The sequence below is a fragment of the Pristiophorus japonicus genome, chromosome 7, assembly GCF_044704955.1.
Source record: "Pristiophorus japonicus isolate sPriJap1 chromosome 7, sPriJap1.hap1, whole genome shotgun sequence".
Classification (NCBI taxonomy): Eukaryota; Metazoa; Chordata; class Chondrichthyes; family Pristiophoridae; genus Pristiophorus; species Pristiophorus japonicus.
In genome coordinates, this window is record NC_091983.1 from 140,903,370 (window position 1) to 141,047,548 (window position 144,179).

At 45.6% G+C, this 144,179-nt stretch overlaps 2 protein-coding genes across 2 annotated transcripts; both read left to right on the forward strand.

Moving 5' to 3' along the window:
• The first annotated feature begins 17,986 nt into the window (after positions 1-17,986).
• LOC139266638 (calcium and integrin-binding family member 4-like) lies at positions 17,987-86,323 on the forward strand. The gene is made up of 6 exons (XM_070884226.1): positions 17,987-18,225; positions 28,268-28,349; positions 43,914-44,061; positions 70,763-70,869; positions 80,266-80,354; positions 86,254-86,323. Exons 1-6 carry the CDS (start codon positions 17,987-17,989, stop codon positions 86,321-86,323), a joined length of 735 nt encoding a protein of 244 aa, XP_070740327.1.
• Positions 86,324-118,313: 31,990 nt separating this feature from the next.
• LOC139266867 (gap junction alpha-10 protein-like) lies at positions 118,314-128,993 on the forward strand (the record flags this gene model as incomplete). Its single annotated transcript, XM_070884478.1, has 3 exons — positions 118,314-119,232; positions 127,491-128,045; positions 128,983-128,993. Coding segments are annotated over exons 1-3 (1,485 nt in total), but the record flags the coding sequence as incomplete, so codon positions are not given.
• Positions 128,994-144,179: the final 15,186 nt, after the last annotated feature.

Below are 144,179 nucleotides of genomic sequence, written 5' to 3' on the forward strand. Positions count from 1 at the left end.
GCAACATCTCATGATCTTCCTCAGGTCCTCAGTGTCCATGCTGAACCTTTTTTTTACTTGGTCTAGATGCTTGCGGCATATCTGTCCATTATTAAGTCTGACCACTATGACCCTATTCCCCTTTTTGCCAATTACAGTACCCTCAAGCCACTTGGGTCCAAAGCGTGATTAAGAACAAATACAGGGTCATCGATTTCTATATATCTCCCCTTTGAGTTACGGTCATGGCAGTCATTTTGGGACTGGCGCTTCCCTCAAAAATGTCTGACAGGACAGGATGATTGAGGGACAGCCGAGTTTTAAGTGTACGTTTCATGAGTAGTTTTGTGGGTGGAACTCCCATGAGCTAATGCGGTCGGGACCTATAGGCCAGCAGGAGGCGCAATAGGTGGCATTGAAGGGAGGGTCCTTGAATCCGGAGCATGCCCTGTTTTATGATTTGGACCGCGCGTTCCGCCTGGCCATTGGAAGCCGGCTTGAACGGTGCCGTACTGACATGTTTGATGTCATTACCCGACATGAACTCCCGGAATTCATAGCTAGTGAAACACAGGCCGTTGTCGCTAACCAGGATGTCCGGCAAGCCGTGGGTCGCAAAGACCGCACGCAGACTCTCCACAGTGGTGGATGTCGTGCACGAATTCAAAATGATGCACTTGATCCATTTCGAGTACGCATCAACAACAATGAGGAACATTTTTCCCATGAACGGGCCCACGTAGTCTACGTGAATACGTGACCATGGCCTGGTGGGCCAGGGCCATGGGCTGAGTGGGCCCTCCCTGGCGGCATTGCCCAGCTGGGCACACGTCGTGCACCTGCGAACACAGGGTTCCAGGTCTGAGTCAATTCCCGGCCACTATACATATGACCGGGCAATGGCCTTCATTAGCAGGATGCCTGGGTGCTCGCTGTGGAGTTCCCTGATGAATGCCTCCCTGCCCTTCTGGGACATGACTACCCAGCTGCCCCATAGTAGGCAGTCGGCTTGAATGGAGAGCTCATCCATCCGTTTGTGAAACGGTCTGACCTCCTCGGGGCATGCTCCGTGTGCGGGCGCCCAATCCCCAGTCAGGACACATTTCTTAATCAAGGATAGGAGGGGATCTCTGTTGGTCCAGATTTTGATCTGTCGGGCTGTGATGGGGGAGCCTCCGCTGTCAAAGGCTTCAACGGCCATGACCATCTCAGCGCTTTGCTCTGCTGCCCCCTCAGTGGTGGCCAGTGGAAGCCTGCTGAGCGCGTCAGCGCAATTTTCGGTGCCTGGCTGGTGCCGTATGGTGTCGTCATACGCAGCCAGCGTGAGAGCCCATCGCTGTATGCGAGCTGACGCATTGGCATTGACAACATTCCTGTTGTCAGACAGCAAAGCTAACGGCTTGTGGTCCGTTTCCAACTCGAACCTTCTGCCAAAAAGGTACTGGTGTATCTTTTTCACCCCGTAGACACATGCGAGTGCTTCCTTTTCAACCATCCCATATCCCCATTCTGCTTGGGAGAGCTACCTGGAGGCATAAGCCATCGGTTGGAGTTGGCCTTCATCATTACCCTGTTGCAACACGCACCCAACCCCATAGGATGATGCATCACATGTCAAAACCAATTTCTTACAGGGGTTGTACAGAGTCAACAGCTTATTAGAACAAAGCAGGTTCCGCACCCAATTGAAAGCCCATTCCTGACAGTTCCCCCAAAACCAATTGCAACCCTTATGCAGGAGCACATGTAGCGGCTCCAACAATGTGCTTAAGTTCAGCAGAAAGTTCCCGAAATAGTTCAAGAGTCCCAGAAATGAACGCAGCTCCGATTGTTGCCGGGCCTGGGCGCACGATGAATCGCCTCCATTTTCGATTCAGCAGGCTGGATCCCATCTGCGGCAACCCTCCTGCTCAAAAACTCGACCCCTGGGGCCAAAAACACACACTTGGACTTCTTTAGTCGCAGGCCTACCTGGTCCAGTCGGCATAGCACCTCCTCCAAGTTGTGGAGGTGTTCTTCGGTGTCTCGACCTGTGATAAGGATGTCGTCCTGAAATACGATTGTTCCAGGGATGGATTTGAGCAGGCTTTCCATGTTCCTTTGAAAGATAGCGGCCGCTGATCGAATGCCAAATGGACACCTGTTGTAGACAAACAGCCCCTTGTGCGTGGTGATGGTGCTCAGTAGCTTGGATTCTTCGGCCAGTTCCTGGGTCATGTAGGCTGAAGTGAGGTCCAACTTGGTAAACAGGTGCCGCCTGTCAGCGTGGCAAAAAGATCCTCCGCTCTCAGAAGCGGGTATTGGTCTTGTAGTGACACTCGGTTGATTGTGGCCTTGTAGTCGCCACAGATCCTGACCGAGGCATCCATTTTTAGGACAGGGACAATGGGGCTTGCCCAGTTGCTGAATTCAATGGGCGAAATTATGCCCTCTCTTCGCAACCTGTCCAACTCTCTCTCAATTTTCTCCCGCATTGCATCCGGCACAGCTCTGACTTTGTGGTGCACTGGTCTGGCGTCCGGGGTGATGCGTATCACTACTTTGGTACCTTTGAAAGTCCCGACACCAGGTTGAAATAGTGACTCAAATTTCTGTAGGACCTGTGGGCATGAACTTCGCTCCAGAGATGAAATGGCGTGCACATCCCCCCAGTTCCAGTTCATCTCGCCTAGCCAGCTCCTCCCCAAAAGTGCGGGACCATTTCCCATGACAATCCAGAGTGGTAACCGGTTCTCTGATCCATTATGTATGACCACCAACATTGCACTGCCTAGCACTGGGATGATCTCTTTGGTGTACGTCCGTAGTTGCGTGTCAATGCGTTCTAGTTTGGGTCTGCTAGCTCTGAGTGGCCATAGTTTCTCGAATTGTTTGACACTCATAAGTGACTGGCTGGCCCCTGTGTCCAGCTCCATGCCGTTTAATAGGACTTTCATCATCATAGGTGGCGTTTTGGTATATGAGTTGTGGATGTTTGCCACATGAACCCGCTGAACTTCAGCGTCCATTGCTTTGTCCCAAGCATCAACCTGCCTTGCAGACCCCTCTTCTGGTTCATCTGCCTCGTAAATTAGCCTCGCTGCGGGCTTCCTGCACATTCTGGCTAAATGTCCACTGAAGTTATAATCTCTACAGATAAATTGTTGAAACCAACAGGTGTTTGCAGCATGTCTGCCCCCGCACCTCCAGCATGAGCTGAGATCATTGTGAACAAAAGGGCTGTTACCAGGCATTCCTCTCTGATTGTCTCTTTGATTACTCTTGAGCACTCTGTTAATGGGTGTCAATGGCCTCATCCCGGGACACGTTGTCCACCGTGATGGCGTAAATGTCCGTTCAACTTGCCATTGTCTCTGTTGAGGATCCACTCTAAAGTCTGTTGCTGCCTGGGTGGTGTCGAATTGCCCTTGCCTGCCTGCGGGGTTCTGCGTCGTGTTTACAATGTTAACTCCCTGATCCACCGCCAGAGTTGTGCGCGTATATTATCTTGGTTTCCTCCCCCCCCCGCCATGAAGGTCTGAGCCACCAACACCGCTGCTTCCAAGGTCAAGTCCTTGGTCTCAATTAGCTTTCTGAAAATCCTGGCATGACCAATGCCCTCAATAAAGAAATCCCTTAACATCTCCCCACTGCAGGGTTCTGTGAACTTACAGAGGCTGGCCAAGCGCCGAAGGTCCGCAACGAAGTCTGGTATGCTCTGTCCTTCCCGACGTCAGTGTGTATAGAATCGGTGTCAGGCCATGTGTATACTGCTTGCCGGTTTGAGATGCTCACCGATCAGTTTGCTGAGCTCTTCAAGAGTTTTGTCCACCAGCTTCTTGGGTGTGAGCAGGTCTTTCATCAGCGCGTACGCCTTAGGTCCACAGCTGGTCAGTAGATGTGCCCTTCGCTTGTCAGCCGCTGCATCTCCCAGCCAATCCTTCGTGACAAAGCTCTGCTGGAGCCTCTCAATGAAATTATTCCAGTCCTCACCAACACAGTACCGTTCCTCTGTGCTACCGGTGGCCATTCTCGTGAGTCGTTGATTCCCGTTTCTCACCGCCAAATGTAATGTCCTTACACACTACTATAAATTCACATGAGGCACATTCTGCAGACAAGGTCACTCTGTGACCTGAACCTTTATTCACAGGACCAAGAAGTGATGACCCTGCGTGGGACCTCCCTTTATATACCTGGATGACCAGGTGAGGAGTGTTTCTCACAAGTTCACCCCCTGTGGTCAAGGTGTGCATTTCTTGGGTGTATACAGTATGCAGTGTTGTTATGAAGGTTACAGTTAAATGAAGGTTACATACAGGAACAATTTCCACCAGATACCCACTCCAAGTTTAAATCTGCCCCACAGTATGGGTTTTCATTACAGTTATGGTTGCATTAAAGTTGTTGTGCATGCAGACATTGTCAATCACAAGGTTTGCAAGTAGTTTTAATGAGGTGGCATGAATTGGAACTGTGAGAATTGAAGAACGCAGACAATAGTCTCTGGATGATGGCATATTTATGGTGAAATGAGAAAATATGCAGATGTATTTATGAATTAGGCATATCCATTGGTGAAGAAAATATCTCCTGCATCAGATTAACACACATATCCCTTGCAACCGGCAATGGAATCTATGACACATCTTCTCGTTCAAAGTGTGATGAAAAGGGACTGGTCCAGATTATCCAGTCTTTAGAAGTTCAGATTGCTTGCCTGGCCTGGATCCCTCAGTGGGACCCACTAGGACCCATCTGGAAGCCATTATATCTCATCTTTCTTGGCGTACTGACCTCCTGTCCTATGCCAGGTCTTAACTGAGCCATAAAGTGGGAATTCCTGACATAGAAAATCCCTGTGTCATTGGCCTTGTAAGGGGAAGTCTTAAGGTCTTCTGTTTAAACAGCCAACCAGAAAATCTCCAATGGGGACCTGGCACAACTGGATGCCTGAGTTACACCAGGTGTCCAGTGAAAGCCCCAAGGAAATTTGCGGCCAGTGCACTCTGCAGTTTAACATCCTACAGAAGAATTTTAAAATAAATTAGTACATTTTTCTTTTAATATAAGAAACATCAAGTATTTCCATATTTTAAGAATGGTTTCATATATTTCTCTTTTATGCTTTCTTGCTTTTTTTATTGACTTACCATTCATCACAGTTTCTTTAATATCCTTCCAAGCCCTTCAATTTATGGCTCATATTTCTTTATCCCAGCAAATCCTTTTTTTATTGCCTGTCAATATCAGTCATATGTCCCACTTTTCTATTCTCCATCATTCTTACTTTATTTCACCAAGGCAAGCCTTGTCTGCCCCCCAGTGGTTCAAATCTCACACAATTCTGTTACAGTTAACGTGGTTACCATAGCAGGAATCAGTTTAAAGTATCAGGTAAGTAATTGAACCAAAGTACGATTTGTCTGTAGCAGAGATTGTTATTATATGCTAACCCTGTATAAGGTGAGTTTCGCAGCCATATTATGAAACAGATGATACGTGTTCCCTGTGTAGATACGTTCTCCCTCAATCTGGGCCTGTGTTGTGTAATTGATTATAATAGACAATACACAATAGGGAGAAGAGGTTTTGAGGTAATCAAGCCACAGATGACATGATGTTCACTTCAGAACTTTGATTAATCCCATAAACTTGCTTTAATTCATGTTTCCCACTTATACCACTTGTATACATAAAACTGTATACGGTAAATTTTATAAGCTCAGCATTAAAGTGGTGGGACCACATAGCAGTGAGAGCAGTCAAGTAATCAGGAAGGCGAATGGAATGTCAGGTAATCAGGAAGGCGAATGGAATGTCAGGTAATCAGGAAGGCGAATGGAATGTTGGCCTTCATTGCGAGAGGGATGGAGTACAAAAGCAGGGAGGTCCTGCTGCAACTGTATAGGGTATTGGTGAGGCCGCACCTGGAGTACTACGTGCAGTTTTGGTCACCTTTCTTAAGGAAGGATATACTGGCTTTGGAGGGGGTACAGAGACGATTCACTAGGCTGATTCCGGAGATGAGGGGGTTACCTTAGATGATAGATTGAGTAGACTGGATCTTTAATCGTTAGAGTTCAGAAGGATGAGGGGTGATCTTATAGAAACATTTAAAGTAATGAAAGGGATAGACAAGATAGAGGCAGAGAGGTTGTTTCCACTGGTCGGGGAGACTAGAACTAGGGGGCACAGCCTCAAAATACGGGGGAGCCAATTTAAAACCGAGTTGAGAAGGAATTTCTTCTCCCAGAGGGTTGTGAATCTGTGGAATTTTCTGCCCAAGGAAGCAGTTGAGGCTAGCTCATTGAATGTATTCAAGTCACAGATAGATAGATTTTTAACCAATAAGGGAATTAAGGGTTATGGGGAGCGGGCGAATAAGTGGAGCTGAGTCCACGGCCAGATCAGCCATGATCTTGTTGAATGGCGGAACAGGCTCGAGAGGCTAGATGGCCTACTCCTGTTCCTAATTCTTATGTTCTTATGTAACCGTTGCCTCAAGCAGACTAGACTGGTCTTGCAGAATTTCCTGAGGTTGGCCATAAAAACTTCTGGCCTATATTGGGTCTGCCTACAGAGCACGCCATCGGCAAAAGAGAAAGGAAGCAAACAGTATGCAGCTGCAGCTATTACAGGTTGAAGCTCCTTTTAAAGAGGTAAATTTATTGCTGTTATCTACGAAAGGACAAATGGCTGGAGGAAAGCACATATCATTTTTTGAGGCATGTTTGATGGTGCTTGTGGAAGAAGTGCAACAATGAAGGTTTACCCTCTTTGCTATTTCAGGACATCTTCATAGAAGAAATATCCAAGTTGCTTGATTGGGCACACTTTATTTCAGGCATTAAAAATTAGAAATTCTGTTGCATAACCATTTGGAAGGATGGTACCACAAACGTAGGTTTAGTACACAACTAATCTGCATGATGCATGTTTAATTTCTCACATAAGATGGATGAAGATTGACAATTTGGCTGTCATTTGTCCATATCAAACTTCCAACATCTCAGCACTCCTCTGCAGGACAAAGTGATGCGTAACAGAAAAGGGCGGGCCAGAACTTGAAAATGTCCATTTATTTTAGACACCTCACTTAGTATAATAGGTCATGCTGAAAAGGTGAGGGCTACTCACAGAGGCAGTGGATTATGATAAAGCTGGAGGCCTCCTCAAAGCTCACGGCTAGTTTTTATTCTTCCCTTTATTTCCTCACACGTGCAAAAATCCACCATGTTATACTTTAGCTATCTAATCTTTGTTTCAGTGGGTGGTTTTGTCTACTATTGTGGCATATGTTTTTCTTCTGCTTCTTTCAGCGTCCTCAATGAAGATGTTATGTATGCAATAAAACTGAGTACTGTTTAACTAAGCAAGGTACAACCTTGCTTCTGCTTTATTTAGGCCCAAAGTGCCTGACTCACAAAATGGCTGGCCTTTTATACCAGAGCAGCACCATGTGCGTGCTGCTCAGTGGCCTCCAACAATGACACCATCTGGTGGCTACAAACAACATGTATATACATGACAATACCTTCCTCTGAGTTCTTATCACAGTCTTTCACAGGTTGAGATGGTCCGGTGCTTTATGCTCCCGGGTTGACCGGCTCAGTTTGATTCTGGCCTTAGGTAAATGTGCAGAGTCTGTTGTGGCTGGTGGCTGGATGGCTGACTTGTTGGGGGTGGCGGTGGCTGGATGGCTGACTTGTTGGGGGTGGCATTGGCTATGTCAGGAATTTCAAGTCCATTTTTATTGAAATGGTGATAGAAATTTCAGGTTCACTGATGACCCTTGAGTCCACTGAAGGCTACTGGTAAGTTGGTTGGTCATCGATGGTTTTTTCGTCCGACTGCTCTGGCTCGTCAGTGTGCCTCAGCTTTGTTTGATCCATGTATTTCCTGCAAGTTTGCCCATTCTTGAGCTTAATAACAAATATTCTGTTGCCCTCCTTGGCCATGATCATATCAGCGATCCATTTGGGACCCTGACCATAATTCAACACATATACAGGATCATTAACAGAAATCTCGCATGAAACAGTTGTGCGATCGTGGTACTCTTGTTGACTCTGCCTTCTGTATTCAACATGATTACTTAAATCCGGGTGTACAAGAGATAACTTGGTCTTAAGACCTCTTTTCATCATGAGTTCAGCAGGCGAGACCCCTGTGAGTGTGTGGGGTCTTGTCCAGTAACTCAGCACTTTGTAAGATAAGTGGGTCTGCATTGACCCTTGGGTTACTCTCCTCATGCTTTGCTTGATAATTTGTACTGCATGTTCTGCTTGCCCATTGGATGCAGGCTTGAACGGTGTTGACCTTACATGTTTTATGCTGTTAAGTTTTACAAACTCCTGAAACTCCTGACTGGTGAAGCACGACCCATTATCGCTCACCATTATGTCAGGCAGACCATGTGTCACGAACATAACATTGAGATTCTCTATGGTTGCCGTGGATGTACTGGATGACATGATTATGGATTCTATCCACTGCGAATAAGCATCCACCACCACGAAAAACACCTTGCCCAGGAAGGGACCTGCAAAATCTACATGGATCCTGGACCAAGGTTTGGATGGCCATGACCACAGACTCAGCGGCGATTACACTGATGCTTTGCTGAGCTGCATGCAGGTGTTGCACTGATGCACGCATGCTTCCAGCTCAGAATCAATTCCTGGCCACCATGCATGGGGCCTGGCAATGGCCTTCATTATCACTATACCAGGATGTGTGCTGTGTAACTCACGCACAAACTTCTCTCTCCCTTTCTTAGGCATTACAACTCAATATGTAATCTGCTTGAATAGACAGTTCGGCCTTGCGACGAATGTACGATTTGGCCTCCTCGCACATTTCCTTAGGTATGGCAGACCAATCCCCTTTGAGGATGCAACCCTTTACCACCGATAATATCGGGTCCTGGCTGGTCCAGGTCTTAACTGTTGAGCCATGACAGGAATACCTTCACTCACAAAAGCATTCATGATTAAAATTAAATCTGCCGGTTGTGGCGTTTTCACCTCCGGTGTGGGCAACGGCAACTGGCTCAAAGCATCGGCACAATTCTCCATGCCAGGTCTGTGGCGAATGATATAATCATAGGCAGTTAATGTCAGCGTCTACCTTTGGATGCGGGATGAAGCGTTGGTATTGATACCTTTTTTAAAAAAGGAGGGAGAGAGAAAACAGGGAATTATAGACCGGTTAGCCTGACATCGGTGGTGGGGAAAATGTTCGAATCAATTATTAAAGATGAAATAGCAGCGCATTTGGAAAGCAGTGACAGGATTGGTCCATGTCAGCATGGATTTATGAAAGGGAAATCATGCTTGACAAATCTTCTGGAAATTTTTGAGGATGTAACTAGTAGAGTGGACAAGGGAGAACCAGTGGATGTGGTGTATTTGGACTTTCAAAAGGCTTTTGACAATATCCCACACAAGAGATTGGTGTGCAAAATCAAAGCACATGGTATTGGGGGTATTGTATTGACGTGGATAGAGAACTGGTTGGCAGACAGGAAGCAGAGAGTCGGAATACACGCGTCCTTTTCAGAATGGCAGGCAGTGACCAGTGGGGTGCCGCAGAGCTCAGTGCTGGGCCCCCAGCTATTTACAATACACATCAATGATTTAGATGAAGGAATTTAATATAATATCTCCAAGTTTGCAGATGACACTAAGCTAGGTGGCGGTGTGAGCTGTGGGGAGGATGTTAAGAGGCTGCAAGGTGACTTGGACAGGTTAGGTGAGTGGGCAAATGCATGGCAGATGCAGTATAATGTGGATAAATGTGAGGTTATCCACTTTGTTGGCAAAAACAGGAAGCCAGAATATTATCTGAATGGTGACAGATTAGGAAAAGGGGAGGTGCAACGGGACCTGGGTGTCATGGTACATCAGTCATTGAAGTTTGGCGTGCAGGTACATCAGGCGGTGAAGAAGGCAAATGGCATGTTGGCCTTCATAGCTCGAGGATTTGAGTATAGGAGCAGGGAGGTCTTACTGCAGCTGTACAGAGCCTAGGTGAGAATAGAGCCTAGAATATTGTGTTCAGATTTTGGTCTCCTAATCTGAGGAAGGATGTTCTTGCTATTGAGGGAGTACAGCGAAGGTTCACCAGATTGATTCTTGGGATGGCAGGACTGACATATGAGGAGAGACTGGATCGACTGGGCCTGTATTCACTGGAGTTTAGAAGAATGAGAGGGCATCTCATAGAAACATATAAAATTCTGACAGTATCGGACAGGTTAGAGGCAGGAAGAATGTTCCCGTTGCTGGAGTGTTCCAGAACCAGGGCTCATAGTTGAAGAATAAGGGGTAAGCCATTTAGGACCAAGATGAGGAGAAACTTCTTCACTCAGAGAGTGGTTAACCTGTGGAATTCTCGACCGCAGAAAGTTGTTGAGGCCAATTTGTTAGATATATTCAAAAGGGAGTTAGATATGGCCCTTACGACCAAAGGGATCAAGGGGTATGGAGAGAAAGCAGGAAAGGGGTACTGAGGTTGAATGATCAGCCATGATCTTATTCAATGGCGGTGCAGGCTCGAGGGGCTGAATGGCCGGCTCCTGCACCTAATTTCTATGTTTCTATGCTCTCGGAAAACAACGAAATGATCGGCTTGTTATCAGTCTCTAATTCAAACCTCAGACCGAACAGATATTGATGCATCTTTTTAACACCGTACACACACTCTAAAGCTTCTTTTTCTACCATACCGTTGGCTCTTTCTGTAAAGTCCTGTTCCTGCAGTACAGATTCATACGAGGCACATACTGAAGTCAAGGTCACTCAGGACCTGCACCTTTATTACACAGCTCTCGAATGCCACACTTGCCTGAGACCTGTCCTTATATACCTGTCTGGGACAGGTATCCAGTGTCTCCTGCAAGTGCACCCCTGGTGGTAAGGTAAGCTTGTGGTTACAGGTCATTTCTAGTTACAGTTATGTACAGTAGTGTGAGATACATGACATCACCCTCCCCCAAGGTCTTATTTTCTTTATAGGTTCAGTCTCTCAGGTGGTCTACGCTCTCAGGTGGAGCGTCTTAGTTGTGGTTCAGTTGTTTGCCTTAGTGCCTGTTTTTCTTTCGGTGTGATTGCTGGTGTCTCGCCTGGGCTGTCTGTTTCGTTCAGTATGATTGTTGGTATCTCGCCTGGGCTGTCTGTTGGGATTGCCCTTTCCTCAGGTTGTTCCCTCTGTCTGTCCACCAGGTGTGGTGTTAGTTCCACATTGTAGTCTGCTTCTGGTTCAGCAGTGTTGTTGGTAAATCTACTTTTGACTTGGTCTACATGCCTCCGGCAGGTTTGGCCATTGTCCATTTGTACCACCAGTATCCTGTTTCCTTCCTTGCCTGTTACTGTCCCTCCAAGTATTTGGGACCCCTGCCATAGTTTAGCACAAACACTTTGCCCCCTATCTCATTCCACCTCCCCCTCGAATTTCAGTCATGGTACTCAGTTAGCTTATGGCGCTTTGCCTCAACGATTTCATGCATGTCTGGGAGGATTAATGAGAGCCTTGTCTTTAAGGTCCGTTTCATTAATAGTTGCGCAGGGGGAACTCCAGTCAACAAATGCGGACAAGATCTGTATGCCAGCAGCAGTCGCGACAGGTGGCCCTGCAGCGTGGGACCTTGGATTTTGTGCATGCCTTGTTTAATGATCTGCACTGCTCGCTCCACCTGGCCGTTGGAGGCCGGCTTGAATGGTGCCGTCTTAACATGATTTATGCCATGGTCACTCATAAAATCTTGGAATTCTGCGCTGGTGAAGTACGGACCATTATCACTGACCAATATGTCACCAATGCCATGGTTCCAAGGCTCTCCACAGTGGTGGAGGTGGTGCTCGAGTTTAAAATGGTGCATTCGATCCACTTTGAAAATGCATCTACAACTACGAGGAACATTTTGCCCATGAATGGGCCCGCATAGTCTACGTGCACCCGCGACCACGGTTTGGTGGGCCAGGGCCAGGGGCTCTGGGGGGCCTCTCTGGGGACATTACTGACTTGGGCACAAATGGTGCACCGTCGGACGCAGAGCTCCAAGTCCGCGTCAATGCCAGGCCACCAGATGTGGGATCTGGCTATGGCCTTCATGAGAACGATCCCCGGGTGCTCGCAGTGGAGCTCCCGGACAAATGCCTCGCAGAGGCAAAACTACTCGGCTGCCCCACATCAGGCAGTCTGTTTGTAGTGACAGCTCTTGCATGCACCTATGGAAAGGTTTGATCTCCGCGGGGCAGGCATCGCGAGCCTCTGCCCAGTCACCAGTTAAGACACATCTTTTTACTAGGGATAACGTGGGGTCGCTGGTCGTCCAGGCTCTGATTTGGCGAGCCATCATGGGCGAACCTGTGGACTCAAAGACATTGATTGCCATGACTATCTCACAATCCTGTTCGTCAGACCCTTCTGTGGTCACCAGGGGTAGCCTGCTAAGCGCGTCGGCACATTTGTCTGTGCCTGGTCTGTGCCTTATGGTGTAATTGTAAGAGGCCAGCATGAGTGCACACCGTTGAATGTGTGCCGAGGCGTTGCCGTTTATTGCCTTGCTCTCAGATAGTAGGGACGTGAGGGGCTTGTGGTCGGTTTCTAACGCGAACTTGGCCCCGAAAAGGTATTGGTGCATCTTTTTGACACCGTACACGCACACGAGCGCCCCCTTCTCCACCATTCCGTACCCGCGCTCCACCCGCGAGAGTGACCTGGAGGCATAAGCTATGGGTTGTAATTTACCCGCACTATTGACATGTTGTAAAATGCACCCGACCCCGTACACTGACGCATCACATGTAAGAACTAGCTTTTTACCTGGGTCAAAGAAAGCCAAAACACTGTTGGAACACAGAAGGTTGCGTGCCTTATTGAAGGCGCGTTCCTGGGCATCCCCCCAAAACCAATCGCACCCCTTTCTGAGTAGCAAGTGGAGAGGCTCCAGCAGCGTGCTTAAGTTCTGCATAAAGTTCCCAAAGTAATTGAGTAGCCCGAGAAAGGCACGCAGTTCCGAGACATTCTGGGGCCTGGGTGCCAGGTGAATTGCTTCGGTTTTGGACTCTGTTGGGCGGATTCCATCAGTGGCAATCCTTCTGCCCAAAAATTCAACCTCGGGCTCGAGAAACAGGCACTTGGATTTCTTAACTCTTAGGCCTACCCAATCCAACCGCTTTAATACTTTCTCCAAATTGCGGAGATGGGAGTCGATGTCCCAGCCCGTGATAAGTATGTCGTCTTGAAATACAACCGTCCCCGGGATGGACTTGAGCAGACTCTCCATGTGGCGCTGGAATATAGCAGCTGCCAACCTGATGCCGAATGGGCATCGATTGTACATGAAAAGACCTCGATGTGTGTTGATGGTGGTGAGTAGCTTAGACTCGTCGGTCAATTCTTGCATCATATACGCAGATGTGAGATCTAGTTTTGAGAAAAGTTTTCCTCCAGCCAATGTGGCAAATAAGTCCTCTGCTCTGGGCAGCGGGTATTGGTCCTGTAGGGAGACTCTGTTTATGGTAGATTTGTAGTCCCCACAGATTCGTACGGATCCATCAGGCTTCATGACTGGGACGATGGGACTTGCCCAGTCGCTAAATTACACGGGTGAGATAATGCCTTCCCGCAGAAGCCTTCTAGTTCATGTTCAATCTTTTCCCTCATCACATAGGGCACAGCTCTAGCCTTGTGATGGACCGGTCTAGCATCCTGTGTGATGTAGATTTTGACTTTAGCCCCTTTGAAGGTGCCCACACCTGGCTGAAAGAGATGTTCAAATTGACTTAGAACTGTTGAGCAGGAGGTCCATTCCTCTGACGATATGGCGTGAACATCATCCCATTTCCAGTTTAGTTTTGCCAGCCAGCTTCTCCCCAGCAGTGCTGGGAGATCTCCGGGGACAATCCACAGGGGAAGTCGGTTCACTGTCCCTTTGTGTGTGACTGAGAGCATGGTGCTGCCAAGGACTAGGATGATTTCTTTGGTATAGGTCCTTAGTTTGGTGTCGACCCTTGTGAGTTATGGTCTGTCTCTTTTGTGTGGCCACAGCTGTTCAAATTGTTGAGCACTCATGAGAGATTGACTCGCTCCCGTATCCAGCTCCATGTTGATGGGTATTCCGTTGAGTAGGACCCTCATCATTATTCGAGGCATCTTGTTGTAAGAGCAGTGGCCATTGATCGTGTTGACCCGCTGTACCTCGGTGTCCCGGGTACTGTCCCCACCGTCTTCTGGTCCGCTTTCCGACCCTTCCGATTCGCATACCAGCCGAGCTGCTGTTTTTCTGCACATGCGGGCCAGATGCCCTGTATAGTCGCAGTTTTGGCAAACAGCATGCTGAAATCGACACCCCCTTGATGAGTGCCTTCCCCCACATCTCCAGCACAGACCGCTTCCATTGTTTCCAAAGGATGAGCTGTGTCTGGCTGATATCTCTTGAGCTTCTCTCAGTTTGTAGTTGATTGCTCGCATTGTGGGTTGATGAGGTGTGAACGGCCGTTCATGTGGCCCTTGATGGCTTCTGGCACCACTGCCTGCTGTTGAGGGCCTGCTCTCCTGCCTTTGTCTGTGTGTGGGGGTAGCGGCTTGTTTCACTCTGTGAACCCCTTGTTCCGATGTTTCATTAGTTGTCATACCCGCAGTGTAGATCAACCTCGTTTCTTCTTCTCCTGCCAAGAATGTCTGTGCAACCAGTGCTGCTGCCTCTCGGGTCAAGTTCTTGGTCTCTATGAGCTTTTGGAATATGCCTGCATGGCCTATTCCCTCAATAAAAAAGTCCCTCAGTACTTCTCTCCTTAGTTCATCGGAGAACTCACATAAGCTAGCCAACCTCCGAAGTTCCGCCATGAAGTCGGGTATGCTCTGGCCCACACAGCATCTGTAGTTGTAGAACCTGTGTCTTGCCATGTGTAGGCTGCTCGCTGGCTTCAGGTGGTCTCTTACCAGTGTGCTCAACTCTTCAAACGACTTGCTTGCTGGTTTCTCGGGTGCCAACAGATCTTTCATTAAGGCGTATGTTTTCGAGCCACAGCTGGTCAAGAGATGGGCTCTACTCTTGTCTGCCTTATCGTCGCCTAACCAGTCTTTGGTTACAAAGCTTTGCTGGAGCCTTTCTATAAAGTCCTCACAATTGTCTCCAGCATTGTATTTCTCATCTGAGCCGTTGGTCGCCATTCTGTGGATTCTGTAATCCCGTAACTCCTCGCCACTGTAAAGTCCTGTCCCTGCAGTACAGATTCACATGAGGCACATACTGAAGTCAAGGTCACTCAGGACCTGCACCTTTATTACACAGCTCTCAAATGCCTCACTTGCCTGAGACCTGTCCTTATATACCTGTCTGGGACAGGTATCCAGTGTCTCCTGCAAGTGCACCCCTGGTGGTAAGGTAAGCTTGTGGTTACAGGTCATCTCTAGTTACAGTTATGTACAGTTGTGTGAGATACATGACACTTTCTGCTTTAGACAAACTTTTGGATGCATACGCGACAAGCTGAAGTTTCCCCGACTCATTGGCTTGTTGTAACACGCAACCAATTCCATATGACGATGCGTCACAGGCCAAAACTAAACGTTTACATGGGTCATAATGTACCAGCAGCTTGATCGAGCAAAGTAGATTGGCGGCTTTGTTGAAAGCCCTGTCTTGCAATGCGCCCCACACCCAGTAGTTGCCTTTTGTCAATAGCATGTGCAGTGGTTCAAATAAGGTACTCAATTTAGGTAGGAAGTTACCAAAGTAGTTGAGTAGACCCAGGAACGAATGCAGCTCCAACACGTTCTGCGGATTGGGTGCATCCTTGATGGCTTTGGTTTTCACGTCAGTATGTCTGATACCATCAGCGGCGATTTTCCTCCAGAGGAATTCGACCTTGGGTGCCATGAAGACGCACTTCGAGCGTTTAAGTCAGAGCCCACTCTGTCCAAACACAGTGGAGCCTCTTACATATTGTTCAGATTTTCCTTGGAGTCACGACTGGTGATCAGGATGTCATCTTGGAACATGACGGTTCTGGGAATGGACTTCAGTAAACTTTCCATATTCCTCTGGTATATTGCTGCAACCGAGCGAATTCCAAACAGGCACCTGTGGTAAATAAACAGTCCTTTGTGCGTGTTAATGCATGTAAGTCTCTTCGACTTCTCAACCAACTCCTGCGTCATATAGGCCGACGTCAAGTCCAGTTTTGTGAATGACTTCCTTCCGGCTAGCATCGCAAACAAGATATCAGCCTTCGGTAACGGGTACTGATCTTGTTTTGAAACCCTGTTGATCATAGCCTTGTAGTCTCCACAGATTCTGACTGTGCCATCACTTTTCAGCATAGGAACAATGGGGCTGGCCCATTCATTAAATTCGACCGGTGAAATGATGCCTTCATGCTGGAGTCTGTCCAGTTCAATTTTGATCTTCTCCCTCATCATATACGGCACTGCCCAAGCTTTATGATGGACGGGTCTTGCATCTGAGTCCATGTGGATCTGCATCTTGGCTCCTGTGAAGTTGCCGATACCCGGTTCGAACAGCGAGGGAAACTTGCTCAATACTTGGGCACATGTATCTTTCTCCAATGACAACGCCTTTATGTCGTTCCAGTCGCATCCGATTTTCTCCAACCAGCTCCTGCCGAGCAGCATTGGGCCATTACCTGGAACAATCCACAGCGGTAACTCGTGAACCGCACCGTTATACAACACAATTTGTGCACTGCCAATCACCTTTATCAGTTCTTTGGTGTACGTGTGCAGCTTGGCGTTAACAGGGCTCAGTCTGGGCCTCACAGTCTTAGTATCCCACAGCTTATTAAATGCCCTCTTGTTCATAGTCGATTGACTCGCCCTTATGTCCAGTTCCATTGATACCGGTATCCTGTTAAACTTCACATTAATCAAAATTGGTTTACTCTTGGTTATGAAAGAGTACAGTCTATACACTTCCTCCTCTGGCATCTCGGATTGCATATCCGGATCCACGCTAGTCTGATCTCATCCTCCACGTGGTGTGTCGCAGCTCGCTTGCTCATCTGCGGACACTTGCGCTGGAGATGCCCCACTCACAACCAGCCTTTGCAACTATATTGCTTAAATCGGCACTGCTGGTGCCGATGATTTCCCCCACAATGCCAACACGGAGAAGTCGGATACATTCCCGCTGGCGGACTTTGGGCAGCCACAGGTTTCGCGATGCAGCCGGATAGGCCCTGCCATGTGCCACTCTGCGAACGCCAAATCAATTGCATTTACAGTACTTGCCGAGGTTCGGTTCTTCACCGATTTGCTTTAAACTCCTATCCGTCGCCGTACATGATTGAGTGATCTGGATGGCCCTTTTTAAATCCAACTCCTCCACCACCAGAAGTTTGCGCAGGATCACCTCGTGGTTGATACCAATAACAAAGAAGTCCCGCAGCATGTCTGCCAACACCATCCTGAACTTGCATGGTCCCGCTAGACGTCTCAGGTTGGTAACGAATTCCGCCGTGCTCTTGCCCTCCAACCGAACGTGTGTATAAAACCTGTATCTCGAGATGATGATGCCGTCGTATGGCTTGAGGTGCTCCCGTACCAATGTACACAACTCCACGTACGTTTTCTCTGTTGGATCACTCGGCATGAGTAGATTCTTTATCAGACCATAGATCTTTGAACCGCACACAATGAGGAACATGGCCCGGCGCCAATCTGCATCACTGACCCCTTCATTTTGTTGGCCACGAAGTACTGGTTCAAATGGCTCACAAAGTCTGCCCAATCTTCTCTCTCCACAAATCGCTCTAAAAATCCAATTGTGCTTATTTTGCAAACAAAGGTTCTTGTGTTCTCGTCACCAAATGTTATGCATGCAATAAAGGTTCAAACTGAGTACTGTTTAACTGAGCAAGGTACAACCTTGCTTCTGCTTTATTTAGGCCCAAACTGCCTGACTCACAAAATGGCTGGCCTTTTATACCAGAGCAGCATCATGTGCGTGCTGCTAAGTGGTCTCCAACAATGACGCCATCTGGTGGCTACAAACAGCATGTACATACATGACAGAAGTGTTGCAGACCCCGGAGTTGCCCAAGAAGCCAGTACCTCACTGCAATCAGTATCATTTGCTCCACAGGCTGCAAACACCAGCACAGGATCATTAAGCCCAGGGGATTTAGAGAATCTGTTTGAGATGACTACATTGGATAAATCACAGAACACAAATAAGCAGCAGCAGATGGCTCAGCTGTCGACAAGTCCTCAGGAAATCCCAAAAAGTCATATTGGGTGATGTGGGTGATGGCCAATCTTCCTCTGCACTGGTCTTGCCATTTTCGCACCAGTAACAGAAAAATCTGTCCTGTATTTTGTTCAGACCAATTTTATAACCATGTAACCTCAGACCTAGTAGGCTTGATTTTTTTTTAAATTTCTTGTTTTTATATACTGTGAATGCAGCTTATTTTGTTTAAATTTTATTTCAGAATTTATAGAAGAGCACTAACATATTGTCTCCCACCAGAAAATGTTGATTTGTGATACTTTATTTGCAGCATCTAACTGTAACTATGGCCTAGTAATTCAGCTATGCAACGCCTGCTTTTCGGAAGCAAAAGCGGCATCTTTTAGATGCTGATCTGCTGTGCACCTCAAACAATTTCAGTTTTAAAATCTCAAAACATGAGGCTAGAAATAACTGTTGATGACAACAATATACAAAAGCTTAATACATTCAGTATGAAGTTCAGGACCTGGAACGTCAGGACCCTCATGGACAATCCCAACAGCAACAGGCCGGAACACCGCACCACCATAGTTGCCCGGGAACTCAGACATTTTGACATTGACATCGTCGCCCTCAGCGAGACCTGGCGGGCAGGGGAAGGCCAGTTGAAGGAACATGGTGGAGGTTACACCTTCTTCTGAAAGGGAAACCAGAGGCAGAACGCCGCCTTCATGGTGTCGGCTTTGCCATCAAGAATGAGCTGGCCGACTGCCTCAAAGACTCCCCCTGTGAGGTCAACGAACGCCTCATGACTCTCCGTATCACCCTATCTCGGAATCAATGTGCCACAGTCATCAGTGCGTCTGCCCCCACACTCGATGCAACGGATGAGGCTAAAGAGGGTTTTTCTTCCAACCTCGAGACATCCTTGTCCCGTGTCCCCACAGGTGACAAATTGATCCTCCTGGGTGATTTTAATGCCAGGGTTGGCAAAGACACAGCCCTCTGGGGAAGAGTGATTGGCAGAGAGGGGGTAGGGAAAGCCAATTCCAGCAGTACCCTACTCCTGACAAAATGTCTGGAACATGAACTCCTCATTACCAACATGCTGTTCTGCCAGAAGGACAAATACAAGGCATCGTGGCAACACCCTCGCTCCAAACACTGACACCTGCTTGACTATGTCATCTTCCGAGCCAGGGATCGCAAGGATGTGCGCATCACCCACGCTATGACAGGAGCTGACGACTGCTGGACGGACTACCACCTAATCCAATCCATCATCAACATTAACATTGCCCCAAAGCAGAGGGGACAGCAGAAGCCCTATACAGCCAGCGCCTCACAGCCAATCTGGCGTGCCTTGATGACCCTAAGATGCTGAATCCCCATAGTGCTTGGTCTGCCCTCCAAGCCTCTATAATCAGTGCCTGTGAAGAGACACTTGGTCACTCAACCAGAAAACATCAGGACTGGTTTGATGAAAATGATCAGGAGCTCGAAGAATGAATAGATCGCAAGCGCAAAGCATTTCTGAGCCTCAAGCAACAGCTCAACTTAGGAGCTGCAAAACAACATTGCAGACGGCTCAAGGCTCTGGTCCAACAAAAAACTCAGGACCTAAAGAACAGGTGGTGGATGGAGAAAGCACAGGATATACAACAACTGGCCGACAGCCACGATATGCGAGGATTCTTCACTGCAGTCAAGGCCATCTACGGTCCAAACTCCTAAGGCCCCACTCCATTCCTGGCCAAGAATGGGCAAACACTCATCAAGGACACCGAGGCTATCAGGGCCCAATGGAAGGACCACTTTGAAGATCTCTTCAATCAAGACTCTGCCTTTGACTCGAGTGTTCTCGATTCCATCCCGCAGCATGCCACCCACCACCAACTCAGTGAAACTCCAATGTTGCACAAGCTTGGTAAAACCATAAAACAGCTTAACAATAACAAGGCTACGGGTGTGGATGGAATCCCTGCTGAGGCACTAAAATATGGCTGAGAGGCGCTGTTGGCGCGGATACATGACCTCATCTCTCTCATTTGGAGGGAGGAGAGCATGCCGGGAGATCTCAGAGATGCAATGATTGTGACCATTTTTAAAAAGGGGGACATGTCCGACTGCAGCAACTACAGGGGAATCTCCCTGCTTTCAGCCACTGGGTAAGTTGTCGCTCGAGTTCTCCTCAATCGTCTTCTTCCTGTGGCCAAGGAGCTCCTCCCGGAATCACAATGCGGATTTCGTCCCCTACGGGGCACAGCAGACATGATCTTTGCAGCGCGCCAGTTGCAGGAAAAAAGCAATGAGCAGTGCCAGCCCTTATACATGGTCTTTTTCGATCTTACAAAGGCCTTTGATACTGTCAACCATGAGGGTCTATGGAGCGTCCTCCGTTTTGGATGCCCTCAAAAGTTTGTCAACATCCTTCGCCTGCTTCATAATGACATGCAGGCCGTGATCCTTACCAACGGATCCATTACAGACCCAATCCACGTCCAGACCGGGGTCAAACAGGGCTGCATCATCGCCCTAACCCTCTTCTCAATCTTTCTCGCCGCCATGCTCCACCTCACAATCAACAAGCTCCCCGCTGGAGTAGAATTAAACTACAGAACCAGTGGGAAGTTGTTTAACCTACGCCGCCTCCAGGCCAGGTCCAAGGTCACTCCAACCTCTGTCATTGAGCTGCAGTATGCGGACGATGCCCGCGTCTGTGCACTTTCAGAGGCTGAACTCCAGGATATAGTCAATATATTCACTGAGGCATATGAAAACATGGGCCTTACGCTTAACATCCGTAAGACAAAGGTCCTTCACCAGCCTGTCACCGCCGCACAGCACTGCCCTCCAATCATCAAGATCCACGCCGCGGCCCTGGACAACGTGGACCTCACCGAAGCGCTGCGGGACATCTTGGTTATTAGAATCGTCCACGAGGACCTTCTCCACAAGCTGCTCTCTGCGGATACCACAGTCACCCTGCAGAAGGTAATTAAAGTGAGTCGGGCATTCATGATCTTGGCCTGCGATTCCAAGCGGATGTCTCACGCCCAGGACTCTACCCCAACAAGTATTGTGAACCGACTGGCGCCTTTTAGAGGCAGGGCTGCTACAAGCAGTCTCAGGGAAAAGAGAACAGAACCCCGAATCTCGCAAACCTGAGTCCGCCACATGGGGCCAACCGGCTAACCCCATGCTGGCGCTGTGGAGGAAATCACAGGGCCCACCAGTGCCATTATAAAGACTATACATGCAAAGGCTGTTAGACGAAGGGCCACCTCCAGTGAATGTGCAAGAGAAATGGTACCGAATCGATGAAGAGTTGGCCGATCATCCGGACTCTAGCGACAATGAAGAGAGAGTCCATGAGGCAGTTCAGCCCCACGATGAGGTGTACGGAGTGTTTACCTGCCTCACCGAGAGTTCCCCGTTGAAAATGAAAGTCGAAATCAACGGTGTTCCTGTCACGATGGAGGTGGACACGGGTGAGTCAGTCACTGATGAATCAGGCGGCCTTTGAGAAACTCTGGGACAATCCAGTCGAACGACCTAAAATGATCTGGATCCAAGTGAAGCTGCTCACCTATACAAACGACACCATCCCAGTCGTTGGCAGCGTGGATGTCCAGGTCTATCATGACGGCGCGATGCACAAGTTACCTTTGTGGATCGTTGTTGGAGATGGTCCAATGCTATTAGGAAGAAGATGGATGAAAAAGATCAGTTGGAGCTGGGAAAATCTCCAACCTCCAGCGATCGACGTCCTCCGCGGCTCCGAAGTTGGATCCAGCACAGCACCTGAAAAACCAGCCGCTCAACTCGACTGTGTGGAGACGACCCAGACCGCTCAACCCAGCCGAAACGACCCGATCTCACCTTCCAGGCTCCAGTGGCAGGACTCCGGAGTAAGAAAATCAGCATAGAAGGCAACTTCCCTGCTTCCGTGGCAGAACCCGGGGAGAAAAGGATCACCGCAGCCTACCTCGTGGAGAGAAAGAAGATGGTGTCCAAACCACGATGTGAAGCACCTCAAGTAAAGATGGCAGCGGCCAGACCACGAGAGGCAGCGTTGATGGAACAACACGTGATGCCGAGCAGTAAACCATATTGGGGTAAAGATTGCAAGGCCCTCTTAAAGGAGACCGGCAACTCATCACAATTAACGGGACAGTTCCACTCTTTATACAGCGATGCCGGTGATACTTATGTAAAAGATGTAACTGACAATTTCAAGTTTGCAAATATAACTAACCATGATAAGTCAGGTGATTGTGGTCAGAACCAATGCATTGTGAGAGTAAACGAAGTGATGATGTGCGATGCTGGGTTCTACATGCATGCCGACAAAACCAAAGGCAACCTCCCGTCGGAAGCACCCAGGTCCAGCGGTATACCCGACCATGTAGCCTGCACCTCTGGGACCAATGTGATGCCCCAGGGAGCGTGGCCACACACAGAGGGAGCATACCAGCTGCAGGGCCAGCGGATGGCAAAGGCACCACTACAGGTACCCTGCCCCTGATCGGCTCTAGCTCTCTGGCCACCAGGGCCAGTACCAGGAGCAAGAGGTTAGCACCCTCCAGCTTTCCGAATGGGACCTGGGTTGACCAGGCTCCCACTATCGCTGAAGGGCAGCAAAGAAACACCGCAGCCCTCAAAGGAGGACAGAGAGGCCACATACTCCTGTGACTCTGCCCTACCACTTGGCAACGGCAAAGGCCTGACACTTAGCCAGGTGAGCGATCCGAGCTCACCCAGCTGGCAGGGGACGCAGTGCTGCCATCAGACAACCTGGACACAGTCCGGTTACTCTGGAACTAGCGTCCTCACCCACCTGCATCTACACAACCCAGGGGCTAAACTGTGATACCACGTATGTACCTTACCTGTAAAATGTACTTGTTCCACTACTGCAGAACCCAAACAGTGATGTGATTAATCCTATGGTTTTTTTTGTTCTTTCTTTCGGTACATGTATGCACATGCAGGTGTTGAGCCATGGTCTATGTATGGGGGAGGGGGGCGGCGGAGGAAATGGATGTATGTAGCCATGGACCAACATGGATTACACCCATAACCCACTCAACCCCCACTGCAACCTCAAACCGTCCACTGCTGACCATTTCCCAATGTTGTGGCAATAAGGACTTGGGGGTCAACAGGGAGAAAGGCAAGCCAAAGCATAGACAAGGTGCAAGGGCTTTGGGCACTCAAGTCTAGGGCCAGAGCACACAATGCAAAGGCCAGTGGCACAAGACTTAGGGGAGAGTGATGTTGTGTATGTATACCATAAGTATACTCCCTGTACACTCAATGTACAGTTACATAAGACTACTAGATGTACCTTCACACTATGCTTGTACCACAAGAGGGTGCAACTGGTGGAGACCGAGGGGTCACCTGTACATGACCGGTAACCAGGTATAAAAGGGAGCTCACCTTGTTGTACCCTCATTCAGGAGCTGTAATAAATGGACTAAGGTCACCACAGTTCAAGTACAATACCTTGCTTCATGGAGTCATTACTAGAGTGCTTACAGATATAATAATCATACTATCCTTTTAGCCACAATGGTGAAATAAAAGCCACCACAAAGCAAACTTTTCAATCCAACTTTATCCATATATGCATCCAATATTACATCAAAAATCAACTAATCGCCCTTGTGCATTCCCTTAGAGACTGTCTTGCAACTGCCTTTGCCTATCCTCATGATGTTATGCAGTGGCTGCAGCATGGCTGGTGGAAGATTGCTGACTATCAGTGGGGGAACACGGCAGATGGCCTTGTAGGATGACCTCAAGGAGCTGGTGGCTGGGAGTGTGAAATCGAGTGATGGTATTTCTTGTTCTTCACTCTTCTCTCCCTCTTCTTGGTCACCACTGGCTGGGCAGGTTGGATTTCTTGGGTGCTTCCTGTGCTTTCTAAACAGGCACAAGCAAATCTCTCCCACGGTGCCCCACCCATTTTCAGGCATTATCGAATATCCCAGCCTTTAGAGTTGTATTTTAGTATCTTTTTACTATAACTTCTTTGGCGACAATCCTAAATCAACACATCTGTAACTGACTCTCAAAACCATCAGTTTATTTTAAAACTTTTCTGCCTTGATTTCATGTAAAACCAACAGCAGGAGAAATTAAAAGCAATTGTTTTTTAATATGGTCCAGCCCTGCTCTCCAACTCATCTGATTGATTCTAATATACTTCATTCCTGCCTTCCAATTGATCTGACGAAGGGTCATTGACCCGAAATGTTAACTCTGCTTTCTCGCCACAGATGCTGCCTGACCTGCTGAGATTTCCAGCATTTTCTATTTTATTCCAATTGATTTGATTGGTTCTGATAGCACATAGTCCTCCTACCTTCTATCTGGTTGGATTGATTGATACTAGCAATCTCCAATTTCAATGAAAAAAGATAATTTTTCTTGAGAACTGCTAAGAAGCTATCATGTCAATTTAATTATTAATGGTTGGTATATATGCTGTGTTAATTTGTATCATGTAACTGTTGGTTCTGAAAAATGGTCTCCTGTTACAATGCCTGAACCAGCATCATAATATCCCAAATGCTTGTAATTTTTTGTCCTTTCTAATAAGCTATCCAAACTTATTGATTGATAGCCCAGATCCACAGGGATTGCCAGGAAATTATTGGCCTACAAAAGCAAAATACAGTGGATGCTGGAAATCTGAAATAAAAACAGAAAATGCTGGAAATATTCAGGTCAGGCAGTATCTGAGGAGAGAGAAACAGAGTTAATGTTTCAGGTTGATGACCCTTCGTCAGAACTGGTATTATTGGCCTGTTTGTCCTACCTCATTTGTCGGCAAGGTACCATGCTGAAATTTTTCTGTTGAAAGAGTGATGGGACTAGACTTCTACTTGTCTAAGTGACCCGCCGCTGACCCTGGTGAAAATTCCAGGCTAAGTTTATTTCAGTTTTTATTGGTAGGTTTCCAGCAAGATTTCTCTATTCCCATCTGTACTGGACAGCTGTGCAGTGTCAGTTGCAGCTGAGTCCATAAATCATTTTAACGGAATTAATTGCTTGAAAAAGAGGAATATTAAAGGATATATGGGGTGAATAGAAGACTGGAATTATTTGAATAAAATAGCCAGTGCACACTTGATGTACCAAATAGCCTGTTTCTGTGCTGTAACATTTTATGATTCTATATGCTTCAGAAACAGTAAGAACCACAAGCACCGATCCCTGGAACATTGTACCCAGTGTACCTCTTCAGCCCTACAGCACTGCCATAACTAATATTCATTGTTTACTCTCTGCTAGCCAATTCTTATTCACCTTCAAATTTAATCTAGAATATCCTTTGCCTTGAGCTTATGTAGCAGTCTTTCATATGGAATGTTATTAATAAGAACATAAGAAATAGGAACAGGAGTACATAAGAACATATATAAGAACATAAGAATTAGGAACAAGAGTAGGCCATCTAGCCCCTCGAGCCTGCTCCGCCATTCAACAAGATCATGGCTGATCTGGCCGTGGACTCAGCTCCACTTACCCGCCCGCTCCCCGTAACCCTTAATTCCCTTATTGGTTAAAAATCTATCTATCTGTGATTTGAATACATTCAATGAGCTAGCCTCAACTGCTTCCTTGGGCAGAGAATTCACAGATTCACAACCCTCTGGGAGAAGAAATTCCTTCTCAACTCGGTTTTAAATTGGCTCCCCCGTATTTTGAGGCTGTGCCCCCTAGTTCTAGTCTCCCCGACCAGTGGAAACAACCTCTCTGCCTCTATCTTGTCTATCCCTTTCATTATTTTAAATGTTTCTATAAGATCACTCCTCATCCTTCTGAACTCCAACGAGTAAAGACCCAGTCTACTCAATCTATCATCATAAGGTAACCCCCTCATCTCCGGAATCAGCCTAGTGAATCGTTTCTGTACCTCCTCCAAAGCTAGTATATCCTTCCTTAAGTAAGGTTATACTAGCTTTGGAGGGGGTACAGAGTAGACCATATGGCCCCTCGAGCCTGCTCCGCCATTCAATAAGATCATGGCTGATCTGATCATGGACTTAGCTCAACTTCCCCACCCGCTCCCCATAACACTTTATCCCCTTATCGTTTAAGAAACTGTCTATTTCTGACTTAAATTTATTCGATGTCCCAGCATCCACAGCGAATTCCACAGATTTACAAACCTCTGGGAGAAGAAATTTCTCCTCATCTCTGTTTTAAATGGGCGGCCCCTTATTCTAAGATCGTGCCCTCTGGTTCTAGTTTCCCCCATCAATGGAAACATCCTCTCTGCATCCACCTTGTCAAGCCTCCTCATAATCTTATACCTTTCTATAAGATCACCTTTCATTCTTCTGAATTCCAGTGAGTAGAGGCCCAACCTACTCAACCTTTCCTCATAAGTCAACCCCCTCATCCCCAGAATCAACCCAGTGAACCTTCTCTGAACTGCCTCCAAAGCAAGTATATCCTTTCATAAATATGGAAACCAAAACTGCATGCAGTATTCCAGGTGTGGCTTCACCAATACCTTATATAGCTGTAACAAGACTTCTTTGCTTTTATACTCCATTCCCTTTGCAATAAAGGCCAAGATACCTTTGGCTTTCCTGATCACTTGCTGTACCTGCATACTATCCTTTTGTGTTTCATGCACAAGTACCCCCAGAACCCGCTGTAATGTGGCACTTTGCAATCTTTCTCCATTTAAATAATAACTTGCTCTTTGATTTTTTTTCTGCCAAAGTGCATGACCTCACACTTTCCAACATCATACTCCATCTACCAAATTTTTGCCCACTCACTTAGCCTGTCTATGTCCTTTTACAGATTTGTTGTGTCCTCCTCACTCATTGCTTTTCCTCCCATCTTTGTATCATCAGCAAACTTGGCTATGTTACACTCAGTCCCTTCTTCCAAGTCGTTAATATAAATTGTAAATAGTTGGGGTTCCAGCACTGATCCCTGCAGCACCCCACTATTGCCAACCAGAGAATGAACCATTTATCCTGACTCTCTGTTCTCTATTAGTTAGCCAATCTTCTATCCATGCTAATATATTACCACAAACCCCGTGAACTTTTATCTTGTGCAGTAACCTTTTATGTGGCACCTCACCTTGTCAAATGCCTTCTGGAATTCCAAATTCACCACATCCACTGGTTCCCCTTTATCCACCCTCTTTGTTACATCCTCAAAGAATTCCAGCAAATTTGTCAAACATGACTTCCCCTTCATAACTCCATGCTGACTCTGCCTGACCGAATTTTGCTTTACCAATGTCCCGCTACTGCTTCTTTAATAATGGACTCCAACATTTTCCCAACCACAGATGTAAGTCTAACTGGTCTATAGTTTCCTGTTTTTTGTCTGCCTCCTTTTTTAAATAGGGTTGTTACATTTGCAGTTTTCCAATCTGCTGGGACCTCCCCAGAATCCAGGGAATTTGTTTACCAACTTTATCAAAACTAAATGGTTGTATTTAAATGTCATATTAATTCTTGCCCACTGTTATAAAAACTCTCCAGATAAGTAAAGACACTGTAGCACTATGATATACCCACCCAGAAGATCTCAGGTTTGATTCCAGATCTATGCTGATTTAGTTGAACTCAGTCAGGGTAACACATGTTCTATATTTGCCTCAGACCTCTGGGCTAGGAAAGGAAAATCAGGCTATTGATTACTGTCTCCTGATATCCTGTTGAAAAATGCTTATGTGTGTGGACGTCAAGTGAGGATGTGATTGGACTCAGCTATGATACCCCTCTAGTCAAATAACATACTGATATTCACTGTCGTGGCTACTTTGTGAAGAATAGCTGCATTGAGTGAAATACCAGAGGACTGCTGGTGTTCATGAAATTGTACCCTAGCAATACTGCAATAAATAAAGAACTTACTTTTATATAGTGCCTTTCACAACCTCATGATCTGCCAAAGTGCTTTACATCCAATGAAGTACTTGTAGAGTGTAGTGTAGTTACTATTATAATATAGGCAAATGTCTCATTGGGAGAGGATTGGGAGTAAAAAAAATTGTGATTATATTCTTACACTCCAGATAACAAATTTATCATAAAAATGTATTTTATGTTTCAGTGTTCACCAGACATTTCTTAATTTAGCTCGCGATTCACAATATCTCACATCGGAACAGGTCCGCTCTATTCCAGCAATAAAGGTGTGTGTACAAGGATCTATTCACTTGAAAGTGTCCAACATTGCAGTTCCTATCTTGTTATTCAAGCTGTCTTTTTGTATGTAATATGGAGGATTTATGGACTGGGGAGATAATGTCTGATATGTGTCCATGTTGTAGTTACAATCATGATGGTAGTGCATTTACATGTTGAGTTGTGTGGCTTACAGTGCTGCTTGCGAGAAGGTCCTGGTATATGGGGCTAGACTTTCCACTTTTGTGCAGATCACCCAAAAATGGGCGTTATTTCCAGTGTTGGCGGTTAATATGGGTTTTGAGATCGCCGGATTATCGCCCATTTTCAAAACCCCAACTTTCCACTTTATAAAATGGGCGTTACCACGAGCGATGTGAAATGGGCGTTAGCAGTAAAATTTTTGCCTTTCTGCCGTAAAATGTCGCCGTCCATAGCAATGCCATGGCAACGATCGTTTCCCGCGTTTCGGGAGGTCAGGGGTCATCAATACATGCGCAGAAGAGGAGAGAGAGGGAGCAGAGAGGAACTGAAAGTGTGTGTGGGTGTGTTGTGTGGTTGTTTGGCTGTTGTGGGAGGTAGGAGGGAGATTTACCAGCAGCAAAAATAATTGGGTGCACAAATAACGTTGTTCGCACCGAGTTTTGGGGGAAAATAATATAGGTGAAGTGGAAGGGATGGAAAAGGCAACACAGCATGCTGTGGAGACTAAGGACGTTGGCGAAAGCAGTGAGGTGGGAGAGGAACTACTGGGAGGATGAAAACGAGCTCGGAGATTCTTCGACGAGGCAAACGCTGGGGTCAATTGACCCGGGGTGGGCGTGAGAAGCCCATCCCAAAGATTTACCAGAAGATTTGGGCCGACATAGCCGAGGTGGTCTCGTCAGCGACGAACGAGGTGCGTGAGGGCAACCAGTGCCACAAGCGCTGGAACGACCTTGTCGGATCCGCCAGAGTAAGTATTACATTTATTTACATGTACTTATATATTTATTTAATTTGAATTGTAAGTGTAATGAGTGATGAAAATCAGATGTGATGTCTTGCACTTATACCGGGAATGTTTTACGCAAAGCCTGCATTAATGGTGTACGTCTTCAGCTAAAGAATGATAATTTTCGTAATAATCATGATTACATCTGTCGGTTATGTGTTGTATCAATCTCTGTGACAGTACCTAGAAATGATCTCACACAATGATCTCATGCCATATCATGCTGGTGTTATCTTTTACAGAAGAAGCTTTCAAAGATTAGGGCCGAGCAGCAACGAACGGGTGGCCGGCCACCAATCATCAGAGAGCTCATCTCAGCGTTAAAATGGACATTAAGTGGCCGGTATCGATGCAAAAAAGTGGAAAGCCTAGCTGATATGCAGCACCAGAGGAAATCAATTAGTAAAGACAAAAAAATCGCTATTTATCACAACAGATATTTCACCTGCATAGATCATTTTGAGAACTGCAGGCCGTGGAGCGGAAGGAGCAGAATGGCGGCCTGGCCCAGCAGTCTGCATGGCCCCGGCCTGCGAGCACCATCGGAGCAGGCCGGGGGGGGGGTGGGCAAGGAGCACGTGGCGGCATACCACTCCAGGGAGCAGCACGGGCTGGAGCAGGAGAGCGATGGCAGCGAAGAGGACGACTGGATTGGACATCACCAAGATTCAGGTCACTGATTGGAGCGTGGTGCAGATACATCAGTACATCAGGAGTGGTGACGTCGGGGCGCAGGAGCGGCAAGTGATCATGGAGTGATGCGATCGGGGACCAGGAGAGGCGTGAGATCAGGGCCCAGAAGAGGCGAGGGCTCGGGGGCAGCACAGGCCAGCCCATTCAGCGATATGTGTGCGCACTAAGTCCGTGCAGCTGAGCTGGCCTCTGGTCATCTTGGTCAATCCTTACCACTGGATCAAGACCCAGCTCTGTCAAGCCCGTGTGGTGGCTGGTGTGCAATGGCCACCACACGTTAAAAAAATCCACGCACAGGCATCTTCCACCCTTCAAGATTTAGTTCGGGACCTAGAATATTAGGTCCTTCATTGAAACACCTGTGAACTTTTTGGCATGGAAGCAAGTTGTTATGTCTTGGATAAAGAGTCAGACTAGATACTGCAAGCTCAAAGTAAGTGTGACCGTCGTCCTTTATTACAGATCTCAGAGTGCCTCTCCAGCCTGTGAGGCCTCCTTATATACAGGTGCTCCCAAGGGATTGTGGGATCCCTTGGGACTCCAGGGGACAAGCCCTCTGGTAGTTAGACATGGTAATTACATGTTTACATACATAACGGAACTCCCCCCCAAAGTCAATAGTGTAACTATTTACAATGTGAGTCGATCTGGATCCTCCGTAGGAACATAGAAACATAGAAAATAGGTGCAGGAGTAGGCCATTCGGCCCTTCGAGCCTGCACCACCATTCAATATGATCATGGCTGATCATTCACCTCAGTACCCCTTTCCCGCTTTCTCTCCATACCCCTTGATCCCTTTAGCTGTAAGGGCCACATCTAACTCCCTCTTGACCTGGTTGATCGTCTCGGTGCAAATGCTGGTGTTGGTGAGTTGTTTGTTGGACCTTCTCTGGGCTGCTGCGCAGCTGGCCTTGCTGGACTGCTGGGGGGTGGTGAGCCTTGCTGGGCTGCTGCGGGTAATGGGTTCTGCTTCGTGGTCAACTTGTGTGTGTGTTGGAGGGTTGAAAAAGGTAGAGTCTATTGTGGGTTGTTCTGGATAGTCCGTAAACCTGAGTTTGGTTTCTGCAGGTGAGTCCATTTGCGAGTTTGACCACAAACACCTACTCCCCTCTTTGGCCAAAACAGTGCCAGCAATCCACTTGGGACCCTGTTTATAGTTCAATACAAATACAGGATCATTTACTTCAATTTCGTGTGACACATTTGCGCGATCATGATATGTATTCTGTTGAAGCCGCCTGCTCTCTACCTGTTCGTGTGGATCAGGGTGGACTAACGAGGGCCTTGTCTTAAGTGCCCTTTTCATGAGCAGTTCAGCGGGAGGAACCACAGTGAGTGAGTGGGGTCTTGTGCGGTAACTAAGCAGGACTCGGGATAAGCGAGTCTGCAGTGAGCCTTCAGTTACCCTTTTCAAGCTCTGCTTGATTGTTTGAATTGCTCATTCTGCCTGACCATTGGACGCTGGCTTAAACGGGGTAGACGTGACATGTTTGGCCCCATTGCGGGTCATGAATTCCTTGAATTCGGCACTGGTAAAGCACGGCCCATTGTCACTTACAAGGACATTAGGCAGGCCATGCGTGGCAAACATGGCCCGTAGGCTTTCAATGGAGGCAGTGGACATGCTTGCCGACATTATGGCACATTCAATCCATTTGGAGTATGCATCTACAACCACTAAAAACATTTTTCCCAAGAATGGGCCTGCATAGTCAACGTGAACCCTAGACAATGGTTTGGAGGGCCAAGACCATAAACTTAGTGGCGCCTCCCTGGTGCATTGCTTAACTGGGAACATGTATTACATTTGTGCACACAGGACTCTTAAGTCTGCATCGATACCGGGCCACCACACGTGGGCTCTGGCTATCGCTTTCATCATTACAATGCCTGGATGGGTACTGTGGAGATCACTAATAAAAGTGTCCCTTCCCTTTCTTGGCACAACTAGCCAATTACCCCATAGGAGGCAGTCTGCCTGTATAGACATTTCATCTTTGCGCCGCTGGTACAGCTTTATTTCTTCCTGCATCTCTAACAGGACACTAGACCAACTCCCGTGGAGCACACAGTTTTCTACTAAGGACAGTAAAGGGTCCTGGCTCATCCAGGTTCTAATCTGTCGGGCGGTAACAGGTGATTGCTCACTCTCGAATGCTTCCATTACCATAATTAAACCTGCAGGCTGTGCCATCTCCACCCCGGTGGTGGGCAATGGTAGCCTACTGAGAGCATTGGCACAGTTTTCTGTGCCTGGCCTGTGGCGGATGGCGTAGTTGTATGCGGACAACGTGAGCGCTCATCTCTGGATGTGGGCCGATGCATTCATATTTATCTGCTTATTTTCAGAAAAAAGGGATATAAGCGGCTTATGGTCGGTTTTCAATTCAAATTTGAGCCTGAACAGATATTGATGCATTTTCTTTACCCCTTAAACACACGTTAACACTTCTTTTTAGATCATACTGTAGGCCCTCTCGGCCTTAGACAGACTTCTGGCTGCATAAGCAACCGGTTGCAATTTCCCAAATTCATTAGCTTGTTGCAATACACACCCGACCCCATATGGCGACGCATCACAAATGTTTACATGGATCGTACAACACAAGCAATTTGATTGAACATTACAGCTTCCTAGCTTTCCCAAAGGCATTTTCTTGGCTTTTACCCAATGCCCATTCATCTCCCTTGTGCAGTAAAGAGTGCACGGGTTCTAACAATGTGCTAAGACCCGGTAAGAAGTTACCAAAATAGTTCAGGAGTCCTAGAAACAACTGCAGCTCCGTCATGTTCTGTGGTCTCGGTGCGTTCTTGATTGCCTCCACCTGCGAATCGGTGGGCCTGATGCCATCCACTGTGATTCTTTTCCCCAGGAACTCCACTTCAGGTGCTAGGAAAATGCACTTCGAGCGTTTTAGCCTGAGCCCCACCCTATTAAGCCGACTAAGAACCTCCTCCAGGTTCTGCAGGTGCTCGATGGTGTCCCGACCTGTAACCAAGATGTCGTCCTGGAAGACCATAGTGCACGGGACCGACTTTAGCAAGCTTTCCATGTTCCTCTGGAATATCGCCGCAGCCGATCGAATCCTAAATGGGCATCTGTTGTAAACAAAAAGACCTTTGTGCGTGTTGATGCAGTTGAGGCCTTTCGAAGATTCCTCCAGCTCCTGCATCATGTAGGCTGAGGTCAAGTCCAGCTATGTGAACCTTTTCCCTCCCGCTAGCATCGCAAATAGGTCATCTGCCTTTGGTAGCGGTTATTGATCCTGCAGCAAGAAACGATTGATAGTGACTTTGTAATCACCACAGATTCTGACGGTGCCATCTCCCTTGAGGACTGGAACAATCGGCCTGGCCCACTCATTGAGATGATGCCCTCTCGTTGCAGCCTGTCCAGCTCGATCTCTATCCTCTCTCATCATGTCAGATACCGCTCTCGCCTTGTGATGGATGGGTTGCACCCCCGGAATCAAATGGATCGGCACTTTTGCTCCTTGGAACTTCCCGATGCCTGCTTCGAACAGCGAGGGGAACTTGCTTAAGACCTGGGCACATGAGGTGTTGATGACAGACATCGTCCCAGTTCCAGCGTATCTTTCCCAGCCAGCTCCTGCTGAACAGCGTGGGGTCATCGCCCAGTACCACCCAGAGTGGTAGCTTGTGCACCGCTCCATCGTAGGAGACCTTTACGGTAGCACTGCCAATTACGGGAATCAGTTCCTTCATGTACGTTCCAAGTTTGGTATGAATAGGAGTCAGGACTGGCCTTGAAGACTTGTTGCACCAAAACTTATCGAAAGTCTTTTTACTCATTATGGACTGGCTTGTGCCCGTGTCCAGCTCTATGGACACTGAGAGTCCATTTAATTCAACCTTCAGCATTATCGGGGGACACTTTGTGGTAAATGTGTGCACCCCATATACCTCTGCCTCCTCGGTCTAAGGTTCTGGTTCGTCGTGATCCGCCATGGATCTGTCCTCCTCTGCAACATAGTGGTTTGCAGGATTAGCAGAGTTTGCAGCTCGCCTGCACATACGTTGGAGGTGTCCCATTGTTCCACAGCCCTTGCAAACGTATCCTTTATTCCACAGCCCTTGTAAACATATCCTTTGAAGCGGCCTGAATGGAATCAATGATCACCCCCGTAGCACCAACAAGGTGTTAATTGCCTTGTATTCATCACCCTTGATGGCAGACTCTGAGTCATGTGCAGCTACAGGCGTATAAGTCCTGCCATGTACATTTCGATTCGAAAACAACGTTACTTTCTTCACAGTACTTGCAGCAGCACTAGTGTGGGAAATTTGTTTGGTTTTGTCACTGGTGGAGATAAGCGCCTGGGCTATCGCTATGGCTCTACTCAAGGTTGGGGTGTCCAGAGTCAAAAGTTTGCAAAATATTACTTCATGGCCAATGCCAAGTACAAAGAAGTCCCTGAGCAAGTGTCCTTCAAATTTGCAATGTCCTGCAAGGCGCCTTAGTTCGGCGACGAAGCTAGCCACTTGCTGGCCTTCAGACCTCTTGCACGTGTAGAACCGATATCTTGCCATCAAAACGCTTTACTTCGGGTTTAGATGCTCCTGGACCAGTGTGCACAACTCATTGTACGACGTGTCTGTGGGTTTTTCTGGAGCGAGCAGTTTTTCATGAGGCCATACGTTGATGCCCCGCAAACGGTGAGGAGGATCACCCTTCGTTAGGCAGCGTTCGCTTCTCCTTCCAACTTGTTGGTCATGAAGTATTGGTCAAGTCGCTCCACGAAGGTTTCCCAATCATCTCCCTCTGAAAATTTTTCCAGGATGCCCACAGTTCTCTGCATTGTTGCGTTGGGGTTCGTTATCTGTATCTCATCGCCAGTTGTTATGTCTTGGATAAAGAGTCAGACTAGATACTGCAAGCTCAAAGTAAGGTGTGACCATAGTTCTTTATTACAGATCTCAGAGTGCCTCTCCAAACTGTGAGGTCTCCTTATATACAAGTGCTCCCAAGGGATTGGGGGTTCCCTTGGGACTCCAGGGGACAAGCCCTCTGGTGGTTAGACATGGTAATTACAGGTTTACATACATTACACAAGTCATCCTCGATTTGAGGGACTGCCTATAATAATGATGATGGTAGGTCCTGGGTAGCAGCGGTAATGTCAATGAGGTGCTCCCATGGAGGGTTGTGGCCTTTTTAGCAGCCTCCTGTCTTCAATTAAGCTCCCAGCATTTAACTTCTGAAGGCCCTTTGCCTCAGTTGCAGCCTTCAATAGGACATCACTCCCAATCTTTGAGGCAATTCTTCCCCTGGCTCTTCTGGTGCTGTAGCCACATCTCTGAGGCAGATTTGCAACTCCTGCCCCTCCTGACCCACAAGGAAACTTACATTAAAAAATGTCTCTTCTGGCCCACAATCCAGCTTCCAGCAGTTTGACCTGCCAGGGAAGCCATCACTGCTCCCCCACTCAGGCCTCCAGTTAAAATAGCAGATTGGGCCCCAATGACATAATCAGAACCTGATCTGCACATTTAGAGAGTACCCACCGGTTTGAGGCGGGTTTCCCTGCTGCCTGCAATTTAAAATTGCAGTCGGTCGGATCGTGGCTGCAAAGGAGGGGATAAGTCACCCACTCTACTTTAATTGCCCTGCCTGATTACCACCAGGCAGTGAGAGGTAAAATCAGGGCCTTCATCTTAATATTTAATTTCTATTACAAAAAGTACATTAGCGATTACTATTACTGTTATATTTATTGTGTTTAAACGCCAACAATATGTTCTGCCAATCAGCATTAGATTATTGGTGACATTTTAATGTTAATAATACAATACTAATGAATCTGGGGAGGCTCTATAAGCTCTTAACTCCTGGACAGGATTCAAGAAAAGGTTTGTTATCACACAGCCTTCATGAAGAAAAGAGAGCACCACCCCATTAATATGCAACTGGCCTCTATTCACAAGCACACAACAATGTACTTTACCCAAGGAGCAGCCTTTGCTATTTTATTCCGGTCTACTATGCATTCCAGCCTGTAACTCACTCCCGGGTATCCCGCCAAAGGGACCCTACACTGGCCCGCTTCTATCCTGGGCCAAAGGGACCCCGCACCGGCCCGCATCTACCCCGGACCAAAAGGACCCTGGGCGCGCTGGCTATTCTGGGCCCACTGGCTCTTCCGAGGCCCGCCGGGACCCGCCGGCTCTTCTAGGCCCGCTGGCCTGCCGGCCACAAGGAGGATGCTAGGGTGGAGTGTTCCGGCAGTACTGTGGGACATTCTGCCCGGGGCTGGCGCTCAACCGGCCGAAGGGATTCCGGGGCCGGCGCTGAACTGGCCGAAGGGACTCCGGGCCTGGCGTCGAACTGGCCGTAGGGACTCCGGGGCCGGCGCTGAACCGACCGAAGGGACTCCGGGGCCGGCGCTGAACAGGCCGAAGGGACTCCGGGCCTGGCGTCGAACCGGCCAAAGGGACTCTGGGCCTGGCGTCGAACCGGCCGAAGGGACTCTGGGGCCGGCGCTGAACCAGCCGAAGGGACTCTGGGCCTGGGGTCAAACCGGCCGAAGGGACTCTGGGGCCGGCGCTGAACCAGCCGAAGGGACTCTGGGCCTGGGGTCAAACCGGCCGAAGGGACTCTGGGGCTGGTGCTGAACCGGCCGAAGGGACTCCGGGGCTAGTGCTGAACCGGCCGAAGGGACTCAGGGGCTGGTGCTGAACCGGCCGAAGGGACTCGGGGGCTGGTGCTGAACCGGCCGAAGGGACTCCGGGGCTAGTGCTGAACCGGCCGAAGGGACTCGGGGGCTGGTGCTGAACCGGCCGAAGGGACTCGGGGGCTGGTGCTGAACCGGCCGAAGGGACTCGGGGGCTGGTGCTGAACCGGCCGAAGGGACTCGGGGGCTGGTGCTGAACCGGCCGAAGGGACTCGGGGGCTGGTGCTGAACCGGCCGAAGGGACTCGGGGGCTGGTGCTGAACCGGCCGAAGGGACTCAATTTTTAAACTTTAATCAACTTTTAAACTTCTTAAACAATTCGGGAAAACTTTTACATTTTTAATCAACTTGGAGAACTTTTTTTCTATAATTTTAATCAACTCTTAATCTATTTATTAAACCTTCAATCAACCTGTGTGACTTTTTTTTTAAAATAATTTGGAAATACTTTTAAACTCTTAAACTTTTAAAACAACTTGGAAACCTCTGGGGAAATTTTTAACCTTGGAAGAAACTTTCAAAACATCCCTCGGAACCCCAGCGGGCAGCTGACCTTCCCAATGCCTGCCCCCCCAACCAAGCCTCGGGCCATCCACCATCAATGGCGCTACTCGGCGCCGAGCTTGCGGCCAACATCTCACCGTAGGTTATTAGGCTTATACAGCAGTGCCTGGTCTCCAGTCATCTTGGACCCCCTTGCCACTGGACCAAGACCTCGCTCAGCTAAGCCCGTGTGGTTGCCGGTGTGCAGCAGCCACCCCACGTTAAAAGAACTCACAAACAGGCATCTTCCATTTCGCGAATATGAAGTTCGGGACCTGGAACGGCAGGACCCTCATGGACAATTCCAACAGCAATAGGCCGGAACGCCGCACCGCTATAATTGCCCGGGAACTTAGACGTTTTGACATTGACATCGCCGCCCTAAGCGAGACCCGGCGGGCAGGGGAAGAACGCCCTAGGTAGAGAAAGTGCATCTGGGAGGGCGTTGAGCTCTTCAAATCTCAGCGCGTGAGCGTGAAGAGGTCAGGCGCAGGCAGCGGAAGGAGCGTGCGGCAAATCAGTCCCACCTCCCCACCTTTCCCCAATGAATGTCTGTCCTACCTGTGACAGGGTCGGTGGCTCTCGCATTGTACTGTTCAGCCACCAAAGGACTCACTTTAGGAGTGGAAGCAAGTCTTCCTCAATTCTGAGGGACTGCCTATGATGATGCTGAATGAATGATGCATTTTTTGCTGGATGTAATGCTAACAATGAAATAACAATTAGCTCAAGTGCTCAGCCAAAATTAACTTAATAGTGGACAGCAGGTATCAGACAAAGGGCTGGATTTTCGGCATTACTCAGCGGTAAAGGCGGCGGGGCGGTAAAGTTTGCACCTGGGAACAGTTTGCGCCTCAGTCAGCAAAATTGGCCAGCTGGGCCCTGAATGTGGGGTGGAGAGTTAAGGGAGGCGTTGCACACCTCTGTTAGGGCGCTAGGCTGGCTGAACATGCAAAAATCCCAAGCTAACCGGCCGGCCTCAGAGTGCTCTAAGAGAGGCCTGGGGAGAAAAAAAAGACCTTAAAAAAACCCACCAAAAACATTCCCAATAAGTAACTCACCCCACCACAACATAAATCGCAAAAAAAAACAAAAACAATCACACTTACCTGAGGTCGACATTACTTACCTCACTGCAGCCGTTACAGCTTGGACTGCCCGCTTTCACAGGCAGTTCCAGCATGGCACTCTACAAAGTGCTATGGATTGGGCGGGAGCCAAAAATCGAGCTGGTGTCGCAACCAGGGGCGTTGCATGCCGGCTCGCTTCTTCCGGCGGTAATGCTCCCGGCCCCAATAACCCCAGTGGGCGCTGGAAGCTGGCCGCCAGACCCATAGAGCTTACCGCCACCATTGCCATCCTTCCAAAGTGAAAACAGAGGCAGCAACAAGCAGAAAATCTAGCCCAATGAATAATCTGTCGACATGGAAAATGGGCCATAGGCTGCCTTTAGGCTGTTTCACTGTGTATCAGCAATGGAAGCGACAGTAGCTCAGACTTTGTTGAAGTATAACCAAAGAACACAAACTGCCGAATAAAGTAAATCTATTGGGGTGGATACAGCTACTTTGACCTCACAGAGAAGCCTCAGCTTGTTGAGACTCAGCCACACAAGGTTAGCTGTGACTGAATTGTGTCATTTAGAGCACATTTGAGACTTGCAAGTGCAATCGAACCTCGCATACCACTTTCTGTGACCATAAGATCCGCTGCCATCAATTTCTACACCACAGGATGTTTCCAGGCATCCAAAGGAGATATCACATGTGTCAACTGGTAAGCATTCATAACTAAATTAAGGATGTCACTGATGCACTGTTTCACCACGAATAACAATCATAAGTGCACTTGGGTACAGGGGGCACAAATTCATAATTTACAGAAGACACAAAACTTGGAAAAGTAGTTAACAGAAGGAGTATAGTAGCAGACTTCAGGAGGACATAGACATACTGGTGAAATGGGATGATGAAATTTAATCCAGAGAAGTGTGAAGTAATAGAAGGATGAGAGGCAATAAGAACATAAGAAATAGGAACAGGAATAGGCCATACGGCCCCTCGAGCCTGCTCCGCCATTTAATACGATCATGGACTCAGATCCACTTCCCTGTCCGCTCCCCAAAACCCCTCATTCCCTTATCTGTCAAGAAACTGTCTATCTCTGTCTTAAATGTATTCAATGACCCAGCTCTCTGAGGCAGCAAATTCCACAGATTTACAACCCTCTCAGAGAAAAAATTTCTCCTCATCTCAGTTTTAAATGAGTGGCCCCTTATTCTAAGATTATGCCCCCCAGTTCTAATCTCCCCTATCAGTGGAAACATCCTCTCTGTATCCACCTTTCAAGCCTCTTCATAATCTTATACGTTTCGATAAGATCACCTCTCATTCTTCTGAATTCCAATGAATAGAGGCCCAACCTACTCAACCTTTCCTCATAAGTCAACCCCCTCATCTCCGGAATCAACCTAGTGAACCTTCTCTGAACTGCCTCCAAAGCATGTATATCCTTTCGTAAATATGGAAACCACAACTGTACGCAGTATTCCAAGTGTGGCCTCACCAATACCCTGTACAACTGTAGCAATAGCAAGACTTCCCTGCTTTTATACTCCATCCCCATTGCAATAAAGGCAAAGATTCCAATGACCTTCCTGATCACTTGCTGTACCTGCATACTAACCTTTTGTGTTTCATGCACAAGTACCCCCAGGTCCCATTGTACTGCAGCACTTTGCAATCTTTCTCCATTTTAATAAAAACTTGCTCTTTGATTTTTTTTCTGCCAAAGTGCATAACCTCACATTTTCCAACATTATATTGTATCTGCCAAATTTTTGCCCACTCACTTAGCCTGTCTATGTCCGTTTACAGATTTTTTGTGTTCTCACACATTGCCTTTCCTCCCATCTTTGTGTCATCAGCAAACTTGGCTATGTTACACTCGGTCTCTTCATCCAAGTCATTAATATAAATTGTAAATAGTTGGGGTCCCATCACTGATCCCTACAGCACCCCACTAGTTACTGATTGCCAACCCAAGAATGAACCATTTATTCCGACTCTCTGTTTTCTGTTAGTTAGCCAATCCTTTATCCATGCTAATATATTACCCCCAACTCCTTGAACTTTTATCTTATGCAGTAACCTTTTATGTGTAACCTTGTCAAATGCCTTCTGGTAGTCCAAAATACACTGGTTCCCCCCTTATCCACCCTGTTCATTACATCCTCAAGGAATTCCTGTAAATTTGTCAAACATGACTTCCCCTTCATAAATCCATGCTGACTCTGCCTGACTGAATTATGCTTTTCCAAATGTCCTGCTATTGGTTCTTTAATAATGGACTCCAACATTTTGCCAACCACAGATGTTGGGTTAACTGGTCTATAGTTTCCTGCTTGTTGTCTGCCTCCTTTTTTAAATTTGCAGTTTTCCAATCCAATATAAACTGAATGGTACAATATAATATAAATTGCAGGAACGGCAAAACCTGGGGTTTACAAATTACAAAGTATTACAAAGAATTTACTGCACAAAAACAGACCATTCAGCCCAACAGATCCATGCCATTGTTTATGCTCCACACTAGCCTCCTCTCACCAATTTTAACTTGGGCACGAATTAGCATGAGGGTGCAGGGCGGGTGACTAGCTCCAAATACCTTTTCGCCATGCGGCCTGGGCTACTTTAATTCCTGGGCCTCATTTTAATATGATTGAAGGGCTTCCCTCCCTATTGCTTTAAGAATCAGAATGCTCATCCTTATGCCGAACGCAATTGCTGGCACAAATTCAAGGCCCACTTAAAACAGGATGTACCTTTTAAAGCAAAGTTGCAACCCCTGCTTGGATTTTTCTTTGGATATCTCATGGATATTTGCCTACAGAGATGAATTGAAGGGCTGTCTTCCACTTTTATGATGATTCCCTGAAAGTCCTGGTAAAGGATATTATGGCAAGGAGGGAACAACTATTCACCAAAAGCCATAAGACCATCCCCAAGGCCACAATGAAACTGGCCTGGACAGATTTAGCTGAAAAAGTCAGTGCCACCAGCATCACCCACTGAACCTGGAGTCAATGCAGGAAGTGATTCAGTGACCTCGCAAGAGCAGAAAAGGTAAGTACAACTCTTTACCATTCCACGCTCTCAACAGCAACTCACAACACTCCTGTCACTCCTACCCCACCACTCTCAGCAGTTCTTCCCCTCCATCACATCCTTAGTATACAATCGCATGGCAAACTGCAATGCCTCTCTTTCTCATTCCAACCAAACTCACTTCTTCATTTTCTCTGTTCACACCACACACAAACACCATTCTCTTCTCATTTATGTTATCACCAACTTCTCTCACTACCTTCTCATTACATTCCACACACTTGGTTTTACATTCATCATCTTCCCATCCCCATCCATCCTGCTTTCATCTTTATGCATCTCTCAGCCCATACATTATATGCACAAGCCTTTTGTATCTCCATTTACCTTTTGAACAGCCATTCACTAACTCTCACCCTTTCTGCAGAACAAGATCACACATAAAATGAAGGAGAAAAACAAGATGGTGGAAGAATTGGCGATATTGTCGTCCTCGCTCAAGCAGAGCAGGCAGAGCCAGCAGCATTGGGAAAGGCGAGGCTGCTGGCTTACCTCAGAAGAATGTTTATATATTACTTGTAACAATTCATCACCTAGCCAAGTATAAAGCAAGCTTCAGAACTTCAAATCTCAAGACTATCACCTGCAAACGTCCTGCTTCTATCTGCCATCCTATATTGTCTCTTTTCTCTTCTAGGTCCTTCCCAGCAGCAAGAGCTTTCTACAGAGGAGGACAGTCCTACTGAGGATTCACTGTCATGTTCTCAAAACCAGCTCAGAAACTGGCACTCCAAATGGGTTAAATAGTGAGATGGAAGGATCTGCTGAGGAGGACACAAATGTGGAGTATATAATGCATTTGATAGCCTACCAAGGGGCTTCAGCACTATGGCTGAGTCTGGAAGAGTCTGCTTCTAGCCTGTGTGGTCTCAGCTCACAAGGCATTAGCATTCTGCAGTCTACCTAGGGAGCATGCGGCCACATGCAGGAAGCTGCAGCTGGTCCCACATAAAAGGTGGGTGATGGTCGTAGGCTAGTAGAAGTGATGAGCCCCAGCCCCATGTGAGTGCCAGTGGTGCAATGGGAGTGGTATAGTTTGGCAGGTCTGCTCTTCGCCATCTCCTCAATCAATACCCAACATGGTTCCAGGAATTCAGCTGGGCCAGATTGCCCTAAAAACACCCGAGATATCGGTGTTATAAGAATAGGTTTGCATGTTCTAATAGTTGATTGCTTCCTATCGTGCAAAAACTCAAAGTAAACAAGTGACCTAACAAAGAATAGCCAAATGCATTGGGATTGAAAAGACTGAGGGGCCGAAATTGCCCTCCGCCTTTGTAAGTGTTCTGTCCACCCCAATACATGGGCGGATAATCTGGTGAAATTCAGGACTTGATATATTTTTTCTGGTTGGAGCAGTGTTGCGGGGCGGAAGGGTGGGTTGGAGCGGCCGTTGTCAGCAGGGCGAAGTGCGGGCGGGTCGGAATGACCGTCGCTCCAAGTCATCAGCGCCACGCTGATGACATCAGTGCGACACAGACATGCTGGGCTGTGCTGACGAGTCACAACGTTCCTCCCCTTCAGTTAAAGGAGAGGGACACTGCGAACTCTGCAGCCATTTTAATGGCAAACACTGGGCCACCAGGGAGGGTTTCAGCCAGGCCAGCGGCCAACATAAGAACATAAGAAATAGGAATAAACCAAATGGCCCATCGAGCCTGCTCCACCATTCAATAAGATTATGGCTGAACATCGACCTCAACTCTACTTTCTCACCCGGTCTCCATATCCCTTAGTTCCCCCTGACTCCAAAAATCTATTTATCTCGACCTTGAATATACTCACAGACTCAGCATCCACAGCCCTCTGGGGCATAGAATTCCAAAGATTCACAACCCTCTGAGTGAAGAAATTCTTCCTCATCTCTGTCTTAAATGGCCCTTATCCTGAAACTGTGTCCCCTCGTTCTAGACACTCCAGCCAGGGGAAACAACCTCTCAGCATCTACCCTGTCAATCCCGTTCAGAATCTTGTATGTGTCGATGAGATTATCTCATTCTTCTAAACTCTAGAGAGTATAAGCCAATTCTACATAATCTCTCATCATAAGACAGCCCTCTCATCCCAGGAATCAATTTAGTGAACCTTCGTTGCACCGCCTCCTTACATAAGGAGACCAAAACTGTGCATAGTACACCAGGTGCAGTCTCACTAAGACCCTGCACAATTGTACCAAGATTTCCTTACTCTTATACTCCAACCCCCTTGTAATAAAGAACAACATGCCATTTGCTTTCCTTATTGCTTACTGCACTTGCATGTTAGCTTTCTGCATTTCTTGCACAAGGACACCCAAATCTCTCCACCAAGTGGAGATGAATCATAATTTATTCAGTTGTCATTAAAATGAAAGAAATTTTGGGGAGTTTGGCACTCTTGAAACAAGAAAACATAGCCATTAGTAATCTGATTAATCTAAAACAAAATTTTAGTATTTAACCCTTATTCATTGTTGATTTCTATCATATGTGATCTGAAACAGGTGAATCCATTTGGAGATCAAATCTGTAAGGTGTTTAGTACTGATAAAGATGGATTGTTTTCATTTGATGACTTCCTGGAAATGATGTCAGCCTTTAGTGAAAATGCACCACTTACGGTAAAAATAGACTATGCATTTCGAATTTATGGTACGTTTTTCACTGTTAAAAATGCATTTTTGTTTTAAATTAAGTATCGACAATAATAACCATAAAAGTTCAACCTTTTTTATTAATAAATTAATACCTTGTTAGAAATCACTACAGTTTATATTATGATTGTAGAAAAAGGATTACGTCGACCTTAATTCATAGTGGAGTAAAATCTATATATTATAAATATATATATATTCTCAAAGCTCTGGCTGGTTCCTGATGGGTGCTGCACACGTAAAGGAAGGAGTCCATCAAATGTTCTTGGTCCGGGTTCATTATATGGCCAAACTCTCTTTGCACAGGCCCAAAGATCCTACTGCGGGCGGGGTCATCAGAATTGCTTCTGACTTCCAGGAATTGTCAGGGTGCACTTGGGGCCCCACAAACCCTCTGATGTGAATGCCACTGACAGCATTTTTGATCCACCCCACCATTTGGATGCATCACATATGCACATAGAAAAATGTGAGGCAGGAGGGCTGGAATGTGCCCCTCCTGCTTCATTAAAATGTTTAAGCTAGGCCTATGCCTATTGAGGTGCAGAACCATTTATGCCAATTTGTAAAGCTACAGAAATCCCAGGTCAGCACTGTGGGTCTTCACCTCATTTTCACTTTGCTGTGCCTGTGAACTGTGTTTTTCACGCACAACAAAGAGTAAAATCTACCCTCAAGCCATTTCTCCAGGGTTTCTGCTGATCTTTCCCCAAAGTTTTGACAAAAGATACCTTTTTATGCCTAATATCTAAGTAACAGCAGTGAGACCCAGGTATCATAACCGACAACCCTTATTCTGTACATTTGCTATTGCAATGCATTATCTGTTGCCATTAATATTGAATGTATAGTAAACTTTTGTCAATGGAAAAATATTTATGATTTGCTCCACCTCAAACAACCCATTCTGTTAGTTGTGGAAAGTTGCACCTTGGGGAATCCATAGAATCATATTGTTTGATCTACTCTGATGTCTTTTCTGTTGAACAATGTTTTGTGTGATTTTGGGTGTTGTTATAGAGCTCCACCAAGTGGATGAAGGATGTAATGCAACTACTGATGTATTAACAATAAAAGGTCATGTGGCAAAGTTACATGAGACAGTTTCTGTTAAGGAGCCATCTTATAGAGTGTGTGCTTGTAGTGGTCTCTGCAAAGATATCACAGAAGGCAACAAGGATGGGATATTTGGATTCACTAGTTGATATTTTTGCTGGTGGATAATCCTGCCAACTGACAGAGAGATTTCGAGAGGTTCTTTGTTTTGCAGAACAGCTAAAAAAAATCCGAGGTAATACTGAACTGTCGACGTTGCCAAAGGAGAGATGGCTGCACCTATGAGAATAATAGTGTGCTTGGGTGAGTTCCATCATGACTGAAAGACTTTCCGAATTTACGTGGAGTGGAAAGAAATGTTTTTCATCGCGAATAGTCTCGTCGAAGTCCCCGATGATGAAAACTGTATGCAGATGGTTTGCAAAGGAAATGGCTATTTTCTTGACTGAAGCAGGCTCCGAGGTGTATGAAACCCTGAAAAACTTGCTTGTTCCCATCATGCCAAAGGACACACCATTGACGGAGATAGCACTACAGTCCTGAGCTGCTGGAAATTTTTGAAAGTTATCATTTTGGAACACAAAATCAATTAATTGACAAGGGTATCAGTGAGTGCATTGTAGCTATAAAAAGGCTATCCATTAACTGTCATTTTGGAAACTTTCAGGACCAAATATTGCGTGACCGCTTTGTTGGTGGGTTGAAAAATGAAGCAATCAGCAGGAAATTATTGACAACCCCTAAGCTGACTTCTGATTTAGCTTGTCAGACAGCTATGACAATGGATATGGCTGACCATTACTCCCGGGTATTTCGCGCCATTTCCAGTCATCAGACAACCAAGGTGAATCGCCTGCAGGCTAAAAGTAAAAGTCAGTTGGCCCCCAAGGCCTCAGCAACTGGCCACGGTAACAGTGCATTGAAGTCATGCTATCGGTGCTTGGGACAACATATTGCTCAGAGCTGTCCATATGTGAAGGCAGAGTGTTTCTTCTGCAAGAAAACTGGGCATCTTGCGAAGGCACGCCGACTGAAGAGTAAACTAACTTTCAATGCTAGAAATCGCAATCGCCAGACACGACATAGCATTAAAGAGAAGCAACAGAACATAAGAACATAAGAAATAGGAACACGATTAGGCCATTTGGCCCATTGAGCCTACTCCGTCATTCAATAAGATCATGGCTGATCTGATCATGAACTCAGTTCCACTTCCCTGCCCGCTCCCCATAACCCTTTATCGCTCAAAAATGTGTCTATCTCCACCGTAAATATATTCAAAGACCCAGTCTCCATAGCTTTCTTGGGCAAAGATTTACAAATTCCTCTTCTCAGTTTTAAATTGGCGGCCCCTTATTCTGAGATATTGTCCCCTAGTTTTAGTTTCCCCTATGAGTGGAAATATCCTTTCTGCATTTGTGTTGTCGAGTCCCCTCATTATCTTATATTTTTCGATAAGATCACCTCTCATTCTTCTGAACTCCAATGTGTATAAACCCAACCTACTCAACCTATCTTCATAAGTCAACCCCCTCATCTCCGGAATCAACCTAGTGAACCTTCTCTGAACAGCCTCCAATGCAAGTATAGACTATCTGCCCCACCTGTGACAGAGACTGTGGTTCTAGTACTGGACTGTACTGCCACTTAAGAACTCATGTTAAGAGTGGAAGCAAGTCTTCCTCGATTCCAAGGGACTGCCTATGATGACGGTGATCCTTCCTTAAATACGGAGACCAAAACTATACACAGTACTCTAGGTGTAGCCTTACCAAATACCCTGTACAGTTGTAGCAGGACTACTCTGCTTTTATACTCTATCCTCCTTGCAATAAAGGCTAACATTCCATTTGCCTTCCTGATTATTGCTGTACCTGCATACTAACTTTTTATGTTTCATGCACAAGGACCCCCAGGTCCCTCTGTACTGCAACACTTTGCAATTTTTCTCCACTTAAATTGTAATTTGCTTTTCTATTTTGTCTGCCAAACCTCACATTTTCCCACATTATACTCCATCTGCCAGATTTTTACCCACTCACTTAGCCTGTCTATATCCCTCTGCAGATTTTTTGTGTCCTCCTCACAATGTGCTTTCCCACCCATCTTTGTATCATCAGCAAACTTGGCTACATTACACTCGGTCCCTTCATCCAAGTCATTAATATAGATTGTAAATAGTTGACGACCCAGCACTGATCCCTGTGGCACCCTATTAGTTACTGTTTGCCAACCTGAAAATGACCCATTTATCCCGACTCTCTGTTTTCTGTTAATTAGCCAATCCTCTATCCATGCTAATATATTACCCCCAACCCCGTGAACTTTTATCTTTTGCGAGGAGGTTCTGGAGATACACGTCATTAGGAGCACATAGGTATCTAACAGCGATTTGCGAAGTATCATCATCCAAGTAGACATTGCAGGAACCAGGATAGCCATGGAAATTGACTCTGGTGCATCCGTGAGCATAGTACTGGGATCACTATATCTTGACAAGTTGTGTGATTTTTGATTGGAGAACTCGAAGACAGAGCTGCGAGGCTACTCAGGAGAGCAAATCCCTGTTGTAGGAAGTATCACCATACCGGTGAAATACAAGGATCAGTTTCAGAGTTTGCCTCTCATTGTAGTTTCAGGAGACAAGCCTACCTTGATATGTAGAAATTGGTTGGGATCACTGAAGCTGGATTGGTATAAGATTTTTCGTTTGGAAACGAAATTTGCATCGAAAGATGATGTCTTCAAGCAGTGTCCGAAGGTGTTCTGCAAAAACAGGCAGTCCGATCCAAGACTTCAAGGTGAGTGTCAGAGTGCAAAAGGACGCAAGACCAGTTTACTGCAAGCCACGTCCCGTATCATAGACACTCAAGGAGAAAGTTGAGCAAGCACTCAAAAGATTAGAAACTGAGAACATTATCTCTAAGGTAGATCGAAGTAATTTTGCTACACCCATTGTTGTACCTAACTCAGATTAAGGTAAGGTTGTGTGGTGATTATAAAGTAACTGTAGACCAAGTTCTAGAGGGTAATCTACCCAATACATTGTCAAATGTAGAAGATTTGTTCACAACGCTGACAGGTGGCCAGATCTTCTCAAAGTTACCTTACAAATGGCTCCTTACAACTTGAGTTAGATAAGGAGTCCACGTGATGCTTGACTATAAATACTTATCTATGCCTCTATCAGTTTATTAAGCAACCTTTTGGCATGTCTTCCATCCCCGCCATATTCCATGGGGTGATGAACCAGATTCTGCAAGGCATTGAAGGCGTAGTATGTTATTTAGATGGCATACTAATTCCAGCATCAAACCGGCAAATTCGTAATAACATGTTGAATGAAGTGCTCAAACAGCTAGAGAAGCACAAAGTGACTGTTCACAAGTGTGAGTTATTTCAAAACTCAGTAGAGTACTTAGGGCACCAAATAGACAAAGATAGTGTACATCCAACCAAGGGAAAACTGGATGCAATCAGAAGTGCATTCACTCCCAAGAATGTCACTGAACTTTGATTATTTTTGGGTCTTTTGAACTATTATGGGAAGTTCCTACCAAATTTGGCTACAGTGTTAAATCCACTGCGAGAGCTGTTGAAAAAACAAGTCCATTGGAAGTGGTCAGAAGTATGTGACACAGCATTCAAAGAGTGTAAAAGCCAGTTTGTAGAGAGTACCATGTTAGTTCACTATGATGTATCGAAGGAGATCAAGTTAGCATGTGACACCTCTCCATATGGAGTTGGGACAGTGATCTCTCATGTACCAGATAGTGGGGAGGAGACACCAATTGCTTTTTCTTCATGCACTCTCAGTGCCAATTATGCGCAGATCGAAAAGGAAGCTTTGGCATTGATTTTTGGGGTCAAGAAGTTCCACACATACTTGTTTTGTCATAAGTTTACCATTGTTACTGACTATAAGTGCCTGACAGCATTCCTCCATCCAAAGGCCCCAGTTCCAACCTTAGCTGCAGCCCGAATGCAGAGATGGGCTTTGATTTTGTCAGCATATATGCATGACATTGAGTATAGACGATTAGCAAATCACAGTAATGCTGATGCTATGTCTAAGTTGCCATCCCCATCACAAGTTACACCCACTAGGGAAGAAGTGTTCTATTTTTCATACAACTCTTTTGTTGCAAAACAAAAATAATGTTAAATTAAGTGCCCCCTTATTAAAGGGGGGGAGGAACACTCCAAACACTTTTCAGGTGCTCTATTTTTCATACATTGATAAACTGTCAGTCACAGCTGAAGAGATTGGTAGAGCAACCAAATGTGACCCAGTTATATCAAAGGTGTATGATTACATAGTAAATGGCTGGCCAAACCAGGTATCAGAGAAAGATATTCATCCATACTTTGTTCGTAGGAATGAATTATCAGTGGATAAAGATTGTATCATGTGGGATGCAAGAGTAGTTATCCCAAATAAGTTCAGGTCCAAATTGTTAGGCGATCTTCATGATTAGCACCTGGGAATGTGCTTGACTTAGAATTTTGCACGCAGTTACTAATGGTGGGCAGGTTTAGATAAAGATATAGAGTACATCGTTAGTCAGTATACAACATGTCAAACTGCGAGCAAGAAACTGCCATCAGTACCATTACAGCCATGGAAATGGCCTCCAAGGGTATGGCAAGGGTTACATGTAGATTTTGCTGAGCTAGAAGGACAGCAATTGTTCATTGTGATTGATAGTCATTCAAAGTGAATAGAGGTGTTTCCGATGTGGAAAATAACAACAAGTAAAACACTAAACAATTTTCAAAGATTGTCTTCTTCATATGGCCCCCCGGAAGAAATTGTGTCTGATAATGGGCTGCAATTTTGTTCAGAAGAATTTGCACAGTTCATGAGCAGAAATGGTGTGAAATATACCAAAGTTCCACCATACCATCCTATTCAAATGGTGCAGCAGAGCACATGGTACAAATTGTAAAGCGTGCTTTCATCAAGCAAATGTGGATCCAAATCCAAGGAAACGATAGTTGTCATTGGACCACAAACTGGCAAATTTCATGATTACTTATTGTAATACTCCACATACAACTAATGGTAGAACACCAGCAGAGTTGGTTCTCAAATGACAGCCACGATCCAGGTTCACATTGTTAAAGCCAAACTTGGCATAGTCAGTAGAAGAGAAACAACCAAGACAGAAAGAGAGTCATGATAGAGATTGAGTAAGAGAGAGAAGTGTGAAATTGTATCAGAAGGTGAGAGTGAAGAACCCTAACCATAAATAGTTAAAGTGGTTACCAGGAAGAATTTTGAAGGTATGTGGCCCTCGCACATATTTGATGAAGATGTTTGTTCACATTGATCATATTTTACCTACAGATGTGGAAGGAGTTAAAAGTTGGAATGATTCAATTATTTCTGATGAGTCAAATAGCCTTGTTCCAAGTAGAGTACCAGTAGCAAATTCTACATCTGATTTACTAGAAACAAGTCCAAGAGAAAGTCAGAATTTAATTCTGAGTCCAAATCAGGCAGACAACCGGTCTAAAGTTGTAGAGAGTCCAAATGTACATCAAGGGTTAACCTTGGAGAAAAACTCTCCTTAGGCTCAGCCTAGAATGAGTCTAAGTTCGACAACAAGTTTGGAAAGTTCTGTTCAAGAATGATGGTATCCTGTTTGAAACCGAGAACTAATGGTTAAGTTTGATTTGTAAATCTGGAAACATAAGTTCATATCTTTTGTTGTGCATACCATGCAAGTTATGTATAATGGTTATTTGGTTCTGATTACTTCTTCAATAAGGAGGCTCCACCTAGTGGACTACTGATGTAATGCAACTACTGATGGATTAATAATAACAACAGTTTCTGTTGAGGCGCCATTTTGGAGTGTGTGCTGTTAGTGGCCTCTATAAAGATATTATAGGTGTTAACCCATTACATGCTGTTTCTAGCAAAACAAAATATAAAGCTAAAAATTCAACAGAAGAAAAGTGTATTTTTGTCACATAGCCTTTTTCTGGGTTACAAAGAAGCACTCCAGCTGATTCCTTAGTGTGTTCTACTATAATTCTGGGTGAAGCAGTGCCTCATTGTATCTCTGTTCTGACATGTTCAAAGGTCACCAATGTCAGTCGTGGCTCACTGGACAGCACTCTCGCCTCTGAGTCAGAAGGTGGTGGGTTCAAATTCCACCTGAACACAAAAATCTAGGCTGACACTCTGCTGCAGTGCTGAGGGAGTGTTGCTCTGTTGGAGGTGCAGTCTTTTGGATGAAGTGTTAAACAGAGGCCCCATATGCTCTCTCAAGTGAACATAAAAGATGCCATGGCACTATTTCGTAGAAGAGTGGGCCAATATTTATCTCTCAATCAACAGAACAAAAAACAGATTATCTGGTCATTATCGCATTGCTGTTTGTGGGAGCTTGCTTGTGCGCAAATTGGCTGCTGTGTTTCCTACATCACAACAGTGACTACACTCCAAAAGTACTTTATTGGTTGTAAAACACTTTGGGCTAGATTTTCCACTTTTTTTGCATGCTTAACGCCCACTTAACGTCCATTTTACCACTGAAAAAACGTATAACGCCCATATATCGCCCATTTAGCCACAAAATGGAAACTGATGGCATTTTGCGGAAACTTATCACCGAGCGTTACTTTCCCCATGTGCGTAATGCCAGTACAAAATCATACCGCCCGCCCAATTATTTTGGGTGGAATCATCAGAATGGGTGAAATCAATGCCCATAATATCGGCCAGCGTTAGTTTCTGCATGGAATTAAAGCCGACATTCAATAATACCGCCCGCCTACTCTTCTTTTGTCGTAAAGATCACATTTGCCGAACGGCCATGAGATTTCCCAGCGTCACCTTCACCACCTCGCACACATATCACCCACAATATCGCTCCCCCAAAAAAACGCCTGGAAAAAGAGGAACTAACCAGAACTAATCACAGTGTTATGGACGCCATGTTCTACATCACACGACGCTTCCTTTAAAAGGCTGCTCTGCTTCAACCTCGCGGGAGGTCGGATGTACTCTGGAAGTCTTTGGAGATGATGTGAACACCTGTACAAACATCTTGACCATTCTGTGACCGATTGGAATTTAATAGTGTCTTCATCGGGACATTCATTCTTTGTGACCAATCGGTGGAAAACAGAGAGCTATTGCAATGGGACCTATCCTTTCTCATCCTCTCTTGATGACCAATTACATGCTGCAGACTCGAGATGGCAGAAGGTACACTCCACTGCATTATGTGCCCAATGTAAGATGTGCCAGACTGATGAAGAGGACCAGATGTTGCACCCCCCGCAAGTACAGGGACAAGCGCTCTTACCTCGACTTGCCCGACACTACCTGCCTTCGGAGACTGCGCTTCCACAAAGAGGTTATCACTGAGGTATTCAAGCTCATAAGGGGAGATCTGCAGCCTGCCAGCACCATCAGTACTGCATTGTCCATCGAGGTCAATGTCACCACGGCACTGTCGTTCTATGTGTTGGGTTCTTTTCAGGCCTCAGCTCGCGACATTTGTGGTCTATCTCAGCATGCCACCCATTGCTGCATTAGGCAGGTCACTGAAGCCCTATTCACATGCAGGAGGGACTTGATCAGCTTCCCAGTGACCAGGGAGGCACAGACTAAGAGGGCTGTAGGATTCTCCAGAATTGAAAACTTCTCCAAGGTGCAGGGAGCAATAGACTGTATGCACATCGCGATGCGGGCACCTTTTCAGGATGCAGAGGCTTTCAGGAACCACAAGGGATTCCACTCCCTGAAGGTCCAACTCGTTGTCGACCACCAGCAAATAATTATGGCAATGAATGCAAAATTTCCGGGCAGCATCCATGATGCTCACATCCTGCGTGAGAGCACTGTATTTGACTTGTTTAACAATCAGCCACAAGGTCAATGCTGGATTCTTGGTGACAAAGGATATGGCCTCGCCACCTGGCTGATGACCCCCCCCCCCCCCGCATGACACCCACACCGAAGACGAGAGGCGATACAAGAGAGCCACAGCCACTTGCAATATAGTGGAGAAAACCATTGGCGTGCCTAAGCAGCACTTTAGATGCCTGGACCACTCAGGAAGCGACCTCCAATACCACCAAGAGCAGGTAGCTCAATTTGTGGTGGTGTGCTCCATGCTGCACAACTTGGCTATCAGGAGGGGACAAGAATTGCCTGAAGAGTCTGACAGTCCACCTCACCACAGAGAGGAAGAGGAGGACGAGGAGGCGGATGCTGACATCGGCCCAGACAATCAGGGTGATGCTGAAGCCATGCCCCCGCCCCCCTGTAGACCGCATGAAAGGGCCCGTGGTGGTGTGAGAGCTGCAAGAGCCTTTCGTCAGGAGCTCATCAATGGGCGCTTTGCCTGAAAGAACGTTGGTGGTATTTACAAGGCTGGGTGTGTAGGTGATACATCAGTGGTGGGCATTATCTTGGTGACAGTTAAAGTTTAAGTTGATTGAAGTTAAGTGTAATTATATCTTTTGATGTTAAGAAATCACCAGCATGTAACGGTGCAGCTATCTGAGCCAATGCGCAACAAAGTTTTGTTCAATAAAAAACATTTAAACCGAACATTTGTCTGAAATCATAAATATTTCTGTAAATAACAACCCTTCCACCCCCCACCCCCCCGCCCCCACTGCTTCACCTCCCCACCTCTACCCCATCCCTTTCCCCTCCTGACTCCAAGCCACCTGGCCGAGGAGCTCCTCAGGCGATGCTTCATTGGGGGGGAGGGGAGGATGACGGCCGAACCGCTGCTTGGGTGGATACGGGAGAGGACGGTCCCGAGGTGGGAACATGCTCTGAGCCAGAAGCAAGATGTTGCTCCTGGCTCTCATGTATGGTTGGCAATGGGATTGTGGCACCATGGGGTGCAGTGCCGCGCTCCGGGACCACTGGGAGCCCTCTGGCTACCAGTTCCAGGGCCTCCACCATCCCTTCCATGTTATATCTTATTTTTTGGACAAAAACTCGGTGCCAACTATATTCTTGGTGCTTAGTAGGCTTTTTGCTGCTAGTGAATCTCCTTCGTGCCTCCCACAACAGCCAACCAAGCACACACCACAGTCACACATGCTTTCAGTCCCTTTCAGCTCTCTCTCTCTCTGTCTCCTCTTCTGCGCATGTCATGATGACCCTTGCCCTCCTGAATCGCGGGAATCGAGCGTTGCCATGTCGTTGCTAAGGACGGCCACACTTTACAGCAGAAGTTCAGAGAGATTTAATGCTACAGCCCATTTCATATCACTTGCGGTAACGCCTAATTTCAAAAATGGAGACTAGGTGCTTTGAGAATGGGTGAGAAGCTGGCGATCTGAAAACCCATTTTTACCGCCCACACTGGAAATAATCCCATTTTTGGGCGATGTGCACAAAAGTGTAAAATCTAGCCCTTTGAGATGTCCGATGGTTGCAAAAGGCGCTATTTAAATCCAAGTCCTTCTTTCTTTTCTCAGCAGAATCAGAAGACAAGGCTGCAGAGGTTAACACTCCCCCAACAGCTATTTAGCTAGTCTTTGGAAAGGAAGATTGGAGATAGGGAGATAGTTTATCAGGACATATGGGTCAAGGTGGTGTTTTTTAAGAAGGTGGTTGGGAGTAGGCAACAAAAAGCATTAAGTTATCTTTATTCTTCACAATGATCGTGGAATAGTAGGTGATTTTGATAACAGAGAGTGTGACCTTGTAGTACAGTTGGACCTCTCTGCATGACAAACCACAATACCAGCCAGTGTGTAAAACCTTCAGCTGGCCAGGGCAAGGCTGTCAAGATTTGTCATCCAAAATGCATCACATGTACATTTAACATGTGGAGCCCCAATTTTTTTTTCAATGGGCGCCACCCACGCCGGGACTGATGCCGGACTAGGGATTTTTCTGGAGTAAAGAGTCCTGGACTGGAGAGGTACAACCTGTAGTTGATGTGATTCAGCCATATCTAGTGATTGATGGCTAAACTAATTGTGCACTATATATGCTCCAGATAACATCCTTTGGAATTGAGGGAGCAAGGGTGAGGGCCATACAAGGGGAAATTACCATGATAGGAGAAGGTAATGCTGTTATTGAGGACAAGAGCATCAAAGTTGGAGGAGAAAGAGTGTTGAGCAGATCAACAGCTGCAAAAGTATCATGGTGAATGGAGGGCCAAAGGGAAGGCAGTTGGCAGCTTAAAAGTGCAATTGTAAATGATTTGGGGAGCAGCTTTTCCAGAGGTGGACACATAAGGAATTGGATATTGCTTTATATACCTACACTTGCACATTCATGGAAGTATGTATTTGAATCCCAAAGTTCATTTACATCCTTCAGTATTTTTCCATTGTGTGTATTCCCATCCCTGTTTTTGCTCCAGAAATGTATTACCCTACATTTATGTGTCTGCCACCTGCTTGCAATTCCAATAACCTTCAAACCATTTGTGTTCACAATACCCAAGTCCAAATCACCTATATACACCGAAAACAAAAGTGGATCCAGCACTGACCCCAGAGATACACCACTTTTATCTGTCATCCGTCTAAGTAACACCCACTTATCCTAACTCTTTATTCCTATTCATCAACCAACTTTCTTTCCATGCTTCTACATTTCCTCTCATAATTAATACCCAAATTTTACGAACATGCCTCTTGCCTTCTGAAAAGCCTAAGTGTTGATCCAAGTCTTTCTCCTCCAACTTTGTTGGCCTTCATAGCTCGGGGATTTGAGTATAGGAGCAGGGAGGTCTTACTGCAGTTGTACAGGGCCTTAGTGAGGCCTCACCTGGAATATTGTGTTCAGTTTTGGTCTCATAATCTGAGGAAGGACGTGGAGGAGAGACTGGATCGACTGGGCCTGTATTCACTGGAGTTTAGAAGGATGAGAGGGGATCTCATAGAAACATATAAAATTCTGACGGGACTGGACAGGTTAGATGCAGGAAGAATGTTCCCGAAATTGGGGAAGTTCAGAACCAGTGGACATAGTCTAAGGATAAGGGGTAAGTCATTTAGGACTGAGATGAGGAGAAACTTCTTCACTCAGAGAGTTGTTAACCTGTGGAATTCCCTGCCGCAGAGAGTTGTTGATGCCAGTTCATTGGATATATTCAAGAGGGAGTTAGATATGGCCCTTACGGCTAAAGGGATCAAGGGGTATGGAGAGAAAGCAGGAAAGGGGTACTGAGGTGAATGATCAGCCATGATCTTATTGAATGGTGGTGCAAGCTCAAAGGGCCGAATGGCCTAACCTGCACCTATTTTCTATGTTTCTAAGTGCTAGTACAAAAAAAAACAGAGCACAGAAAAATACTCAAAATATGCACTAACATATGTGGGCCTTTTAAAGGCTCTGCTTCCTGAAGGAACTGCTCTGCTTTCTGAAGGAACTAGTTTTCATGGGCCCAGGTTTGAACTGTTGGTTAGAATGGCGCACCTCTGAGCCTTGCGGTGAGTTTGTAGAATGAAAAGTGCCCCAGATAATTACCTTGGTATTCTGGACTTTCTGCAGGCCTCCACCCCAGTCGGCGCAACACAGCAGCAACAGCGGGGAGCGGAGCTACAGCCCTGCGCCGAAAAGACTGCCGACAGCTGCACGCATGCACAGTAGCTCCTGGCCCTCCCAGTGCATCCTGTCTCCGAACGATCCTATCCCTGGCCGAAGGGACGAAGCAATGTTCGCCGCCCCTAGCCAGGGCCAAATGGCCTGCCTGCCTCACCGTCCCTCGCCTTGCTGCCACTGCTCTTACCTCGAGGCCTCCTCGCCGGCCCGCCCAAACATCTCCTCTGCGATGGGGCCGCCCAACCAGCTCTTTGGCAGGCCCACCTGACCACTTCCTCAGCGTCGGGGCCCACCCGAATTCTTCCCCGGCGGTGGGGCCCCGCCTGAACTCTTCTCCGGCGGCAGGGCCCACCCGAATTCTTCTCCGGTGGCGTGCCCCTAATCAGTCAGGCAGGCAGGGCTGCATGTGCTCCCGGTGCTCCTGAACGGATAGGTGCTGCACTAGGTGAGGTAGGAACTTTTAATTTTTTATTTATGGATCTATTGATTCATTTTTTATTTTTTATATTTTTTATTTATTGATTTATTAATTGATTGATTGATTTATCATTTATTATTGATGATGGTTCTTTATTTTTAAAAGTGAAGGTGTTTCGTGCTCTCTCTTCCTTCCCCCCATCTCTGGCTAGCTGCGCTGATTTCTTAACTCTACACAGAGTTTTTCGTGGTGTACAAAAGTGGTCACTTACTCCGTTCTAGGTTAGTTTGGAGTAACTTTTCGCAGTTCAGACTTGCAAATCAGGCGTAAGTGGCTGGACACGCCCCCTTTTGGAAAAAAAACTGAACTAAAACCAAACTAAACTAACTCACTGAAACTGGAGCAAACTAAATGTAGAGAATTGCAATTTCTAGGATATTCCAAAAAAAAATAGTTGCTCCAAAAAACAGGAGCAAATCCAGTTGAAACTTGGGCCCCATGGGTGACTTGGTGTCTAGCACTCCTAAAGTGCCCTTTTAAATAGCTTAATAAAATTTTACCTGCTACAGATGGGAGCTTCCAATACCCACTCTCAGCCTGAAAATGGAACAAAGCTAAGATTAGATGGTAATCAAGCCGCAATGCATGCTGATTCATTCCTTGTCTGCTCACAGATTTGGATCTTAACCTACACATAAATCAATCCTGAAGGATCCATTAAATAATTTTAGAGCCTCTAATGAAATTTATACTCCCTAGCAGCACAGTCACAAAAATAACACTTTTTTTGGCACAAAATACAGCATTGTTAGAAATAACCAAGTTTAAGGCTATCTCTGATCACTTTAATGTTCAGGATCAACTGTAAACCAATCTGTTTGGTATATTATGTTTAATTAGAGTTTAAGATGGAATATAGCACATTAATTACAGAACAAAAACATACGATCGTAACACGTAGTTGATACCGATCCCGATCGAACAAACGGCTGGCGCACGTGAGCAGTTCTCTGGCTTGCAGCCTCTTTCTCTTCATCTAGAGCTTCCTTTGATAAAGCATATGATCATTTAAAGAGCGTTCAACCAGTCCAACTTCTGTTTCACTCTCCCCTCACACCGTTTGTGCAGACAATCTTAATTAGGCTACTTTTATTCTCTTTTTAGTAGTGGGCCTTACATGGGATATTGACATACCTTTTGACCTATAGAGGTTCCCTAAAAACTTGCTATCCAATACCATATCAAGTTCTATGTTTCAATTTTGCATCAAGAACCTTTCCTAAAGATGTCATATGATTATGTCACATGTCTTTCTGTTTATACTTACTCAGGTTTTGTTCCTTTAGAATTAATTTCATCTCTCTTGTCCCTATTCTCTCAGATACAATCCTGAAGCTCAAACCAAAAACTGCTCGCTTCAGAGTCGTTATCTCCTTTACGACGTAGCGATTGTTTACTTTAACTCCTAAAACTTCCATCCATTTTAAGTCTTTCTATAACATATTGGCCTGGAAATCCCGGCCTCCTCGCATCCGTACGGAGTTTCTACGCACCCGGGAAGGCATCGGAACAACTGGTTTTCAGCGCACAATGCGCATGTGCTGAAACCAGCTTTTCCGATCTGTCAAGTTTCTGGCTTGACAGATCTCGCGCATATCGGGAACAAGGACATTTGCAAGGGCAAGATTGCAGGATTTACGCATATCTTGCCCAGCAAATGTCTTCAAAACTCTTGTGCCTGTTAAAAACATTGTAAAATAAAATCTTAAAAACACATGTTATTGTTAAAAACCCTCCCCACTACGGTAAGTTTATTTTAAACCATAATTAAAATAACTTTTTTAAAAATCGGAAAATATATATTTTTTAAATACATAAATAACTTTAATTTAAATTAATAAAAATATGTTGTGCATTTTTTCTATCTTTTATTATTGGTTATTAGTGTTTGGGGGAGGGTTCTCATTCATAATAATGGGAACTCCAACTTACGGAGTTCCCATTATTATGAATGAGAATATACTACACCTGATTGGCTGCCCAGTGCCATGTGACTCCAGCTCCAGGACTGCGCACATCCTGACATGCACGCGCTGCAACACGCAGACAGGAGAGGCCTCAGGACCGGGATCTCATGTGGCCGCAGCAGTTTCAGGTAGGTGGGCATCTTTTTTCTAAAATCCATTGAACGCCCGCGGGAAGGAGAAACTGGGATTTCTGGGCCATTGTCTTAAAGATACCTAAACTAAGTTGAAGTCTTAACTTGAAAACAACAGATAATGGTTGTCATTGTACAGAATGCTATAACATCTCAACAGGGTACCAAAATATTGGCAACCTAAGCATCTAATACTAGTCTGAGGAGACATTTTGTCTCCAGTTCAAAACAACGATTTAAACACAGCATTCTTCGCTTCACAGTTTTAGTCACATTACCATATACATTTTGGACATTCCTGATTTCTAATTCACTGTTCCGGTGTTCCAATTCTGCCCCACCTGGGGTATCCTCTGTTTCTTGTATCTATCCTGATCTTACCCCACCTGGGGTCTCCTTTACATTGCTTTGGATCTTCTCTTTTGGTGTGTTCAATTAATTAAAAACATTTTAGTGCTGGTTAGTCATAGATATTGGTTTATAGAAACATAGAAACATAGAAAATAGGTGCAGGAGCAGGTCATTCAGCCCTTCTAGCCTGCACCGCCATTCAATGAGTTCATGGCTGAACATGAAACTTCAGTACCCCCTTCCCGCTTTCTCGCCATACTCCTTGATCCCCCGAGTAGTAAGGACTTCATCTAACTCCATCAAAGTCTTGCTACACAGGGTACAGATATCAATTACACTATCATTACAAGTTGGAAAACTACCAGAGCATGTGAAATAATTCGAACCAAAGGGTGTGCTGATATATTAAGCCCAATATCCTACCTGTGTGAAACTTGTACCAATTGTGCCACATAATTGTGTAGCTTATACTTAAGTATCTCATTTACTGTCGGTTTCACTTGAGCAATGGTTTTGAGACAGATCCTGTTAGATCGGTAAAGCATTGTACAGCAGCACCACCAAAACCACCTCATATTGGATTTGTACTGGATATTCCCACGCTCTGTTACCTACAAAACACAATTACAGTTAAAAGTTATAATTCAGTCTTACAATCACTAGCACAACTAAGTACATACATTTTGAGCAAAAATGATGCAGACAAAGAAAACAGGCATTGTAAAGAAAGCTGACGTTTAACATCTAATCATCAAGTCATGAACTTAAAAGATTCTCCAGATCTCTTTTACTCGTATTTCATTGTGGATAATTCTTACGAAATTTATTTCTCCCTAGCCTTCAATTCCTTTTAACTTAAATTTTAATTCCTCTGACAGGTACCAATATGCTTAACTCTCTTCTAATTGTTTCAGTAATTAGATAGTTTCTCAATAAAGTATGTGTCAATTGTCTCACTTCCCTGAGCCATTTCATGTCTTGCTGTTATCAAGTAACCGAGCATGTCTGAGGCCCATTCTTCAGTGCAAATTCACCATGCATTTCCACATGTTAATTGCTTCATATGTAACAAATTATGTCTACACACTTACTGCCATCCGATATAAGCCCATCTCGGGCTTTCAGGTGACCTTATTTTCTGGAGATCTTTGCTCATCTTCCACTGCATGTTTCGGGTAGTGGCCAGGTTATCAATACAATTTTCCTTAAAAGTTCATAGGCAAGGACACATATCTCTCCAAGAGAAAGCTATCAATTTATTATTCTTAACTACACTTTCTTGACTTTCACTAGAATGTTCGAAAAATTCCCATTTGGTGGTGTAACTTACCTGTTTCTATTTTGCATCTCATTAATTACTATTCATATCCATGAGCTCTGGAGAAACCTTACTGTCCAATATAATATTAAAGGTAGAAAACAGAGATCAGATGTTCCCACTTGGTCCAAGTTATTAACACATTCTTTGGGCCCAATTTTCCCCAACCCCTTTTTTCGGCGCACTTACCCTAAATGTGGCAACTTTGCGTGCTGGAAACAGCCCCGATTAAAAAGTGACCCCATCCTGCCCGCTTTGCTGAGTCTCCGGTGTCCCAGCGTGGCGTACATCGTGCAGTGGGGGGGCAGAGCAACAGCCCAGGGCAGAAAACACTGCCGCAGCTGTCCGCATGCGCAGTGGAGTCTGCGCGCATGCTCCTCACCCTCCCAGCGTGTCTTGCATGCTGTGAGCAGGACCCGATGCTCACAGCATGCTCCCTGACCGAAGGGACGCCCTGATGTTCGCCACACCCTATCCCTGACCGAAGGGACACCCCGATGTTTGCCGCACCCTATCCCTGGCCGAAGGGATGCCCCGATGTTCGCCGCACCCTATCCCTGACTGAAGAAACGCCCCGATGTTTGCCTGGTGAGTGGGGAATATCCTCCAATATTTATTTCGGGTCGCTCAGAATTGTCAGAAACGGAGTGCAAAAGTTGGGAATTTGCTAAGTGGGAATTTGGTGCAGAGAGGGGAAGGAGGTTCAGTTTTTTGGCTTCAATACTTGTAGTGGTTCATGTTACATATTTAAATATTTCATATAATCTACCTACAACTTAAACTAGATCAAGTAATGAGTTAAAAAAACTATAAGCTAAGTTGATTAAATAGATGTTGAAAGGTTGTTTCCCCTGGCTGAGATTATCCACTTTGGACCCAAGAAAGCTAGATCAGAATAAATAGTGTGAAGCTCGGAACTGTGGTACTCTAAATGTACTAACCTACGCCGAATTCTTAACTGCCACAATGTTTTTCAGAGCTGGCCACATATGCTAACCTAAGTCGATTTGGAGTAAGTTTTAGCTGGTCAAAGTGGCATAAATGGCCAAAACTGGCATAAGTGGCTGGGAACGCCCCTTTTGGAAAAAAAATACTCAATTAAAAAAAATCGTACCTAACTGAGTTACTCTGGAGCAAGTTTAGTGGGGAAAATGTCATTTTTTTAACATGCCAGAAAAACCAACTTACTTCAAAAAAATTGGAGCAAATCATGGCCAAAATTGGGCTCTTTATAACTAGCTATATTGTTCCCAAGTCCATTTTATCATTTCAAACATATTAAAAATCCATACAGCAGTATTGACCCTTTAAACTTCGGTTAGATTTTCCCTTTTCAAGTGCTTGAAACAGCAACTCATATCAATTTGTCTTTATCAATTCATCTAATTTCAGAAACAAGTGATTGCCAAGCTTGATAGTTTACATGGTGTCTTAAATTAGAGACACAAATGCTTGCAATTCATTGACAAGATAACTTCCATATCTTATCTCGACTACCCACCTTGAGCACATTTTGTCTGTCATCAGCGAAAACAGCATTTTAGATTGTTTCTAAACTTTTTTGTATTATTTCTTTTAAAAAGGTTTCCAAACCCAAGATTTTCCAGTACAACCAAAATATTTAACAAGGAGAATCACCTCAACTATCTCAAAATTCCAATTCAAATATTGCCAATCTTTTATTTTAAATGTGAGAATCCCTTTTACGGAACTAGAAACTCTCATAATTTAAAATAACCTGAATTTCACCATGGTCACAATGTAAGTCAAGTTTTTCACTATTTATAATTTCAAGAAAACTTTCAGTAAACAAATTAAGAAGGCGGCAGTGCTTTGTTACAATTTGAATTAATTTAAAATGAAACCACACATTTTAATTGACAAGCTTAACACCTCACAAAGGGTTAAACAGCGTTTCACTCTCAGCTCAGAAAAGTGGTTGGAGCTAAAACATATGTAACAGACATCTTTTTTAAAAGACAGACTTTCACACAAACTGACATTCCAGCATCTCTTTTAAGGTCCCTTTCACTCAACAAATCATGTTTTATTTTTCTCGACACAAAAGCTGAAGCTTCTGTGTCAGTTTCATTTTCTTTTTGTTTTACATTCTCATCTCAGCAACCTATTATCTAATTCCCAGTTTTTTTCCTTCCCTTGCTGAGTTCTCAGATGGGTTAGCATGCAGCTTACATCTTTGCTTCTCTCTCTATCTCCCACTCTCTCTCCTGCTCTTTATTTCTCCAGTCTCCAATCTTCGCACAGAAGTGGGTTGTGTAAGCCAGTTTCTATCTGGCTTCTTTAGGTTTAGTCTTCTCATTCACTTGGGATATTATTTTGTCCAAGTGCTTGGAGTAATTACATCCATCCTCTTGGACGACTCCGATCACCTCTTTCTAATTTATTTGGAATAATATCTCATCCAAGCACTTGGAATAACTATATCCATCCTCTTGGATGACTCCGATAATCTCTTTCTCTGAGAGACTGCTCATGACTTTATCTCTACAATGAGTAACTGCCATTCTGTTTTTAGCTTCAGTGATGAAACACAACCCCTTACAAGGTTTCCTACACAGTTGTCCTGTCTGGTGCCTTGTGATGATGTTATAGACCAAGTCCATCTCCAACACATTTCTCCACAATAACCCTTTTTATAATCCTGCCACAGAAGCCAATTTGTTATAAATAGCCAAGTTTAAAGCTATCTCTGATCACTTTAATAATCAGGATCAACTGTAAACCAAACTGGTGGGTATAATGTGTTTAATCAGAGTTTAAGATGGAATATAACACATTAGGTATACAGAAAAAACATATGACCATAACAAGAAGTTGATACCTATCCCAATCGTACAAATGGCTGGCACACGTGAGCAGTTCTCTGGCTTGCAGCCTCTTTCTCGTCATCTAGAGCTTCTTTCGGTAAAGCATGAGATTGTTTAAGAGCGTTCGACCAGTCCAACTTTTGTTTCATTCTCCTTTCACACTGTTTTTGCAGACAATCTTGATGAGGCTACTTTTATTTTCTTTTTAGGGGTGGGCCTCACCTGGGATATTGACAAGACCTTTTGACCTATAGAGGTTTCCCTAAAAACTTGCTATCCAATACCATATCAAGTTATTTCTTTCGATTCTGAATCAAGAACCCTCCCTGAAGATGTCGTATAATTTTGGCCACATGTCTTTCTGTTTATACTTTCTCAAAGTTTGTTCCTGTGGAAATCATTTCATCTCATTTGTCCCTATTCTCCTGGCACAATCCTGAAGCTCAAACCAGAAAACTGCTCACTTCAGAGTTGTTATCTCCTTTACGACGTATCGACTAGTTTACGTTAACTCCTAAAACTTCCATTAATTCCAAGTCTTTCTATAACAAATTGTCTAAAGATACATAAACAAAGTTGAAGACTTAACTTGAAAACAACAGATAATGATTGTCATAGTGCAGAATGCTATAACATCTCAGCAGGGTACTTAAGCATCTAATACTAGTCCGGGAAGACATTTCGCCTCCAGTTCATAACACCGATTTAAACACAGCATTCTTCGCGTCACAATTTTAGTCGCATAACCATGTTAGCTCATTATTTTCAGAAATATGCTATTAATTTAATCATAATTCACAGCCAGTTGAAAGTTAAAGAAAAAAAAGGCTTGTATTTATATCGCGCCTTTTGTGAACACAGGACCCCCCCCAAAGCTCTTTAAAGCCAACAAGGTACTTTTGTAGTGTGGTTACTGTTGTAATGTAGGAAACGCAGCTCTATTTTAGTAATATTGGTTGAAGGACACTGGGGAGAACTCCCCTATTTTTCTTCGAGTAGTGCCATTGAATTTTTTGCTTCCACCTGAGAGAAAAAGCGTTGCTTTGATTTCATCATCATCATAGGCAGTCCCTCGGAGTCGAGGATGACTTGCTTCCACTCTTAAAGTGAATTTTCAGGTGACTGAAGAGTCCAATGCGTGGATCCACCACAGACCCATTCCACATCCGGACCGGGGTGAAGCAAGGCTCTGTCACAGGTGGGGTAGACAGTGGTTGAAGGAAAGGGTGGGTGGGAAGCCTGGGTTGATGCACACTCCTTCCGCTGTCTGTACTTGGTTTCTGCTTGTTCTCGGCGATGGGACTCGAGGTGCTCAGCGCCATCCCAATGCTCTTCCTCCATTTTTGGCGGTCGTGGGCCAGGGATTCCCAGGAGTCAATGGGTGTTGCATTTTATCAAGGAGGCTTTGAGGGTATCCTTGAAGCGTTTCCTCTGCCCACCTGGGGCTCACTTGCTGTGTTGAAGCACCACTTAGATTGCTTGCTTTGGGAATCTCGTGTCGGGCATGTGGATGATGTGGCCCACCGAATGGAGCTGATCGAGCGTGGTTAATACTTCAGTGCTGGGGATGTTGGTCTTTCTGAGCAAGAACACTGACATTGGTGCATCTATCCTGCCAATGGATTTGCAGGATCTTGCGGAGGCAGTGCTGGTGGTACTTCTCCAGTGTTTTGAGGTGCCTGCTGTATATAGTCCACTTCTCTGAGCCATATAGGAGGGCGGGTATCACTACTGCCATGTAGACCATTAGCTTGGTGCTGGATTTGAGGTCCTAGCCTTCAAACACTCTTCCTCAGGTGACCGAAGGCTGCGCTGATGCACTGAGGACGGTGTTGGACCTTGTCGTCAATGTCTGCTCTTGCTGACAATAGGCACCCGAGGTATGGAAAGTGGTCCATGTTGTCCAAGGCCTCATTGTGGATTTTGATAATTGGGGGGCAGTGCTGTGTAGCGGGGTCAAGTTCGTAGAGGACCTTTGTCTTACGGATGCTTAGCATAAGGCCCATGCTCTCGTATGCCTCGGTGACAGTGTTGACGATGGCTTGGAGTTTGGCCTCTGAGTGTGCGCAGACGCAAGTGTCGTCTGCATACTGTAGTTCAATGAGAGAGAATGGGATGACCTTGGATCTGGCCTGGAGGCAGCAGAGGTTGAACAGATTCCCATTTGTTCTATCATTTAGATCCACTCCAGCAGGGAGCTTGCTAAGGGTGAGATGAAGCATTGCAGCAAGGAAGATTGAAAAGAGCGTTGGTGTAATGATGCAGCCTTGCTTCACCCCGGTCCGGATGTGGATTGAGTCTGGGATGGATCCGTTGGTCAGGATCACGGCTAGCATGTCATCATGGAGCAGACGGAGGATGGTGACAAACCTTTGAGGGCAGCCGAAACAGGAGGATGATCCATAATCCCTCACGCTTGACCGTGTCAAAGGCCTTTGTGAGGTCAAAGAAGGCCATATACAAGGGTTGGTGCTATTCCCTGCCTTTCTCTTGTAGTTGTCATGCGGTGAAGATCATGTCCGTTGTTCTCCTTAGTGGACGGAATCTACATTGCGATTCTGGGAGGAGCTCTTCAGCCACAGGGAGAAGACGATTGAGGAGGATTCTTGCGATGACTTTCCCTGTGGCTGACAGCAGGGAGATTCCTCTGCAGTTACCGCAGTCGGACTTGTCCCCTTTTTTGAAGATGGTCACAATTACGGCATCCCTGAGATCTCCTGGCATGCTCTCCTCCTTCCAGATAAGAAATATGAGATCTTGTATTCGTGCCAATAGTGCTTCTCCGCCATGCTTTAGTGCTTTGGTGGCAATTCCATCTGCTCCTGATGCCTTGTTAATCTTCAGCTGATGGATGGCCTTTTCTACCTTGTGCAGGGTTGGGGTTGTCCTGAGATGGTGGTGGGCAGCATTATGTGGGATGGAATCGAGGACAGAGTCTCGTTTAAGGAAATCTTCGAAATGCTCCTTCCAACAGGCACTGACTGCCTCTCTGTCCTTGATGAGTACCTCACCGTTCTTGGCCAGCAGTGGGGTAGGGCCTTTGGTGTTTGGGCTATAGGTGGTCTTGCCTGCACTGAAGAATCCACACATGTCATGGTTGTCGGCTAACTGCTGGACCTCCTGTGCTTTCTCCACCCACCATTTGTTTTTTAGGTCGCGGGTTTTTTGCTGGACCTCGGCCTTCTGTCATCTTGCTGGTCACGGGAATGTGGGAAGGGAGGACCTTGAGACAATCACTATCACTAGGGGGGTAGTGCTGGACAGGCTAATGGATCGCAAGGTAGACAAGTCTCCTGGTCCTGATGAAATGCATCCCAGGGTATTAAAAGAGATGGCGGAAGTTATAGCAGATGCTTTCGTTATAATCTACCAAAATTCTCTGGACTCTGGGGAGGTACCATCGGATTGGAAAGCAGCTAATGTGACGCCTCTGTTTAAAAAAGGGGGCAGACAAAAGGCAGGTAACTATAGGCTGGTTAGTTTAACATCTGTAGTGGGGAAAATGCTTGAAGCCATCATTAAGGAAGAAATAGCGGGACATCTAGATAGGAATAGTGCAATCAAGCAGACACAACATGGATTCATGAAGGGGAAATCATGTTTAACTAATTTACTGAAATTCTTTGAGGATATAACGAGCATGGTGGACAGAGGTGTACCGATGGATGTGGTGTATTTAGATTTCCAAAAGACATTCGATAAGGTGCCACATAAAAGGTTACAGCAGAAGATAAAGGTACGCGGAGTCAGAGGAAATGTATTGGCATGGATCGAGAATTGGCTGGCTAACAGAAAGCAGAGAGTCGGGATAAATGGGTCCTTTTCAGGTTGGAAATTGGTGGTTAGTGGTGTGCCACAGGGATCGGTGCTGGGACCACAACTGTTTACAATATACATAGATGACCTGGAAGATGGGACAGAGTGTAGTGTAACAAAATTTGCAGATGACACAAAGATTAGTGGGAAAGCAGGTTGTGTAGAGAACACAGAGAGGCTGCAAAGAGATTTAGATAGGTTAAGCGAATGGGCTAAGGTTTGGCAGATGGAATACAATGTCGGAAAATGTGAGGTCATCCACCTTGGAAAAAAAAACAGTAAAAGGGAATATTATTTGAATGGGGAGAAATTACAACATGCTGCGGTGCAGAGAGACCTGGGGGTCCTTGTGCATGAATCCCAAAAAGTTAGTTTGCAGGTGCAGCAGGTAATCAGGAAGGCGAATGGAATGTTGGCCTTCATTGCGAGAGGGATGGAGTACAAAAGCAAGGAGGTCCTGCTGCAACTGTACAGGGTATTGGTGAGGCCGCACCTGGAGTACTGCGTGCAGTTTTGGTCACCTTACTTAAGGAAGGATATACTAGCTTTGGAGGGGGTACAGAGACGATTCACTAGGCTGATTCCGGAGATGAGGGGGTTACCTTATGATGATAGATTGAGTAGACTGGGTCTTTACTCGTTGGAGTTCAGAAGGATGAGGGGTGATTTTATAGAAACATTTAAAATCATGAAAGGGATAGACAAGATAGAGGCAGAGAGGTTGTTTCCACTGGTCGGGGAGACTAAACTAGGGGGCACAGTCTCAAAATACGGGGGAGCCAATTTAAAACCGAGTTGAGAAGGAATTTCTTCTCCCACAGGGTTGTGAATCTGTGGAATTCTCTGCCCAGGGAAGCAGTTGAAGCTAGCTCATTGAATGTATTCAAATTACAGATAGATAGATTTTTAACCAATAAGGGAATTAAGGGTTATGGGGAGCGGGCGAGTAAGTGGAGCTGAGTCCACGGCCAGATGAGCCAAGATCTTGTTGAGTGGCGAAGCAGGCTTGAGGGGCTAGATGGCCTACTCCTGTTCCTAATTCTTATGTTCTTATGTTCTTATGTCTGTAAAGCTGCTTCCTTGCTTTCATGTTGGGTTGCTGTTTTTAGTTGAGAAATGCCTTGTGCTTGCCGCTAATTAGCTCCTGGATCTCCTGGTCATTCCCGTCAAACCAGTCTTGGTGTTTCCTGGTTGAGTGACCGAGTGTCTCTTCACAGGTGCTGATTATGGAGGCCTTGAGGGCTGACCAGGCGTCTCTGGGTCATCGAGGGTCACCAGTTTGGCAGTAAGGCACTGGCTGAATTTGGGCTTTCTTAACAGGGTCTTTGAGTGTCTCTGTGTTGACTTTCCTGCATCATTGTTTCTGTTGCCGTCGCTGTTTCGGGGTTAACTTGATGTTAATGACGGAGCGGATTAGGCGGTGGGCTGTCCAGCAGTCGTCAGCTCTTGTCATGGTGCAGGTGATATGCACATCCTTGCAGTCCCTCACTCGAATGATGACGTAGTCAAGCAGATGCCAGTGCTTGGAGCGAGGGTGCTGCAATGATACCTTGTACTTGTCTCTCTGATGGAACAAGGTGTTGGTAATGACAAGGCCATGTTCTAGGCATTTTGTCAGGAGCAGGGTACTGCTGGAGTTGGTTTTCCCTACCCCTGCCGATTACACCTCCCCAGAGATATGTGTCCTTTCCGAGTCTGGCGTTGAAATCGCCAAGAAGGATCAGCTTGTTGTCCTTTGGGACACGGGACAGGGACTGTTCAAGGCTGGAGTAGAATTCCTCTTTGGTCTCATCTGTAGCGTCCAGTGTTGGGGCGTACTCGCTGATGACCGTAGCGCACTGGTTCCAGGCTAGAGTGAGCCGAAGAGTCATAAGGTGTTCGCTTTGTCCCGCAAGGGGAGTCTCTGAGATGGCCCACCAGCTCATTCTTGATGGTGAAGCCAACTCCATGAAGGTGGCATTCTTTACCTTTCCAGAAGAAGGTGTAGCCACCACCTTGTTCTTTGAGCTGGCCTTCCCCTGCCCGCCGGGACTCAATTAGGGCGTCGATGTCAACGTCAAATCATCTGAGTTCCCGGGCAATGATAATAGTGCGGCATTCCAATCTGTTGCTGTTGGGATTGTCCATGAGTGTCCTGACGTTCCAGGTCCCGAAGTTCATTTTGAAGGGTGGACGATGCCTGTGCATGGATTCTTTTAACGTGGGGTGGCTGTTGCACACCAGCTACCACATGGGCTTAACAGAGCAAGGTCTTGACTCAGTGCCAAGGGAATCCAAGGCGACTGGAGACCAGACTCTACTGCATGGGCCTAGATGCGTATGTTGGGATGTGAGCCGTAAGCTCGGCACTGAGCGGCGCCTTTAGGAGAGATGGTGAGAAATCCAAGGTGTGGAGAGTGAGGGTGAGAGACTTGTGGAAATGCTTAATTCTCCCAAGTATTAGTCCCCAGCTGAGGGCAAACTCTGGGGCCCCGATCGCGTTTTTTTGCTCCACCCTGCTCCATCTTTGTTTCTCAGTGGATCACAGGAAGAGAGAGGATGGCTGCTGCTATTACATGCACCACGTGTTCGCCGTGATTCACCTCTCATCCGAAAGACGACACCTCTGACAGTGCAACACCCCCTCAATATTGCACTGGGGTGTCAGCCTAGATTTTATGCTTAAGTCTCAGGAGTGGGACTTGAACCCATAACCTTCTGACTCACAGGTGAGGCACAGTTAACACCCTAATATTTTCAGTATATGAAGCTTCCTGTAACATGATAATTTGAAAACAGATAGAAGAACAACATTTCCATGGAGCTGTAGATGGAGCACAGGGAGTCGAGCTAATATGTTGTATTACTAGTGCATTTTCATTTTATTGCTTTTGTTGTAAATTAGTTTTGATAGTTAATGATATGCATAGTGTGGCAATGCTACTGCCAGCAGGTATCAAAACATCAGCTAAATTTACCAGTTAAGATTTCTTAATTACAGATGAGTCTGTTCCAGCAAGAACTACAGGATTGGTATTGTAAAATATTTTAGTATTTGGTTTTCTAATTTCAATTTTTTTTTACTGGTATTGTCACTGGGACATAATCCTATATAGCTGTTGTATTCTACTTTATGCAAATGTAAATCCTAACTAATATATATTATCTGCTGTGACATTTTTTTTAGCAAACTGAATTGTAATAATCTCCTTTGCTTGTGCACATAGATTTCAATGACAATAACTACATTGATGAACAAGACATACGGAACATCATACTTCGCTTAACTAATGGGTTGATGGATGAAGCAAACATACTAGTTTTGATTCAATATGTAAGTAACTGTATAATTTATATTTATCATAATTTAACACAATAATACAAAGTTCAAGTCATGCAAAAAAAAACCACCAAACTAGTACAATTTTAGGTTTCATAAATTTCATGATAGATGTTATATTCCCTGCCCCTTTCCCCCAAAACCTACCTAAATCATCAAGTTTGCAATGTGGCCCTTATCACTAAATTAAAGCTTGCCCTCCCCTGCTCTTCTGGCATCGACTCTTTCTTCGAGCAGCTCACCTTGTTTCATCCCCTCACCTTTCTTTTAAAATCCTCATTACCTATTGCCCTTTCAAGCCTCATCGCAAGTTTCTCCCTGAACTATACGCTCTGCAACAAGCAATTGTCATCTCCGTTCCCCTTGCCATGCCTTCTCTCCTCTTACTTCACCAATCTCCTGTCATCCCTAAACCTTTCCCTCTGTATAAACTTTCTTACCCATACTGACAGCCACCACCACAATCTCAATATCTCCTGTGGTCTCTCCATTCCTATAGTCTCAATCATCAACAAGACCATCTGTGACCACTTCTTTGTAATTCTCACGACCCACATATCCCCATTTTAAATTCCTTCTCCTTCAAGTAATTTTCAACTGCACACTCAAACTATTTAGACTTTGGTCCTGCATTCACCACGATACCTCTGCAGCTATTGATCTGCTCAACCACTCCCTCAGCTCCACTTTCAATATGCTTGTCCCCCTTCACTGTGAAATATGTCTTCCCCAGTAATGCAAAACAGGTTCACAGTGAATCGGCAGCTTTTTTTACACCATGCACTTACAAATGTAAATTAGGTGCCTACCGCCTATTATAGGATTCCTCAGGAAACATGTGACCTGAGAGCGGAGCAGGTGCCAGACCCACTCTGCTCAGCTTCGCCTGTCTTGGATGCAGCCTAGAAACTTGCTGCCAATGAAAAGGTGAGTTCTAGTAACTTTTTTAAAAGATTCATTTGGAGCCGGGAGGAGAAGGAGTACTCCTCCCAGCTCTACAGCTGTCCTGACGGCTGCTGCTGGCTACAACTGGTGACCCTCATGCCGTTCTTCCCCCTTCCCACTTCCAGCACTCACCTGTGCCCATTGCCAGTGAGACAGTAATTCAGTAATGCAGTAGGCAAGCTGCCTGTGGCAGGGCGACAAGCACTGGCAGCTTGCCCAGATCAGATGAGACTCGAGTCCCAATTTCAGGCCGGCCTCTGGACTTCTGGTCTGGGCCGCATTCTAGCCTCATTGCCGAATTCATGCACGAAACCAGCACAAAGATTTCAAAAAGGACTATAATTTTACAGCTTTATACCAATCTGAGTTATCTGCTGAGCACAAAGTAGTTGCACAGAGTTGTCATAAACGGAGTGCATCATCAAGTGTAAAAGTTGATAATTTGAGAAGAGAATGGGTATTCGGCGCAGAGGGTGAAGGAGGTGTTGCTTTTTGCATCTAATACCTGTAGTGATTTGTGTATGCTTGAGGCAGTATGTAAAATATTGTCTAGTGTTTCACTGCTTTGTGCAAGTTAGTGTGTTTTAAAAATAAAACCTTACAACAGACGTAAAAGTAGATGTAAATATTATAGACTAAGCTATGTCTGAGCAGGTTGTGTGTCTGGACTGCAGTATGTGGGAGTTTGTGGACAACAGGACTCTGCCGAGTGAACCCATCTGCAGTAGTTGTCTCTGTTTCGAATCTCTCTGGCTCAGAGTCATTGAGCCGGAGTGCGAGTTGGAGATACTCCAACAAATAAGAGAAGGGGAGGAGTATCAGAACAGTTTGCTTCAGACCTTGGTCACAACTGGTAGAGAGGTGCAGGATAAGAATAGGGTTGGTGTGGCCAATAGTGCACAGAGTAAGGGAACCCATGTGAAATAGAGAATGAGAATCCGCAGAAACTGATCCTATCCAACAGTCAAAATGTGTCGCTACCTGTGAGGATAAGGATAAAGACGGTCAGAAGGACATCCAGAATGCTGACCATGGCACCTTGGACCAGGAGTGGGGGAGAAAGAGAAAGAGGGGAAGAGTAATGTGGTAGTTGTAGGGGATTCTATAATTAGGGGGACAGATAGCTTCCTTTGTAGGCAGGATTGAGAATCCCACATAGTATGTTGCCTACCTGGTACCAAGGTAAGGGGCATCTCAAACCAGCTTGAAAGGTTATTGAAGGGGGGGAGGGGAAGATCAATTCGTTTTGGTCCATGTTGGGACCAATAACATCAGAAAGAGTAGGCAGGAGGTCCTGTTTGGAGAATACCAGGAGATAGGAGCCAAATTAAAAAACAGGACCTCATGGCTTCTAATCTCTGGATTATTACCTGAGCCACGTGCAAATTGGCGTAGGGGTAAGCAGATTAGGGAGGTGAACATGTGACTGAAGGAGTAGTGTGGGAAAGAGGGGTTCTATTTCATGGGACACTGGCACCAATACTGGAACAGGAAAGAACTGTACCTCTGGGACGGGCTCCATCTGAACCGGGCTGGGATCAGGGTCCTACCGGAAAGGATAAATAGGGCGGCATGAGGACTTTAAACTAGTAAATGGTGGGAGGCGGGGGGGGGGGGGGGGTGCTCAGGTGGAACAGGTAGTTTAAAAAAAAAATCATTCCTGTGATATGGGTGTCGCTGGTAAGACCTGCATTTATTGCCCATCCTTAATTGCCCTTGAGAAGATGGTGGTGAGCTACCTTCTTGAACAGCTGCAGTCGTTGTGATGAAGGTACTCCCACGGTGCTGTTCAGGAGGGAGTTCCAGGATTTTGACCCAGTGATGATGAAAGAACGGCAATATACTTCCACATTAGGATGGTGTGTAACTTGGAGGTGAAGGTGTTCCCATGCACCTGCTGCTTTGTCCTTCTAGGTGGTAGCAGTTGCGGGTTTAGGAGGTACTGCTGAAGAAGCCATGGCAAGTTGCTGCAGTGCATCTTGTAGATAGTACACACTGCAACCATGGTGCGCCGATGGTGGAGGAAGTTAATGTTCAGGGTGGTAGATGAGGTGCCAATCAAGGGGGCTGCTTTGTCCTGGATGTTGTCGAGCTTCTTGAATATTGTTGGAGCTGCATTCATCCAGGCAAGTGGAGAGTATTCCATCACACTCCTGGCTTGTCCCGAGTAGATGGTGGAAAGGCTTTGGGGAGTCAGGAGGTGAGACACTCGCTGCAAAGTACCCAGCCTCTGATCTGCTCTTATCGGCTCAGTATTTATGTGGTTGGTCTAGTTTACGTTTTGGCTCAATGGTTACCTACAGGATGTTGAAGGTGGGGGATTCAGTGATGTTGAATGTCAAGGGACTCTCGCTTGTTGGAGATGGTCATTGCCTGGCACTTGTGTGCACAAATGCTAGTTGCCACTTATCAGCCCAAGCCTGAATGTCGTCCAGATGTTGCTGCATGTGGGCATGGTCTGCTTTATTATCTGAGGAGTTGCAAATAGAACTGAACACTGCGCAATAATCAACAAACATCCCCACTTCTGCCCTTATGATGCAGGGAAGTTTATTGATGAAGCAGCTGAAGATGGTTGGGCCTAGGACACTGCCCTGAGTGATATCCTGGGGCTCAGATGATTGAGCTCCAACAACCACAACCATCTTCCTTTCTGCTAGGTATGACACAAGCCAGTGAAGACTTTTCCCCCTGATTCCCATTGATTTTAATTTTACTGGGGCTATCTGAGGCCACACTCAGTACAATGCTGCCTTGATGTCAAAGGCAGTCACTCTCACCTCACCTCTGAAATTCAGCTCTTTTGTCCATATGGACCAAGGCTGTAATGAAGTCTGGAGCTGAGTGGTCCTGGTGGAACCTAAACTAAGCATCGGTGAGGAAATTGTTGGTGTGTAAGTGCCACTTGATAGCACTGTCGATGACAACTTCCATCACTTTGCTGATGATTGAGAGTAGACTGTTGGGGCAGTAATTGACCAGATTGGATTTGTCCTGCTTTTTGTGGACAGGACATACAGGGCAGTTTTCCACATTGTAGGATAGATGCCAGTGTTGTAGCTGTATTGGAACTGTTTGCCTAGAGGCATGGCTGGTTCTGGAGCACAAGTCTTCAGCATGACAGTCGGGATGTTTTTGGGACCCAAAGCCTTTGCTGTATCCAGTGTGCTCAGCCATTTCTTGATATCATGTGGAGTGAATCAAATTGGCTGAAGACTAGCTTCTGTGATGGTGGGGACCTCAGGAGGAGGCCGATATGGATCATCCACTCAGCATCTCTGACTGAAGATAGTTGCAAATGTTCTAACCTTATATTTTGCATTTGCATGTTGGGCTCTGCCACCATTGAGGATAAGGATATTCATGGAGCCTCCTCCTCCCGTTAATTGTTTAATTGTCCACCGGCATTCATGATTGGATGTGGCAGGACTGCAGAGCTTTGATCTGATCCATTGGTTGTGGGATCGCTCGGCTCTATCTAAAGCATGTTGCTTCTGCTGTTCAGCATGCATGTAGTCCTGTGTTGTAGCTTCACCTGATTGACACCTCATTTTCAGATATGCCTGGTGCTGCTCCTGACATGCTCTTCTGTACTCCTCATTCAACAAGGGTTGGTCCCCTGGCTTGATGGTAATGGTAGAGTGAGAGATATTTGCCCTCCACGAGACCTCCAATTTTAACTCTGGACTCCTTGTCACCAACTTATTCCCTATTACTAAGAGGAAATAAGCAAGCCTATGATTGCTACATAACCAGGCCTATGTAACTTGAGTTTTTCCCTGTGTCCATTTGCGTGTGCATTTTGGCTGCCGCTCCACACCCGAGCCATCCACTTCTTTCTCCCCCTTTTTCTTTTCTCCTTATCCCTCCCTGACCCATCTCTCCTGTCATCATACCGCCTTTCATCTCTCCTCTCTCGGATACTCTGCCCTCACAAATCCCTACCCCAACCTTTCATTACTCTTCGACCTTCCTACTCTCTTGCTGCCATCCAAGGTTTGACTCCCTCTTAGATAAGCCTACAGCTTCCTTCTGTGCCTCTCTTTGCATCCTCCGAAGGGCCCACCATGGCACTCCTGCACCTATTTTCTATGTTTCTATGAAAACACACTTGGAGCATTTCAGCCTGAGTCCCACTCTGTCCTGTCGCTTTAGAACCTCTTCCAGGTTGTGCAAGTGTTCGGTGGTCAGGATGTCGTCTTGAAACACCACGGTGCACGGAACCGATTTCAGCAGGCTCTCCATGTTCCTCTGGAAGATGGCCGCAGTCGAGCGAATTCCAAAAGGAAATCTGTGGTATATGAACAGTCTTTTGTGTGTGTTGATGCACGTCAATTTTTTCGAAGGTTCAGCCAGCTCCTGTGTCATGTAAGCAGAGGTTAGATCCAGCTTAGTGAACGACATCCCCCCCTGCTAGCGTTGCAAACAGGTCATCCACTTTGGGTAGTGGGTACTGGTCCTGTAACGAGACTCGGTTGATCGTTACCTTGTAGTACCCGCAGATTCTGACCATTTCAACACCGAAACAATTGGACTGGCCCATTCGTTGAATTCGATTGGCGATATGATCCCCTCTCGTTGAAGTCTGTCCAGCTTGATCTCAACTTTCTCTCGCATCATGTATGGAACCGCTCGGGCCTTGTGATGAACGGGTCATGGATCTGTACTTTGGCGCCTATGAAGTTGCCGATGCCTGGCTCAAATAATAACGGGAAAACGGGAATTTGTTTAGCACTTGGGTGCACGAGGCATCATCCACCGAAGACAGTGCTTTGATGTCGTTCCAGTTCCATCGGATCTTTCCTAGCCAGCTTCTGCCGAACAGCGTTGGGCCATCGCCTGGTACAATCCATAGTGATAAATCATGCACAATTCCATCGTACGATACCTTCACTGCCACACTGCCAATGACTGGTATGAGCTCTTTGGTGTAAATGCGCAGCTTGGTGTGAATCGGGCTTAGTTTTGGCCTTTGTGCCTTGTTGCCCCACAGTTTCTCAAAAGCATTCTGGCTCATAATTGACTGACTCGCCCCCGTGTCCAATTCCATGGAAACTGGAATGCCGTTTAATTTGACTTTCAACATTATCGGAGGGCTTTTGGTGGTGAAGGTTTGTACTCCATACACTTCCTCTTCAGCCTTGGGTTGAGTTGCCTCTCTTACTTGGTCAGCGTGATCTGCGCCGGATTGGTCATCTGCTGCCGACTCTGCCATGTGGTGAGTCGCAGCATGTTTGCACATTCGCTGGAGGTGCCCCATTGTTCCGCAGCCTTTGCACACGTAGTGCTTGAATTGACATTGATGGGCCCGATGATTACCACCGCATGGTGTTAATGGATTCGCATTCATGCCCCACAGCGGACTCTGAGTCATCCTAGGTCTGGCCTCTGCAGGCGTGTAGGCCCTGCCATGTACAGTTCTGCCTGCTGAAGGCATTATTTTATGCACAGTACTTGCCGGTGAGCTTCAATGCTGCAAAGATATCTGTTTAGTGTTATTGTTCATGGACATGAACGCCTGGGCTATCGTGATGGCCTTGCTCAGATCGAGGGATTCGGCAGACAGTAGTTTGCGAAGAATGACCTCATGGCCGATTCCAAGCACGAAAAAGTCCTGCAACACTTCCCCCAAAAATCCAGCAAATACGCACGGTCCCGCAATGCGTCTTAGGTCGGTGACATAGCTCGCCACGTCCTGGCCCTCGGAGCAGTGGTACGTATAAAAGTGATACATGGCCATTAAGATGCTCTCCTTCAGCTTGAGGTGTTCCCGAACCAGCGTGCACACTCTGCATATGTCTTCTCCATTGGTTTCGTCAGTGCTAGCAGATTTTTGATGAGGCCATATATCGTGGACCCACAAATGGTGAGGAGAATCGACCTGCACTTGATCGCGGTCTCATCCATATCCAGCTCATTGGTCACGAAGTACTGGTCAAGACGCTCAACAAAGGCTTCCTAATCATCACCCTCAAAAAATCTCTCAGGAATACCAACGGCAGCCATAACTGCGTGAAAGTTCATGATCGTTACTTGTCGCCAATTGTTATGTTCAGAATAACTCCACAAGACTGTATGCTGTAAGCTCAAACTGTTGTGACCTTGGTCTCTTTAATGTAACCCCAGAGTGAGGAAGCAGCATGATAGACTGCCTTTTAAACCTGCTTGCCCTGGGTGTGCAGGTGACCCTTGGGTCTCCCACAGGTGCATCCCCTGGTGGCAAGTCTTACACACTAATAAAGTTTACATACATAACAAAAATGATGGACAATGACCTTCGCTCCATTGCCGCTCACACTTTGGCCATGGCAATGTTCCCCCAGGCCGAAGCACTCGCCAATTCAGGTGCTAGGCCCATTTAAAATGCTATGTCAGATCTGGGACTCCAATTGCCACATTTGGCAGAGCATGCACCCTCCGATCAGTATCAGTTAGCGGTTCGGCTGAGAAGGATCCCAAAGGTAATTTTGTTCATGGTCCACAAAACCACCATGGTCTGCCGTCGCTCGACTCCTCCATCTCCAGAGATTGGGGCCCCTTCCATCTTAACCATCTTCTTGCCACACTGCCAACATTGTGACTGGTCCCAGTGGGATGCCCCGGGCCACTCAAACTACACCTGCAACCTTGCTGGTGGTGCTAATAAGGCCCGGCCTCAAAAAGCATCAGTCCTCATGTTGCGACTACCAGGCAGTGGCTGGAGTATTTTGCCGGTCAGCCACCTAAAGTTCACTCAGTGGGAGTATCCACCCTGCACTTTTTGCCCTTATCATTTGTTGTTTGCATTGGCTTCCTCTTATTCCTCTTGGGTTTCTTACCTAATGATATAAATTGACCTTGTAAATCCTGCACTGTGCATTTAAAAGTATATTATTTTTCCAAGCTATTCCGGTCTTTGTCTATTAAATGCTTACTCATTCCATCAATCCTAAAATTTAAGAGTCTTCATTACACATTATACATGAAGCTGACACCAAACTCAGTTATGTTATCGTCACTGTTTCCAAAGTGTCTCCTAACCAAAACTTCTCACATAAAACCAGATCCAGACTCACTTTCACTTTGAGCCTTCAGTAAAAAGCAAACATCAGAGGAATGAAGGATAAGCTAACTGAAATGAAATAGGGAATATTGAAGTGCATTACTGTTGAGGAAAAATTGAACACTTTGGAAAGTATGATGTTGAACATGCTAGATAAATATATACAACAACAATTTGTACTTGTATAGCATCTTTAACATAGTGAAACGCCCTAAGGCGCTTCTCAGGAGTATTGTGTGATAAAAAATTTGACACTGAGCCGCATAAGTAAAAATTAGCGCAGGTGACCAAAAGCTTGGTCAATGAGGTAGATTTTAAGGAGCGTCTTTGAGGAGGAAAGAGAGGTCAAGAGGCGGAAAGGTTTAGGCAGGTAGTTCCAGAGCTTGGGGCCTAGGCCAACAGAAGGCATGCCCACCAATGGTTGAGCGATTAGAATCAGAGATGCTCAAGAGGGCAGAATTAGAGGAGCGCAGACATTTCGGATGGTTGTGGGGCTGGAGAAGATTGCAGAGATAGGGAGGGGTGAGGGTATTTAGGGATTTGAAAATAAGGATGACAATTTTGAAATCGAGGCGTTGCTTAACCGGAAGCCAATGTAGGTCAGCAAGCACAGGGGTGATGGGTGAGCGGGGCTTGGTGCGAATTAGGACACAGGCAGCCGAGTTTTGGATCACCTCTAGTTTTCATAGGGTAGAATGTGGGAGGCCAGCCAGGAATGTGTTGGAATAGTCAAGTCTAGAGGTAACAAAGGCATGGATGAGGGCTTCAGCAGCGGATGAGCTGAGGCAAGGGTGGAGACGGGCGATGTTACGGAGGTGGAAATAGGTCGTCTTAGTTATGCTGCGGATATGTGGTCGAAAGCTCATTTCAGAGTCAAATATAACACCAAGACATACCCCAAAAATCAAATGTGAATTACAAAAGCTGGATTACACAAGTTGGATGAAGAGAGTGACTATAATATGAATAAGAAATTAAGAACAAGGCAAAAGAGGGGCAGAACTGATTTAATAAGTTGAATAATGTAAAAGAGAGTTTGGGTATTAGAGGGATGAACCTTATGTCAATAAAATGTCATTGGTCCAATCTCAGTTTTTAACTCAGACTATAATTAGACTCATGATCAAAATGTTAGATCCACTGCTTTGCCAAAATGAAAATAGCTCCAATGATTAAAAGATGAATTTGAGTTCCAGTTTATCTTTTAATTTGTCAGGAAACAAATAAATACAATTTAGCTGCTATTCGTCATGGTAGAAATTATTACAATCTTCAAATAACTTTTCTAATATTTTGCCTTATTTACCAAGCTTTAAGGATAATGACATTGTGTATGCAAGCCAAATAATTCAGAAAGATATAATTCATAACTTTTTTTCATTTATTCTTTTAATCCCTAATAGATCTTAGCTGAAGCAGATTTAAATAATGACGGCATGTTATCATTTGTAGAGTTTGAAAACGTGATCAGTAAATCACCTGACTTTCAAAAGTAAGTCATATTGAAAATAAGTTTACTTTCAAAGAAAAAAAATAATTATCTTTCCAAACAGATTACATATTATTTCCATTTTCTTCAAAGGACCAATAAATGAGCATTTATTATTCTCCATTTGCTAATTTGGTGAAAATGTAGACATGGATATAAAACAATATTCTTCGCTTGATATTTGCATCTACTTTTTTTGCTAGAATTAGTGAACAGAGGAAAATAAACCTTGGTTTCAATTATACAAAATTTTTCAGTTAACACTTGACTTTAAAATTCATTTGAAATAGTAACTATAAAAACAAGACTTGATTTGGAGGCTGCTTGACTTGAAGTTTATGCAAGTTTATCATTGTACTGAAATTCTGTCGAGCTTCCATCAATTTCTCATAGTAACCCCAGCTCGGATCTGGCAAAATCCCTGTGGAATTTTAGTCCTCTTAAGTTTTATTAGCAAGAATGTTAGCAAGCCCATAAAGGACTCCAGTGTTTTTCTTCTCAAGTTGCCAAGCTTGCAGGACGTACTATCATTCTCAGGATCTTACTTCTGACCTTTTGGTGTAAAGAAAGAAGCATTTATATATCATCTTTCACATCCTCAGGACATTCTAAAGCTTTTCATGGTAAATGAATTACTTTTGAATTGTAGTCACTGCTATTTTATAGGCAAACATGGTAGCTAATTTGTGAACAGTAAATGGTGTTGATTGAGGGATGTTGCCTGGACACCCAGAGAACTCCCTGTCCTTAAAAAATGTGCCATGGATTTATTTTACATACACCTGAATGGAAATACAGGCCCTAGGTCTGTTCAGAAATCCATCCTCTCTGCAACCTGTCATCATTGGTCCAGCAGGGCAGATCAGCCCACAGCTGACCGACAGCATTTTTCAGCAGCATGGAGAGAAATTATCTTGAGTCACCTAAGGGTAACCTCTTCAAATCTAGGACATTGTAATGAATTTCAGGTCTGTACCAAATATTCTCTTAGGCTCAGCATTACTGGTCTTCCAGTACGCAGATCTCAAGTCTTTTATGGCCAGAAATTTACCTTCACTGCACAATATCTAGTCCAACAATTACTTTCACAGCACAATGTCTAGTCCAACAATTACTTTCACAGCACGATGTCTAGTTCTACAATTACATTCACTATGCAATATCTAGTCCAACAATTATTTTCACAGCTCACTATCTAGTCCAACAATTACGTTCACTATCCACTATCCAGTCCTACAATTACCTTCATTGTGCAATATCTAGTCCAACAATAGCATGAGAAAGGAGGCCATAACAAAGAAACTTCTGTTATGTGAACTGAATATTGTAATTCCAGATGTGACACCATGTGTGCTTCTCCAATCTTCTGACAGAAAACTGATTAATGCTTCAGTGAGACAAGGCTAAATATAAATTAGCAAGGCATTTTGCTATACAAGCAATAATCGAACAGAGTAACATTTATAGTAAATCTTATCTTGCTTCCACTTAATTCCATAACACTCTGCTGCACTGTCCCTGTTAGCAGGTTAAATGCACATTTCTGACCAGAGAATTTGTGAAACTCATTCAACCTGAACTTAAGAGACAACTTCCTCCCTCTTGATCTCGCTTCCTTACCAATTCTCCTGGACTGCATAAAATGTAGTCCAACAATTACCTTCACTGTGCAAATCTGCATGTTTATTGTCCTGTGTGCCTCATATATGGGCAAGAAGACAAGGGCTTGACCTCTTACTCCATCCCAGTTTTCTGTGTTATGGGATTATTCATTGAGCTGGCAATTAAACCCTCCTAAGTAATGATACCCTGTGACGTAACCCGAGCAGAAATAAACAGGGCCATTCAAACATCATGGGCATGAATGTTCATTGTAATGTCTAAATCAACTTCCATTGAAGTGGTATATGAGAAACACAATTTAACCACTTGCTTCATCTAGATCCATTTCACATCCTTCTGTTCTGTGCACTTAACCCCGTGTGAACTAAATTTAATTTACTAGTAACATTTTAATATAAATTACACCAAATCTCTTTTGTTGTCAAATAGTCAAAATTGAGGAAACAAAACAGATACCCACCCTTTTTGGGATAGTATACTCAGACTATTTACACGAACTTGTGTTCACGATTTAAGTATCCAAAGAATGTGTGGTCCCTGCAAGCAGCAAATGAAAACTCCTGTTACATTTTGGCCTTCATCTCATTTTGAAGCCAGAGAAGTTCAAGAGAGTTGCACCCCTGTACGTTTTAAAAATGGTATGTCCAAATGTGAGCCATCACGCTCGAAGATCTTAGCAATCAACAGAATAACATTTATGTACCTTGCAGTTAGTTGGGTGGAGGTCATATTCCACATCAAGGGCTAGAATTTTTTCATTTGGTGGCATGATTATTGAACACCACTAACATCTAGATTAAGGTTCTCCTTCATCGGTATCTGGAATCTGTTCAATCCCAGGAAACGTTTCAGTAACCCTGCATATTATTGTCAGAAGTTTCAGAGTGGTACGTGCTTGCCATTTGCTGGCTTCATTATATTCTAGAAAGACAGAGCATTTAATGAAAAAGGAAGTAATGGCCGACATTAAAGACTAAAAAAAAGGGCATTTAAAGATCTGAACTGTACAGCAAGCACAGAATAGAATGAATTATAAAATCAAGCAAATGAGTGTCAAGAAACTGATAAGAGGTGCAAAGAAGAAATAAAACAAGAATATAGCGGAAAATATAAAGGCCAAAAACAAAATATTCTTCAACACTATCAAGGACACGAGAAGGATACAGAGGAACATTGGACAATTAATCAGACCAGACCACAGACAAAGGCCAATCCTTTGGCAGGGTGTTGCAAATGTTGTTGCATGGCTGCTAGCTTTAGGGTCTTTTGCTTGCTATTCAAAACTGCAACTCAAAGACCTCCATCCCTGATACCATCTTGTCATTGCAAAAAAAAAGGGCCTGCAAGACTTTGTTGCCTGCTTCTTTCAGATCCTGAGTGGGACCGGGCGCAAGGCCTAAATATCAATTGTTCTCAGTGCAAATGGGTGCTCACCCAAAGAGACAACAGGAAAATGAGGCCCCTTTACCTCCCTCTGCACCAGAGGACACAGATTTAAGGTGATTGGCAGAAGAACCAAAGGCGACATGAGGAAAACCTATTTTATGCAGCGAGTGGTTAGGATCTGGAATTCACGGCCTGGAAGGGTGATGGAGGCAGATTCAATCATGGCTTTCAAAAGGGAATTGGATGAGTACCTGAAGGAAAAAAAATTGCAGGGCTACGGGAAAAGGACAGGGAGTGGGACTAGCTGAGGTGCTCTTGCAGAGTACTGGCATGGGCTCAACAGGCCAAATGGCCTCCTTCTGTGCTGTAACCATTCTATGATTTTGTGATAAAAATAAAACCAAAATGCTGGAAATATTCAGCAGGTCAGGGGGAGAGAAACCAAGTTAACATTTCAGGATGATAATCCTTCATCAGAATTGAACTTTTCTATGATTCTATGGGGGCGAAATTCGTGAGGCACTAACTTTTAACTTTTAGAAAATTTGGCGCCCGGCAAAATGTCTTGCCAAATTGTGGGGTGAATGGGGGGGCAGGGAGGGTGGGGGTGTAAATGAGGCGCTAATGACCTCAGCTGGGCATTGCAGGGGCGCTATTCACAGAGAGTTACCCAATTTCAGCTGAGTTGCATTCAGCAACCAAGTCAGCATGGATTTATGAAAGGGAAATCATGCTTGACGAATCTTCTGGAATTTTTTGAGGATGTAACTAGCAGAGTGGACAAGGGAGAACCAGTGGATGTGGTGTATTTGGACTTTCAAAAGGCTTTTGACAAGGCCCTGCACAAGAGATTGGTGTGCAAAATCAAAGTGCATGGTATTGGGGGTAATGTACTGATGTGGATAGAGAACTGGTTGGCAGACAGGAAGCAGAGAGTCGGGATAAACGGGTCCTTTTCAGAATGGCAGGCAGTGACGAGTGGAGTGCCGCAGGGCTCAGTGCTAGGACCCCAGCTCGTTACAATATACATTAATGATTTAGATGAAGGAATTGAGTGTAATATCTCCAAGTTTGCGGATGTCACTAAACTGGGTGGCAGTGTGAACTGTGAGGAGGACATTAAGAGGCTGCAGGGTGACTTGGACAGGTTAGGTGAGTGGGCAAATGCATGGCAGATGCAGTATAATGTGGATAAATGTGAGGTTATCCATTTTGGGGGCAAAAACATTATCTGGATGGCGGCAGATTAGGAAAAGGGGAGGTGCAATGAGACCTGGGTGTCATGGTTCATCAGTCACTGAAAGTGGGCATGGAGGTGAAGAAGGCAAATGGTATGTTGGCCTTCATAGCTAGGGGATTTAAGTATAGAAGCAGAGAGGTCTTACTGCAATTGTACAGGGCCTTAATGAGGTCTCACCTGGAATATTGTGTACAGTTTTGGTCTCCTAATCTGAGATTCTTGCTATTGAGGGAGTGCAGCAAAAGTTCACCAAACTGATTCCAGGGATGGCTGGACTGTCATATAAGGAGAGACTGGATCAACTGGGCCTTTATTCATTGGAGTTTAGAAGGATGAGAGGGGATCTCATAGAAACGTATAAGATTCTGATGGGACTGGACAGGTTAGATGCGGGAAGAATGTTCCCGATGTTGGGGAAGTCCAGAACCAGGGAACATAGTCTTAGGATAAGGGGTAGGCCATTTAGGACCGAGATGAGGAGAAACTTCTTCACTCAGAGAGTTGTTAACCTGTGGTATTCCCTGCCACAGAGAGTTGTTGATGCCAGTTCATTGGATATATTCAAGAGGGAGTTAGATATGGCCCTTACGGCTAAGGGGATCAAGGGGTATGGCGAGAAAGCAGGAAAGGGGTACTGAGGGAATGATCAGCCATGATCTCATTGAATGGCGGTGCAGGCTCGAAGGGCTGAATGGCCTACTCCTGCACCTATTTTCTATGTTTCTATGTTTCTATGTTTCAATCCTTGACTCCAGCTCGATCTAGCTCTTAAGGAGAGGTAATTTCAACCTGCTGCTGCTCATTTTCAGCATTGCTGCACTTGAGTCAGTCATCGCAGCATCTCAGCAACTGAGAGATCTTTCGTGAAATGGCTGCTGCGAATCCCGCTTCAAGGGAGAGGGCCACACGGTTTAATGATGTGGTGCTGGAGACATTGATGGGGGCAGTGGAAAGAAAGAAAAAAAAGACTTGTATTTATATCATGCCTTTCACGACCACCGGATGTCTCAAAGCGCTTACAGCCAATGAAGTACTTTTGGAGAGTAATCACAGTTATAATGTGGGAAACACAGCAGCCAATTTGCACACAGCAAGTTCCCACAAACAGCAATGTGATAATGACCAGATAATCTGTTTCAGTGATGTTGATTGAGGGATAAATATTGGCCAGGACACAGGGGATTATTCCCCTGCTCTTCTTCGAAATAGTGCCATGGGAGTCGCTGTTCCCTCCATCTGGAAGGAAACCATCTCCACAGGTTTTCAGGGCCATGTGGCGAGAGGTGGCCCAGGAGGTGTTGGCCAGCACAGTGGTGGACAGAACCCTCACACAGTGCAGAAAGAAATTCAACGATTTCAGTCGGGCGGTGAAGGTGAGTACATGCTTGCACACCATCAATATACCCGCCTCTGAAGCTCTGTCTGTGCTCACTGTGCAAAGCTGCACTTCCCCACCATTCAACCACCAAGCATCTGCAGCTGCTCACACTCACATCCTCATATCACGCCTTGCCTACATTAAGCATCTGCAGCTACTCACACTCACATCCTCATCTCAGACCTTGCCTACATTCACAGCTATTCAACCACAGCAGGCATATCTTCCACGTACACAGTTGGACTCTTACTTACACAACTTCCTTTCTTTTACAGGCCAAGATGGCACATAACAGGAGAGAGCAGCAGCGGACTTGAGATGGGGAACCTGAACTGCGTGATATGAGTGACCTTGAGGAGTGAGTGCTGCAGCTCATTGGCCCGCAGGTGGTGGACACCATAGCCAGCATAGACATGGGGGGCAACAATGGTTTCTTTATCCCCTCTCCTTTTCTTATCCCACTTCCCCCTCACAACAGAAGGCTTTATCATTTTCCAGCTCGATTGTCTGCATTGCTTGCTCCATTCCTGCCCCACTGCCCTCACCTTAATGCGAGTCTTGTGCCATTTATGCTTTCAGATAACCAGACAGCAGATGTGGAGCCTGCATCTGAGCCCCTCTGCCACCTCAACAGAGTCAGGAGAGAGAGGAGGAGCCGAACACAGCATCATTGCTTCTGTCACCCGCAGGCACCAGCTCAGATACTGGCATTGCACATTCGTTAGAGGTTAGGTTAATAGAGGGGTCTGCACTGGATGATGCACTAGGGCCTAGCGGGCTGCAGCAAGGCCAAGGGGAAAGAGAACCTCGGGAGCCATCTCCCCAGAGGGCGAGTTCTGCTGCACAGGACTCAGATGAGGACCTCAATGGGGAGGCATTCACACAAAAGGTGATGGTCATGCACTCGACATCATTGCAAGGGTGCCTAAGAGCCTCTCAGCAGTAGTAAGGAGCATAGAGGAGCCTGCTTCGAGTATTACACAGAGCTCTGCACACACCATGGAGCTCAACATTGCCAGTGTGCAGACGATTGTGGACTCCCAGAGAGTCCGTGCAGATCCAAACCTCGTGATGCGTGTCATGGGCGATGTGGCAGCTTCCATTGCAGCACAGACAGAAGCAACACAATGTCTTGGTGCTATAATGCAGACAATGGTTGGCGGCATGGAAGCTTAGACTGCTATCATGCAGTCTCAGCTGGATGCTACACAACCTCATGGTGCTCTCATGCAGTCAGTGAGTGCTGGCATCGAGTCTCAGTTCTCGCGCAGTCTCAGCTTGATGCCACGCATGGTCTGACTGCTGTCATCATCGCTGGGTCCATCACAGTCCATCGGGGATCTCACGGTGTCGCAGAAGCCCACCAAACTGTGCTGCAGCAGTTGGTGGGGATACTGAGGTGCTGTCCCGGGGGAGTGGCACTGGGTTAGTGTGGAGCAGGAACCTGCTGTCCTCTCATAATGACAGCATTCCTGAGCCCACCACTGCCACTCTGCCGTTACACTTGTCGCTGGCTGTCACCCAGCCAGCCCAGACTGCTGCCGCCCAGCCTAAGGTGGTGCAGTTTACAGGCCCAGAGCTGGTCGAGGGCATCCTGCAAGGCCATCTGTAGACTCTGGCCCTAACACACATTAGCCTTCCACCAGCCATGCTGCAACCACAGGGGACACACTATGAAGGAGCACTAGAATAGTTAAAGCAAACAGAGAATATAAGGAAATGCACAAGGGTGATTATTAAATATATTACCCTTCAGGGTGAAGTCTCCTTTTGCCAGCCCTGTTAGGCCTTCTCCCTCTGGTCACATTTTGCTGCCTTTCTCCCTGCCTTTCTCCTTGCTTTTCTCCCTGTCCTGCTCCCTGTCTTTCTCCCTGTCCTTGTCCCCGTCCTGCTCCCTGTCTTTCCCTCTGCCTTTTTCTCTGCCTTTGTCTCCGCCTAAGCAGCCTCTGACAGTGACGTTAGAGCAGGAGGTCGAGTGCCAACAGAGCCCCCATGAAACTATATAAATGTTGTCATTTCAAATGTGTCCTCAATGAAACAAAGGAATAGTTAGGAAGCAGAATAGTCCTTGAGTTGAAAATAGTTGCAATCTGTCTATTGCCACTCTGCCTATGTGTTCGCAAGCTGAACAGAATAATGGCCGACAAAAATTGTCAGTAAAGAAGGTGCCTTTAAATAGTGATCCTCCAGCTAACTCCCGACTGCAACTCAACAGCTGAAGCTGTCATCGTCAGCGCCAGCCGGTAAGTGAGGGGGCGTGGACAAATTTATTTTCCGGGGCGGTAATGGGGCACTGCGCACGACGATGCCATCATCATTGTTGAGTGCAGCTGAACAGGGTGCTAATGACAGGAGAGAAGCGCTACCTTTTAGCGCCTCTGCAAAACCACCGCCCAATTTCGTGAGCGGCGCTGTTCTTGCTGTGCCCGGGCGAAAACCCATTTGCGCCCCGTTAATGGCAGGCGCACAAGAGCCCAATTTCTGCCCCTATGAGTCTGGTCTATATGTGACTCCAGATCCACAGCAGTTTGGTTAACTCTTAATTGCCCTCAGCAATGGCCTAGGAAGCCACTCATACAAAAGCAAAATATCACGGATGCTGGAAATCTGAAATAAAAACAGAAAATGCTGGAAATATTCAGCAGGTCAGGCAGCATCTGTGGAGCGAGAAACAAAATAAATGTTTCAGGTCGATGACCTTTCATCAGAACTGGAAAAAGTTAGAGAGATAAAAGATTTTAAGCAAGTGTAGGGGCAGGGAAAGGGGGAGGGGAGCAAAGAACAAGAGGGAAGGTCTGTGATAGGGTGGAAGGCAGGCGTGAGGTGTAAATGGGTATAGCAGAATCATCAACAGCTGTCACCTGACAAAATAAGGACAGCGGTCCTTTTCTAGTGTGTATCTCTTTGGTTTTTAATAATCTTTTATTTTTTTTTTAGGTCCTTTACAATTCGTTTCTGAGTGAATTAAACAGTCTGGACAAGAGTGCAAGAAGCAAAAAGTGAAGAAATACATATTGTCTACATGCAAAGCATTCAAGCATTTTATTTAATATTAATGCATTACATTCATTGCATTATAAATAGTGAATCAGCAAGTTCTTTAATTGAGATTGATGCAAGTATCCCACAGCCTTTTAATTTAAAGTCATGAATTTTACAGTGAGTACAACTCACACTTGTATATTTTGATGACATTTGCAAAACATGCCATTATCTTTTCACTTGCAGAGATGTGAGTTTTTCATCCTCTCAGAACAAATGTACATTATACAAATGTTGCGAGTGCATAATTTGTGTAATTCCCACTGTCATCAAAGAAAGGCACACCTAGTTGGAAATTTAAACTTAAAAAATGACATGAGGCAGATAATTAGACCATTTAACAGTCAACCAAGCAGGTTAACATTTTTTTCTGCATTTCCACTGATCCAGCAGCTTAATCGTATACAATTCTTATTATCTTATAACCCTAATGGCTGAAAATAAGAAAAGGACTGCACTTTTTAAAAGAGTGAAGTACCAAAGATGTGCATACACTACTAAAAATAATTATTCTTCAGTCAAATCTATTTTGTTTTTCAGTTTAGTTTAAAAACCGACAATGCAAGTGGTTTGTTAAGTTTATTTTTAAGAATATCAATAAAGGCTATATTGGCATGTTTTCCTTAATGAATTTTCAATTGAAAGCTGATGATTTTAAAGAGCCTTCAAAAATATTTGGTAAAATGTAAGCAATTTCTGCCAAATTCAACACCTGGCATGATGATACTAATATGAATCTTTTCTAGAAGATAGATTTACCTGTTTATGCACTTGGGCATATTGGATTGCAGATTGCAGCACATTGGGAAAATTAGGTGGGAAGTTTGCACACCCATAAGGAATCCTGCCCAATTTTCTGTCTATTATTTCTAAATACTGTTATTTCTTGCTTTTATTCTTTATTATTTGCTTCCCTTTAAACCTATTGAGCTTACAGCACCACAGAAAAGCAAACCAAACACTAGGGTTCATTTCTAGAGGGATATAATTGAAAAGCATTAAAGTTATGTTAAACTTGTATCAAACCTTGATTAGACCACATAGAGTATACTGTTCACTGTTCTGGTCTCCATATTATAAAAAGGATATAGAGTAACTGGAGAAAGTGCAAAAATAATTCACAAGAATGATACCAGAACTGAGAGAATACATTTATCAGGAAAGGGTAAACAGGCTTCGGTTCATTTCTCCAAAGAAGAGAAGGCTGAGGGGTAACCCTTGATAGAAGTTTTTAAGATTATGAAAGGATTTGATAGTGTAGATGTAGAGAAATTTTTTTCACTTGGTGTGGGGTTGGGGGGGGGAGTCTAAAACTATTGGCTATAAATATAAGATAGTCATCAATTTAGGAGCAACTTCTTTACCCAAAGAGTGATAAGTATGTGGAACTCACTACCACAAGGAGTAGTTGAGACAAATGCATTTAAGTGGAAGCTAGATAAGCAAATGAGGGAGAAAGGATTAGAAGGATATACTGATAGGGTTAGATGAAGAGGGATGGCAGGAGGCTCATTTGGAGCATAAATACCAGCATATCCCAGTTGGACCAAATGACTAGTTTCTGAGTTGTGTGGACCCTTATGTAATATATCTTAATCAAGAGAACAGGAATTTAAACTGCATCCAGACTTTTGTTAATGCTATTCTATTACTCAATGATAGATGTACAAGAACATTTTGGAATAGAATTTCTTACCATTCAAACCGTGTGGTGCAGTGGTATATCTACCTAAGTGAGAGGGGTGGTGAGTAGTCGCTACTTATGCCACTTTACGGATATTAATATAGCATATCCATTCTATGGCCAGAATGTACAGAAATTGCAATTATCCTATTATCTGAAATGGCTGCTTCTCAAATTTTAGTTACACCTCGCCTGTGCAGTATTTGCCTTTAGTCACATGATGTGCTAGGAGAGCAGATCAGAGGACTACAGGTCAGCTCCTGGGCTTGATACAATGAAAGATCTACCCAGGTGACCATGTTCACTAGAAGCTTTCCACAACTGATAGGCATCACAGGTTGTGCAAACCACACAAATTTAATAATTGCCATTTGAAAAAATGACTGGTTACTGGCTATTAGTTTGGACAGGCTATCTGCTCTCATTTTATGGGAAGGTACTTAAAGTTGTTCTGATAGAATTAGGCTACTGCCACCACTTATAGGCCTGAATAAATTAGGACATCCCTACTTAGTAAGTTTTTTTTATTTATTCGTTCCTGGGATGTGGACATCTCTGGCAAAGCCAGTATTTATTGCTCTTCCCTAATTGCCATTGAGAAGCTGGTGAGCTGCTTTCTTGAACCACTGCAGTCCTTGTGGTGAAGGTAGTCCCACAGTGCTATTAGGGAGAGAGTTCCAGGATTTTGACCCAGCGACAATGAAGGAACAGCAATATATTTCCGAGACAGAATGGTGTGTAACTTGGGGGGGAACATGTAGGTGATGGTGTTCCCATACACCTGCTGCCCTTGTCCTTCTAGGTAGTTGAGGTCGCAGGTTTGGGAGGTGCTGGCGAAGCAGCCTTGGCAAGCTGTGGCAATGAATCTTGTAGACGGTACACGCTGCAGCCACGGTGTCCAAGTGGTGGAGGGAGTGAATGTTTAAGCTGGTAGATGGGATGCCAATCAAGCAGGCTGTTTTCTTCATGGTGTCAAGCTTCTTGAGTGTTTTTGGAGCTGCACACATCCAGGCAAGTGGAGAGTATTCCATCACATTCCTGACTTGTGCCTTGTAAATGGTGGCAAGGTTTAGGGGAGTCAGGAGGTGAGACACTTGCCACAGAATACCCAGCCTCTGACCTGCTCTTGTAGCCACAGTATTTATGTGGCTGGTCCAGTTAAGTTTCCAGTCAGTGGTGCCCCCAAGGATATTGATGGTGGGGGATTTGGTGATGGTGATGCCATTGAATGTCAAGGGGCGGTGGTTAGACACACTCTTGTTGGAAATAGTCATTGCCTGGCACATGTGTGACGCAAATGTATCTTGCCGCTTATCAGCCCAAGCCTGAATGTCATCCAGGTCTTGCTTCATGCGAGCATGGACTGCTTTATTATCTGAGGAGTTGCGAATGGAACTGAACACCGCAATCATTAGTGCACAACCCCAGTTCTAACCTTATGATGGAAGGAAGGCCATTGATGAAGCAGATGGTTGGGCCTAGGACACTGACCTGAGGAATTCCTGCAGCAATGTCTTGGGGCTGAGAAGATTGAACTCCAACAACCAAAACCATCTTCCTTTCTGAAAGGTATGACTCCAGCCAGTGGAGAGTTATCTTCAATTCCTATTAACTTCTATTTTACTAGGGCTCCTTGATGCCACACTCGGTCAAATGCTGCCTCGATGACAAGGGCAATCATTCTCACCTCACTTCTGGAATTCAGCATGTTTGGACCAAGGCTGTAATGAGTGGTCCTGACGGATCCCAAATTAAGCATCAGTGAGCAGGTTATTGGTAAGTGCCACATGATTGCACTGTCGACAACACTTTCCATCACTTTGCTGAGAGTAGACTGATGGGGCGGTAATTGGCCAGGTTGGATTTGTCCTGCTTTTTGTGGACAGGCCATAACTGGGCAGTTTTTCACAATGTCGGGTAGATGCCAGTGTTGTAGATGCCAGTGTTGTAGCTGCACTGGAACAGCTTGGCTAGAGGCACGGCTAGCTCTGGAGCACAGGTTTTCAGCACGACAGCTGGGCTGTTGTCAAGGGCCATAGCCTTTGCGGTCAACCGTTTCTTGAGATCATTATGGAGTGAATCAAATTGGCTGAAGACTGATGTCTGTGATGGCGGGGACTTCAGGAAGAGGCTGACATGGACCATCCACTTAGCACTTCCTGCTGAAGATGTTTACAAACGCTTCAGCCTTGTCTTTTGCACTCGCGTGCTGGGCTTCGCCATCATTGAGGATGAGGATATTCATGGAGCCTCCTCCTCCCATTAGTTGTTTAATTGTCTACCACCATTCATGACTGGATGTGGCAGGACTGCAGCACTTTGATCTGATCCGTTGGTTGTGAGGTCGCTTAGCTCTGTCTATAGCATGCTGCTTCCGCTGTTTAGCATGCATGTAATCTATGTTACAGCTTCCCCAGGTTGGCACCTGATTTTTAGGTATGCCTGGTGCTGCTCCTGGCATACTCTTCTGTACTCCTCATTGAACGAGGGTTTGTCCCCTGGCCTGATAGAGTGGTAGATTGAGGGAAAGTCCAGGCCATGAGTTTACAGATTGTGGTGGTATATAATTCTGCTGCTGTTGATGGCTCACAGCATGTCATGGATGGCCTGTTTTGAGCTGCTAGATCTGTTCTGAATCTATGCCATTTAGCACGATGGTAGTGCCACACAACACAATGGCGGGTCTCAGTGTGAAGATGGGACTTTATTTCCACATTGAGGACACTGTCTCTGCGGTGATTACTTCTACCTATGCTGTCATGGACAGATGCATCTATGACAGGTAGATTGGTGATGACGAGGTCAAGTAGGTTTTTCCCTCATGGTGTTTCTCTCGCCATCTGCCACAGGCCCACTCTTACAGCTATGTCCTTCAGGACTCAGCCAGCTCGGTCAGTAGTGGTGCTACTAAGCCATTTTTGGTGATGGATATTGAAGTCCCCTACCTAGAGTACATTCTGTGCCCTTGCTACCCTCAATGCTTCTTTCAAGTGGTGTTCAACATGGAGGAGTACTGATTCATCAGCTGAAGGAGGCTGGAAGGTGATAATCAGCAGGAAGTTTCCTTGCCCGTGCTTTTCCTGAAGCCATGAGACTTCATGGGATCCAGAGTCAATGTTGAGGACGCCCAGGGCCACTCCCTCCCAACTGTATATCACTGTGCCACCACCGCTGGTGGGTCTATCCTGCCGGTGGGACAGGACATGTCCAGGGATGGTGATGGAGGAATCTTGGACATTGGCTGAAAGGTATGATTCTATGAGTATACTATGTCAGACTGTTGCTTGACTAATCTGTGGAACAGTTCTCCCAATTTCAGCACAAGTCCCCCGATTTTAGTGAGGAGGACTTTGCAGGGTCGACTAGGTTGGGTGTGCCATTGTCGTGTCTAAAGCCGGTGCTTTGGTCGATGCCGGGTGGTCCATCTGATTTTACTATTGTTTTATGTAGTGGTTTCTTACAACTGAGTGGTTTTCTAGGCCATTTCAGAGGGCAGTTTAGAGTCAACCACATTGCTGTGGGTCTGGAGTCAAATAAGAACAGGAGTAGACCATACGGCCCCTCGAGCCTGCTCCACCTTTTAATAAGATCATGGCTGATCTGATCATGGACTCAGGTCCACTTCCCTGCCCGCTCTCCATAACCCCTTATTCCCTTATTGTTTAAGAAACTGTCTATTTCTGTCTTAAATTTATTCAATGTCCCAGCTTCCACAGCTCTCTGAGGCAGCGAATTCCAGACATCCACAACCCTCTGAAAGAAGAAATTTCTCCTCATCTCAGTTTTAAATGGGCAGCCCCTTATTCTAAGATTATGCCCTCTAGTTCTATTCTCCCCTATCAGTGGAAACATCCTCTCTGCATCCGCCCCTTCAAGCCCCTTCATAATCTGAAACGTTTCGATAAGATCACCTCTCATTCTTCTGAATTCCAATGAGTAGAGGCCCAACCTACTCAACCTTTCCTCATATGTCAACCCCCTCATCTCCGGAATCAACCTAGTGAACCTTCTCTGAACTGTCTCCAAAGCATGTATATCCTTTCGTAAATATGGAAACCACAACTGTACGCAGCATTCCAAGTGTGGCCTCAACAATACCCTGTACAACTGTAGCAAGACTTCCCTGCTTTTATACTCCATCCCCATTGCAATAAAGGCAAAGATTGCAATGACCTTCCTGATCACTTGCTGTACCTGCATACTAATCTTTTGTGTTTCATGCACAAGTACCCCGAGGTCCCATTGTACTGCAGCACTTTGCAATGTTTCTCCATTTTAATAAAAACTTGCTCTTTGATTTTTTTTCTGCCAGAGTGCACAACCTCACACTATCCAACATTATACTCCATCTGCCAAATTTTTGCCCACTCACTTAGCCTGACTATCTCCTTTTTAGAAACATAGAGACATAGAAAATAGATGCAGGAGTAGGCCATTCGGTCATTCGAGCCTGCACTACCATTCAATAAGATCATGGCTGATCATTCCCTCAGTTCCCCTTTCCTGCTTTCTCTCCATATCCCTTGCTCCCCTTAGCCGTAAGGGCCATTTCTAACTCCCTCTTGAATATATCCAATGAACTGGCATCAACAACTCTCTGCGGCAGGGAATTCCACAGGTTAACAACTCTCTGAGTGAAGAAGTTTCTCCTCATCTCAGTCCTAAATGGCCTACCCCTTATCCAAAGACTGTGTCCCCTGGTTCTGGACTTCCCCAACATCGGGAATATTCTACCGGCATCTAACCTGTCCCGTCCCATCAGAATCTTATATGTTTCTATGAGATCCCCTCTCATCCGTCTAAACTCCAATGAATAAAGGCCCAGTTGATCCAGTCTCTCCTCATATGTCAGTCCAACCATCCCGAGAATCAGTCTGGTGAACCTTCGCTGCACTCCCTCAACAGCAAGAATGTCCTTCCTCAGATTAGGAGACCAAAACTGAACACAATATTCCAGGTGAGACCTCACCAAGGCCCTGTACAACTGCAGTAAGAGCGCCCTGCTCCTATACTCAAATCCCCAAGCTATGAAGGCCAACATACCATTTGCCTTCTTCACTGCCTGCTGTACTTCTATGCCAACTTTCAAAGACTGATGAACCATGACACCCAGGTCTCGTTGCACCTCCCCATTTCCTAATCTGCCGCCATTCAGATAATATTCTGTCTTTGCGTTTTTGCCCCCAAAGTGGATAACCTCACATTTATCCACATTATACTGCATCTGCCATGCATTTGCCCACTCACCTAATATCCAAATCACCCTGCAGCCTCTTAACATCCGCCTAACAGCTCACACCTGCCACCCAGTTTAGTGTCATCTGCAAACTTGGAGATTATTACACTCAATTCCTTCATCTAAATCATTGATGTATATTGTAAAGAGCTGGGGTCCCAGCACTGAGCCCTGCGGCACCCCACTCGTCACTGCCTGCCATTCTGAAAAGGACCCGTTTATCCCGACTCTCTGCTTCCTGTCTGCCAACCAGTTCTCTATCCACATCAGTATATTACCCCCAATACCATGTGCTTTGATTTTGCACACCAATCTTTCGTGTGGGACCTTGTCAAAAGCCTTTTGAAAGTCCAAATACACCACATTCACTGGTTCTCCCCTGTCCACTCTACTAGTTACATCCTCAACAAATTCGAGAAGATTTGTCAAGCATGATTTCCCCTTCATGTATCCATGCTGACTTGGACCGATCCTGTCACTGCTTTCCAAATGTGCTGCTATTTCATCCTTAATAATCGATTCCAACATTTTCCCCACGACTGATGTCAGGCTAACCGGTCTATAATTCCACGTTTTCTCTCTCCCTCCCTTTTTAAAAAGTGGTGTTACATTAGCTACCCTCCAGTCCATAGGAACTGATCCCGAGTCGATAGACTGTTGGAAAATGATCACCAATGCATCCACTATTTCTAGGGCCACTTCCTTAAGTACTCTGGGATGTAGACTATCAGGCCCTGGGGATTTATCGGCCTTCAATCCCATCAATTTTCGTAACACAATTTCCCGCCTAATAAGGATATCCATCAGTTCCTCCTTCTCACTAGACCCTCGGTGCCCTCGTACTTCCGGAAGATTATTTGTGTTTTCCTTCATGAAGACAGAACCAAAGTATTTGTTCAATTGGTCTGCCATTTTTTTGTTCCCATTTTAAGTTCACCTGAATCCGACTGCAAGGGACCTACGTTTGTCTTCACTAATCTTTTTCTCTTCACATATCTATAGAAGCTTTTGCAGTCAGTTTTTATGTTCCCGGCAAGCTTCTTCTCGTACTCTCTTCCCCCTCTTAATTAAACCCATTGTCCTCCTCTGCTAAATTCTAAATTTCTCCCAGTCCTCAGGTTTGCTGCTTTTTCTGGCCAATTTATATGCCTCTTCCTTGGATTTAAACACTATTCTTAATCTCCCTTGTTAACCACGGTTGAGCCACCTTCCCCGTTTTATTTTTACTCCAGACAGGGATGTACAATTACTGAAGTTCATCCATGTGATCTTTAAATGTTTGCCATTGCCTATCCACCGTCAACCCTTTAAGTATCATTTGCCAGTCTATTCTAGCCAATTCACGCCTCAAACTATCGAAGTTACCTTTCCTTAAGTTCAGGACCCAAGTTTCTGAATTAACTGTGTCACTCTGCATCTTAATAAAGAATTCTATCATGCTATGGTCACTCTTCCCCAAGGGGCCTCGCACAACAAGATTGCTAGTTAGTCCTTTCTCACGACACATCACCCAGTCTCGGATGGCCAACTCCCTAGTTGGTTCCTCGACATATTGGTCTAGAAAACCATTGCTAATACACTCCAGGAAGTCCTCCTCCACCGCATTGCTACCAGTTTGGTTCGCCCAATCTATATGTAGATTAAAGTCACCCATGATAACTGCTGTACCTTTATTGCACGCATCCTTAATTTCTTGTTTGATGCTGTCCCCTATTGTGTTCCTAACACAGATGAGGCTGCACACAGGGAGGTTAAAATAACAGTGACCTCAGTCTTTAATAAGACGCTCCAGAGTGAGGAATAGGCCTTAGGGGCCAGCTTATATACAGTGCTCCCTTGGGATGGATCCCTTGGGACTTCAGGGGATGAGCTCCCTGGTGGCGGAGCATAGGAGTGCATGCTTTACAGATATACAACATCACTCCCCCCGCAAAGTCAAAGTGAAAACTATTTACACGGTGAGGCAGTCGGGAACCTTTCTTTCCCTGGTGGACCGCCTCGGTACAAATGTCTGTTCTGGTGTGTTGGCTGTGCCCTCACTGGGCTGGTGTGTTGTTGGCCCTGCAGTACTGCTAGGTGAGCCTGGCCTTGCTGGGCGTGATGGGTTCAATTTCCTGGTCTGGCGTGGTGTCGTTGATCCTTTGGGTGTGTGTTGTGGGCTCAAAAAAGGTGGTGTCTGCTGTGGGTTGTTCAGGGCAGTCTGTGAACCGCAGCCTCGTTTGGTCCAGGTGCTTTCTGCAAATTTATCCATTGTCTAATTTGACTACAAATACCCTATTCCCTTCTTTAGCTATCACCGTGCCCGCGATCCACTTGGGACCATGTCCATAGTTTAGCACATGCACAGGCTCATGCAGATCAATTTCCCGTGACACAGTGGCGCGACCATCGTTTACATTTTGTTGCTGCTGCCTGCTCTCTACCTGATCATGCAGGTTGCGGTGAACCAGCGAGAGTCTGGTTTTAAGTGCACTTTTCATGAGTAGCTCAGCCGGGGGCACCCCTGTGAGCGAGTCGGGTCTCGTGCGGTAGTTGAGCAGTACTCGGGACAGGCGGGTTTGGAGTGAGCCTTCTGTGACTCGTTTAAGGCTCTGTTTGATGGTTGTACTGCCCGCTCTGCCTGCCCATTGGAGGCTGGTTTAAACGGGGCCGAGGTGACATGTTTGATCCCATTGCGGGTCATGAATTCTTTAAATTCAGCACTGGTGAAACATGGCCCGTTGTCAGTGACAGGCAGGCCGTGGGTGGCAAACATGGCCCTCAGGCTTTCAATGGTGGCGGTGGCGGTGCTTCCCGACATTATTTCACATTCAATCCATTTTGAAAAAGCATCCACCACCACCAGGAACATTTTACCGAGAAACGGGCCCACATAGTCGACATGGATCCTCGACCATGGTCTGGAGGGCCAGGACCACAAACTTAGTGGTGCCTCTCTGGGTGCGTTGCTCAATTGAGCACATACGCTGCATTGCCGTACACAGAACTCTAAGTCAGAGTCGATACCGGGCCACCACACGTGGGATCTGGCTATCGCTTTCATCATTACTATACCCGGGTGTGTGCTGTGAAGATCCGAGATGAACGGCTCCCTGCCCTTTTTTGGTAGCACTACGCGGTTACCCCACAACGGGCAGTCTGCCTGAATGGACAGCTCCTCCTTTCGCCGCTGGAATGGCGTGATTGGCTCGTGCATTTCAACGGGGATGCTGACCCAGCTCCCATGCAGTACACAGTTTTTTACTAGGGACAGCAGAGGATCTTGGCTGGTCCAAGTCCTAATCTGGCGGGCCGTGACAGGTGATTTATCATTTTCAAATGCTTCCATGACCATCAACAAGTCAGCAGTCTGCGCCACCATCAACAAGTTTGCAGGCTGCGCCATTTCCAACCCCGTGGTGGGCAACGGTAGCCGACTGAGAGCATCCGCACAGTTCTCGGTGCCTGGCCTGTGGCGGATGGTATAGTTATACGCTGATAGCGCGAGTGCCCACCTTTGTATGCGGGCTGAGGCATTAGTATTTATCCCCTTGTTTTCAGCGAACAGGGATGTGAGGGGCTTGTGATCGGTTTCCAGCTCAAATTTGAGGCCAAACAGGTACTGATGCATTTTCTTTACCCCGAACACACACGCTAATGCCTCTTTCTCAATCATGCTGTCGGCCCTCTCGGCCTTAGACAAGCGCCTGGAAGCATAGGCGACAGGTTGCAACTTCCCCGCAACATTAGCTTGTTGTAATGCACACCCGACTCCATACGACGACGCGTCACATGCTAGCACAAGTCCTTTACACGGGTTATACAATACAAGCAGCTTGTTGGAGCATAAAATGTTTCTGGCTTTCTCAAAAGCAATTACTTGTTTTTTTCCCCATACCCAGTTCTCAACTTTGTGCAATAACACATGTAGGGGCTCTAAGAGGGTGCTTAACCCCGGTAGGGAGTTACCAAAATAGTTGAGGAGTCCCAGGAGCGACCGCAGCTCCGTGGCATTCTATGGGTTGGGCGCGTTCCTGATAGCCTCTATTGGCGTCTGTGGGCCGAATGCCGTCCGCCGCGATCTTTCTCCTCAAAAACTCCACTTCTGTTGCCTTGAAGATGCATTTCGACCTCTTCAGCCGCAGCTCTACGTGATCTAGTCGCTGGAGGACCTTCTCCAGGTTTTATAGGTGCTCGACGGTGTCCCGACCCGTGACCAATATGTCGTCCTGAAAGACCACCGTGTATGGTACCGACTTGAGTAGGCTCTCCATGTTTCTCTGGAAGATCGCTGCAGCCGACCGAATTCCAAACAGACATCTGTTGTAGATGAACAGTCCCTTGTGCGTGTTGATGCAGGTGAGGCCCCTCAAAGACTGCTCCAGCTCCTGTGTCATGTAGGCTGAAGTCAGGTCGAGCTTAGTGAACATCTTGCCTCCTACCAGCGTCGTAAATAGGTCGTCCGCCTTAGGTAGCGGGTATTGGTCCTGCAGCGAGAAACGATTGATAGTTACTTTATAATCGCCGCAAATCCTGACCATGCCATCACTTTTGAGTACTGGAACAATCGGGTTGGCCTACTCACTGAAATCCACTGGGGAGATGATGGCCTCGCGTTGCAGCCTGTCCAGCTCGATTTCCACTCTCTACCTCATCATGTGAGGTACCGCTTGCACCTTGTGGTGAATGGGTCGTGCCTCTGGGACCAAGTGGATCCGCACCTTCGTCCCGGAAAAGTTTCCAATGCCTGGCTCAAAAAGGGAAGGAAATTTGTTAAGGACCTAGGTACATGAGGCCTCATCGACATGTGATAGCACTCGGATGTCATCCCAGTTCCAGCGGATTTTTCCCAACCGGCTCCTTCCAAGCAGTGTGGGCCATCGCCTGGGACAATCCAGAGTGGCAGTTCGTGCACCGTGCCCTCGTAGATGACCTTGACCATGGCGCTGCCCAGGACAGTGATAAGTTCTTTGGCATACGTTCTCAGTTTCGTGTGGATGGGGCTCAGGGCTGGTCTGAATGCCTTGTTGCACCACAGTCTCTCAAACATCTTTTTACTCATGATGGATTGGCTGGCGCCAGTGTCCAGTTCCATGGCTACGGGTAAGCCATTCAATTTTATGTTTAGCATTATAGGTGGACATTTCGTCGAAAATGTGTGCACCCCGTTACTTCAGCATCTGTCTCCTCTCTCTGAGGCTCAAAATTGCTTTGATCCACCATGGATCGATCTTCCTCTGCCACGTGGCGGTTAGCAGGTTTTGCAGAGCTTGTAACTCATTTGCAAGCTTGTTGGAGGTGCCCCATTGTTCCACAGCTCTTGTAAACATACCCCTTGAAGTGGCATGAATAGGCTGAATGGAAGCCTCCACCACGCCAACAAGATGTGAATTGCCTTGCATTCATCCTTTGTTGCGAACTGAGTCATCTGGGTCACCTGAGGCCTGCTGGCAGTTGCAGACTCGTGGGTTCTGCCCTGTACTTTCTGCTCGCAAACACAGTTCCAGTTAATTTATGAACATTGCTTGTACTTGTGTGCTGAGAGATTTGTTTGGTGTTATCACTGGTGGACATAAACGCCTGTGCTATCGCAATGGCCTTACTGAGGGTCAGTGTCTCTGCAGTCAAAGGTTTTCGTAGGATGGTCTCATGGCCAATGCCCAGTACAAAAAAGTCTCTGAGCATTTGTTCCAGGTAGCCATCAAACTCGCATTGTCCTGCAAGTCGCCTTAGCTCGGCGACATAGCTCGCCACTTCCTGACCTTCAGATCGTTGGCACGTGTAGAACCGATACCTCGCCATCAGCACACTCTCCTTCGGGTTAAGCTGCTCCCGAACCAGTGTACACAGCTCCTCATATGATTTATCTGTGGGTTTCACCGGAGCCAGAAGATTCTTCATGAGGCTGTAGGTCGGTGCCCCGCAGACCGTGAGGAGGACCACTCTCCTTTTTGCAGCGCTTCCTTCTCCATCCAGCTCATTGGCTACAAAGTACTGGTCTAGCCATTTGACATAGGCTTCCCAGTCCTCACCCTCTGAGAACTTCTCCAGGATGCCCACAGTTTGCTGCATCTTTGCGTTGGATTCATATTCTCGTCGACAGTTATTGTGTTCCTAACACAGATGAGGCTGCACACAGGGAGGTTAAAGTAACAGTGACCTCAGTCTTTAATAAGACACTCCAGAGTGAGGAACAGGCCTTAGGGGCTGGCTTAAATACAGTGCTCCCAAGGGATGCTGGGATCCCTTGGGACTTCAGGGATGAGCTCCCTGGTGGCGGAACATGGGAGTGCATGCTTTACAGATACACAACATTCCCAACCTCACTACTACTGCGTGGTGGTCTGTACACAATTCCCACTAGCATTTTCTGCCCTTTGGTATTCCGTAGCTCCACCAATACTGATTCCACATCATCCAAGCTAATGTCCTTTCTTACTATTGCATTAATTGCCTCTTTAACCAGCAATGCCACCCCTCCTCCTTTTCCTTTCTGTCTATCCTTCCTAAATGTTGAATACCCTTGGATGTTGAGTTCCCAGCCTTGGTCACCCTGGAGCCATGTCTCCGTGATGCCAATTACATCATAACCGTTAACTGCTATTTGTGCAGTTAATTCGTCCACCTTATTCCGAATGCTCCTCGCATTGAGGCACAGAGCCTTCAGGCTTGTCTTTCTAACACACTTTGCCCCTTTAGAATTTTGCTGTAATGTGGCCCTTTTTGCTTTTTGCCTTAGGTTTCTCTGCCCTCCACTTTTACTTCTCTTCTTTCTATCTTTTGCTTCTGCCCCCATTCTACTTACCTCTGTCTCCGTGCATCGGTTCCCATCCCCCTGCCATATTAGTTTAACTCCTCCCCAACAGCATGAGCAAACACTCCCGCTGGGACATTGGTTCCGGTCCTGCCCAGATGCAGACCGTCTGGTTTGTACTGGTCCCACTTCCCCCAGAACAGGTTCCAATGTCCCAGGAACTTGAATCCCTCCCTTCTGCACCACTCCTCAAGCCACGTATTAATCTGAGCTATCCTGCGATTCCTACTCTGACTAGCACTTGGCACTGGTAGCAATCCTGAGATTACAACTTTTGAGGTCCTACTTTTTAATTTAGCTCCTAGCTCCCTAAATTCGTCTTGTAGGACCTCATCCCTTTTTTTACCTATAGCATTGGTACCTATATGCACCACGACAACTGGCTGTTCACCCTCCCTTTTCAGAATGCCCTGCACCCATTCCGAGACATCCTTGACCCTTGCACCAGGGAGGCAACATACCATCCTGGAGTCTCGGTTGCGGACGCAGAAACGTCTATCTATTCCCCTTACAATTGAATCCCCTATCACTATAGCTCTCCCACTCTTTTTCCTGCCCTCTTGTGCAGCAGAGCCACCCACGATGCCATGAACGTGGCTGCTGCTGCCCTCCCCTGATGAGTCATCCCCCAACAGTACTCAAAGTGGTGTATCTGTTTTGCAGAGGGATGACCGCAGGGGACCCCTGCATTACCTTCCTTGCACTGCTCTTCCTGTTGGTCACCCATTCCCTATCTGGCTGTGTACCCTTTACCTGCGGTAAGACCAACTCACTGAACAGATTTTTTGTGTTCCCCATCTTTGTATCATCAGCAAACTTGGCTACGTTACACTCGGTCCCTTCCTCCAAGTCGTTAATATAGATTGTAAATAGTTGTGGTCCCAGCACTGATCCCTGCGGCACTCCATTGGTTACTGATTGCCAACCCAAGAATGAACCATTCATCCCTACTCTCTGTAGGCCAGATTTCCTTCCCTAAGAGATGTTAGTGAACCAGATGGGATCCCTTAGTGCCGGTTGATAAGGTCGGTTTCGGTGAAAAAATGGCAATCACCTTGCTTCCATGCACTTCCAGCGGGTCCCGTGGCGGCCATTATTTTGGGCAAGTCGGCACTGCTGCCGTTGCCTGATCTCATTGGAGAAATGGTAAGGAGGCAGCTTGTGACGTCAACGAGTGTGCAACGCTGATTTGACGACCTGCCATTTTCGACGTCGCCGCTCCATTCTACACCCTCTCCAAAACACAACCAGCTGAACATACGTTCAGCAGCAGAAAGGATTCCCCAGCAGTGCTATTTAAAGGGATCAGCAACAACTTGCAGCTGACTTACTTTTTGATTTGTACTGGCTCTGTGTAAGTTTATGCAATTGATTACAGCTTTCTACAGTTATTTAAAGTTGGTGAGGTGACAGGGAATGTTGCTGCAAATGGAGAACGCCTTGCTTTAAAGGGTTCTGCTCTCACCACTTGCTCCCAGTCATGTGGGCTCTACTTGAAGTCCACCTCACACTCGTGGAGATGGAGCAGAGCCAGCAAAGAAGAGGACAAGCTGCTCACAGAGGGAGGAGGAGGGGCAGGTGGGCTCTCAGTAGGCGGTCTTCCCCATCTTGGGTCTTGCGAGAGCACTTTTCCTACCTGCACTTAAGCCAGGAGCAGTGTATTCGGAACCTTTGCTTCACCACAGAGGTGGTCACCAAACTCTGTCACCTCTTGAAACCAGACCTGCAGCCTCAGAGCAAGGTGACAACAGGCGCTGCCAGTGGCCTTCAAGGTCACGATGGCCCTCAATTTTTTTCACCGCCGGATCATTCCAATCTGGAGCAAGGAACATAACTAAGATCTCCAAGTGCGCCGTCCATTGCTGCATCTGCAAAATCACAGAGGCTCTGTACTCCAGGCAAAGGCACTTGATTTTCCTCTCTCTGAACAGAGAGAAGCAGGAGGAGTGCGCATGTGGCTTTGCAAGAGTAGCCAGCTTCCCCATGGTGCAGGGTGCCATCGACTGCACACGTGTGGCTTTGCAGGCAGCGCATATTAATCCTGAGATGTACTGCAACTGCGACTACACCCAGCACATCATGATGGTGAATGCCCAGTATCCCCAAGCAGTCATGATGCCTTCATCTTGCGCCAGTCCCGTATGCCAGCAATCTTCCAGCTACCACGTCACACCTGAGGGTGGCTGCTCAGAGACTAGGGCCATACGCTTTACACCTGGCTGTTGACTCCCTTCCGCAACCTCACTACTCACAGCCAGCACTCATATAATGAGAGCCATGCTTCCACGAGGAACCTCATCGAGCAGACCATCAGAGTTCTGAAGCAACAGGTCTGCTGCCTTGACCGCTTGGGAGGAGCCTTCCAGTGCACACCGGAGTGGATGTCCCATTTCGTGGTGGTCTGCTGCATCCTCCACAACTTGGCCATTATGAGGGCGCAGCTCTTGCCACCACTGGTTCTGAGACCACCTCAGGAGGAGGAGTAAATCATAGAAATTTATGACCCATTGTGTCTGTGCTGACCGAAAAAGAGCTATCCAGCCTAATCCCACTTTTCAGCTCTTGATCCATAGCCTTGTAGCTTACGGCATTTCAAGTGCATATCCAAGTACTTTTTCAATGCGATGAAGGTTTCTACCATCCTTTCAGGCAGTGAGTTCCAGACCCTCACCACCCTTTGGGTGAAAAAAGTTATCCTCAACTCCCCTCTAATCCTACTACCAATTACTTTAAATTTATGTCCCCTAGTTATTGACCCCTCTGCTAAGGGAAATAGATCCTTCCTATCACTCTATCTAGGCCCCGCATAATTTTATACACCTCAATTAAGTCTCCCCTCAGTTTCCTTTGTTTCTCAAAAAACAACCCCAGCCTATTCAATCTTTCCTCAAAGCTAAAATTCTCCAGTCCTGGCAACATCCTCGTAAATCTCCTCTATACCCTTGCACTTTCCTGTAATATGGTAACCAGAACTGTACACAGTACTCTAGCTGTTGTGTTATATAGTTCAAGCATAACATCCCTGCTCTTATAATCTATGCTTTGGCTAATAAAGGAAAGTATCCCGTATGCCTTCTTAACTACCTCAACTACCTGATAATGCTTCTTTCAGGGATATGTGGACATGCACTTCAAAGTCCCTCTGTTCTTCTACACCTCACAGTATCCTACCATTTATTGTGTATTCCCTTGCCTTGCCTTGTATTCCTTTGCCACTTCTCCAGATTAAATTCCATTTGTCACTTTTCTGCCCAGTCCATTGATATCATCCTGCAGTCTACAGCTTTCTTCCTCACTATCAACCACATGGCCAATTTAATCACTTCTTAATCATGCCCCCTACATGGAAGTTTAAATCATTGATATATATCACAAAAAGCAAGTAACCGAGTACGAAGTCCTGCAGAACCCCATTGGAAACAACCTTCCAATCACAAAAACACCATTTGCTTCCTGCCACTGAGCCAATTTTGGAACTAACTTGCCACTTTCCCTTGGATTTCCATGGGCTTTTAATTTTCTGACCAGTCTGCCATGTGGGACTTTGTCAAAAGCCTTGCTAAAAATCATATATACTAAATCAAACATGCTACCATCATTGACCCACCTTGTTACCTCCTCAAAAAATTCAATCAAGTTAGTCAGACACAACCTTAACAAATCCATCCCGACTGTCCTTGATTAACTCATGTCCTTCTAAATGATGATTAATACTATCTCTCAGAATTTTTTCCAATAATTTGCCCACCACCGAGGTCAGGCTGACTGGCCTGTAATTACTCAGTTCATCCCTTTCACGCTTTTTAAACAATGGTATAACATTAGCACTCCCTCGGCATGAGCAGCAGCAGTTTGTGCTGGCTGGATGACAGGCAGCAGCAAGGGCACTGGTGGAGTGGAAGTGGTGAGAGTAGGAATGCTGTCATCCTGAGAGAGGACAATAGATTCTTGCTCCATGGAGCCACTGCCAGTCCCCCGGGGTGGCGGCTCAGCATTCTTAGCAATCTGTTGGGGCACAGATTGCTGGACTGCTGTGAGACCCTGCAAGCCCCTTTCCACACTCATAAAGCCAGCCACAATAGCAGTAGTCTGAGCTTGGGTGTCAGGAAGCCTAGCCTGCAGGAGAGCTGTCTGCAGCACTCAGACATTGGGTTGCTTCTGCCTGTGAAAGCTGCAAGATCACCCATCACACCCAGCATTGTGGTTGGGTCCACATGTATCCTAATGGAATTGTCCATCATTTCCATCATGGGCGCCAAGATCCGTGGAAAACCCTGTGCACTGCTGTGGCTGGACTTCTCCATGCTCCTTGACACTGACAAGAGGTTCTCTAGCGGGTTTGCCATTACACCAAGCATTACTGTGTGCATGCCCATCACCCTTCTTCTGAAGGCTGCCCCATCGAAATCATCATTTGAGTCCTGTACAGCAAAATTTGTGCACGAACTTGCCCTCCGGGGAGCTGGCATCTGGGCTACCCTTTCCTCTGGCCTGACTACAGTCCACTTGTGTCTGGCGACTCACCACTTGCAGATCCCGCCTCCATACTACGCTCTAAAGACTTCACAGTGCCGTTTTCTGAGCTGGTGCCTGAGAGTGTCAGATCGAGTGACAGTGCCTCTTTTCCTTCACTCTCCTCCTCCATGACATCGGGGACAGCCTGGGCTGGTGGGATTTCTTTGGTTTCTGAATGGAGAAAGGCACAAAGGTCGGGTTGTGGTGAGCGGAAGGGGGGAAAGCAAGATGTGCATGCTTACACCATCAGCAGCTTGTAAGTGAGAAGAGATTGTGGGAAAAGGGGGGGAAGTGGGAAGAAGGATTAGGTATGAGCATACCGTTATTATCAGCAATGCTTTCACCTTCGTCGCTTGCCAAAGCCTCAGTGATGGCCCCTCCAATTATCTCCAGCACTGCGTTCTCCAGCTCAGTGTGATTGTGAAGTCGGGCTTCCCCTCCACATGTCTGCTGCTGCTCATGGCGGTTATGAGCCCCCTTTGCCTGCAAGAGAAAGGGAAGTTGTCAGTGAGTCTGGTGCAATGTGTTTGGGTAATGTGCCTGCCATGTTTGAATAGCTGGCAATGTGTACAAGGTGTGAGATGTGGGCATACGTCTTGCAGCAGTGGTAGGTATGTGAGGGTGAGATGAAACTATGATTGTGAGGTCTGAGTGGTGATTTCTAGAGATTGTTGGTAGGTGAGTGATGGAGGTGTGAGGCTAGTGGTGCAGTTGACAGATTATGGCATTTAAAGATGCATTCACTTGCCTCGACCACTCGTGGGAGATCATTAAACGTTTTACAGTCCTGGATCCAAGTCCTGGGGAAAACACTTATGGCACTGACAGCTTATGCTATTTCCTCCCACAGCCTTCTGACATGCTATCTGGAAGGCCTCCTGCCCCCTGCAGGTAGAAGACCTCACATCATCAGTGAATCCTCAAGACTAAGTCCTCCAATGCCGCATCAGAAAAATTCCTTTGGCCCCTCTGTTCAGCGCTAGGTCAACCAACAGTGTTTTTAGTGCTGAGATCAGCATTCCAATCTTTATAGTAAGCAGGCAGCAGGCATGCTCCATTTTGAACGGGGGCCGGCACATTGTGCTTCACGCTTTCCACACCCATTTTTAGGCTTTATCCAATTTCACCCCCTCTCTGTCTATTGGAGATAGTTCATTGGCATGCCTGTGCAGGACAACTTTGCACAATGCACTTTGTTAAAAAGGTGGGAAGCAACTGAGCAGCAGCAAAGTTTACTTCACAAGTATCTCATTAAATGTATTCAAATCACAGATAGATAGATTTTTAACCAATTAGGGAATTAAGGGTTACGGGGAGCGGGCGGGTAAGTGGAGCTGAATCCACGGCCAGATCAGCCATGATCTTGTTGAATGGTGGAGCAGGCTCGAGGGGCTAGATGGCCTACTCCTGTTCCTAATTCTTATTTTCTTATGTTCTTATGTTCTAAGTGCAAGTTAAAGGAAATAATCAATTTAAGAACAGATGGATACAAATTTTGTCTTAATTTACTTTTAATTAGGTTGAAGAATGAGTAAAAGGATCAAAATGGGATTTGGGTAACTAAAGTTACAATTAGAGTTCGTGATCAGTCGCAATTATTGAAATTGAATAAATATTAAAAATCTTCAATAAAGTCTTGTCTGCACTATTTCAGAACAAATTACTGAATTGAACTGTTAACGCTATAATTGGACAAGAAATATTATGCACATTATTGTAATAATATTAGTAGCATCTCTGAGACCATCTTCAAGAAAGGTGACAAGTCTGACTGCGGTAATTACAGAGGAGTGTCCCTGCTGTCTGCCCCAGGGAAAATCTTCGCAAGAATCCCACCTCAATCGTCTCCTCCCATTGGCCGAAGAGCTCCTCCCAAAGTCGCAATGTGGATTCCGCTCACTAAGAGGCACAACGGACATGATGTTCACCGGGCGACAAGTCCAAGAAAAATGCAGGGAGCAGCATCATCCTCTGTACATGGCTTTCTTTGACCTCTCAAAGGCCTTCGATTCTGTCAACCATAAGGGATTATGGAGTGTCCTTCTCAAATTTGGCTGTCCTCAAAAATTTGTCACCATCCTCTGCCTGCTTCACGATGACACGCAAGCCGTGATTATTACCAATGATCCACCACAGACCCAATATACGTGTGGACTGGGGTCAAGCAAGGCTGCGTAATCGCACCAATGCTCTTCTCACTCTACCTTGCTGCAATGCTTCAACTCACCCTTAACAAGCTCATGCTGGAGTGGAGTTAATCCACAGGACAAGCAGGAAATTGTTCAACCTTCGACGCCTTCGGTTCAGATCCAAGGTTGTTCCAACTTCTGTCGTTGAATTACAATATGCAGATGACGCTTGCATTTGTGCACACTTGGAGTCTGAACTCGAAACCATCGTTGACACCTTCACTGAAACGTACGAGCGTCTGGGCCTTACATTAAACATCAGTAAGACAAAGGTTTTCTACCAACCTGCGCCCGCCACACATTTCTGCTCCCCGATTATCAAGATCCATTACAAGACCTTGGACAATATGGACCACTTCCCATACCTTGGGAGCCTACTATCAGCAAGGACAGACATCGATGATGAAGTCCAACACTGCCTTCAATGTGCCAGTGCATCCTTCGGACACCTGAGGAAAAGAGTGTTCAAAGACCAAGATCTCAAACCTGGCACCAAGCTCATGGTCTACAGAGCAGTAGTGATACTCGCCGTCTTTTATGCTTTAGAGACATGGACTATGTACAGTAGGCACCTCAAAGCACTGGAGAAGTACCACCAACGTTACCCTCTGTAAAATTCTGCAAACTCATTGGCAGGATAGGCGCACCAACTTCAGTGTTCTCTCTCAGACCAACATCCCCAGCATCAAGGTATTGACCACGCTCGATCAGCTCTGATGAACGGTCCACATTGTCCACAGGCCTGACATTAGACTCCCGAAACAAGCACTCTACTCTGAGCTACGTCATGGCAGGCGAACCCCAGGAGGGCAGAGAAAATGCTTCAAGGACACCCTCAAAGCGTCCTTGAGAAAATGTAACATCCCCACCAACTCTTGGGAATTCCTGGCCCAAGTCTGCTCAAAGTAGAGGGGAAGCATCCGAGAATGCACTAAGCACTTTAAGTCTCTTCGCCGGAAGCACGTGGAAGCCAAGTACAAACAGCGGAAGGAGCGTACGACAAATCAAGCACCCTACCACCTGTCCCTCCAACCACCATCGCCCCACCTGTGACAGAGATTGTAGATCCCGCATTGGTCTCATCAGTCACCTTAGAACTCATTTTAGTGTGGTGGCAAGTCATCCTCGACTCCAGGGGACTACCTAAGAAGAAGAAATTTTAGCAATAGAAATTATCTTCTTCTTGGGCAGTCCCTCGGAGTTGAGGATGACTTCCTTCCACACTAACATGAGTTCTAAGGTGGCTGATAAGTCCAATGTAGGATCTACAGTCTCTGTCACAGGTGGGACAGGTGGTGGTTGAAGGGATGGGTGGGTGTGATGCTTGGTTTGTCGTACGCTCCTTTCACTGTTTGTACTTCCGCGAGCTCCTGATGAAAAGACTCGAAGTGTTTGCGCTTTCCCGAATGCTTCTTCTCCACTTTGAGCGGTCATGGGCCAGGAATTCCCAAGAGTCGGTGAGAATGTTAAATTTTTTCAAGGAGGCTTTGAGGGTGTCCTTGAAGTGTTTTCTCTGCCCTCCTGGGGCTCGCTTGCTGTGATGTTTCTCGGAATAGAGTGTTTGTTTCGGGAGTCTAATGTCAGGCATGCGGACAATGTGGCCCATCCATCGGAGCTGATCAAGCATGGTCAATGTCTCAATGCTGGGGATATTGGCTTGGGAGAGAACGCTGACATTGGTGCGCCTATCCTGCCAATGAATTTGCAGGATTTTGCGGAGGTAGCATTGATGGTAGTTCTTCAGTGCTTTGAGGTGCCTACTGTACATTGTTCATGTCTCTGAAGCATAGAGGGCGGGAATCACTACTGCTCTGTAGACCATGAGCTTGGTGCCGGGTTTGAGATCTTGGTCTTCAAACACTTTTTTCCTCAGGCGATCGAAGGCTGCACTGGCACACTGAAGGCAGTGTTGGGTTTCATCATCGATGTCTGCCCTCGCTGACAGGAGGCTCCCAAGGTATGGAAAGTGGTCCAGGCTGTCCAGGGTCTTGTTGTGGATCTTGATGATCAGGGGGGAAAGTGCTGTGAGGCGGGGGCAAGTTGGTAGATAACCTTTGTCTTACAGATGTTTAATGTAAGGTATGCTTCAGCGATGCTGTCAACGATGGTTTGGAGTTCGATCTCTGAGTATGTGCAAACACAAGCGTCGTCTGCATACTGTAATTCAATGACAGTGGTTGGGACAACCTTGGTACTCGACTGGAGGCAACGGAGGTTGAACAATTTCCCATTTGTCCTGCAGATTAGCTCTACTCCAGCGGGGAGCTTGTTGGACGTGAGATGAAGCATTGCAGCGAGAAAGATTGAGAAGAGCATTGGTAAAATGACACAGCCTTGCTTGACCCCGGTCTGCACTTATATTGGATCTGTGGTGGATCTGTTGGTAAGGATCACAGCTTGCATGTCATCGTGAAGCAGGCAGAGGATGGTGACAAATTTTTGAGGACAGGCGAATTTGAGGAGGACACTCCATAATCCCTCTCGGTTGTCAGAGTCGAAGGCCTTTGTGAGGTCAAAGAAGGTCATGTACAGATGTTGGTGCTGATCCCTACATTTTTCTTGGATTTGTCGCGCGGTGAAAATTATACAACTAACATTGTTCACAAAAATAGAAGTCGGGCAGTTGACTATGAAATCGGACATGACCGATTGATCTGCGTCCCAGAGTTTGCAAAACATAATTGATTTCGTGCTGGTCATGTTACAGTTCCAAATTTAAAAAATAAACATTTTGAAAGTGTTCGTGAAAAAATTGCAAATTCTAAACTTAATTCATGCCTTCTTCTGAAGGAAGGTACATGATGTTCATAATTTGTGAAAGAAAAGCCTATTTTATCTGGATAGATATAAGGTTTCATCTCCTAACCTGCCTGGTATCTGAGTGCTGTGCATGTACTGAGTGTATGGGTGGGGACACATTAATAGCATTAATGAATAGTTTATCAGCCTGAGGGACTCTTCCTGTGTTGTTACCATTGCCTCCAGTAATTATAGGTTCATTCTGAATTCCAGACATTGTGAAATCAATTTCTGATCGATCATTCAAAAAAGAAAGTCATTTGTGATTTAGATTGTTAAAGTCTGGATCACGGGGCAATTCAACAAAGCTACGATCGGAGTGCGTCGAACAGCACGTATTTGCTTTTGCTTTGATTGAGCAAGTATGTGTGTTTATTCTTCTTCTGCTGTTCAAGAAAATCAACCCCAAAACTAAAGAAGCAAGTCTGCTGAGACCAGATATTTATTTTGAAACTGTTTTCATTTTTACAGTTTGGTAAGTGTCTACAAACCTATGATTTTTCTAAGTCCAAATAATAAGAACAAGGAAGAGGGTCATCGTGTGGCCTTACATGTATTTTAATGTGACCGTCTTTAAACTTATTTTTTTAATTAAAAGTATTGAAATGGCAATCATCTAGATTGTTCATTGTGCTATTGAGATTAATGCAGATGGATAACTGGAGATAGGATTCAGGAAAGATGGTCGATACTAATGTTGGTAGGATGTCGAGGCCTTGAAGAGGTTGCAGAGCAGATTTACTAGAATGGTTGCAGGGATGAGGGACTTTCGTTACGTGGCTAGATTGGAGAGGCTGGGAATGTTCTCCTTAGAGCAGAGCAGGTTAAGAGGAGATTTTAGAGGTGTTCAAAATCATGAATGGTTTTAATAGAGTAAATAAGGAGAAACTGTTTAAATAAGGGGGAAGACAAAAGGCAGGTAACAATAGGCCGGTTAGTTTAACATCTGTAGTGGGAAAAATGCTTGAAACTATCATTAAGTAAGAAATAACGGGACATCTAGATCGGAATAGTGCAATCAAGCAGACGCAGCATGGATTCATGAAGGGGAAATCATGTTTAACTAATTTACTGAAATTCTTTGAGGATATAACAAGCATGGTGAATAGACGTGTACCGATGGATGTGGTGTATTTAGATTTCCAAAAGGCATTTGATAAGGTGCCACACAAAAGATTACTGCAGAAGATAGAGATACGCGGAGTCAGAGGAAATGTATTAGCATGGATAGAGAATTGGCTGGCGAACAGAAAGCAGAGAGTCGGGATAAATGGGTCCTTTTTGGGTTGGAAATCGGTGGTTAGTGGTGTGCCACAGGGATCGGTGCTGGGACTATAACTGTTTACAATATACATAGATGACCTGGAAGAGGGGACAGAGTGTAGTGTAACAAAATTTGCAGATGACACAAAGATTAGTGGGAAAGCGGGTTGTGTAGAGGACACAGAGAGGCTGCAAAGAGATTTGGATAGATTTAGCGAACGGGCTAAGGTTTGGCAGATGGAATACAATGTCGTAAAATGTGAGGTCATCCACTTTGGGGGAAAAAAAACAGTAAAAGGGAATATTATTTGAATGGGGAGAAATTACAACATGCTGAGGTGCAGAGGGACCTGGGGGTCCTTGTGCATGAATCCCAAAAAGTTAGTTTGCAGGTGCAGCAGGTAATCAGGAAGGCGAATGGAATGTTGGCCTTCATTGCGAGAGGGATGGAGTACAAAAGTAGGGAGGTCCTGCTGCAACTGTACAGGGTATTGGTGAGGCCGCACCTGGAGTACTGTGTGCTGTTTTGGTCACCTTACTTAAGGAAGGATATAATAGGCTTTGGAGGGGGTACAGAGACGATTCACTAGGCTGATTCCGGAGATGAGGGGGTTACCTTATGATGATAGATTGAGTAGACTGGGTCTTTACTCGTTGGAGTTCAGAAGGATGAGGGGTGATCTTATAGAAACATTTAAAATAATGAAAGGGATAGACAAGATAGAGGCAGAGAGGTTGTTTCCACTGGTAGGGGAGACTAGAACTAGGGGGCACAGCCTCAAAATACGGGGTAGCCAATTTAAAACCAAGTTGAGAAGGAATTTCTTCTCCCAGACGGTTGTGAATCTGTGGAATTCTCTGCCCAAGGAAGCAGTTGAGGCTAGCTCATTGAATGTATTCAGGTCACAGATAGATAGATTTTTAACAATAAGGGAATTAAGGGTTACGGGGAGCGGGCGGGTAAGTGGAGCTGAGTCCACGGCCAGATCAGCCATGATCTTTTTGAATGGCGGAGCAGGCTCGAGGGGCTAGATGGCCTACTCCTGTTCCTAATTCTTATGTTCTTATGTTCAGTGGCTGAAGGGCACAAAATTAAGATAATTGGCAAAAGAACCAGAGGAATTTTTTTTTTACAAAGCAAGTTCAAAAAAATCACAGAATCATAGAATGGTTACAGCACAGAAGAAGACCATTTGACCCGTCGAGTCTGTGCCAACTCTCAGCAACCCCACTCCCCTGGCCTTTTCCCGTAGCCCTGCAAATGTTTTTCCTTCAGCTACTTATCCAACTCCCTTTTGAAAGATAAAATTGAGTCTTCCTCCACCATCCTTTCAGTCATTGCATTCCAGATCTTAACCACTTCCTGCGTAAAAAAGTTTTTTCTTACATTGCCTTTGGTTCTTTTGCCAATCACCTTAAATCTGTGTCCTCTGGTTCTCAACCCTTCTGCTAATGGGAACAGTTTCTCTCTATCTACTCTGTCCAGACCCTCATGATTTTGAACACCTCTATCAAATCTCCTCTCAATCTTCTCTGCTCCAAGGAGAACAACCCCAGCTTCTCCAGTCTAACAACATAATTGAAGTCCTGGAAACATTCTCAGAAATCTTTTCTGCACCTTCTCTAAGGTCTTCACATCCTTCCTAAAGTGTGGTGCCCAGAATTGGACACAATACTCCAGTTGGAGCCTAACCAGTGTTTTATACAGGTTCATCATAATATCCACACTCTCTATTTATGAAGCCCAAGATCCTGTAAGCCTTTTTAACTGCTTTCTCAACCTGCCCTACCACCTTCGATTTATGCACACATACCCCTCGGTCTCTCTATTCATGCACCCTCTTGTGAATTGTACCATTTAGTTTATATGTCCTCTCCTCATTCTTTCTACCAAAATACATTATTTCACACTTTTCTGCGTTAAATTTCATCTGTCACGTGTCCACCCATTTCATCAGCCTATGTCTTCCTGAAGTCGATCACTATCCTCATCACTCTTCACTATACTTCCAAGTTTTTTCATCTGCAACTTTTGAAATTGTGCCTTGTATACCCACGTCCAAGTCATTAATATATATCAAGAAAAGCAGTGGTCCTAGAACCGACCCTTGGGAAACATCACTTCCTCCATTCCAAAAAACAACCATTCATCACTACTCTCTGTTTCCTGTCACTTAGCCAATTTCATATCCAGGCTGCCACGGTCCCTTTTATTCCATGGACTTCAATTTTGCTGGCAAGCCTATTATGTGGCACTTTGTCAAACGTGTTTTGGAGATCCATGTACACTATGTCAACTGCATTACCCTCATCAACTCTCTCTGTAACCTCATCAAAAGCTTGATCAAGTTGGTTAAACATGATTTGCCTTTAACAAATCAGTGCTGGCTTTCCTTAATTAATCCACCCCTATCCAAGAGACTGTTAATTTTCTAAAAGTTTCCCCACTACCGAGATTAAACTGACTGGCTTGTAGTTGCTGGATTTATTACACCGTTTTTTGAATAATGTTGTAACATTTGCAATTCTCCAGTCCTTTGGCACCACCCCCGTACCTATGGAGGATTGGAATATTATGGCCAGTACCTTCACGATTTCTGCTCTCAATTTCATCAGCATCCTATCTGCTCCTGGTGATTGTACTTAAAGTAGATAAATCAGCCTTTCTAATACCTCTTCTTTATCAATTATTATCCTATCAAGTGTCTCCACTACCTCCTCCATATGTCTATGGCAGCATCCTCTTCCTTGGTGAAGACAGATGCAAAGTACTCATTTAGTACATCAGCCATACCTTCTGCCTCCATGCGTGGGTTTCTTTTTTGGTTCCTAATTGGTCCCACCCCTCCTCTTACTACCCGTTTACTAGTTATATGCTTGCAGAAGACTTTTGGATTACCTTTTATGTTGGCTGTCAATCTATTCTCATACCCTCTCTTTGCCCCTCTTATTTTCTTTTTCACTTCTCCTCTGACCTTTCTACATATATAGTCTGATTCTATATTTGCAACCTGACCTCTGTCATACGTGCTCTTTTTCTGCTTCATCATATTCTCTATCTGGTTCGTCATCCAGGGAGACTTTAGTTCCTCTACCTTTCCACTTCATGGTAATGTAACTCAACTGCACCTGAACTATTTCCTCTTTAAAGGCAGCCTATTATTCCACTATAGTTGTGCCTGACAATCTTTAATTCCAGTTTACCTGGGCCAGATCCGTTCTCATCCCACTGAAATTGGCCTTCCCCCAGTTAAACATTTTTACTCTAAATTGCTCTCTGTCCCTTTCCATAGTTAATCTAAACCTTATGATACTATGATCACTGTTCCCTAAATGTTCACCTACTGATACTTGTTCCACTTGACCTACCTCATTCCTCAGAACCAGATCCAGCAATGCCTCCTTCCTCGCTGGAATCATACTGATCTAGAAAGTTCTCTTGAACACACTTCAGAAATTCTTCCCCTCCTCTGCCCTTAACACTATTACGATCCCAGTCTATATTGGGATAGTTGAAGTCCCCCATTATTACTATATAGTTTTTGCACCTCTCTGTAATTTATCTGCAAATTTGCTCCTCCATATCTTTCCCACTATTTCGTGGTCTATAGAATGTACCTAGTCATGTAATGGCACCTCTATTATTTCTTAACACTAGCCATATAGATTCTGTCTTGACCTCTGCATGGTACCCTCCCTTTCCAGCACTGTAAAATTCTCCTTAACCAATACTGCCACACCAACTCCTATCTTTCCTTCCCTATCTTTCCTGAACACCTTATAACCAGAAATATTTAATACTCATTCCTGCCCTTGTTTGAGTCAGGTCTGTTATTGCCACAATATCATATTCCTATGTGGTTATTTGTGCCTGCAGCTCACTTACCTTGTATACTACACTTCGTGCGTTCACATACATACACTGTAATCCCATTTTGGACCATCCTGTATTTGCTCTTAGTTGGACCCCGCCTAATTCCTTATTATTTCTTACTTTAGTGCTCTCTGCCTCTCCCAATCCTTTAAGCACTTTATTTCCCCTTTCTAATGTTACATCCTGGTGCCCATCCACCTGCCAAATTAGTTTAAACCCTGCTCAACAGCACTCGCAAACCTCCCCGCGAGGATATTGGTTCCATCCCTGTTGAGGCATAACCCGTCCGGCCTATACAGATCCCACCTCCACCAGAACCAGTCCTGGTGCCCTAGGAATCTGAAACCCTCCCTACTGTACCATCTCTCCAGCCATGCATTCATCTGCTCTATCCTCCTGTTTCTGTACTCACTTGCGCATGGCACCAGGAGTAATTCAGAGATTATTACTTTTGAGGTCCTGATTTTTAATCTCATTCCTAGCTCCCTAAAATCTGCCTGCAGGACCTCATCCCTCTGTCGTTAGTACCGATATGGACCACGACCTCTGGCTGTTCACCCTTCCCCCTCAGAATGTTCTGCAGTTGTTGTGAACTAGAATGCCCTGCCTAAAAAAAATGGAGGAAGCAGATTCACTAGTAACTTTCAAAAGAGAATTGGATAAATACTTGAAGGGAAAATATTTACAGGGCTACGGGGAAAGAGCAGGGGTCACACGCCTTGTGCGGCAGTATAGGCAACTAATGATGATAAGCAACCTATTTTAGTACGAGCGACAGCCCAAAGGATCGATAGGCAAATAAACGCGGAGGGGGAGTAATAACAGACAAAGAGAACGAAATTGAGCACTGTGAGGTTAGAAAAGTGGATAGATACTGTTCAGTGATGACAAAGTTGACGTATTCATTGTTTTCAGGCTGAGAAGAAATTAGGTTGTGAAGATGGGTGATTGGAATTTGCTAGGAAGCATTTTGGAAGAGATGCACGTTCACTCAACCATCGTGGGGAAGATCTGGTTGACAATCCTGTCTATTTTCAGGATGCTGGTTCTTGGGGTGGCTGCTGAAGATGTTTGGGATGATGAACAAGCTGAATTCATCTGCAACACCGAGCAACCAGGCTGCAGGAACGTCTGCTACGACATGGCGTTCCCCATTTCTCTCATTCGGTACTGGGTCTTACAGGTCATCTTCGTATCTTCGCCGTCCCTGGTTTACATGGGCCACGCACTCTACCGGCTGAGAGCACTCGAGAAAGAAAGGCAGTGGAAGAAAGCTCACATCCGAGCCGAACTGGAAGACATTGAGCCGATGATGGAAGAACACAAAAGATTGGAAAAAGAACTGAGAAAGTTGGAGGAGCAGCGCAAAGTAAACAGGGCACCTCTCCGCGGTTCGCTGTTATGCACGTACGTCCTCCAGATCCTGACTAGATCGGTGATGGAAATTGGTTTCATGGTGGGTCAATATGTCCTGTACGGGTTTCGGCTTGATCCTCTTTACAAGTGTGTGCGATCGCCCTGCCCCAATACTGTGGATTGTTTCGTTTCCAGGCCCACCGAGAAGAGTATTTTCATCGTCTTCATGCTCGGCATAGCTGCCTTCTCCTTGTTTCTGAATATACTTGAAATTATTCACTTAGGGATCAGAAAAATTAAACAGGGGCTCTACCTGGAGTCAGAGCTGAGCATCTGCAAATCGAAGAGCTCAGTTGTACAGCAAGTTTGCATTATGACCAATTCCTCACCTCACAAACCTGTCCCGATGGCCCTTAGTGGCTATAAACTTTTATCAGAACAACAGGGAGATCCTGGAAACCTTCCTAACTTCCTGGCACCGACCACACTTAGAATGATTAAAGGTGAGGCCTATATTATTTATACTCCTTATTTGTTTATTTCTGCTGCATGTTTTTCTTATTAGTTCCTGGGATGTGGGCATCACTGGCAAGGCCAGCATTTATTGCCCATCCCTAATTGCCCTTGAGAAGGTGGTGGTGAGCCGCCTTCTTGAACCGCTGCAGTTCGTGTGGTAAAGGTACTCCCACAGTGCGGTTAGGGAGGGAGTTCCAGGATTTTGACCCAGCGATATACTTCCAAGTCAGCATGGTCCATAACTTTGTGGGGAAATTTGAGGGGTGGTGTTCCCATGCGCATGCTGCCCTTCTCCTTCTGGGCGGTAAAGATTGCGGGTTTGGGAGGTGCTGTCGAGTTGGCGAGTTGCGGCAGTGCATCTTGTAGATGCTACACACTGTAGTGGTGGAAAGACTGGACGTTTAAAGTGGTGGATGAGGTGTCAAACAAGTGGACTGCTTTGTCCTGGATGGTATCGCGCTACTCGAGTGTTGTTGGAGGTACACTCATCAAGGCAAATGGAGAGTATTCCACCACACTCCTGACTTGTGCTTTGTAAATGGTGGAAAGGCTTTGGGGAGTCAGAAGGTGAGTCATTTACCACAGAATGCCCAGCCTCTGCCCTCCTGTTGTAGCCACAGTATTTATGTGGCTGGTTCAGTTAAGTTTCTGGTCAATTCTAATCCCCAGGATGTTGGTGATGGGGGATTCGGAGATGGTGCTGCCATTGAATATCAAGGGGTGGTAGTTGGACTTACTCTTGTTGAAGATGGTAAATGCCTGGCATTTGTGTGGCGCAAATGTTATTTGCCATTTTTCAGCCCAAGCTTGGATTCTAAATTCTAAAAGGACAAAGAGTGTTAAAAAACAAGCCTGAAGGCTTTGTGTCTTAATGCAAGGAGTATCCGCAATAAGGTGGATGAATTAACTGTGCAAATAGATGTTAACAAATATGATGTGATTGGGATTACGGAGACGTGGCTCCAGGATGATCAGGGCTAGGAACTCAACATCCAGGGGTATTCAACATTCAGGAAGGATAGAATAAAAGGAAAAGGAGGTGGGGTAGCATTGCTGGTTAAAGAGGAGATTAATGCAATAGTTAGGAAAGACATTAGCTTGGATGATGTGGAATCTATATGGGTAGAGCTGCAGAACACCAAAGGGCAAAAAACGTTAGTGGGAGTTGTGTACAGACCTCCAAACAGTAGTAGTGATGTTGGGGAGAGCATCAAACAGGAAATTAGGGGTGCATGCAATAAAGGTGCAGCAGTTATAATGGGTGACTTTAATATGCAACTAGATTGGGCTAGCCAAACTGGAAGCAATACGGTGGAGGAGGATTTCCTGGAGTGCATAAGGGATGGTTTTCTAGACCAATATGGCGAGGAACCAACTAGGGGGGAGGCCATCTTAGACTGGGTGTTGTGTAATGAGAGAGGATTAATTAACAATCTCATTATGCGAGGCCCCTTGGGGAAGAGTGACGATAATATGGTGGAATTCTGCATTAGGATGGAGAATGAAAGAGTTAATTCAGAGACCATGGTCCAGAACTTAAAGAAGGGTAACTTTGAAGGTATGAGGCGTGAATTGGCTAGGATAGATTGGCGAATGATACTAAAGGGGTTGACTGTGGATGGGCAATGGCAGACATTTAGAGACCGCATGGACGAATTACAACAATTGTACATCCCTCTCTGGCGTAAAAATAAAAAAGGGAAGGTGGCTCAACCGTGGCTATCTAGAGAAATCAGGGATAGTATTAAAGCCAAGGAAGTGGCAAAAAAATTGGCCAGAAATAGCAGCGAATCCGGGGACTGGGAGAAATTTAGAACTCAGCAGAGGAGGACAAAGGGTTTGATTAGGGCAGGGAAAATGGAGTACGAGAAGAAGCTTGCAGGGAACATTAAGATGGATTGCAAAAGTTTCTATAGGTATGTAAAGAGAAAAAGGTTAGTAAAGACAAACGTAGGTCCCCTGCAGTCAGAATCAGGGGAAGTCATAAAGGGGATCAAAGAAATGGCAGACATATTGAACAAGTACTTTGGTTCGGTATTCACGAAGGAGGACAACCTTCCGGATATAAAAGGGGTCAGAGGGTCTAGTAAGGAGGAGGAACTGAGGGAAATCCTTATTAGTTGGGAAATTGTGTTGGGGAAATTGATGGGATTGAAGGCCGATAAATCCCCAGGGCCTGATGGACTGCATCCCAGAGTACTTAAGGAGGTGGCCTTGGAAATAGCGGATGCACTGACAGTCATTTTCCAACATTCCATTGACTCTGGATCAGTTCCTATGGAGTGGAGGGTAGCCAATGTAACCCCACTTTTTAAAAAAAGGAGGGAGAGAGAAAACAGGGAATTATAGACTGGTCAGCCTGACCTCAGTAGTGGGTAAAATGATGGAATCAATTATTAAGGATGTCATAGCAGCGCATTTGGAAAATGGTGACATGATAGGTCCAAGTCAGCATGGATTTGTGAAAGGGAAATCATGCTTGACAAATCTTCTGGAATTTTTTGAGGATGTTTCCAGTAAAGTGGACAAGGGAGAACCAGTTGATGTGGTATATTTGGACTTTCAGAAGGCTTTCGACAAGGTCCCACACAAGAGATTAATGTGCAAAGTCAAAGCACATGGGATTGGGGGTAGTGTGCTGACGTGGATTGAGAACTGGTTGGCAGACAGGAAGCAAAGAGTAGGAGTAAATGGGGACTTTTCAGAATGGCAGGCAGTGACTAGTGGGGTACTGCAAGGTTCTGTGCTGGGGCCCCAGCTGTTTACATTGTACATTAATGATTTAGACGAGGGGATTAAATGTAGTATCTCCAAATTTGCGGATGACACTAAGTTGGGTGGCAGTGTGAGCTGCGAGGAGGATGCTATGAGGCTGCAGAGTGACTTGGATAGGTTAGGTGAGTGGGCAAATGCATGGCAGATGAAGTATAATGTGGATAAATGTGAGGTTATCCACTTTGGTGGTAAAAACAGAGAGACAGACTATTATCTGAATGGTGACAGATTAGGAAAAGGGGAGGTGCAACGAGATCTGGGTGTCATGGTACATCAGTCATTGAAGGTTGGCATGCAGGTACAGCAGGCGGTTAAGAAAGCAAATGGCATGTTGGCCTTCATAGCGAGGGGATTTGAGTACAGGCGCAGGGAGGTGTTGCTACAGTTGTACAGGGCCTTGGTGAGGCCACACCTGGAGTATTATGTACAGTTTTGGTCTCCTAACTTGAGGAAGGACATTCTTGCTATTGAGGGAGTGCAGCGAAGATTTACCAGACTGATTCCCGGGATGGTGGGACTGACCTATCAAGAAAGACTGGATCAACTGGGCTTGTACTCACTGGAGTTCAGAAGAATGAGAGGGGACCTCATAGAAACATTTAAAATTCTGACGGGTTTAGACAGGTTAGATGCCGGAAGAATGTTGCCAATGTTGGGGAAGTCCAGAACCAGGGGTCACAGTCTAAGGATAAGGGGTAAGCCATTTAGGACCGAGATGAGGAGAAACTTCTTCACCCAGAGAGTGGTGAACCTGTGGAATTCTCTACCACAGAAAGTAGTTGAGGCCAATTCACTAAATATATTCAAAAGGGAGTTAGATGAAGTCCTTACTACTCGGGGGATCAAGGGGTATGGCGAGAAAGCAGGAAGGGGGTACTGAAGTTTCATGTTCAGCCATGAATTCATTGAATGGCGGTGCAGGCTAAAAGGGCTGAATGGCCTACTCCTGCACCTATTTTCTATGTTTCTATGTTTGTCCAGTTCTTGCTGCATGCGAACATAGACTGGTTTATTGGCCTTGAAATCCCGGCCTTGCCGAGTCCGTACGGAATATGTACGGACCGGGCGAGGCCTTACAAAGGCCGGTTATTGGTGTGCAATGCGCATGCGCCGAAAACCAGCTTTTCCGATCTGTCAAGATATCTCTTGACAGATTTTTCACATCCCTGCAGGAAGGACATTCGTGCAGGCAAAATTGGGCCATTTGCCCATCTCTTGCCAAGCGAATGTCCTGGTAAAAGCAGGCACATAGCCTACGTTTACCAGCGTAAGAGTTGTAAAACATATAAAAATAACATTTAAACACATCTTTATGTTAAAAACCCTTTCCATTAAGGTAAGTTTATTTTAAACCCTATTAAAACACAATGGCCTAGAAATCCCGGCCTCCCTGGGTTTGTACGGAGTGTTTACGGACCCGGGAAGGCATTGCAAAAGCCGGTTTTCAGCGCACAATGCGCATGTACTGAAAACCGGCTTTTCCGATCTGTCAACCTGGAGCTTGACAGATCTTCTGTATCTCGGGAGCGAGGACATTTGCATGGGCAAGATTGGGGTATTTACCCATATCTTGTCCAGCAAATGTCCTGAAAACTCTTGCGCCTGATAAAAGCTGGTGGATAGTTTACTTTTACAGACATAAGAGTTATAAAACATACAAAAACATAATTAAATTAAATAAAAAAAACATTTTATTGTTTAAAAACCCTGCCCACTGTGGTAAATTGATTTTAAACTATAATTAAAAAAACTTTTTTTTAAATCGGAATTTTTTTTTCTAAGACATTTATTAACTTTAATTTCAATTAATTTTAATTATGTGAGGTGTCTTTTTTATTTTTTATTATGGTGTTTAGTGTATGTTTTTTTTCTCATTAATAGCAATGAGAACATAGATACGGAGTTCTCATTGCTATTAATGAAAAAGCTGTGGAATACAGTACCTGATTGGCTGCGCACTCACATGTGACTGCACCTTCTGCGTGGGAACCTGGAGGACGGGAGCATGCTTCGCAGTGCGGGAAGAGAAGGCCTCGCCAATGAAATCCCATGCTCCTCCGGGATCACCAGGTAAACTCGTAAAAATTCTCTGGTTGGAGGCGTTCATCCGAAAGAAGCCTCCGATGGAATTTCAGGGCCATTTAAAAAAAAGAATCCCCCAAATATTTTTTTGTCCAAAACATTCAATTAACTTTAATTTCAATTAATTTTAAATATGTGAGGTGTTTTTTTTATTTTTTATATTTTATTTTTTGGGTGTTTTAGAGGCTATTCTCATTGCTAGTAATAGGAACTCGGAGATACAAAGTTCCCATTATTATCAATGAGAATACTGTACCGTGATTGGTTATCCAGGCCCACGTGACTCCAGCTTTCACTTGCGTATCTAGAAGACGTGGACGTGCTGCGGAGTGCGGGAAGAAAAGGCCTCCGACCGGAATCCAAGGCGCCTCCAGGATCACCAGGTACTTTCGTAGAGAAATTTCGGGTTGAAGGTGTTCGTCCGAAGGAAGCCTGCGACCGGAATTTCAGGGCCATTATCTGAGGAGTTGGGAATGGCACTGAACACTGTGCAATCATCAGAGAACATCCCCACTTCTATTAAGATCAAAAGAATGGATTTATTTTATACTTGAACTATTAGTTTAAAAAAACAAATTAAGTGACACAGTGGGAGTCAAATATGAGCAGTCAGTTAGTTCAGTCTAGATTTCAAGTATGCAGTCAGATATTTGAGTCTCCACATAATTCAGCTGGTGAAGCAGTGAGCCAAACAGACCACTGTAAGCTTTAAGTAAATTGTGTAGATTTTATTTTTACCATGTCTTTTAGACTCGTCAAAGCATTTTAATTACTGCTTTTTTAAAAATGACTGTAATCTTTAAGATTTAAATGTTGTTTTTGTGCCGATTGAACTGATCTCAGCCAGGGCAGGAGTAGTCATGTTATAATTGGCCTCCGTATTCATAAGTTAGAGCAGTGTTGCTCAATAGAAATCACTGACTAGCCACAGGTCTAACACTATTTTAACCACATACACTAATTTTAGTAGAAAACATCTTATACACAATACAGGTAAATGTACTTCACGTATATATTTAATTAACAAACATCTACCAACATTCAGTGCAAAACTTTGCAATTCTTCTCTTTCACCACAGTTTGGTACTCTGGCATAAATTGATCAGGTGACTGTCTATTACTCATGTTTTATATACTAATGAAATTGCAATTTTCCACATCTGGATTCCGAATTAACAACATGTGGCCAGTGACTGACGTATCGGGCAACACTAGGTTGGAAAAGGGAAAGTTGATTCCTATACAGAAATTCCTGCTTAAAGTGCGCATGTTTAGATGCAGAGTGCAGACAGGGCTCAGCTGTGATGCCCCCATGTTTGAACAGCCTGCCGGCATTCATGGGCTAGGTTCGCACATGAAGAATGTCCACTCCAGCAAACAGTCAGCATGTTCAGGAGAGGAAGTGGGAGGTGTGAAAATTGGCAGGAAAAGATGCAGGAATGGGAAAAATAGAGCATGGGGAATCTGGTACCAATGGCCAGTACTGCACTTACACTGCATACTGTGGTGAGCAAATTTTAGCGCCAACATATTAGAGCTGAATTCATGGCCCCCACGGGTGTGTGCGAAAGGCTCCGCAAGTTCCAGGTTTAGGCATGCACTGCACATGCGCTTAAACCCAAAACTTGCGATCTGTCAGAATCCTCTTGACAGATCGTACGAATCTAACAGAAGTGAACATTCGCTGGCGGAGAGTTGGGCTATTTGTCCAACTTCTGTCCAATGAATGCCCATGAAATTCTTATGACTGATAAAAGCAAGTGCAAGGTCTGCTTTTATCATTGCAAGACTTTTAAAGGACAGAAAAATACATTATTTTCAATAATTTAAACATTTAAAAACCCGTAAAATAAGGTTTTATTTTTAGACCCTTTAAAATATATATATTTATTTTTCAAAAAAATTAAATTTTGTTTTAAATAATTAATTATATTCCATTTTGATTCATTTTAAATATGTGAAGTTTTTTAAATTTTATTTTAAGTGTTTGTGTATTTTGAGGGGTATTCCCATTCATATTTATGGTGATTCCGTACATACGGAACTCACCACAAGTATGAATGGTAATACCCATACTTTGATTGGTTGGGCTGGCCCACGTGATCCCAGAGACGTGTGCGAAGCGCCTACCTCCCTTAGATGCATGGGCCTCTATGCAGGTCTATGCCTAGAGGTCCAGGACCGCAAGTCTCCGAACCTCCTGGACCACCAGGTAAGTTCATAGATTTTTTTCAGGTTGGTGGCATCCGCCCATGGGAAGCCTCCGACCACAATTTCTGCACCATTATGATGTATTTTTTCACCAATGCTGGATGCCTAGTTGATAGAGAATTCAAACAGGCTGCATTTAGACAGGTTGAGAAAACACAGACTCCCATGTCTACGTGCGACTGGGCACATTGCATTAAGTCATCAATCAACTTGACATTTTAGGACCTTTGGGTAGCGAGCCAATTAAAGGTTAAAAGACTATCAAATGAGCCAATAAGGTCAAAGAAGGCGAGTTTTTTTCTGTAAATTGAACCAGGTATAAGTACAGCCATTTTGACCATGTGGTCTCAGAAGGACAAAGGCCTGGCTTAAAGCCAGAAGCTTGTTGCTGCTGCCAGAATAAAGTTACATTAAAACTACAACCGGAGTTCGTATTTCATTGGAAATTAAGAGATCTAACACTAGTGTAAAAATATTCATTTTTGAGATCCTAATAATGATCACATTCTAATATGCACTATGATAAATACAAGTTATTTATCGTTTCCTAATACAATCATTTATTTTTCAATATAATCTCCAGCTTAATTGAATATCTACTTCCGTAACTTTTTTTCCAATTAAATGATGAATCAACTTCATTTATTGGTCCTCTCTTACAGAAATTGTATTATAACCACCTTATAACCAAGCTTATAAAACCTTGTTACCAATACACTGGAGCCTGGACTGACTTAAGCAATTTAAACAAAGCAGCAAATGTGACTTTTTAGTTTGGAAAATCATTGAATGAACTGATAATTTGAAGTGGTTTAATTTGAACTAAGAGATGTTGACATTATTGTAAAGAAAAAAATGATTGAGGTCTTGTCATCTACATACTTACAGCCATCAATCTTTTCAGTATTTCTACAGCATCAAATAAAATTGGAGGAATCTGTTCATTTGCAGCATTAGTGCTTTTGTCTATAGATTTGCATGAACTTTGACCAAATAAATTGCAATGGGTAAACAGATCAACCGACATGTAAGCAGTATAGAGTTGTTACATTGCACCATGCCATTATAAAATTTTTGTACCTTTTAAATAGAGAATATTTTTAATCCATTGCATGTAAGTAAATATTTTTTAACTGAACTCAGATAAATGTCTAACATTTTCATTTATTATTTTAAGAGCCAACTGATCAGACTGGAAAAGACTACTTAATGGATCAATCACAACAAGACCAGGAGCAAAACAGTGGACAGCATCATGATGAGCACATTGGCGAGAACTCAAATCAAATGAGCCACACCCATCACACATTACAAAATCAAGATCACTCACCCAGTAGTGATAATGCCTCTACAACGTCCCATCAGAATGGCATTGGTTCAAAAAACAGCCATAATATTAATAACGCATTGGAACAAGCTAAGCCAACAACATACCCTTCAAGTCAAATGGAAATCCCAGCCCCCACCCATAATGCTCTCTGCAAACAGAGCCGTTGCAAAGACGATCCAGAAGATTGTGCTGATTCACAAGATGGCAGACAGCTTCCCACCGAGAGGAAGATCAGCTGCACTGGGCTTAAATCAAAGAAGATTTCTGAAAGCTCATTGGTCAGCCGACCTGAAAGTCCAGATTCCATAAAAACCTCTAGTTCTGAGTCAGAACATAAGGAAGAGAGTCCACCTGTTACCCCTCCTCCTTCAGGACGCAGAATGTCAATGGCAAGTATAATTTGTAAATTAACTTCTAGTGACCACCTCACATAGGCTTTGAAATGATGCTGTTCGAATATATTAGGGTACAAATACTGAATGGACTGAATTTTCAGGGCACCCGCCTTGCAGAAGCAGAGCAGTAGCTCCCTGAAAATGCTGGACAGTGACCTACCTCCCTTACCTGCAACAAAATCCCAGGGCCCCTGAGTCAGGGGATAGGACCATTTAAGATGCTAACCAGGGTCCTCTGACATACATAGGCCCCTGATGGTCATTTTTGGACTGAACTGGTCTGAGCAGCCGGCTCGGCTAAAGAGGATCACAAAATTTATGTGGGGCCAAGAGGTAACGCTGTTATGAAATCTGGGGAAATTCCTCTCCAATTTATGAAGGTGATCAAGCAAGCTCTAGGAGATCATGGTGACTGGTGACACTGGCCCATTGATCCTCCTAAGTTCTCTATGTATAGGTGTATATCACTCGTAGGAACCTGTTGAGCTCCTTTTTGAATGCTTCCCGGGAATGCACGTGCAGGCAACATTCAGAGTTTGACGATGCTCTGCAAAACAAAATACAGGTACTGGCATAAGAGCTTAAGATATAGGAGCAGGATTAGGCCATAAATAAGAACATAAGAACATAAAAAATAGGAGCAGGAGTAGACCATTTGGCCTCTCGAGCCTGCTCCATCAGTCAATAAGATCATGGCTGATCAGATCATGGACTCAGCTCCACTCCCTTGCCCGCTCCCCATAACCCTTTACTCCCTTATCGCTCAAAAATCTGTCTATCTCCGCCTTAAATATATTCAGTGACCCAGCCTCCACAGCTCTCTGGGGCAGAGAATTCCATAGCCTTACAACCCTCTTAGAGAAGAAATTTCTCTTCATCTCAATTTTAAATGGGCGGCCCCTTATTCTAAGACTACGTCCCCTAGTTTTAGTTTCCTCTATGAGTGGAAATATCCTCTCTGCATCCACCTTGTCGAGCCCCCTCATTATTTTCTATGTTTCGATAAGATCACCTCTCATTCTTCTGAGCTCCAAAGAGTATAGGCCCAACCTACTCAACCTATCTTCATAAGTCAACCCCCTCATCTCCAGAATCAACCTAGTGAACCTTCTCTGAACAGCCTCCAATGCAAGTATGTCCTTCCTTAAATACGGCCCCTCGAGATTGCTCCTCCATTCAATAAGATCTTCGGCCTCAACTCTAACATAGTTCTATGCTTTTGTAACAGATAGTTAATCAGGAGTGTAAATCTCTCAAACAGCTAGGCACATGTTGCTGATTATTTTATGGGCTTGAGAGCACAGGTGAACCATCGCGTGGTGGGAGACTAGACACCTCCTGCTGTCTCACAGACAAACTGCTCAGCGATCAGCAGCTCAGCTTGTACCAGGCAAAGCCGAATGAGCAGAAGTCAGAGATCTGAAGGTGTTTTAAATGTGGCAAGGCCGTGTACAAGGAAAATCATTGCTTGTCTCTGAGACGTTCTGTAAGGCAAACTGGGAGGTCGTGTGAGCTTGGATGGTCAGTTGTATGATGGCTGCCAATGTAGATAGTGATAAAAACAAAAAGTGCTGGAAATACTCAGCAGATCAGGCAGCATCTGTGGAGAGAGAAACAGAGTTAACAGCTGCAATTTCACCAAGGAGTGTGAGTTGGGTACAGGCAGCATCAGTGGTGGGTGGGCAACGGGATCCTGGCACCAGCCCGCCCTTTTGCAGCAATCTTCCATTGATTGGGCTTGTTAAGCTCGCCCTGTGAGGCTCCCGGCCAATTAACAGGAAGCCGGTCTGATGACGTCATCCGATGACACATCATCAACCGGTTTCCTTAAAGGGGCCATGACCAACTTTTTTTCGACAGTTCTACTGTCGGTGTTCTGCAGCATTGAGGTACTGCAAACACTGACAAGCACTGCACAAAGGTACACTGCTGCACCAAGGCTCTCCCATGACTCCCTCGAGATGCTTATGGAGGGTGTCACAGTACACAGGGAAGTTCTCTTCCCTTCCAATGGACATAACAGACCTCCACAGGACATCAACGCAGCTTGGGTACACATTGCACAGGATGGCACAAGCAGGGATGTCATCAGGAGGACCTGGCTACAGTGGCGCAAACCATTCAATGATCTCCGCAGATCACGAAACGTTACTGCCAAGCCACACTCAACTTCTTGTTGCTGTGCCACTCATCACATCCCCATCACTCTGCATTCCCCACCCTACTCCTGCACATCCTTACTCACACGAGCTTACTTTGCACCTCCACCCATCCTTCCCTCCTCTCTTATCTACATTATCACTTCTTCATCTCACTAGCCACCCTCACACTCACCCTTATCCTAATCCAATCATACCAACTAACAAAACACAAGGGTAGGCACTTGGGTTTGTTAGCCAATGTTCATGTAGACTTTCTGCTAATGTGTTGTCAAACATTGAAATCTTTATTTTTAACATTTTGAGGCTGAAATTGCCCCTCTCCTTAAGGCCTGTTACCACCGGAAATCGGTGGCCACGCTGCGGAGGGGAGTGGCTGCCGACTTTTGGTGGAATGGCCGCTGCTAGCCCAATTGCCCTCCCGAGTTTTCCCAGCGGTGCCCCAATCCCTCCCTTACTGCTCCACTGCTGCCAATCGGTGTTAAGCGTGTCATCACCATGTGCACTGCCGATCTAAGCCCCTGATGGCTACATTCCCCTCGGAAAATCTTCGGTCCGCCCGGCGATGCCAACACAAGCTTTTTCCCGATGGTTCAGTGAGGTTGTGGCTTTCTGCAGCGGTGGTGCGGCTTCCCTTAGAGGAGAGAGCTCACGACCGCTGCCACCATGTTTTCTTTGTAGGCTGATTGCCATGTCGGCCTGACAGTTATGCCTCTGGGTTCGGCCGGGCTGCCAACAGGCAGCCTGGCACCCTCTCTTGGGCACCAGGCCGCCTGTTGGCAGCCCGGCCGAAATTCTCCCCGGTGGCCCAGTGGGCCAAAGTTTAAAAATTGCGAAGGCTCTCCCCTTTAAGTGAAGGGGAGAGCTGTGTGATGCGGCGGCGTAATGATGTCATCGCGCCGGTGACTCCGCACCGCCCCCAACTTCTACCCCTCAGTTGCTGTCACCACCGCATCTTTGCCCCTCAGGTGTAGTCATCGGCCCCATTTACACCGAATTCTGGGTCAAAAAAAAACAAAGCGGAATTTTGCAAAAAAGTCAACCTGAACCGCAGCTGCGATAAAAAACATCAAAACCATCGTTTCAGGCGGGAGGCAATTTCTACCCCTTTGTTTTTTTGGACAGGTTTATGTGCACCTTTGGAAGTAGCTTAGTGAGTTGTAGTGAATGGTCAAACATAAGAATACCATGCACAATGGTGATGAGTGTGAAAGGAATGACTAGGGCAATGCAAGGATGATTTATGGTGCTGGTGTGGGGTGATGCCAACCTGGCGCATCATGTGGCAGCCAGGCTGCACAGTATCAACTGAAGTAAAGGTGGCCATGGTGAGGCCATTTCTGGCCTCCCGGGCAGCAATGTTCTCAGGTGCTGATGCCCTGTGTCCTGTGCAGCATCAGGTATAGCGGAGAAGGTTGGTGTTGTTGTTGGTGATACTGGTATGTTTAGCGATGTTGGTATTTGGGCTGATAGTGGTGGGATTTTGAGAACCAAGGTGAGATTTTGTCAAGAGCATCGATGCTGCTGAAATAGATGGTAGGTGAGGTTGAAATGACAGAAGTAATCTGTCAATGGTGAGAGAGATTGCTCCAAGGAGGTGACAATGAATAGAGAGTTCACTGCAAACGCTTCCAACCTGCACACAACTCAAAAGTTTCTTCCAAATCCTGAAGGCTTCATATCTGACATTGGAAGCTATGAAATGGTAGCTTTTATACCACTTCTGCAGCTGTCAACTTGCCAAAGCAATGGAGAGTCACTGAGAATCCGACTCCACTTACCTGGCATGTTCCCCAAGGGACGGCAAACCAGTCAAAATGTAGATAAAATTGTAAGTGCCTGCTTTTAATCCTCTTAAATAGCACTAAACTACCTGTTATATACTTTAATGAAGTGGCCCGCCGCTTGGTGTCGGGTCTGGAATCCGCACGCCGACCTGACAGCTGAGAAACTGACATGGTGGCGGGTTCAGAGCAGCAACCCGACACTGTCAATAGAAACATAGAAACATAGAAAATAGGTGCAGGAGTAGGCAATTTGACCCTTCGAGCCTGCACCGCCATTCAATGAGTTCATGGCTGAACATGCAACTTCAGTACCCCATTCCTGCTTTCTCGCCATACCCCTTGATCCCCCGAGTAGTAAGGACTTCATCTAACTCCTTTTTGAATATATTTAGTGAATTGGCCTCAACAACTTTCTGTGGTAGAGAATTCCATAGGTTCACCACTCTCTGGGTGAAGAAGTTTCTCCTCATCTCGGTCCTAAATGGCTTACCCCTTATCCTTAGACTGTGACCCCTGGTTCTGGACTTCCCCAACATTGGGAACATTCTTCCTGCATCTAACCTGTTTAAACCCATCAGAATTTTAAACATTTCTATGAGATCCCCTCTCATTCTTCTGAACTCCAGTGAATACAAGCCTAGTTGATCCAGTCTTTCTTGATATGTCAGTCCCGCCATCCCAGGAATCAGTCTGGTGAACCTTCGCTGCACTCCCTCAATAGCAAGAATGTCCTTCCTCAAGTTAGGAGACCAAAACTGTACACAATACTCCAGGTGTAGCCTCACCAAGGCCCTGTACAACTGTAGTAACACCTCCCTGCCCCTGTACTCAAATCCCCTCGCTATGAAGGCCAATATGCCATTTGCTTTCTTAACCGCCTGCTGTACCTGCATGCCAACCTTCAATGACTGATGTACCATGACACCCAGATCTTGTTGCACCTCCCCTTTTCCTAATCTGTCACCATTCAGATAATAGTCTGTCTCTCTGTTTTTACCACCAAAGTGGATAACCTCACATTTATCCACATTATACTTCATCTGCCATGCATTTGCCCACTCACCTAACCTATCCAAGTCACTCTGCAGCCTCATAGCATCCTCCTCGCAGCTCACACTGCCACCCAACTTAGTGTCATCCGCAAATTTGGAGATACTACATTTAATCCCCTCGTCTAAATCATTAATGTACAATGTAAACAGCTGGGGCCCCAGCACAGAACCTTGCAGTACCCCACTAGTCACTGCCTGCCATTTTGAAAAGTCCCCATTTACTCCTACTCTTTGCTTCCTGTCTGCCAACCAGTTCTCAATCCACGTCAACACACTACCCCCAATCCCATGTGCTTTAACTTTGCACATTAATTTCTTGTGTGGGACCTTGTCGAAAGCCTTCTGAAAGTCCAAATATACCACATCAACTGGTTCTCCCTTGTCCACTCTACTGGAAAAATCCTCAAAAAATTCCAGAAGATTTGTCAAGCATGATTTCCCTTTCACAAATCCATGCTGACTTGGACCTATCATGTCACCTCTTTCCAAATGCGCTGCTATGACATCCTTAATAATTGATTGCATCATTTTACCCACTACTGAGGTCAGGCTGACCAGTCTATAATTCCCTGTTTTCTCTCTCCCTCCTTTTTTAAAAAGTGGGGTTACATTGGCTACCCTCCACTCGATAGGAACTGATCCAGAGTCAATGGAATGTTGGAAAATGACTGTCAGTGCATCCGCTATTTCCAAGGCCACCTCCTTAAGTACTCTGGGATGCAGTCCATCAGGCCCTGGGGACTTATCGGCCTTCAATCCCATCAATTTCCCCAACACAATTTCCCGACGAATAAGGATTTCCCTCAGTTCCTCCTTCTTACTAGACCCTCTGACCCCTTTTATATCCGGAAAGTTGTTTGTGTCCTCCTTAATGAATACCGAATCAAAGTACTTGTTCAATTGGTCTGCCATTTCTTTGTTCCCCGTTATGACTTCCCCTGATTCTGACTGCAGGGGACCTACATTTGTCTTTACTAACCTTTTTCTCTTTACATATCTATAGAAACTTTTGCAGTCTGAAATAATGTTCCCTGCAAGCTTCTTCTCGTACTCTATTTTCCCTGCCCTAATCAAACCCTTTGTCCTCCTCTGCTGAGTTCTAAATTTCTCCCAGTCCCCGGGTTCACTGCTATTTCTGGCCAATTTGTATGCCACTTCCTTGGCTTTAATACTATCCCTGATTTCCCTTGATAGCCACGGTTGAGCCACCTTCCCTTTTTTATTTTTACGCCAGACAGGAATGTACAATTGTTGTAGTTCATCCATGTGGCCTCTAAATGTCTGCCATTGCCCATCCACAGTCAACCCCTTAAGTATCATTCGCCAATCTATCCTAGCCAATTCACGCCTCATACCTTCAAAGTTTCCCTTCTTTAAGTTCTGGACCATGGTCTCTGAATTAACTCTTTCATTCTCCATCCTAATGCAGAATTCCACCATATTATGGTCACTCTTCCCCAAGGGGCCTCGCACAACGAGATTGCTAATTAATCCTCTCTCATTACACAACACCCAGTCTAAGATGGCCCCCCCTCCTAGTTGGTTCCTCGACATATTGGTCTAGAAAACCATCCCTTATGCACTCCAGGAAATCCTCCTCCACCGTATTGCTTCCAGTTTGGTTAGCCCAATCGATATGCATATTAAAGTCACCCATGATAACTGCTGCACCTTTATTGCATGCACCCCTAATTTTCTGTTTGATGCCCTCCCCAACATCACTACTACTGTTTGGAGGTCTGTACACAACTCCCACTAACATTTTTTGCCCTTTGGTGTTCTGCAGCTCTACCCATATAGATTCCACATCATCCAAGCTAATGTCCTTCCTAACTATTGCATTAATCTCCTCTTTAACCAGCAATGCTACCCCACCTCCTTTTCCTTTTATTCTATCCTTCCTGAATGTTGAATACCCATGGATGTTGAGTTCCCAGCCCTGATCATCCTGGAGCCACGTCTCTGTAATCCCAATCATATCATATCTGTTAACATCTATTTGCACAGTTAATTCATCCACCTTATTACGGATACTCCTTGCATTAAGACACAAAGCCTTCAGGCTTGTTTTTTAACACCCTTTGTCCTTTTAGAATTATGATGTAGTTTGGCCCTTTTTGTTTCTTGCCTTTGTTTACTCGACCTTCCACTATTGCTTTTTAACTTTCTACCATCTGTTTCTGATTCCATATTACTTCGCCCTATCTCGCTGCATAGGTTCCTATCCCCCTGCCATATTAGTTTAAACACTCCCGAACTGCATTAGCAAATGTCACCCCTGGAACATCAGTTCCAGTCCTGCCCAAGTGCAGACCATCCCTTTTGTACAGGTCCCACTTCCCCCAGAACTGGTTCCAATGTCCCAGGAATTTGAATCCCTCCCCCTTGCACCACTGCTCAAGCCACGTATTTATTCTAACTATCCTGCTCCCTCTACTCTGATTAGCACGTGGCACTGGTAGCAATCCAGAGATTACTATCTTTGAGTTCCTACTTTTTAATTTAACTTCTAGCTCCCTAAATTCAGCTTGTAGGACCTCTTCCCACTTCTTACCTATATCATTGGTACCTACATGTACCACGACAACTGGCTGTTCACCCTCCCTCTCCAGAATGCTCTGCAGCCGCTCCGAGACATTCTTGACCCTTGCACCAGGGAGGCAACATACCATCCTGGAGTCTCGATTGCGGCTGCAGAAACTCCTATCTATTCCCCTTACAATAGAGTCCCATATCACTATAGCTCTCGCACTCTTTTTCCCACCCTTCTGTGCAGCAGAGCCACCCACGGTGCCATGAACCTGGCTGCTGGTGCCTTCCCCTGGTAAGTCATCTCCCCCAACAGTATCCAAAACGGTATATCTGGTAGGGGACTCCTGCACTACCTTCCTGCTCTTGCCTTGTCTCTTGGTCACCCATTCACTGTCTGTCCTAACCCTTACCTGCGGTATGACCAACTCACTAAATGTGCTATCCACAACATTCTCAGCATCGCGCATGCTCCAGAGTGAGTCCATCCGCAGCTCCAGTACCAATCTCAGCCATTTTGACAGCATGCCTGCCTCTAAACCCACACTTGCAGGGCTGGGATGATTCCGGCCAAAGTTTCAGGTCGATGACCTTTCGTAGATAGGTTAACATAAGAACATAACATCAGAATTAGGAACAGGAGTAGGCCATCTAGCCCCTCGAGCCTGCTCCGCGATTCAATAAGATCATGGCTGATCTGGCCGTGGACTCAGCTCCACTTACCCGCCCTCTCCCCGTAACCCTTAATTCCCTTATTGGCTAAAAATCTATCTATCTGTGACTTGAATACATTCAATGAGCTAGCCTCAACTGCTTCCTTGGGCAGAGAATTCCACAGATTCACGACCCTCTGTGAGAAGAAATTCCTTCTCAACTCGGTTTTAAATTGGCTCCCCCGTATTTTGAGGCTGTGCCCCCTAGTTCTAGTCTCCCCTACCAGTGGAAACAACCTCTCTGCCTCTATCTTGTCTATCCCTTTCATGATTTTAAATATTTCTATAAGATCACCCCTCATCCTTCTGAACTCCAACGAGTAAAGACCCAGTCTACTCAATCTGTCATCATAAGGTAACCCCCTCATCTCCGCAATCAGCCTAGTGAATTGTCTCTGTACCCCCTCCAGAGCCAGTATATCCTTCCTTAAGTAAGGTGACCAAAACTGCACGCAGTACTCCAGCTGCGGCCTTACCAATACCCTATACAGTTGCAGCAGGACCTCCCCGCTTTTGTACTCCATCCCTCTCGCAATGAAGGCCAACATTCCATTCGCCTTCCTGATTACCTGCTGCACCTGCAAACTAACTTTTTGGGATTCATGCACAAGGACCCCCAGGTCCCTCTGCACCTCAGCATGTTGTAATTTCTCCCCATTCAAATAATATTCCCTTTTACTGTTTTTTTTCCCAAGGTGGATGACCTCACTATCCGACATTGTATTCCATCTGCCAAACCTTAGCCCATTCGCTTAACCTATCTAAATCTCTTTACAGCCTCTCTGTGTCCTCTACCCAACCTGCTTTCCCACTAATCTTTGTGTCATCTGCAAATTTTATTACACTACACTCTGTCCCCTCTTCCAGGTCATCTATGTATATTGTAAACAATTGTGGTCCCAGCACCGATCCCTGTGGCACACCACTACCCACCGATTTCCAACCCGAAAAGGACCCATTTATCCCGATTCTCTGCTTTCTGTTCGCCAGCCAATTCTCGATCCATGCTAATCCATTTCCTCTGACTCCACGTACCTCTATCTTCTGCAGTAATCTTTTGTGTGGCACCTTATCGAATGCCTTTTGGAAATCTAAATACACCACATCCATCGGTGCACCTCTATCCACCATGCTCGTTATATCCTCAAAGAATTCCAGTAAATTAGTTAAACATGATTTCCCCTTCATGAATCCATGCTGCATCTGCTTGATTGCACTATTCCTATCTAGATGTCCCGCTATTTCTTCCTTAATGATAGTTTCAAGCATTTTCCCCACTACAGATGTTAAACTAACCGGCCTATAGTTATCTGCCTTTTGTCTGCCCCCTTTTTTAAACAGAGGCGTTACATTAGCTGCTTTCCAATCCGCTGGTACCTCCCCAGAGTCCAGAGAATTTTGGTAGATTATAACGAATGCATCTGCTACAATGTCCGCCATCTCTTTTAATACCCTGGGATGCATTTCATCAGTACCAGGGGACTTGTCTACCTTGAGTCCCATTAGCCTGTCCAGCACTATCTCACTAGTGATAGTGATTCTCTCAAGGTCCTCCCTTCCCACATTCCTGTGACCAGCAATTTTTGGCAAGGTTTTTGTGTCTTCTACTGTGAAGACCGAAGCAAAATAATTGTTTAAGGTCTCAGCCATTTCCACATTTCCCATTATTAAATCCCCCTTCTCATCTTCTAAGGGACCAACATTTACTTTAGTCATTCTTTTCTGTTTTATATATCTGTAAAAGCTTTTACTATCTGTTTTTATGTTTTGCGCAAGTTTACCTTCGTAATCTATCTTTCCTTTCTTTATTGCTTTTTTAGTCATTCTTTGCTGTTGTTTAAAATTTTCCCAATCCTCTAGTTTCCCACTAACCTTGGCCACCTTATACGCATTGGTCTTTGATTTGATACTCTCCTTTATTTCCTTGGCTATAACTGCTGGTTATCCCTTCTCTTACCGCCCTTCTTTTTCACTGGAATATATTTTTGTTGCGCACTATGAAAGAGCTCCTTAAAAGTCCTCCACTGTTCCTCAATTGTGCAACCGTTTAGTCTGTGTTCCCAGTCTACTTTAGCCAACTCTGCCCTCATCCCACTGTAGTCCCCTTTGTTTAAGCATAGTACGCTCGTTTCTGACACAACTTCCTCACCCTCAATCTGTATTACAAATTCAACCATACTGTGATCACTCATTCCGAGAGGATCTTTTACTCGGAGATCGTTTATTTTTCCTGTCTCATTACACAGGACCAGATCTAAGATAGCTTGCTCCTTTGTAGGTTCTGTTACATATTGTTCTAAGAAACAATCCCGTATGCATTCTATGAATTCCTCCTCCAGGCTACCCCGTGCGATTTGAGTTGACCAATCGATATGTAGGTTAACATCTCCCATGACTACTGACGTTCCTTTTTCACATGCCTCCATTATTCCCTTGATTATTGCCCGCCCCACCGTGAAGTTATTATTTGGGGGCCTATAAACTACGCCCACCAGTGACTTTTTCCCCTTACTATCTCTAATCTCCACCCACAATGATTCAACATTTTGTTCATTAGAGCCAATATCGTCTCTCACAACTGCCCTGATATCATCCTTTATTAACAGAGCTACCCCACCTCCTTTCCCTTCTTGTCTATCCTCCTACCTTCATCGATCATCGTGAATGGGATGCAAGTAAGGAGGTTGTGGAACCCTGGCTGCTCTCTCACGATTGTACACTGTGATTGTGTGAAGGACTACCACTACGTAAAGATTCTGAAACTGCCACAGAAGTAGCCATAGCCAGAGTTTGTCTAGAATATTTTGGTTATGCATGGATCGCAAAAGTGGGAGTTTATTCATCCATGCAGTTTGCTATTTTAATGGGGAATTTTGTAGGTAAGGAGTGGAGTACAGACAAGCAGCTCAAGGAGGACGAGATAAGGATGATACAATGCAGGATCAGCCTTATTTGTCCACCGCAGACAGCCGCAGAAGTCACTGACCAAGTTGTATGAGGCCCTGCAGGCCTGATAAAATTTAAGGGGCTGAGATAATTTCTGGTGCAGGGCTTGCTGAGTCAGTTCTCAGCATTGTAGGGGTGGGCGGGGCAACCATAAACAGTGTGCCAAAATTGGGAATTAACATACCAGAGAGACCTGTATGGAACAAACTGGGACAGGTATTGGAGAAATGCAGAATCTCAATTTGACCTCCTGGTAGGCGTACATACACCATTTGGTGGCCTGGTTGGTCTCCCAAATGTATCAATGCCAATGATGTGCCTGGTTCTTGTAAGACTGGAAATGTGGGATCTCCCAGCATTGAGAGTTCTAATTTTAACTGCCGCTCCCCCCCCCCCCCCAGCACCACCACCAACACCTTGCAAGGAGCAGATAGTGGCTCCATCTCTTAAAAAGCCCCACAAATATATCTATGCCATTGCCTAATTTCAAGCCCACCAGAGTTACAGCAGAAGTGCACAAGAAGGGCAATAAGTTTTTAGCCCCAAAGAGATAAAAGTGGGTGTTTTATTCATGAGGTCAGCCATCACTTGGAAATTTGTTGAATTAGGTACAGGTAGCATTTATCAGAGAAATGCTTAAAGCTAATGCCACTACACAACCATATCCTGCAGCATGCTTTCATTTAAAACAACCAATCATAAAAATATAGATTATATAGCACCTTAGGCCTTTTGATTTTAGAATATTTTCTACAGTGTGTTTTAATTATAATGATCAAATTATGGGCAAAATCCTTAATCAGGCCTCCGCTGAGCTTTGCCAGCCCTTACAGCCACTCCCTCCCACTCCGAGTGCTCCTCTTCAATGTGGCCTCAGTGCCTACAGCAAGGCTACTTGAGGGCTGCTCTGTGTCTGGGACAGACAATACAGATGGCCTAGTAGGACGCCCTGGACCAGCTCGGGCCGAGGAAGGCATGGCTGTGGACTGCACCACCCCAGGATGGGCGGCAGCAGTCTCGGCTGGATGGGGTGCAGCCAGCGGCAGCTGTAAAGGCGAAGTGGCAATGGTGGGAGCCGGAATTATGTCCTCCTGAGAGAAGACAGCACGTTGCATATCGACTGACACACTGCCACTCCCCCAGGGCAGAGCCTCAGTATCCGGAGCAATCTGTTGGAGCTCAGATTGTTGGCTGGTTCAGCACCGTAAGCTCCCCGTTGGACTGCTGGGGACCCACACATGATGGCAGCAGTCAGTGCTTGTGTAGCATGAATGTGACCCTGCATCAGAGCAGAGTGAGTCTGCATCAGAGCAGACAGCACATTGATGCCACCACCATGCACTGATGACATGGCTGCATGCAGGATGAGTGTGGATTCGACCTGGTGTTCAATGGCGACTGCTATGTCAGCTATAGCCAGCGCCATCAAGTCTGGGACCCCATGATCACTTGTGGCTTCCAGCATCCGTTGGTATCTACCAAAGATGGACTTGATGGGCAGCTGAGATGCAAGGAAAAATCTTGTGGCGGACTCCTCACAGCAAGTGCATCCAGGCTCTCGGGCACCCTTGTCAATGCACCCAACAGATCGCTGTGCATTCTCAAAGATTGTCTTGAGACAACCTCCAGCTGCTGAGCATCACTCAGGCGCACATTCACTCTCTGGGGAGCTGGCCCCCAAGTTTCCTTTCCCCCTGGCATTGCTGCAGGTCACTGAGTCAAGGAGCATCACCCACCTCCAACTCCCTGACCATGCCCTCATCGACTGAGTTGGTGTCGCCGCTCGCTGAGGCCGCTAGCTCCTCGATGACTCAGGGAGCGGTGTTGTCCACTTCCTCCTCGTCTCCACCATCACCGGCAGTCGAGGGTTCATGGACAAGCTCCTGTACCTTTGGTTCATTATCTGAAAGCACAAAGCCAGAGAAGAGTGATTACCTGCAGGGGAGGGGGCCAGGAATGGTAAAGGCATTCAGAAATGCCAGTTTCCTGGAAAGTAGGGAAGGATTGTGGTGTCAGGGCTATGTTGCCTGATAGAAGATGCAAAGGTCCTCAACATACAGTCACTGTCCCCAGGGGGCTGTGCCTCACTGCCCCCAACTGGGCTGCCCAGGAGGGCGGACACTCCTCGACCTCAGTGAGGTCCTGTAGATCAGGCTCGCCACCTCCGGTGCGCTGTTGCACCCGACAATTATGCGCTGATTTCATAGAAACATAGAAAATAGGTGTAGGAGTAGGTCATTCGGCCCTTCTAGCCTGCACCGCCATTCAATGAGTTCATGGCTGAACATGCAACTTCAGTACCCCATTCCTGCTTTCTCGCCATACCCCTTGATCCCCCGAGTAGTAAAGACTTCATCTAACTCCTTTTTGAATATATTTAGTGAATTGGCCTCAACAACTTTCTGTGGTAGAGAATTCCACAGGTTCACCACTCTCTGGGTGAAGAAGTTTCTCCTCATCTCGGTCTTAAATGGCTTACCCCTTATCCTTAGACTGTGACCCCTGGTTCTGGACTTCCCCAACATTGGGAACATTCTTCCTGCATCTAACCTGTCTAAACCCGTCAGAATTTTAAATGTTTCTATGAGATCCCCTCTCATTCTTCTGAACTCCAGTGAATACAAGCCCAGTTGATCCAGTCTTTCTTGATAGGTCAGTCCCGCCATCCCAGGAATCAGTCTGGTGAACCTTCGCTGCACTCCCTCAATAGCAAGAATGTCCTTCCTCAAGTTAGGAGACCAAAACTGTACACAATACTCCAGGTGTGGCCTCACCAAGGCCCTGTACAACTGTAGCAACACCTCCCTGCCCTTATACTCAAATACCCTCGCTATGAAGGCCAACATGCCATTTGCTTTCTTAACCGGCTGCTGTACCTGCATGCCAACCTTCAATGACTGATGTACCATGACACCGAGGTCTCGTTGCACCTCCCCTTTTTTTAATCTGTCACCATTCAGATAATAGTCTGTCTCTGTTTTTACCACCAAAGTGGATAACCTCACATTTATCCACATTATACTTCATCTGCCATGCATTTGCCCACTCACCTAACCTATCCAAGTCACTCTGCAGCCTCATAGCATCCTCCTCGCAGATCACACTGCCACTCAACTTAGTGTCATCCGCAAATTTGGAGATACTACATTTAATCCCCTCGTCTAAATCATTAATGTACAGTGTAAACAGCTGGGGCCCCAGCACAGAACCTTGCGGTACCCCACTAGTCACTGCCTGCCATTCTGAAAAGTACCCATTTACTCCTACTCTTTGCTTCCTGTCTGACAACCAGTTCTCAATCCATGTCAGCACACTACCCCCAATCCCATGTGCTTTAACTTTGCACATTAATCTCTTGTGTGGGACTTTGTCGAAAGCCTTCTGAAAGTCCAAATATACCACATCAACTGGTTCTCCCTTGTCCACTCTACTGGAAACATCCTCAAAAAATTCCAGAAAATTTGTCAAGCATGATTTCCCTTTCACAAATCCATGCTGACTTGGATCTATCATGTCACCTCTTTCCAAATGCGCTGCTATGACATCCTTAATAATTGATTCCATCATTTTACCCACTACTGAGGTCAGGTTGACTGGTCTATAATTCCCTATTTTCTCTCCCTCCTTTTTTAAAAAGTGGGGTTACATTGGCTACCCTCCACTCGACAGGAACTGATCCAGAGTCAATGGAATGTTGGAAAATGACTGTCAATGCATCCGCTATTTCCAAGGCCACCTCCTTAAGTACTCTGGGATGCAGTCCATCAGGCCCTGGGGATTTATCGGCCTTCAATCCCATCAATTTCCCCAACACAATTTCCCGACTAATAAGGATTTCCCTCAGTTCCTCCTCCTTACTAGACCCTCTGACCCCTTTTATATCCGGAAGGTTGTTTGTGTCCTCCTTAATGAATACCGAACCAAAGTATTTGCTCAATTGGTCTGCCATTTCTTTGTTCCCCGTTATGACTTCCCCTGATTCTGACTGCAGGGGACCTACGTTTGTCTTTACTAACCTTTTTCTCTTTACATATCTATAGAAACTTTTGCAATCCGTCTTAATGTTCCCTGCAAGCTTCTTCTCGTACAACATTTTCCCTGCCCTAATCAAACCCTTTGTCCTCCTCTGCTGAGTTCTAAATTTCTCCCAGTCCCCGGGTTCGCTGCTATTTCTGGCCAATTTGTATGCCACTTCCTTGGCTTTAATACTATCCCTGATTTCCCTTGATAGCCACGGTTGAGCCACCTTCTCTTTTTTGTTTTTACGCCAGACAGGAATGTACAATTGTTGTAGTTCATCCATGCGGTCTCTAAATGTCTGCCATTGCCCATCCACAGTCAACCCCTTAAGTATCATTCGCCAATCTATCCTAGCCAATTCACGCCTCATACCTTCAAAGTTTCCCTTCTTTAAGTTCTGGACCATGGTCTCTGAATTAACTCTTTCATTCTCCATCCTAATGCAGAATTCCACCATATTATGATCACTCTTCCCCAAGGGGCCTCGCACAACGAGATTGCTAATTAATCCTCTCTCATTACACAACACCCAGTCTAAGATGGCCCCCACCCCTAGTTGGCTCCTCGACATATTGGTCTAGAAAACCATCCCTTATGCACTCCAGGAAATCCTCCTCCACCGTATTGCTTCCAGTTTGGTTAGCCCAATCTATGTGCATATTAAAGTCACCCATTATAATTGCTGCACTTTTATTGCATGCACCCCTATTTTCCTGTTTGATGCCCTCCCCAACATCACTACTACTGTTTGGAGGTCTGTACACAACTCCCACTAACGTTTTTTGCCCTTTGGTGTTCTGCAGCTCTACCCATATAGCTTCCACATCATCCAAGCTAATGTCCTTCCTAACTATTGCATTAATCTCCTCCTTAACCAGCAATGCTACCCCACCTCCTTTTCCTTTTATTCTATCCTTCCTGAATGTTGAATACCC

What these genes read in the sequence shown, in the direction of transcription:
- LOC139266638 (XM_070884226.1), top strand. Translation starts at nt 17,987, where the DNA reads ATGTACATACATGACAGAAGTGTTGCAGACCCCGGAGTTGCCCAAGAA. An exon ending in ATCCCAAAAAGTCATATTGG is followed by an intron (nt 18,226 to 28,267) that starts GTGATGTGGGTG and finishes TTTATGTTTCAG; the next exon opens with TGTTCACCAGACATTTCTTA. An exon ending in GCTCTATTCCAGCAATAAAG is followed by an intron (nt 28,350 to 43,913) that starts GTGTGTGTACAA and finishes GATCTGAAACAG; the next exon opens with GTGAATCCATTTGGAGATCA.